The sequence below is a fragment of the Bos grunniens genome, chromosome 2, assembly GCF_055505025.1.
Source record: "Bos grunniens cultivar Pamir isolate PY7600 chromosome 2, Bosgru_T2T1.0, whole genome shotgun sequence".
In the NCBI taxonomy this organism is placed as follows: Eukaryota; Metazoa; Chordata; class Mammalia; order Artiodactyla; family Bovidae; genus Bos; species Bos grunniens.
In genome coordinates this window covers 54473806-54617984 of record NC_141166.1, presented here as the reverse complement: position 1 = coordinate 54617984, position 144179 = coordinate 54473806, and positions in this window count along the sequence as shown.

The following is a 144179-nucleotide window of genomic DNA, read 5'->3' as shown; positions in this document are numbered from 1 at the left end:
TAATCTAAAGTCAGGAAGGTCGAACCCTCCAGCTCCATTCTACTTTCTCGAGACTGCTTTGGTTATTTGGGGTCTTAACGTTTCCATATGTATTGTGAAATATTTTGTTGTAGTTCTACGAATAATGCCATTGGGAATTTGACAGGAATCACATTGAATCTGTAGATTGAATTTGGTAGTATATAGTCATTTTCATAATATTGACTTTTCCTACCAAGGAATCTGTTTGTCATCTTTGATTTCTTATATCAGTGTCTTATAATTTTCTGTGTACAGTTCTTTTGTCTCCTTCAGTTTCAGTTCAGTTGTTCAGTCATGTCCGACTCTTCACAACTCTATGGACTGCAGCACACCAGGCTTCCCTGTCCATCACCAACTCCCAGAGTATACTCAAACTCGTATCTATTGAGTCGGTAATGCTATCCAGCCATCTCATCTTCTGTCATCCTCTTCTCCTCCTGCCCTCAATCTTTCCCAACATCAGGGTCTTCTCTAATGAGTCAGCTCTTTGCATCAGGTGGCCAAAGTACTGGAGTTTCAGCTTCAACATCAGTCCTTCCAATGAACACCCAGGACTGATCTCCTTTAGGATGGACTGGTTGGATCTCCTTGCAGTCCAAGGGACTCTCAAGAGTCTTCTCCAACACCACAGCTTAAAAGCATCAATTCTTTGGGGCTCAGCTTTCTTTATAGTCCAACTCTCACATCCATACATGACCACTGGAAAAACCATAGCTTTGACCAAATGGATCTTTGTTGGCAAAGTAATGTCTCTGCTTTTTAATAAACTATCTAGATTGGTCATAGCTTTTCTTCCAAGGAGCAAGCATCTTTTAATTTAATGGCTGGAGTCACCATCTGCAGTGATTTTGGAGCCCCCCCCCCCAAAAAATAAAGTCTCTCACTGTTTCCCCATCTATTTGCCATGAAGTGATGGAACCAGAGGCCATGATCTTAGTTTTCTGAATGTTTAGTTTTAAGCCACCTTTTGTCTCCTTGGATAAGTTTATTTCTATATATTTAATTCTTTTTTTTTTGCAATGGTGAATGGGATTGATTCTTTCATTTCTCTTTCTGATTTTTCATTGTCAGTATATAGAAATGCAAGTGATTTCTGTGTATTGATTTTGTATCCTGCAACTTTGCTAACTTCACTGATTAGCTCTAGTAATTTTCTGAATATTATCTATAGGGTTTTCTATGTATAGTATGTAGAGTATCCTGTCATCTGCAAACAGTGAGAGCTTTACTTCTTTGTTTTCGATCTTGATTCCTTTTATTTCTTTTTCTTCTCTGATTGCTATAGCTAGGACTTCCAGAATTACATTGAATAATAGTGGTGAAAGTAGACACCCTTGTCTTGTTACTGATTTTAGGGGGAATGCTTTCAGTTTTTCACCATTGAGAATAATGTTTTCTGTAGGCTTTTCATATATGGCCTTCACTATGTTGAGGTGGGTTCCTTCTATGCCCATTTTTTGAAGAATTTTAATCATAAATAGTTGCTGAATTTTGACAAAGGCTTTTTCTGCATCTATGGAGATTATCACATGGTTTTTATTTTTCAATTTGTATGTATAGTGTATCACATTGATTGATTTGCAAATATTGAAGAATCCTTGCATCCCTGGAATAAACTCAACTTGATCATGCTGTATGAGCTTTTTGATGTGCTCTTGAATTCTGTTTGCTAAAATTTTATTGAGGATTTTTGCATCTATGTTCATCAGTGATACTGGCCTGTAGTTTTCTTTTTTTTCTGTTGTCTTTTTCTGGTTTTGGTATCACAGTGATGGTGGCCTTGTACAATGAGTTTGGAAATATTCCTTCCTCTGCAATCTTTTGAAAGAGTTTTAGAAGGATAGGCATTAGTTCTTCTCTAAATGTTTGCTAAAATACTCCTGTGAAGCCATCTGGTCCTGGGCTTTTGTTCTTTGGGAGATTTTTGATCACAGCTCAATTTCATTGCTTGTAATTGGGTTGCTCATAATTTCTATTTCTTCCTGGTTCAGTCTTAAAAGATTAAACTTTTCTAAGAATCTGTCCATTTCTTCCAGGTTATCCAGTTTATTACCATATAGTTGTTCATAATAGTCTCATAATCCTTTGTGTTTCTGCACTAGCTGTTGTAACCTCTCCTTTTTCATTTCCAATTTTGTTAATTTGACTCTTCTCTCTTTTTTTCTTGATGAGTCTGGCTAAAGGTTTGTAAATTTTGTTTATCTTCTCAAGGAACCAGATTTTAGTTTTATTAATCTTTAATATTGGTTCTTTCATTTCTTTTTCATTTATTTCTGCTCAGATCTTTATTATTTCTTTCCTTATATTAGTTTTGGCTTTTGTTGTGGTTCTTCTTCTTTTTCCAGTTGTTTTAGGTGTAAATTTCAGTTCAGTTCAGTTCAGTTCACTCAGTCGTGTCTGACTCTTTGCGACCCCATGAATCGCAGCACGCCAGGCCTCCCTGTCCATCACCAACTCCGAGAGTTCACTTAGACTCACGTCCATTGAGTCGGTGATGCCATCCAGCCATCTCAACCTCTGTTGCCCCCTTTTCCTCCTGTCCCCAATCCCTCCCAGCATCAGAGTCTTTTCCAATGAGTCAACTCTTTGTATGAGGTGGCCAAAGTACTGGAGTTTCAGCTTTAGCATCAGTCCTTCCAATGAACACCCAGGACTGATCTTTAGGATGGACTGGTTGGATCTCCTTGCAGTCCAAGGGACTCTCAAGAGTCTTCCCTAACACCACAATTCAAAAGCATCAATTCTTCGGCGCTCAGCTTTGTTCACAGTCAAGCTCTCACATCCATACATGACCACTGGAAAAACCATAGCCTTGACTAGATGGACCTTTGTTGGCAAAGTAATGTGTCTGCTTTTGAATATGCTATCTAGGTTGGTCATAACTTTCCTTCCAAGGAGTAAGCGTCTTTTAATTTTATGGCTGCAGTCACCATCTGCAGTGATTTTGGAGCCAAAAATAAATAAATAAATAAATAAATAAATAAAGTCTGACACTGTTTCCACTGTTTCCCCATCTATTTCCCATGAAGTGATGGGACTGGATGCCATGATCTTCGTTTTCTGAATGTTGATCTTTAAGCCTACTTTTTCACTCTCCTCTTTCATTTTCATGAAGAGGTTTTTTAGTTCCTCTTCACTTTCTGCAATAAGGGTGGTGTCATCTGCATATCTGAGGTTATTGACATTTCTTCCAGCAATCTTGATTCCAGCTTGTGCTTCTTCCAGCCCAGCGTTTCTCATGATGTACTCTGCATATGAGTTAAATAAGCAGGGTGACAATATACAGCCTTGACGTACTCCTTTTCCTGTTTGGAACCAGTCTGTTGTTCCATTTCCATTTCTAACTGTTGCTTCCTGACCTGCATATAGGTTTCTCAAGAGGCAGGTCATGTGGTCTGGTATTCCCATCTCTTTCAGAATGTTCCACAGTTTATTGTGATCCGCACAGTGAAAGACTTCGGCATAGTCAATAAAGCAGAAATAGATGTTTTTCTGGAAGTCTCTTGCTTTTTCGATGATCCAGCAGATGTTGGCAATTTAATCTCTGGTTCCTCTGCCTTTTCTAAAACCAGCTTAGGTTGTCTATTTGATGTTTTTCTTGTTTCTTGAGGTAAGATTATATTGCTAAAAAATTCCCTCCTAGAACTGCTTTTGCTGTGTCCTATAGGTTTTGAGTTGGCATATATTCATTGTCATTTGGTTCTAGAAATTTTTTTTATTTCCCTTTTGATTTATTCAATAATCTGTTGGTTATTTAGAAATGTGTTGTTTAATCTCCATGTGTTTGTGTTTCTTACACTTTTATTCTTGTAATTGATATCGAGTCCCATAGCATTATTTTTGGAGAAGATGTTTGATATAATTTTAATTTTCTTAAATTTCCTGAGGTTTGACTGTGACCCAAGATGTGGTCTATCCTGGAGAATGTTCCATGTACACTAGAGAAGAAGGCGTATTCTTATGCATTTGGATGGAATGTCCTGAAGATATCAATGAGATCCATCTTATCTAATGTATCATTTAACACTTGTGTTTCCTTATTAATTTTCTGTTTTGATTATCTGTCCATTGGTGGGATTGGGGTGTTAAAGTCTCCTAATATTATTGTGTTCATGTCAATTTCTCTTTTTATGTCTGTTAGTGTTTGTCTTATATATTGAGGTACTCTTATGTTGGATGCATATTTACAATTGTTATGGTCTTCCTCTTGGATTGATCCCTTGATCATTATGTAGTGACCTTCCTTATCTCTTGTAATCTTCTTTATTTTAAGGTGTATTTTGTCTGATATGAGGATTGCTACTCCAGCATTCCTTTGCTTCCCATTTGCATGGAATATATTTTTCCATCCTCTCACTTTCAGTCCATATGTGTCTTTAGGTATGAAATGGGTTTCTTTAGACCATATATATGGGTCTTGTGTCTGTAGCCATTCAGACAGTCTGTGTCTTTTGGTTGGAACATTTAATCCATTTACATTTAAGGTAATTATTGATACATATGTTCCTATTGCCATTTTACTAATTGTTTGGGGTTGATTTTGTAGATCTTTTTCCTTCTCTTGTATTCTTGACTATATAAGTCCCTTTAACATTTATTGTAAAGCTGGTGTGGTGGTACTGAATTCTCTTAACTTTTGCTTGTCTGAAAAGCTTTTTATTTCTCCATCCGTTTTTAATGAGATCCTTGATGGGTACAGTAATCTTGGTTGTAGATTTTTCCCTTTCAGTACTTTAAATATACCCTGCTATTCCCTTCTGGTCTGCAGTTTTTGCTGAAAAATCAGCTGTTAAGCATATGGGGTTTCCCTTATATGTTACTTATTGCTTCTCCCTTGCTACTTTTAATATTCTTTCTTTGTGTTTAGTCTTTGTTAGTTTGAATAGTATGTGTCTTGGTTTTCCCCTTGAGTTTATCCTGTATGGGACTCTTTGTGCCTCTTGGACTTGATTGATTATTTTCTTTTCCATGTTGGGGAAATTTTCAACTCTAATCTCCTCAAAAATTTTCTCCTACTTTCTTTTTCTTGTCTTCCTCTGGGACCCCTATAATTTGAATGTTGCATTTGATATGATCCCAGAGGTCTCTGAGACTGACCTCAGTTCTTTTTATTCTTTTTGCTTTATTCTGGTCTTCAGAAGTTATTTCCAACATTTTATCTTCCAGCTCACTGATTCATTCTTCTGCTTCAGATATTCTGCTATTGATTCATTATAGAGCATTTTTGGATAAGGCAATGGCAACCCACTCTAGTACTCTTGCCTGGAAAATCCCATGGATGGAGGAGCCTGGTAGGCGGCAGTCCATGGGGTCACTTGGAGTCGGACACAACTGAACGACTTCACTTTCACTTTTCACTTTTATGCATTGGAGAGGGAAATGGCAACCCACTCCAGTGTTCTTGCCTAGAGAATCCCAGGGACTGGGAAGCCTGGTGGGCTGCTGTCTATGGGGTCACACAGAGTAAGACACAACTGAAGTGACTTAGCAGCAGCAGCAGAGCATTTTTAATTTCAGTAATTGTGTTGTTTGTTGCTGTCTGTTTATTCTTTAATTCTTCTAGGTCTTTGTTAATTGATTCTTACATTTTCTTCGTTTTGTTTTCAAGGTTTCTGATCATCATTGCTATCATTATTCTGAATTCTTTTTCAGGTAGTTTGCCTATTTCCTCTGCATTTATTTGGACTTCTGTGTTTCTAGTTTGTTCCTTCATTTGTGCAGTATTTCTCTGCCTTTTCATTACTCTTTTTTTTTCTTTTTTTAACTTATTGTGTTTTTATCCTTTTCCCACTCTTCAAGGAAAGTTAAATTCTTTTCTTGAAGAAGGTTGAATTCTTTCTTCCTTTTGTTTTTTGCCTTCCTCAGGTTGGTCCAGTGATTTGTGTGAGCTTCATACAGGGTGAGATTTGTGCTGAGATTCTGTTTGTTTGTTTTCCTCTGATGGGCAAGGCTGAGTGAGGTGGTAATCCTGTCTATTTATGATTGGGTGTGTATTTTTGCTTTGTTTGTTGTTTAGATAAGGCCTCCTTCACAGGGCGCTACTGGTGGTTGGGTGATGCCAGGTCTTGTATTCAAGTGGTTTCGTTTGTGTGAGTTCTCACTATTTGATACTCCCTAGGGTTAGGTCGCCTGAAAAATCCTGTGGACGGAGGAGCCTGATGGGCTGCAGTCCATGGGGTCGCTAAGAGTCGGACACAACTGAGCGACTTCACTTCCACTTTTCACTTTCATCCATTGGAGAAGGAAATGGCAGCCCACTTCAGTGTTTTTGCCTGGAGAATCCCAGGGACGGGGGAGCCTGGTGGGCTGCCGTCTATGGGGTCGCACAGAGTCTGACACAACTTAAGCAACTTAGCAACAGCAGCAGCAGGGTTAGGTCTCTGGTAGTCTAGAGTCTTGGACTCAGTGCTCCCACTCCAAAGGCTCAGGGCTTGATCTCTGGTCAGGAATGAAGATTCCACAAATGGTTTGTTTTGGCATTGAGTGAGAGTAAAACAAATATCCAAAAACGAGAAACCAAAGATGAATCCCAGACAAATGGCAGTTATAAAATCAGGCGTGTAATAATTAAAATAATGGAATATACACATATACATATATACCCATGAGCAAAGTGAAAACAGTCCAACAAAAATAAAGTTCAGTAATTGACCTGGGAAACAAAGGAAATCATAAATAATATTTACAAGTTAAGAAAAAAAAACTAACTAAAGCACAAACTGGAAAACAAAACTAAAGCAAGGTGCCAACTGGGGAATAAAGCAATGAAAACAAAACTAACAAATATGTTGAGAGGAAAGGAGAAAAAGAAAAGAAAGAAAGAATAGATATGCAAAGTTAGAGGTAGGTAAAGAAGATTTGTATACATTAAAGATTAATTGCAAGGGGAAAAGAACAGTAGGAAAGGCAAACAAAGGAATAAATGTAAAAAATATACATTAAAAAATTAAAATTATAAAAAGGAGAAAAAAAACAAAAACAAACAAACAAACAAACAAAAAAAAACAGAAGAAGAAATGAACAAGGAAAACTCCACAGAACTGCAAAAGCTCAATGGAGAGGCAGAGGTTTATAACAACAATAGAAAGGGTGACTGAATATACACATACACATATACACCAATAAGCAAAATCAAAACACTCCAACAAAAATAAAGTACAATAGAATGACCTAAGTGAAGTGAATGAACAAAGTGAAGTCTCTCAGTGGTATCCGACTCTTTGTGACCCCATGGACTGTAGCCTATCAGGCTCTTCCGTCCATGGGATTTTCCAGGCAAGAGTGCTGGAGTGGATTGCCATTTCCTTCTCCAGGGGATCTTCCCTACCCAGGAATTGAACCGGGTCTCCTGCATTGCAGGCAGACGCTTTACTGTCTAAGCAACCAGGGAAGCCAAAGGAAACCAAAAATTACATCTACCAGAACAAAACTAATTAAGGAACAAACTGGAAAACAAAACTAAAGCAAGGTACCAATTGGGGAATAAAGCAATGAAAATAAAACTAACATATATGTTGAGAAGAAAGGAGAGAAAAAAAAAGAAAGAAAGAAAGGATATGCAAAGTTAGAGGTAGATAAAGAAGATTTATATAAGTTAAAAATTAACTGCAAGGTGAAAAGCAAACAAAGGAATAAATGTAAAAAAAATAATAATAGGTTTAAAAAAGTAAAATTATAAAAAGAGAAAAGAAAAAAAAAAGAAAGAAAGAAAAAACTCCACAGACCCTCAAAAGCCCAATGTTGAGGCAGAGGCTTATGACAGCAATTTAAAAAATGTGACTGAGGGAAAAAAAAAAAAGCTCAGAAGCTTAACTGGATTTCTTAGTGCCAATAAAATGGACAACTACAACAGAGGGGGAAAGGCGGGGTGGGGGGGGGAGGGCGTGAGGAGGAAGAAAAGATGCAAAAGAATGTACAGAACAAGCCAAACAAATAAGACTAATAAATGTTTTTCTTGAGTCACTGCTGTCAGAGTCTTTTCCTCGCTTGGAGTCACAGTCCAACTTATCTCCCTAGGATGCTCTCCAATACTGTGCTGATCTCTGGACCTGCTGTTGGGGTAGTTCAGATTTTAATCTGGTCCTACGCCTGTGTGTTCTTGCCTCCAATGTACACAGCTATTAGAACTAGTGCGTTTTCTTTTGTGGGAGCTCTCGATGGCCCTTTATATATTCCATAGACACAGAATCTGCCTAGTTGATCATGTGGATTTAATCTGCAACTTGTACAGCTGGTGGGAAGGTTTGGGGTCTTCTTCCTTAGCCACACTACACCTGGATTTCAATTGTGGTTTTATTTCCACCTCTACATGTGGGTCATCCACTGGGGTTTTGCTCCTAAGGCTGCCTTGGAGGACTTGGGTTTGCCCCTATGAGGCTCAGGTGTGGAGATGGTGCAGCTGCTTGGGTCGCAGAGGTTCTGGCAGCACCAGGAACTCAGGGAGGTTGGCAGCTATGGCGGCAGGAAATATGGTGCTCTAGAAGGGTATGGTAACCAATATTGGCCAATATGCTCCAGTATTCTTGCCTGGAGAACCCCCTCTCTGACAGATAAGCCTGGCAGGCCACAGTCTACAGGGTTGCAAAGAGTGAGACATGACCAAAGCGACCCTGTGTGCATAGACATGAGACATTTTTTGCCTGTGGCAGCTCTGCCCCAGTGAGAGTTGAGCTTGAAGGTGGTACAGCTGCTTGGCTTGAGGGGAAACTGGCAGTGCCAAGCTTGCAGGGACACGGACTGCCTCCACTGCAGGAGTTATGGCCCTATCAGAGTCTTTATTCAAGCCTCTTGTAGCTGGCGATCAGAAGGCCTCTTTCTCCGTAGCTCCACCCATTCAGGCACTGAGAGGGATCCCTTGCCTGGGGTCCTTCTCTGTTGTTCCACACATCAGGCACTTAAAGGGGCACCCTGGATGGGGTCTTACTCTGTAGTTCAGTGTGTCCGACATTTTGATGGGCCAGCCTCTCTATTGTTCAGCTGCCAATGCCAGCATGTGGGAAAGAGAGCCTATGGTGATGACCCCACCCACTACGTGTGACTCAGCAGTTGTGCCTTGCTTCCATGGCTGCCTGGCTTTCCTCCACTGTCATTTCCCACCACGATCTCCTTCCCCACGTCACTTCAACCCATCTCTCCACAGTCAAGAGCAGCTCTCACCCTGGGATTGCTCCACAATCCCTAAACTCCAGCTCTTACCCACTGCACCTTCTAGGGGACCAGTGCTCCTGTCCAGGGTATGTATGGCTGTGGCAAGTACTGTCTGATTCTCATTCCATTTAGGCTGCCACAGATCAGCTGTTTCACTCTCAACCTTAAATGTTTCTCCTCTGACTCAGACAATTGCCCTGATATGGGGAGCAGACCCCTGCTTCAGTTCCCCCACTCACTGAGGGCAGGTCCAGTCCTACTAACATTCCTCTTTTTCGCCCTAGTTCCTTCATTCCTACTGAGTTTTGTGTGGTTCTATATATTCATTTCCACTGGTCAGGTACTCCTGTCCACTCTCAGCTGGTATTCTGCATGCTGTTCTGTGTCTTAAGGTGTATTCCTGATGTATCCATGGAGAGAGATATACTTCATGTCTACCTACTCCTCCACCATCTTGTTCTTTCTACTTTTTTACTTTTAAGATCTTATGCTAAGCAGCAATACATTTTGGTATTTCTTCTCTCAATACTGTCCATAAATTCTTGCATACACTGACATAACTTATCTTTGTGATTTTCCCATGTCTAATCCTCTTAGAAAAAAATTCACACCTTACTCAAATCATCTACCAGGTTACTTTTTCATATTTTATTTTGATGGGTATAGTTTATTTCCTTGTGCTTATTATTGCATCTTAGAAACTGCCAGCTTCCAATTTTGCTATAGACTTTCTGTCAATGTGTTCTTTCCAACCAGTTGTCTGAGCTTGCTGATGCATATATTTTTAAAGTCCATTTTCTTGGTTCTTTCATTCCCTTCCAATTCATGATCATTATCTCCTAAATTGCCTTCCACTATTACATTTTCAGCATATGAAATGCAGGTAATGAAAAACATTGCAGGATTTGTCACCTATTTTGAAATTTAGTGTATTTAGAAAAGTTTTAAAAGCTCAAAGTATTTTTTTTATTTTTATATTTTGACAATTTATTTTAAAAGTAAGTAATCAATGTTTTAAAAACATGTTCAAGTAGTTTACAGGTTATCCATTTACTTGGCAGTGTATCTTTGGGTGCTTGAATTTGCTGAAATATCACCTATTTGTAATATCTTAGGAAAACTGCCCAACTTTGATTGATATTTTAGTATATTTTTAAAAACTGATGTTAATTTCTACCAGTTTACTTTGGGTCTGTGTTTCACTTCAATTTTGTTCTTTTATTCTGAAAGGAATCATACTGTTCTTATCAATCAGTTTTATAATTTTTAGTATTTAAATACAATGATTATTCACTATGATTTTTATAGTTACAGGGTAACACTACTCTAACAAAACTGATATCCATCCAGCTACTGGTAGTGGCAGACTAACAAGTAACACCAGATATTCATTTATAATATTTTCGAAAATGAAACCAATTTTTACCAAAGTTTGGATTGCAGACCTAGAAAATCTTTGAGAAATCACCTGTTGATGAACAATAATAAAAAATGTTCACTAAGAAACTCATATTTTTTATCATATCTAAAACAGGTATGTACATCAGCATGCATTTATACTATCAGTAACCTTATTTTGACCTTGCTTTCAATGAGTCTTTCAACTCTAGAATACATTCTTTTAAGCATATATAAACATTTTAAAACTTCTCATATATAGGATTGTAAAATATTCACAACAAATATCAAATAATTCATATTATACAAACTATGTGACCAATCATGATATAAGTAACAAAAAAAAATTAAGCTTCCATATTTTGGGAAAATAAACTTTTAATAACTTATGGATGGAAAAAAAAAAAAACTTAGAACTAAGGGACAATAAAAATACCACATGTTCAACATTTGTTTAATGAAAGTAAAACAGTATTTATAAGGAAATGTATAGTCTTGAATGCACATATTGCCAAAGGGCAAAAACTGAAAATAAAATATAAATAAATAAAATGAATGAGGTAATATAGAATTTTATAATCTTGAAAATAAACAGCAGAATAAAAACAATAATATTAAAAGAAATTGTAAAATTGAAACATACAATAATTAAATCATAATCTATATGTATTATACATAATAGGAAAGGTCAACAATATCAACTGGCTAATTGAAAAGATTAACATAATACAAACACAGCATGTTTGTCAAGTTAAAAAGACAAGTAGACACAAATTAATAGTGTAAGGGCAAAGATGCTACAATTATAGAAGCTGTCACTGATAATGAACAAATTTAGGGCATAAATGTTAAAGCATTAATCAATTTTTATAAACATAGTCATCATATCTGGCTGAAACTCAGATTGAAAATTATCAGTTCTGAATCCATAAAACTAGTTTTAAATATATTTAAAATCTTGCGCGCGCACACACACACACACACACACACCATCCCAGTTGTTTTAATAGTAATTCAGAGGATAATTCCTGGAACAGACAAATCCAATCTCTACAATTCTTCCCTAGAAAAGAAGGATTATTATTATGCAACTCATTTTGTAATGCTGTCCTGACAAGGACAAGAGAAAATAAAATTTTATAAGAATGTTGCTTATGAACACAGGTAATAATGTCAAAAATTAAGCATTAGTAAATCAAATATGTACTCAGTTACTTCAGTTGTGCTCAGCTCTTTGCAATTCCATGGACTGTACCCTGTCAGTACCCTGTCTGCCCATGGGATTCTCTAGGCAAGAATACTGGACTGGGTTGCCATTTCCTCTTCCAGGGGATCTTCCTAATTCAGGGATGAAACTCTTATCTCTGGGGCTCCTCATTGGCAGGCAGATTATTTACCACTAAATAGTAACAATAAAATAACTATGCATCATGACCTTTCATCCCCACCATGACAGGTTTCTCTATCTTTCACAATACAAAATAATATTACCTGGCAGGAGTAACAAAAGATGATTTTGAAATGTAATTTATTGTTGTTGTTATATTTTTCAATACAGTGTCTGCTCATCAATTCAGAGGATATTAAAGCTGAAAAAATTCACTGTTTCACTAAGAACAAAGTCTCATAGCTAGAGACACACATTCACAGAAACAAATGTGATCAGTTAGGTCTCTCTATTGCTGTTCAAATATTGATCATACATTGGAAGCAGGAGTGTTGCAGGGTCAACTGAATCATTTCTTGTTTCCAGTTGCTTGTATTTGAGGCAGCTGTCACTGTGTGATCTAAGGATTTGGCCTATTTAAGCCTATTTGGAGAAACTTTGTGGTTGTAGTTTTTACTTGCAAAGCATGTTTCTCTGGAACCTTTGTTGTGTGAGACTAAAACATAGAGCATGGTTTTCTATGAGCACCAGGAACACAGTGAACATATGCTTTCAAGAATCTGCTGAAATTGCTATCTAGACAAAATGAGATATTGCCTAACAATTAAGGTAAATTAAGCAGCTGTTTCATACTATACTGTGCTAATGCTGCTTCAAAATTGTAAATTGTTGATGGGAGATCAGAATGAGAAAGAAACAATATCATTTCACATTTCTATAGCCATTCATTTTATGATTATCATAAGAAGCAAGTATTTTTGCAGCTGATAGTGACTAGAAGTAAAATACGACAGTCTAAGGAAGCTATTTAAACTGAATTAATAAGAAAAACTAATAGAATAAAAAATATGCCAGTTGATCATTTTTTGTGTTTCTTTTTAAAGTCAGACTTACTGAATGCTCATGTCAAACTACTCTCAAGAGTTAATTGACATCAACGTTAGGCATGTCACATTTTCTTCTGAAACTGAAAAATGTAAAAGAATAAACTGGAAAATATACTGCACTCTTTAATATCTGAGAGGCTAATGAGTACTCCAACAATATTAAAAACCTGTCCTACAGAATTAAAATATGAGTACTTAAGATTCAATATTGAAGGGCATGGAAAAGAAAAGGAATAACATAGGTTCAATTAGAACAGGTACGTTGTCACTATTTTGTTCAGCTAATTATACTTTTTCATGATATTTGAAAGGCTTAAAAGAATTTGTGAGCTATGTATAAAGATTAGCAGTTAAAAAAAAAAGTAAAAAGCTTTGGGGGAAAAAAAAAAGGAGTTGTCCCATCATTTAAAAGTGAAAGTATTAGTTCCTCGGTTATGTTTGTGACTCCATGGAATGTGGCCTGCCAGGTTCCTCTCTCTATGGAATTCTCCAGGCAAGAATACTGGGGTGGGTAACCAATCCCTTCTCCAGGGAATCTTTCTGACCCAGAGATAGAACCCAGTTCTCTGTAGGCACATTCTTTACCATCTGAGCCACCAGGGAAACCCATTGTTGGCCTACCTCTTATGATTCTTTTGTCTCAGACCTTGCAATTTGTTTTCCTTTTCTTTTAATCTGCATTTATTTTATAAATATTCTTAAATATTTGAGAAAGAGAAAGATCACTTGATTTATTTTTACCTATCTAAGCACAATAAACAAATTTCCATTGTTCACATATATGTAAATATCTCAAAGAAAAAAACATTTTCCCAGTATTATTGAGTAATTAACTGACATATATCACTGCATAAGTTTCAGAAATAGAGCATGGCAATTTGATCTATATATACTATGAAGTGATTACAACAGTAGGTTTAATCAACATCCATCATCTCATTAGGATACAGTAAAAAGAAAAAAGATTTCTCCCTGTAAAAGAATTTCTTAGGATCTATTCTTTTAAGAACAATTATATATAATTATATGTGTGTGTGTGTGTGTGTATGTGTGTGTGTGTGTGTGTGTGTGTGTGTATCTGAAGCAGTAGGGTTAACTATAGTCATCATGTTGTGTATTACATCCTTAGTACCTCTTTATCTAATAACTAGAAGTATGTACCCTTTGACCATCTTTCCACAATTCTCCCTCCCATGACCATTACTGAATATAGTAATGAAAACTTATTTTACATAACAAGTATCTCATGTACATTTCTCTGTACAATATGGGTAGTCAATAAATATGAAGTAAGGACAGGAGCAAACCCCATTCATTAAATGTATCCATGTCCATTTTGGAAATATATTTTAGAACTTGCCAAGAATCTAAAAGTTTTGATCTATTTTTCCTTTTTTTTAACTAAAGTTTTTAAATTATATTATTTTAGGTTATACTATTATACTGTGCTACACACTATCATTCATTTAAGGAATTTCAGTGACATTAAGGTTTCCATATGGTGGGTGATTATCACAAAAGGATATAATGAAGCATGAAGAGAATGAAAAATATTTTTTTTTCTATACATTGCAAGGTAACCCAGGGACAGAACATATAAATTCTCAAAACTCTGACTCCTGGTTCTATGTTAGACTGCATTCCTATTATTTTCTATGTATTTGCTTGACATTTGTCAGTATTTTCTAGTTTTTTAGTCTTTTTCTATTCTTTTCACTACCCTTCTGATCTGACGGAAATAAGGAAATTAAAATTCAAGTTAAGTCTGATTAATTGAATTTTCCAGACTGAATTTCTAATTATTTATTTTCATATATTTATTCACAGTATCAGTAAAACTTCTCTAGCTTTATGGCCTAATCTATTTCAAACTATTAAAATCACAATCATTAATTAACATAATTTATGGTAAAACAGATTTTTAGGTAGGTCTTGTTGCTGTTATTTTGGTTGTTTCAACATCTGTATAGCTGTTTAGATTTTACAAGCACTTTTTAAAGCAATTTTCATTTTGTCTTGTTACTAGAGTAATATGAGTGGTACCTATAAGAAATGCTTGTAGACAGATATGGGAAATCAAGAATTGGAGCGGTGATTTGATTATGTTTCTCCAGGAGTAAAATATGTAATTTCTTGTTTATCAGGGGAACACAGTGAAACTATTTTTTTTAGGATGTTTAGTACATATTAGAGCATGGAGTACTATAAATTCTCACCCTCTTTATCTTGACATATATACACAAACCAAAGGGCCATTGTTTGACTGGGACCTGGTTTGATTAGAACTCTTAGATAGCAATGAGCTGTAAAGTATGAGAGTGGGAAAGTAGAAGTCAGGAGACTGCTGATGACTGTTATTTGGCAAAAGAAAAGTGAAAGTTGGAAGACTTCAAGGGAAAGTTATTTATGCACCCATTTAAAATACTCTTTACTACTACTTCTACAATTTTTAAATTGAAATTTAAATTTTTTTAAAATTTTTATTGGAGTATTATTGATTTACATTGTTGTGTTAGTTTCAGGTGTACAGCAAAGTGAATCTGTTATATAAATATATATATTCATTCAATTTAGATTATTTTTCCATATAGGCCACTCTAGGGTGTTGAGTAGAGTTCCCTTTCCTATACAGTAGGCCAAAATTACTTTTCTATTTTATATATAGTAGTGTGTATGTGTCAATACCAGTCTTCCAATTTATCCTTCTCCCTCTTATCCTCCAGTAACCATGAATTTATTTTCTACATCTGTAACTCTATTTCAGTTTAGTAGAGAAGTTAATTTGCAGCCTTTTTTGAGATTCCACATATAAGTGATATTATATGATATTTGTCTCTGTCTTACTTACTTCTCATTATGAGAATCTCTAGGTACATCCTTGTTGCTGCAAATGGCATTATTTTGTTCCTTTTATAGGTAATATGAGTATTACCATCATATATATATACCACACCTTCTTTATTCATTCTTCAGTTGATGGACATTTATGTTGCTACTGTGTCCTGGCTATTTTGCCTAGAGTTGCAGTGAACTTTAGGGTGCATGTATCCTCTTGAATTATGAATTTCTCTGGATATATGCCCAGGAGTGGATTGCTGGATCACATGGTAGCTCTATTTTTAGTTTTTTAAAGAACCTCCATACTGTATAGTGGCTATACCAGGTTGCATCCCAACAATAGTGTTCAAAAAGAAAATCCTGAAACTGGGAGAGAGTATTTACAAATGAACACACCGACAAGGAATAAATCTCCAAAACATACAAACAATTCTTTTATATTGACCACACTGCAGCTGCTGCTAAGTCGCTTCAGTCGTGTCCGACTCTGTGCGACCCCAGAGATGGCAGCCCACCAGGCTCCCCCTCCCTGGGATTCTCCAGGCAAGAACATTGTAGTGGGTTGCCAGTTCCTTCTCCAATGCATGAAAGTGAAAAGCGAAGTCGTTTAGTTGTGTCCGGTGTGATGCCATGGACTGCAGCCTACCAGGCTCCTCCATCCATGGGATTTTCCAGGCAAGAGTACTGGAGTGGGGTGCCATTGCCTTTTCCGATACTGACCACACAAGTCAATATAAAAAACAAAGAACCTACGTTATCCTCTAGGAGTTTTATAGTTTCAGGTCTTATGTTTAGATCTTTAATCCATTTTGAGTTTATTTTTGTGTATGGTGTTAGAAAGTGGTCTAGTTTCATTCTTTTACAAGTGGTTGACCAGTTTTCCCAGCACCATTTGTTAAAGAGATTGTCTTTAATCCAATGTATATTCTTGCCTCCTTTGTCAAAGATAATGTGTTCATAGGTGCATGGATTTATCTCTGGGCTTTCTATTTTGTTCCATTGATCTATATTTCTGTCTTTGTGCCAGTACCATACTGTCTTGATGACTGTGGCTTTGTAGTAGAGCCTGAAGTCAGGTAGGTTGATTCCTCCAGTTCCATTCTTCTTTCTCAAGATCGCTTTGGCTATCTGAGGTTTTTTCGTATTTCCATACAAACTGTGAAATTATTTGTTCTAGCTCTGTGAAAAATACCGTTGGTAGCTTGATAGGGATTGCATTGAATATATAAATTGCTTTGGGTAGTATACTCATTTTCACTACACTGATTCTTCCAATCCATGAGCATGGTATATTTCTCCATCTATTAGTGTCTTCTGATTTCTTTCACCAGTGTTTTATAGTTTTCTATATATAGGTCTTTAGTTTCTTTAACTAGATATATTCCTAAGTATTTTATTCTTTTCGTTGCAATGGTGAATGGAATTGTTTCCTTAATTTCTCTTTCTGTTTTCTCATTATTACTGTATAGGAATGCAAGGGATTTCTGTGTGTTGATTTTATATCCTGCAACTTTACTATATTCATTGATTAGTTCTAGTAATTTTCAGGTGGAGTCTTTAGGATATTCCATGTAGAGGATCATGTCATCTGCAAACAATGAGAGTTTTACTTCTTCTTTTCCAATTTGGATTTCTTTTATTTCTTTTTCTGCTCTGATTGCTGTGGCCAAAACTTCCAAAACTATGTTGAATAGTAGTAGTGAGAGTGGGCACCCTTGTCTTGTTCCTGACTTTAGGGGAAATGCTTTCAATTTTTCACCATTGAGGATAATGTTTGCTGTGGGTTTGTCATATATAGCTTTTATTATGTTGAGGTATGTTCCTTCTATTCCTGCTTTCTGGAGAGTTTTTATCATAAATGGATGTTGAATTTTGTCAAAGGCTTTCTCTGCATCTATTGAGTTAATCATGTAGTTTTTATTTTCAATTTGTTAATGTGGTGTATTACATTGATTGATTTGCAGATATTGAAGAATCCTTGCATCTCTGGGATAAAGCCTACTTGGTCATGGTGTATGATCTTTTTAATGTGTTGTTGGATTCTGATTGCTAGAATTTTGTTAAGAATTTTTGCATCTATGTTCATCAGTGATATTGGCCTGTAGTTTTCTTTTTTTGTGGCATGTTTGTCAGGTTTTGGCATTAGGGTGATGGTGGCCTCATAGAATGATTTTGGAAGCTTACCTTCCTCTGCAATTTTCTGAAAGAGTTTGAGTAGGATACGTGTTAGCTCTTCTCTAAATTTTTGGTAGAATTCAGCTGTGAAGCCGTCTGGACCTGGGCTTTTGTTTGCTGGAAGATTTCTGATTACAATTTCAATTTCCGTGCTTGTGATGGGTCTGTTAAGATTTTCTATTTCTTCCTGGTCGAGTTTTGGAAAGTTGTACTTTTCTAAGAATTTGTCCATTTCTTCCACATTGTCCATTTTATTGGCATATAATTGCTGATTGTAGTCTCTTATGATCATTTGTATTTCTGTGTTGTCTGTTGTGATCTCTCCATTTTCATTTCTAATTTTATGGATTTGATTTTTTTCCCTTTGTTTCTTGATGAGTCTGGCTAATGGTTTGTCAATTTTATTTATCCTTTCAAAGAACCATCTTTTGGCTTTGTTGATTTTTGCTATGGTCTCTTTTGTTTCTTTTGCATTTATTTCTGCCTTAATTTTTAAGATTTCTTTCCTTCTACTAACCCTGGGGTTCTTCATTTCTTCCTTTTCTAGTTGCTTTAGGTATAGAGTTAAGTTATTTGTTTGACATTTTTTCTTGTTTCTTGAGGTATGCCTGTATTGCTATGAACTTTCCCCTTAGGACTGCTTTTACAGTGTCCCACAGGTTTTGGGTTGTTGTGTTTTCATTTTCATTAGTTTCTATGCAAATTTTGATTTCTTTTTTGATTTCTTCTGTGATTTGTTGATTATTCAGCAGAATGTTGTGCAACCTCCATATTTTGGAATTTTTATTATTTTTTCTCCTGTAGTTGAGATCTAATCTTACTGCATTGTGGTCAGAAAAGATGCTTGGAATGATTTCAATTTTTTTGAATTTACCAAGGCTAGATTTATGGCCCAAGATGTGATCTATCCTGAAGAAGGTTCCATGTGCCCTTGAGAAAAAAGTGAAATTCATTGTTTTGGGGTGAAATGACATCACAGCAGGATTCTGTATGACCCACCTCCCAGGAATTGGAAATAAAAGCAAAAATAAACAAATGGGACCTAATTAAACTTAAAAGCTTCTGCACAACAAAGGAAACTCTAAGCAAGGTGAAAAGGCAGCCTTCAGAATGGGAGAAAATAATAGCAAATGAAGCAACTGACAAACAACTAATCTCAAAAATATACAAGTAACTCCTACAGCTCAATTCCAGAAAAACAAATGACCCAATCAAAAAATGGGCCAAAGATCTATATAGACATTTCTCCAAAGCAGACATACAGATGGCTAACAAACACATGAAAAGATTCTCAACATCACTTATTATCAGAGAAATGCAAATCAAAACCATTATGAGGTACCATGTCATGCCAGTCAGAATGGCTACGATCTAAAAGTCTACAAGCAGTAAATGCTAGAGACGATGTGGAGAAAAGGGAACTCTCTTACACTGTTGGTGGGAATGCAAACTAGTATAGGCACTATGGAGAACAGTGTGGAGATTCCTTAAAAAACTGGAAATAGAACTGCCTTATGACCCAGCAATCCCACTGCTGGGCATACACACTGAGGAAACTAGAATTGAAAGAGACATGTGTAACCCAATGTTCATGGCAACACTGTTTATAATAGCCAGGACATGGAAGCAACCTAGATGTCCATCAGCAGATGAATGGATAAGAAAACTGTGGTACATATCCACAATGGAGTATTACTCATCTATTAAAAAGAATGCATTTGAATCAGTTCTAATGAGGTGGATGAAACTGGAGCCTATTAAATGGAGTGAAGTAAGCCAGAAAGAAAAACACCAGTACAGTATACTAACGCATACATATGGAATTTAGAAAGATGGTAACAATAACTCTGTATACGAGATAGCAAAAGAGACACTTATGTATAGAACAGTCTTGTGGACTCTGTGGGAGAGGGAGAGGGTGGGATGATTTGGGAGAATGGCATTGAAATATGAATAATATCATATATGAAATAAGTCACCATTCCAGGTTCGATGCACGATACTAGATGCTTGGGGCTGGTGCACTGGGATGACTCAGACGGATGGTACTGGGAGGGAGGAGGAAGGAGGGTTCAGGATGGGGAACACGTGTATATCTGTGGTGGATTCATATTGATATATGGCAAAACCAATACAATATTGTAAAGTTAAAAAAATAATTAAAGAAAAAGAACCCTATTAAAAAAATGGGCAAAGATCTAAATATACATTTCACCAAAGAAAGATATATAGATGGTCAAAAAGTACATGAAAATATGCTCAACATCACCAATAATTAGATAAATGCAAATCAAAATTTCACACTGGTTAGAATGGCCATCATCACAAAGCCTACAAACAATAAATGCTCAAGAGGGCTCTCTTGCTGATACTTAATCTGGATTACATGATAGATATTTTGGAAGCATGATTTTTGAGGGAAAAAAAGGAGAGTAAAGTGTGTCTGTAAAGTACTAACCCACATTTCAAATTGTGGGGGAGGCCAGAAAAAAAAGGATAAAATGGAAAAATAAAAATGTTATTGGATCCCAAATTTCTTGTGGAAAATAACAAAATTGGCTGCATTTTATTGGCTATTCTTAGGAGGAATAATTTAACAAGAAGAACCATGTGTAATGTTTTGTGTGTGCCTTTAAAAGCAGATTGGATCTCACTGAGGAATATTAGACTTTCTCCACTGACAGAAACCTCCTGCCCAGACCTCTCATAGCAAAAGATAGTAAAAATTCAAATTGAAACTATTTTATTTTGAACTTTTTTTCTGTTTCTAATACCAGCTTAGCTATTTCACATCCAAAAAGATGATACTGTTAAAGTACTGCACTCAATATGCCAGCAAATTTGGAAAACAGCAGTGGCCACAGGACTGGAAAAGGTCAGTTTTCATTCCAATATCAAAAAGTGCAATGCCAAAGAATATTCAAACTACTGTATAATTGCACTCATTTCACATACTAGCAAGGTCATGCTCAAAAGCCTCCAAACTAGGCTTCAATAGTATCTGTGTACCAAGAACTGTTAAAGTACTGCACTCAATATGCCAGCAAATTTGGAAAACTCAGCAGTGGCCACAGGACTGGAAAAGGTCAGTTTTCATTCCAATATCAAAAAGTGCAATGCCAAAGAATATTCAAACTACTGTATAATTGCACTCATTTCACATACTAGCAAGGTCATGCTCAAAAGCCTCCAAACTAGGCTTCAATACTATCTGTGTACCAAGAACTTTCAGATGTACAAGCTGGATTCAGAAAAAGCAGAGGAACCAGAGATCATATTGCCAATCTCTGCTGGATCATAGAAAAAGAAAGAACTCAGTCTTATGGACTCTGTGGGAGAGGGAGAGGGTGGGAAGATTTGGGAGAATGACATTGAAACATGTAAAATATCATGTAAGAAACGAGTTGCCAGTCCAGGTTCAATACACGATACTGGATGCTTGGGGCTAGTGCACTGGGACGACCCAGAGGGATGGTATGGGGAGGGAGGAGGGAGGAGGGAGGAGGGTTCAGGATGGGGAACACATGTATACCTGTGGCAGACTCATTTTGATATTTGGCAAAACTAATACAATTATGTAAAGTTTAAAAATAAAATAAAATTTAAAAAAAAAAAGAAAGAACTCTAGAAAAAAAAAAAATCTGCTTCATTGACTATACTAAAGTCTTTGACTGTGTGGACCACACCAAACTGTGGAAAATTATTAAAGAGATGGGAATATCAGACTACTTTACTTGCCTCCAAAAAAAACCATATGCACCTCAAAAGGAACAGTTAGAAATGAACATGGAGCAGCAAACTGGTTCCAATTTGGGAAAGGAGTATGTCAAGACTATATATTGTCACCCTTCATATTTAACTTTTATGCAAAGTACATCATGCAAAATGCAGGGCTTGGATGAAGCACTAGCTGGAATCAAGATTGCCAGGAGAAATATCAAAACCTCAGATATACAGATGTCACAATCCTTTTAGCAGAAAGTAAAGAGGAACTAAAGAGCTTCTTGATGAAGGTGAAAGAGGAGAATGAAAAGCTGACTTAAAACCCGATATCAAAAAGCTAAGACCATGGCATCTGGTCCCATCACTTTGTGACATATGGAGGGGGAAACAATGGAAACAGTGAAAGATTTTCTTTCCTTTGCCTCCAAAATCACTGCATATGGTGACTGCAGCCAGGAAATTAAAAGATGCTTTCTCCTTGGAAGAAAAGCTATGACCAACCCAGACAGCATATTAAAAAGCAGAGACATTACTTTGCCAAAAAAGGTCCATCTAGTCAAAGCTATGCTTTTTCCAGTAGTCATGTATAGATGTGAGAGTTGGCCCATAAAGAAGACTGAGTCTGGAAGAATTAATGCTTTTGAACTGTGGTGCTGAAGAAGACTCTTGAGAGTTTCTTAGACTGCAAGGAGATCCAACCAGTCCATCCTAAGGGAAATCAGTCCTGGATATTCATTGGAAGGACTGATACTGAAACTGAAGCTCCAATACTTTGGCCACTTGATTTGAAGATCCAACTCAATTGGAAAAGACCTTGATGCTGGGAAAGATTGAAGGGAGGAGGAGAAGGAGATGACATAGGACGAGATGGTTGGATGGCATCATGCACTCAATGGACATGAGTTTGAGCAAGCTCTGGAAGATGGTGACGAACAAGAAAATCTGGCCTGCTGCAATCCATGGGGTCGCAGAGAGTTGGACACGACTGAGGGACTAAACAACAACATCTCCCTGTATATCTAGAATTCAGCAACTTTAACGTCTTCAAAATGAATCTATTCACAGAACAACTTCAGTGAACAATCCAGACTTTACCATAGATTGTTCTGGGAGTAAGATGGGAAAGTGTAAATCAAGCCTATTAAAGCATGTGACTTTAAAAATGCACCTTAGATATTTTGGTCTTTAAATTTACTTTTTAGTCCACACCATAAAAGTGAAAGTTGCTCAGTCATGTCTGACTCTTTGTGATCCTATGAACTATACCGTCCATGGATTTTTCTAGGCCAGAATAATGGAGTGGGTAGCCTTTCCCTTTTCCAGGGGATCTTCCCAACCCAGGGATTGAGCCCAGGTCTCTGGCATTGCTGGCAGATTCTTTACAATCTGAGACACAAGGGAAGCCCAAGAATACTGGAGTGGGTAGCCTATCCTTTCTCCTGGGGATCTCCCTATGCCAAGAATTAAACTGGGGTCTCCTGCATTGCAGGCAGATTCTTTACTAACTGAACTATCAGGGAAGCCCTAGTCTACACCATACTGATGGGTTTTCTTCCTGACATTTGCTCCCAAACCTCACAGGCCACTCCTTTTTTTCAGTCCTCCTAGATTATTCCCCATCAATCTGGAGCAAAAAATAAAAAAGAAAGTAAAATAAAAAATACTCACAATGTTAATATATAGTCTAATTTTTGACTCTTCTGCATGGCAACCCACTCCAGTATTCTTGCCTGGAGAATCCGATGGACGGAGGAGCCTGGTGGGCTACTGTCCACAGGGTCACAAAGAGTCGGACACGACTGAGCGACTTCACTCACTTGCATCTCCAACTTTCATTATCCTGTTTTGGCTAATCAGGATAGTCAGATAAACAGCAGACCTCTTGGTTATTAAAACCCATCCTATTGAATTTCCTTCAAACAAGGGTCAGTAAACTATTGCCCTGAGGGCCAAATCTGGTTCTCCTCATGTGTTTGTCAGTGAAGTTTTATTGGCATGCAGTCATAGTCATTCATTTAAATCTTGTTTATGGGTGTTTTCATGTTGCAATGACAGAGTTCAATAGCTTCAGTAGAGATCTTATGGATTGCAAGGATGAAAATATTTTCTGTCTTGCTCTTTACAAAAAGGATATACCAATCCTGTCTTAGAAAACTGAGATCACAAGTAACAATTATTTGTCATTTTCTTGCATCCTTTATATACTATCTTCATTGGACAATGACAACACATACACAAACACACTCACACACACATACCTCTCTCTATTTCTCTATTTATTTAGTTCTAAGAAAACCTGATTAAGGATACTGATGGAGAGTCCTTTCTATTTTGTATAACTTAGGTGTTAAACAGAGCCTCAATCCTAACTTTGAGCATTATTTTTTCTTAAATAATAGTACAAAATGCATTAATTTTTTTAAACTGATTTCTTATAATAGAGTTTTATACTTTAGTACTATGAAGCACAATTCTAAGTATGAATATGTTAAATAGTTTATAAAGAGTTAAATTATTTATCTTTCTAAGACATTGTAGCTGACAAACAGCAGAACTATAGTCAAGATTGTTAGCCTAAAATAAAATATCAAATACTAGAGAGGAACCTTTATTTCTATTTTAAGTAATTAACTTACATTTATAATTTCTTTGTGAATGAACATTCACTTATTAAAAGACATTTAACTTAATTAATTCAACACTTGGTTTTATATTTTTAGAACAGCTGGAAAGAATTTTATTCTTTACGTCTATGGAAAAGAAAAAAATTAAAGGCAAGAAAATACTACAGATATGCAGAAAGTCATTATTAACAACTCCTAAAATTTCATAATAAAACAGTGATTGCTCTGATCATAGGTCCCGTTTTTCCCTCTTGCACTGATAGTGGAAAACTGGTAAAAAATAAAGTAGTTGAAACACAGCAGTTACAGTCATTAATATGTTCACAACTTGACAGCTTCATGAAGTGAAATAGTATCTAGAAAATAAATACTTTATCAAGGAGGAAAAGGGTATATTTCCTAAGACTGTTTTACAGCAGCTTAATTCTTTAAGAGTTGCGGTTTAAATACAGAGGATCTCTCTTACATATAAAATTTAAATATATATTAAATTGGTAAAGAGAAGATCAGATTCATGAACATAAACCTAAAGTTAGGATCTAAGACTGGAAAATTTTAATGACAACTAGTCAATTTCTGTCATGGTATGTATTGTTAATCATTTTTTATGAAATTATAGTATTTGTTTTAGCTGCCCCCTTGCATAAAAATATTGCCCAAGTAATACATTTAAGCAACACACATTTATTATCATTTGTTGTTCCTATTGTTCAAGATTCCATTATGGAAGGTGTTCTACCTAGGGACACATAAATTCACATTCAGGCTGTCAGGCAGGGCTATAGTCTCCTCTAAATATCTACTGAGGAAGGGTCTATTTCTGAGCTCACTCAGATTGCTCACAGGATATAGTTACTTGAATTAAACTTTAGTTTGTTCTTCTCAACATCTGCCCATAGTTCCGTGAGCTGTGGGCTTTTCCATCAAGGCCATTTTATTCCTCAAAGCTAGTAAAATGGAGAGAGAGACTGCAACAGTCTAGGTACTACAGTTTTATGTGTAAAACCATGTACATCCTGTCATCTTTGCCATAGTCTACTCTTTGGAAGCAAGTCATGGGTCATGTTTGTACTTAAGGCGAGCATACTATATGAGGGCATAAACATCAAGAGGTATGAATTTGGGGAACTACCCTATGATATGTTCATCACTGTAGACTTATTATGGGCAATTGTTTCTATCTTGTTATGACCATGTGATTTTAATAGATTCTGACAATGAAATAGTCCCCTCACACTGAATAGTAAGAATATGACTAAAGTTGGACAATCACAGTATGGAGTGTTCCTAGTGACAGTGATAGGTTCAAGGATGAACTTATTCATAATTCAAGTCAAACCTATTAAAATCATTCCCCAGAAATGCTCTTCTTATAGCTTGTAACAAGATTTCTGTCTTCGTTGGTCTGTAAAGTTCTTTCTGTAGTAAAATGATTCCATGGTAAATGTCATTAAATTGAAACTTGGTGAGTTTTGCTTTTCTCACATCAGTATCACATGATGGAAATTGCAAGGTAGATAATGTGGTGACTTTAGCATTTGAGTAGAAATTACCATAGTTCCTGCCCCCAAAATAAGTCAAATAAAAGCCAAGTGACATTTTAAGCACAGATACAGTCTGGGGAAAGTTTTCTTCAAATGATGACATTGTTTACAATTTTGCTAACAAAACATTTTCCAAAAACCTATAGCCTTTAGAAATATCAGTTGGCCCCTGAATTTGATTTCCCTTGGCTCACACTTACTAATGGCATTAATTCTGATACGAGAAGAGATTCTTAATTTACTTAGGGGTAGAAAATACAAACAATTGAAAGAATATTTTGGTCATTTCTAGTTTGTCCCAAGTTATTGCAACTGTGAAATGCTTGAAATATTACTTAGAGATTATTGATATTTTTTACCAGTTTTATCACAAACCAAGATTAGCATTTAAATGCCAAATTAAAAGCAGCACAAATGATTTCCTAATTATTAGTACAATCTTCATATTGTAAGTTGTAAATGAAGTATAAATAAATATTTACAGATATGCTAAAGCATATACTACCCATCTGACCCCGTCATGTCATCTTGACACATGTATACCTGTGGTGGATTCATTTTGATATTTGGCAAAACTAATACAATTATGTAAATTTTAAAAATAAAATAAAATTAATTAAAAAAATAAAAATAAAAAATTCTTTGAATATAAGAGTATGACCATTCAACTCATGCTGTTCCAAACTCACTCATTCTCATGGATTAGATTCTTGAGGATGAGAATCAGAGTGACCAAGTTGTTGCATAACTTGGAGTCAGTTGAGTTTTCCCCTAGGCAAGCTATGATGGTCACAGAGACTAAACTCTTCTTGTTTTCATAACTGGTAAATTTTTTTCTAGCACATCTAAAAGGTAACCCAAATTAAAATTAAATTTCCTGTGAAATCTGAATAAGCATTAGTTGAATAATTTAAAATTATTTATTCTTTAACGTACCTTGAGACACTTTTCCTGATTGAAAGAGATATTAGAATTGCTAGTGGGGCTGAAATATCCAAAATGTCATTATTATTATTTATTTTTCACATTAGTAGAATAGATAGAGATTCAAATTACCTTCCTGACATTCCTTTACCTGCTTCAACAGAGGAGTGAAATTCCGAAGGTCTCTTCCTTCATTGGTGTGGTGTGCATGCATGCTTAGTCCTGTCCAAATCTTTGCAATCCCATTGACTGTAGCCCATCAAGATCCTCTGCCCATGGGATTTTCCAGTCAAGAATAATGGAATGGGTTGCTATTTCCTTCTCCAGGGGATCTTCCCTTCCCAGGGATCAAATCCATGTCTCCTGAGTCTACTGTGTTGGCGGGCAGATTCTTTACCACTGAGTCACCTGGAAAGCTCCTTCCTTAAATAAAGAAGTTATTAATTGGATGTAAATTCCTTCCAAATATGTGTTTTCACTTCTTGAGGACAAGCGTTTTATTACCATTATTTATATCAGAAAATATGGACAAAGGTATTCAGAAGTATTTATTAATGCTATTGATTATTTTAAGAAATACAATTGAGAAAATTTATTTTTTAAAATTTGAATTTGGAGAGAATTTAAGATATGTAGTAATAAATATCTATTGCTATTTTTCAGCTCCATTATGAGAGAGTATTCCCTGAAGATAAATTGATGTGACAGACACTGGGACAAAAAAGATGATCATAAGTAACAAACAGGCGAGGAAGAGACTTTAGGTGGGATCAGAAAGAGACAGTATTTTTTTTTTAATAGAAGAGAGATTAAAATTTATCTTAAGAATGAACTTGAAGTTATGTTTCTATTTTAACATATTCTGTTTCTCCATAGGTAAACAAATACTGATATTTACATATGTATACATATATATGCTTATATATGATTGCATGTATATAATTATGTGAATATTTAATCATTTTATACATATTTAATTCAGCATATAAAAGTAATTTTCTACTTATTCACTTTGGGGGAATATTCAAAATAATATGTAATTTTTTCATTTAGACATTATTAAAGAATATCTAAATGAGAAGATCCCAGTGCACAACTATGATAAAAATTTAGTGCTTAGATCATTCAAAATATATTATATAATTTCCATCATGTAATAGTGCCTGAAAAATATAAATGTTTTATGAAAAATATAAAGATTGATGCTATCTCAGTGAAAGTTTGAAATTAAAAACAAGGTCAACACATAAACTTTGATTTAGGGACTGTGTTTCTAGAACAAGTGAATATATGCTGTGAGTATGAGAATAAAGATAAAAAGTGCATTTGAATTCATAGAATTGAATCCCAGAGATATGGTTAAAATAAAACAAAGTTTAAAAAATATGATGTGATAAGCCCTACAGGAGGCATATATAGCTGCACATGAAACAACAAAATTAGAATAAGCTTAAAAGGGACAGTGATATTTATAAACCTGTAACATTATTTTAAATAAACAATATAGATTTAATTTTTAACTAACTTGTAATTGTATTTGTACTTTAATATAAAGTATATTTTATGTGGATAGAAACATCCATCAAAGGATTGCAGAAATCGTCATTAAAAATATATGAAGGGTAGAGGAAATAAACCAATTTGTTTAGTAAGTAATAAGAAAAAATGACAAAACATGATAGATCACTCTTGGATTTCCACCAGGTTAAAAATACTTAAGGAATTCACCATGTATATCTATAGACATTCTAAATTAAGAAAGGAGTGTTCAACATTTATATTACTTGTGTCGTGTGCATGCCTTCCTAGAGAAACAGAGTATAAAAATAGCACACTTGCTTTTTGGTGCCTTGGGCCAAGAACACCACCTTTCATTACCATTTACATTTAATTGGAAAATACCAATCTTATGGTCCTCCTAATGCTAACCGAAGGACTGAGACATGTAGCATGTTTTGTGAGAATTGAAGAATTTTGTGAAGAGTATAATCTCTATTATAAAGTCTAATTCTCAATGGCTGACTCATGACATCCAAACTGAGAAACATATAAAGTAGGATGCTAATTAGTTGGCACTGAAAACATATTGCCTCAGGTACTGGATAAAGTATCCCCAAACTCACAATTTGAATAGATAAAGGGGTCATGTTATCTTAGCCTGGTAGATCCTGATGAACCTGTTTCACACTAGAGATAAAATTGCCTCTAATGCCTAAATTTTTATGTTCTTGGACAAAGACTTCAGTGACTGGTGAAGATCACTTATGAGTGATAGGTCCTTTCCCTTAATATATTTGAATACTCAGTCAGATTACAAAGACATCTGGCTGAACTGATAGCTACTCTACATCTCAATATATTTTTCTCCTTTAATCCATTATGCCTTGATTTTAAAAACGAACTTTTATATTTTTCAGCTTTGGGAGGAGTAGGTATTCGTTTACTTTGCTCTGATGTAGAACAAAAAGAGTGAATCCAAATAATTATTGTTTAAAAATTCTGTTATATTCTTTACTTCAGATAAATATTTTCAGAACTATAATATTTTATAATATTATACAATTTAGTTATTTTCAGTTATATTATATATTATTCATAGCAACTATTAACACTAATAGGAAAAATAAAAAACTTCACTGTTCTCACTTTCTATACTGAAACATCAATAACTCTAGCTTTCAATAAATGATAATGGCATCTTCCTCAATTTCCTTTTAGATAGTATCATCAAGCACATCTTCATAGCCAGCATTAGTCATTTAAAACATCAATATATCAGATTTCACTTCAGATATAAACTTTAGTGCCAATAAAATATGCTAAGAATATATATCTATCAAAGAAAAGGCAAATATCACATTTTCTATTTCAATTTAGAAGAACTAAAAAGGAAAATGAAATAAATTTTAAAGGATTGATGATATAAGAGAATATAGCAAATACTTTCTAGTCTATTGATTTAAATAATTCACAGTTTTCCCTCAGCTATCATTCAATGAATGTAACACCACTTTCAGAATGACACAGTTTTTTCCCATCTATTCGTATTTACTACTTAATAATACTGTTAAATTATTTTGATTAGCTTCCTAGGAAAGACTATAGAATGCTCTCATTCTATCTTTCTATAAATATAGTCTATATATTTTATATAGTTATGTATGATATATGTTCAGCAAATGTAAACATTAGCTGAGTTCATCAAGTTTCTACATATAAAGTTGTTAAGATGAATGAGTTTCCTATTAGAGTAATATTATTTATTCTAGTTTCTGTTCTTAATAATTTGGCATCTTTAAGATCATATGAACTCACATTTATTATCTGTAAGCATCAAAAGTCGATCATATCAAATGGTATTCTGAAAACACCAAAAATGTATTCAGTTCAGTTCAGTCCCCCAGTCGTGTCTGACTCTTTGTGACCCAATGAATCACAGCACGCGAGACCTCCCTGTCCATCACCAACTCCCGGAGTTCACTCAGATTCACGTCCATCGAGTCAGTGATACCATCCAGCCATCTCATCCTCTGCCATCCCCTTCTCCTCCTGCCCCCAATCCCTCCCAGCATCAGAGTGTTTTCCAATGAGTCAACTCTTCGCATGAGGTGGCCAAACTATTGGAGTTTCAGCCTTAGCGTCATTCCTTCCAAAGAAATCCCTGGGCTGATCTCCTTCAGAATGGACTGGTTGCATCTCCTTGCAGTCCAAAGGACTCTCAAGAGTTTTCTCCAACATCACAGTTCAAGAGCATCAATTCTTCAGCGCTCAGCCTTCTTCACAGTCCAACTCTCACATCCATACATGACCACTAGAAAAACCATAGCCTTGCCTAGACGGACTTTTGTTGGCAAGTAATGTCTCTGCTTTTCAATATGCTATCTAGGTTACCCAACATAAAATGATAGACAATAAATAATAAAATATTATATAATGAGCTAAATACTATTTGCTAAGTAAAAATGTTAAATAAGAAATTAAAGGACACTTGCTCCTTGGAAGAAAAGCTATGACAAACCTAGGCAGTATATTAAAAAGCATAGACATTGCCGACAAAGGTCTGTGTAGTCAAGGCTCTGGTTCTCCAGTAATTATGAATGGATGTGAGTGTTGGACCATAAAGAAGTCTGAGCGTTGAAGAAGTGAGAAACAAATCACCAGTCCAAGTTTGATGCAGGATACAGGAAGCTTGGGGCTGGTGCACTGGGATGACCCAGAGGGATGGTATGGGGAGGGAGATGGGAGGGGGGTTCAGGATTGGGAACACGTGTACACCCATGGTGGATTCATGTTGATGTATGGCAAAACCAATACAATATTGTAAATTAATTAGCTTTTAATTAAAATAAATAAATTTAATTAAAAAACCGTGGTGCCAGAGAAGACTCTTTAGAGTCCTTTGGATGGCAAGGAGATCAAACCAGTCAATCCTAAAGGAAATCAGTGCTGAATATTCATTGGAAGGACTGATACTGAAGCCAAAGTTCCAATACTTTGGCCACTTGATGGGAGGAGCCGAGTCACTGGAAAAGACCTTGATGTTGGGAAAGATGGGAGGCAGGAAGAAAAGGGCATGGCAGAGGATGAAATGGTTGGATGGCATCACTGACTCAATGGACTTGAATTTGAGCAAGCTTAGGGAGTAGTGAAGGACAGGGGAGCCTGGTGTGCTGCACTACATGGGGTCACAAAGAGTCAGACATTACTGAGTGACTGAACAATAAAGTAAAAATGTAGTATATGATTGTTCATCTATTTCAAGTCCACTTTTCTAATGAAGAAATCTATTCTTCAGCATTGTGAGAAACATCTGCCTACCATGCTTGATACATTTACTTTATTTTCTATTAATTACTTGAAAATGTTTGGATTAAACTTTAATTTTTATACGTGTTTATTAATTTAATAAGCAATGATGTGACAATAGCATTAATTAGAATGTGTTTTATATAATAAATTGAAATATATGAGATATCTAAGTTTAAAAATAAATGTTCAGTATGAAAAAATGAAAAAAAAATCCTACGAATTAAAGTAGAATGGAATTATCTGTCAAAATTTCAATAGAACTTAAATGGCAAACTGTTTTTCTAAGTCAATGTGTGGCAGCAATTATGTGTAAAATATGCAAATGCTATTTGAAACCCATATGACCATAATGAACATTTTAATTTTTCTGCTAATTTCTGCCATCTCAGTCAAGAATATTCAGCATGGTAAAAAATGAGCAAAAATATTAACTGTAATTACTATCTTTTCTTTGGGAATTTTTCTCACTAAAACAAAATATAAAATATAGTCAAGTGTTTCCAAATATGAAGTATAATCAAAGGGACTTCAGAAATTGTGCTGCATTTTTTATTTCAGAATACTTTCAAAAAATGCTAATCTAACAAGGCATTGCAAAACATCTTCCAGTCATTACCTTAATCTGTTATGCCTCAAAATCATGTAAAATACACATCTTCCATGATTGGTGTAAAGTTTTATGTCCTTATTTTTAAATGAGAAATTCATTTTTTATTATATTGTCTGTTAGGATATTAAAGGGAACAGAGGTGGCATTTATCCTCTTTTACAGGTAACTCTCAGTTATTGATGGGCTTCTCAGGTGACTCAAGTGGCAAAGAAGACACCTGCCAATGCAGGAGACACAAGTTTGATCTCTGGGTTGTGAAGATCCCTTGGAGAATGGAATTGAAACCCACTCCAGTATTCTTGACTGGAAAACCTCACAGAGGAGCCTGGAGTTCTATAGTCGATGGGGTGGCAAAGAGTCAGACACGGCTGAGCTTGTGCACACTCAGTTATTGATAGTTTGTAAATGTAAGACTTTTCCTTGAAACCAGTTTGGCCTGTTCACAGTTTTAGTATATTGAATATTGAGCAAAGTTTGAGTTAGCTTAATTCATCTAGTTTTTATTTTTCTCTAAATCATACTTTAAAAATTAAGCTACAAGTACCTGGCCTATAGAATATTTAACAGCTGTCACCTGATCTTCACTTCCTACCTTATATCTATTCACCTCCACGTCCTCCTCTCTGAAACTTTCTCGTTCTTTAAAATTCAGGAAGCTCTTGTTTTTATGGTAGTTAGTCTTCCCTCCATCAGAAGACAATACTCTTCTTTTTCATGTTGTAATTTTATAAATTCTTTGTTCAATAATGGAGGCTTAGTTTGTAACTAGCGAGTGCCACATTCACTAACATTTTAGGTGACATGTCAACCAAGAATGTAAAGAAAACTATGAGAAAAAGAATGCAATTATAGTTTTGTCAGCCTTGGATAGATAAAACTAAGAAAATAATCATAAATGAGAAATCCATAACTACAGTACATAGCTGTGCATATTTACAAGCAAGGAATATAATGTTGAGTTTCATCTCAGCTTCTTATTTTAAGGAGGGAAACCAAAAAGTCTAAAGTAAGTGTTCTGGAATGTTGATGTACTACATTGATTCTATATAAACTATATTCCATCTTACTTAAGGATGTCACCATCTACCCTAAAGAAAAGGTATATTTGAAAGAAAATAAAAGACTATTTAAAAGATACTTCATGAGATAGAACTTCAGGAATGGTAGAGTGAAGAGACCTATAAATTTGCTATTCCATAGAAGCAAACACTGAGAAATTTTTTTTCAAACTCAGCTTTTGTAGACTGTGTAAATTAACCTGACTTGCAACAACTGAGACAGTATTTGTTCAATAAAAAACTATTGAACCTCCAAAAATATAGGATTTGTCACACTGTAGCTTGATGTACTGTACTCTCATTCCTCTCTCCTCAGCTCCATGATACTCATAAAACCAGTAGACTTTACAACCATGGTGGATGTAAAAACTAGCCTTCCAACATCTCAAAAGAGCAGGTAGAATTGAAAGTTTCTCAAAGTCTCACATCCACAGAGCATTCTGACTCTTTGGCATGTGTTGTAGCTTTCATGATAAGCTTCATGTGCAGACTATTGTTATTATTCAACCTCACTCTGAGCTCACTCTCCTCAGCCATTTGCAAAGAATGAAATTTCAAAGTGGCAAGAAAAAGTTTAGTCATCATGTACAAATTTTCTTCAGTAAGACCATCAGTTAAATTTTCAGCAGAGATCATAGAAGATATAAGACAACAAGATGGCATATGCAAAGAATTTAAAGAAATAGAATATCAACTAAAAATTCTATATCCATAAAAAATGTCCTTCAAAGTGGAGACTTAAGACATTCACAGATTAAATTTTTTTAATGAAAAAATAAAGGAAAGAAAATGTGCCTCTAGCCAATTTAGTAACTTAATCTACAGGAAATACCATAAGGAATAATTAAGGCTGAAATGAAAAGATTCCTAGTGGCAACTTGAATCTGTATAAATAAATTAAATGACTTATAAAATAAGTACATAGATAATAATAAAATATAAAAACTGAATATTTTATAGTTGTTGCTGCTGCTGCTGCTAAGTCGCTTCAGTCATGTCCGACTCTGTGCAACCCCATAGACGGTAACCCACCAGGCTCCCACATCCCTGGGATTCTCCAGGCAAGAACAATGGAGTGGGTTGCCATTTCCTTCTCCAATGCATGAAAGAAGTGAAAGTGAAGTCGCTTAGTCATGTCCGACTCTTTGCGACCCCATGGACTGCAGCCTACCAGGCTCCTCCATCCATGGGATTTTCCAGACAGGAGTACTGGAGTGGGGTGCCATTGCCTTCTCCAGTAAATCATACTATTTTCAGAGAATTCTTGGCCAAGTGACTTATTTATAACTTTTGTCTCTCCCAGAGTAGCTTCATATAAAAGGGGAGACAGCTTCATATAAAAGGATTTACAAGAAAAATAAGTATAATTAAACATGAAAAATAAGAAGAATTACTAACTTTATTAATCCAAATAGCAATCACTCTTTCAAAATTTGAGCTAATTAGGACAGAGGAAGAGGGACAAAAGATTACTACCAAACTTGTAGATATATGCCATTGAAAATACATGTTAAGCGTAAAGCTAATTAATTTCACATATCTACTACTTATTTTTGCCAGTGCCAAGAAATAAAAGTTAGAGCCAAATTGCCTATTTCAGATAAATCAGATTTTTTTTAGTTATTATCTATAGATTACAACTATTCCACCACAACTGTTTCATTAGCAAAACAGCCCTATTATCCCTTAAGTTTACCTTATCATATGTGTTTTCTTATGCTGATTTCTTATTAATTTTAAATAATAATTTTAGCTTACTAGCACTAAAACTTTAAGAAGTAGTCATTCTCCTAACAAGTTATAAACATTCTTCAAGGAAAATTACTATTTCTTTGACCTATTCCAATCTATTTTAAAGAATAATTGCATAAAGAAGTAGGTGACTATAAAACTGTGTTGATGCACTTATAATTCAAAAATATAATTTGTGTGAAAATGGTGGTACAAAAGAATGGTGTAACAACAAAGCCATAGTAGAATACAATTTCTGTATATTATTAAAATTAGGTTAATATTAACTAGATTGTTTTAAAAGAATATGCTGGTTGTATTCCCCAGAACAATTAAGAATATAACCTGAAAAACAAGAGAATGAAAAAGGTATGTTAGAAAAAATGTTTAAATCAATGAAGCAGTGATGAAGAAATATAGAAACAGAGATATAAGATATAATGAAAACAGTAACAGAGCAGATATAAAATTCTACCAAATCTGTAATTTTATTAAATGTAAGAGAATTAAATGCCCCACTTTCAACATCAGATAGACTAGTATGCAAAAAATAACCAAAAATGTAGATTTGAAGAATACTATAAGCCAAACAAGTTCAGCAATTTTGCAGGGTACATGATTGACATACAAAAATTAGTTGTATTCAAATACATTAGCAGTGAACAATTGGAAAATGAAGTTAGACAATAATTTCATTTATAATAGCATCAAAAAGAGTCAATTAGTTCAGTCGCTCAGTCATGTCTGACTCTTTGCGACCCCATGAACCGCAGCACACCAGGCCTCCCTGTCTATCACCAACTCCTGGAGTTTACCCAAACTCATGTCCATTGAGTTGGTGATGCCATCCAACCATCTTATCCTCAAGTGTTGTTCCCTTCTCCTCCTGTCCTCAATCTTTCCCAACATCAGGGTCTTCTCTAATGAGTCAGCTCTTTGCATCAGGTGGCCAAAGTACTGGAGTTTCAGCTTCAACATCAGTCCTTCCAATGAATACCCAGGACTGATCTCCTTTAGGATGGGCTGGTTGGATCTCCTTGCAGTCCAAGGGACTCTCATGAGTCTTCTCCAACATCACAGTTCAAAAGCATCAATTCTTCGGGGCTCAGCTTTCTTTATAGTCCAACTCTCACATCCATACATGACCACTGGAAAAACCATATCCTTGATTAAATGGACCTTTGTTGGCAAAGTAATGTCTAAGCTTTATAATATACTGTCTAGGTTGGTCATAACTTTCCTTCCAAGGAGGAAGCATCTTTTAATTTCATGGCTGTAATCACCATCTACAGTGATTTTGGAGCCCCCCAAAATAAAGTCAGCCACTGCTTCCACTGTTTCCCTATCTATTTGCCATGAAGTGATGGACTGGATGCTATGATCTTAGTTTTCTGAATGTTGAGCTTTAAGCCAACTTTCTCACTCATTAAAAAGAGTAGAATATGTATAATTTAACAAAAGGAGTTCAAGAATTCTAAACCTCAAAAAATATTGAATAAATTAAAGAACACCCAAATAAATGGAAAGACATCTTGTGTTAATGGATTGGAAGACTTACTATTCTTTAGATGGCATCTTGAAACTTTAAAACAAAGTTTTAGAAATTTTCAATAATCATGACAGTAAGATATTTATATACAGATACACATGTAATTTAAAAGAATGGAATTGAGAACCCTGAAATAAAACATTAAGTTTAGGGTGAGTTGATGTTGATAACGGTGCCAAGGTAATTACATGAGTGAAAACCTCTGAAAATATTGTCAAAGAAAATGAAAACACTAACTTGAAAACATTTCTGCACCCTCAGTTTTATAGCAACTGGGTTATTTACAATAACCAAGACCTAAGTGTCCACAGATGGATGAATGAATAAAGAAATTGTGGTTACATGTATACAACAGAATATTATTTCTTCAAAGTCCTCCCATTTGTGACGACATGAATGAAGGTATTATGGTAAGTGAAATAAGTGAAACAGAGAAATACAAAAACTATATGATCTCACTAATACAATACCAAACTCACAGAAAATAAAAGATTAAATTTGTGGTTACTGGAGGTGGGTTTGGAGTGTGGAGAAGGGAAAACTGGAGGAAGTGATCAAAAGGTATACAATTCCAGTTATAAAATAAATACTAAGGATGTAATATATAAGATGGTGAATATAGTTAACATTGCTATATGATATACAGGAAAGTTCTTATGAAAGCAAATCCTAAGAATTCTCACCACAAGAAGATTTTTAACTTTCTTTTATAGTATCTATAAGGATATTAACTAAGCATAGTGTGGTAATCATATCACAATATATGTAAATCAAACCATAATGCTGTATCCCTTAAGCTTATATGGTGATGCATGTGAGTTATTTCTCAGTAAAACTGTGGAAAATGAGTGAAAGAGTAGTATTTTCCAGAAATGAGATGGGCATAACTGCATTATCCACAAGCAGGAAAAAAAAAAAAAAAGAATACGGGCCTCTATCTCACCACATACACAAAAACAAAGTATAAAGTAATTGTAGACCTAAATTAAGAGATAATACATAAAACTCTTACAGAACACTTAGAGATAAATCTTAGTGACTTTGGAGTAAGTAATGATGTATTAGATATGATATTAAAAGCCTAGACAACAAAGGAAAGAACAGATAAAAGACTGCATTAGATTAGAGATTTTCCTATAAATGGTATCAATAAAGATAAAAGACAACTCACAATATGGGAAAAAATATTTACAAGTTATTTTTCTGTTAAGGGACTTGTATTCTCAATATATTAAAAAAACACATAGCAATAATAAAATAAGACAAAAACCCAATTTAAAAAAGAGCAAACAATTTAATAGACATTTCATTAAAGAACATTTACAAGTGGCCAACAATCACATGCATGTTCAACACCATTAGATATTAGGGAATTAGAAATCAACACTGCAGATGGACATCTAGGTTGCTTCCATTACTCAGCCATTAAAAAAATACATTTGAATCAGTTCTAATGAGGTGGATGAAACTGGAGCCTATTATACAGAGTGAAGTAAGCCAGAAGGAAAAACACCAATACAGTATACTAACGCATATATATGGAATTTAGAAAGATGATAACAATAACCCTGTGTACGAGACAGCAAAAGTGACACTGATGTATGGAACAGTCTTATGGACTCTGTGGGAGAGGGAGAGGGTGGGAAGATTTGGGAGAATGGCATTGAAACATGTAAAATACCAAGTATGAAATGAGATGCCAGTCCAGGTTCAATGCACGATACTGGATGCTTGGGGCTGGTGCACTGGGACGACCTGGAGGGATGGTATGGGGAGGGAGGAGGGAGGAGGGTTCAGGAGGGGGAGCACATGTATACCTGTGATGGATTCATTTTGATGTTTGGCAAAACTAATACAATTACGTAAAGTTTAAAAATAAAATAAAATTTAAAAAAAAAAGAAAGAAATCAACACTGCAGTGTAATATTGCTTTGCTACCACTAGTACGATTAAGTTTTAAAAATACAGTAACAGGCTATAGCAGTATGGATATCTTTACCCATTGCCAGTAATATGTAACAGTGCAGCCTCTTTGAAAACCTAACAAGTCCTCAAAATGTTAAGCCTAAGAATTACTTTATGACCCAACAATCCCACTTGTAGGTATGCACTCAAGATAAAGAAATGTTGCTGATAAAGATGTACAGAACTGTTCCTGATAACATTACTCATAGTAACCAAAAAGTGGAAACAGCTGATAAATGGATATATTAATTGATAAATGAATAAACAAAAATGTTGAGTATCCATACATGGAATACTTTTCATCTTCTGTCAAGGTTAATCCTGAATTAAACATATGTTAAACAATATAGAAACAACAGAAAATCATTCCTCACACACACAAAAAAATACTTTTGAGCAAGCTATGTACAGTAAGCAATAGAAGAAATCATGTTTATTTTTTTCTACAATTTTTCCCTTTGAATCTCTTTTCTTGACTTGCTCTTTCCCAAGATCCTACTTTCTTCCCACATGAAATTTCATATGTACTATATAACTTTTAAAGTCCCTTTCATATGTGAATATATTGCAGGTATTCTAGTTATTATAACATACCAACAATACATTAGAGATTATTTCCCTCTTAGGTTTAAGAGCTTACAAAGTATGAGATAGTGGAGTGGCAGGAAATAACTGTGGTCTATTACAAGTATCCTTAATCTATCTGCTTGATTGATGTCAAATTAGGGTTCTTCAAGATGAATGAGAAAAGTAGGAGAGCTACAACAATGCAGAATGATATGACAACATTTTCATTTGCTTTACATTCTACTTGCCCTTTCAACATCTTCTCAGTCCTGAGGCCCTTGTAGACAAAGACAAGGAGATAATGAAAAAAATAAACTACTTACTCTTCTTCCATTCATTCTCTCTCTCTCTAATCTTCAGGATTTCCTGCATAGTATTCTAGAATATAGTTTTATTATTTTATCTTTTATTATATTTATTTTTCCATTGTGGAGATTTGCAAAGAGTCCAAATTTAACATCCTGAATAAATATTTTCTACAGCAAAAGAGAAACACACACTCCTCTAAATACATTTACAACTCTTGCTATAATTCACCATGACAGGGTAGACATCCATCAGCATGATCACCATGGTTTTAAAAATGGCCTAAGATTCTGAATAAAACAAATCCAAAACACAAATGTAAAATCGATACTGATTTATTTAGGATGGTGTTGACTATATCATGAGGCAAAGACCACATAAGGACTCAACAATGGTTGTACTAATACGATGTTGAAACCAGCTGGGTAACTGCCCGTTAATAAAGTAAAGCTACTGGAGAGGAAAGAATGATGCTTCAATCAATAAAAATGCTTAATTAAAAAAAGCAAACAACAACAAGCAGGGTGGTAAAGCTCCAGGACGTATTGACATTCATTATAGACATTAATTCTCTTTACTATACCTTTCCCTCTCTTTGCCCTTCAAATTCCATAAAAGTAGCAGGTTTTTTCTTAGGTTTTAATTTGATATTTATCAATAAATACATGTGGCTAGCAACATTATAAAGCTAGAATAATCCCTATTTTCTTTTTAAATCTGAAAATCCACTGACTGACATGAACAATAGCAACTAGAAAAATCAATTGGCCTGTGAACCTGTACACCCAGGATCTGCATTGTGAATGCTGTGTAGTGTGTGACATTTCAAATGAAGCCTGTCTGATTAGATGATTCATGACCCCCATTTACAAATTAGAAGACAGTGCCCGGAATATTGTGAAAGGTTATTTTTGGTCTCTAATTTGTGGCTGTGCAAAGTGAAAGTCATTGTTTTCTTTTTCCTCCAAGAAAAAGAGGTTATTAGAGAAAGTACAATTATTACAATGCCTATAATTACGTATATAAGCAATACACAATTCTAGAATCATTCACAATACATTCGCTTTGTTCATTTTCATTATGTGGGAAGAAATTTTAAGCAGAACCCAACAAGTGGGAAAACTGACAGGTATGAAGGAGTTAGGAGCCAATTAGCTTTTCACTCACTGTGCCAAAAAGATGATTCATACAAAAAAAAAGAAAAGTTTCCATCAGTTGAGTACAAGAAGGCCAATGCAAATATTTATCTGAAATATATCATTTGAGAAAATTTTGGCATGCAGTTATTTGACAATTGTACTACTCTAATCAAATTATCATTAGTATGAAGGAGTTAATTTCTTTTAGAAATATTTTTTAACTTATATGTTCATGAAAATAAGCCAAGTTTTATCTGCATATGGAAAAATATGTGTTAAGTATATATAATAAAATTTTAATCTCTATATAATAAATTAAACATTATATATATATAAATTTTTACCTAGGCATAATGAAACTTCAACATTAAATATATATAAATGCTATTTTTATTTTTCCAAGTTCCAAACAGAAAAGTAAAAACAACAAAAAAAGAAATATTGAATACCAAATTGAATCTCAATATGAAATATTTGAATTGAATGAGACATAACAAATTCTAAGTGAAAACTATTAAAACATACTGTTTCAGTTTAGTTTCAAGGGCTAATAAATCATAGTGAATTAAAGAGAGTTTAGTTTTGTAGCAAGACCTTTCTGAGTTTGAATTCAATCTCCACATGCTTTATAACAGTAAGAAAATTAATCTGTTTCAATATATTCATCAATTAAATGACTATCAAAATTCCAATGTCATAAAGTTACTGTGAGAAACAGACAATATACTTTGTCAATGCATACCAAAGCTCAAAGTTCCTAATAAATACTAAGTACTGCATAAATGTTTATTGCCATTATTAGAGACTTTTATTTTGTTTTGTTTACTATGGCCAAATCTAGCAAGCATGCCATGATAAACTAAATTCTTACTTGGATCAAAACTGTCCTGTACTAAGCATAATATTTAATGTTTTAGAATTTTATTAAACTGGTAAAGCACATTTAAAGGACACATTTCAAAAGTAAAGTCATACATTCATTTATTTACCAAGAAATTTTTGAACATGTCTCATATACTAGGCACAGGTGTGAGGTAGTAAAGATAAAATAGTCACAAAATATAGTCCTTAACTTAATAGAGTTTATAATCTGGGATGGCACAGTGATATTAATCAAACAATTATAAAATCAAACAATTAAACAATTATAAAATCAAACAATATTAATCAAACAATTATAAAAATTATGTAAATTTTCTGGTGTAATAAATGTACAGAAACACATGATACTATATCAGAGAGGTCAGGAAGCTTTCTGGGAATATTATAGTTAAAATACAATGTTAGATACTTATGATTAAAATAGTGCTTAATATACAGCAAAGCAGTGAAATAAAGACTGTGGCAAATCCATTTTCTTAATAATATTTGAGGACATTTTGGTTTAATTTGCAAACAAAATTCATCTAGCTATAGATTTAGGTATTTATTAATACATACAAACGTTGTAGGGAATACACCTTGATATGTCTTTTAGGGGCTTCCCCAGTGGCTCAGATGGTAAAGAATTTGTAATTACATTGCATTATGCAGGAGACATGGGCTTGATCCTTGGTTTGGGAAGATTCTTTGGAGGAGGGATGGCAAACCACTCCAGTATTCTTGCCTGGAGAATTCTATGTACAGAGGAGCCTGGCAGGCTACAGTCCATAGGGTTGAAAAGAGTCGGTCATGACTGGGTGACTAAGCACAGCACAGCATGTCTTTTAAAGAACAAAAGTTTAATTTAAAAAATTTTTTTCCATTATAACAAGTTTTCCTGTGAAGAACTTGTAACATGTTCACTTTCATAGCAGTATAATTATTTTCAAATTGAAGTGCTGCTTGGGTGCTCTGTGAAATAAACTTGAATGATTATGTCTTATCCAGATTCCTTGAAAAGAACACTTTAGAATGTAATTTCATTTAAGGGAAGTAAAGTAATTAGAAAACTAACTTATGTGAAAAAAATGTTACCTGTGTAATTATTTGCCTTCCCAACACATAAATTTGTAGCATTATATTTGACTAGAATGAGATAAATTATAGTCATATAGCATGCTGAGTTGCTACATTGTATTGGTAAGCAGGGATGTATTATGTTAAGAATTTCTGTCCAGTGAAGATAAGAAGGTACTTCTTCTATCTCTGAAGCCCAACTATTCTCATTCTGTATGGAGAGAGAGCTTGGATTTTGAATTCAAGACCTAAAGGAATATGATGTATTATTTACTTTCTAAGTTTTCTTCATGTGGCGACTTTAAAAACTGATAATGCTTCTTAACTTTTTGAAGCATTTATATCAGGAAATTGGCCCTGATATGTTAACATGCCTCATGAATATATGCAAAAAAATATATTAGAAGATAACTTGTGAAGGTGACTTCACAAGTCTTCTAGTTCCCCAAATTCCAGGCTACCTAAAATAAGTGGTTTTTTTGTGTGTGATTTACATGTGCTGTGTTTCGTCACTTGGGATTAAAAATCTTTGGTCAAAATAATAGAGGTGAAGTGTGACTGCAAACAGTTCTTTCCTTCTTACCCAAATCTTGCTAGCAACACCAATTTACATTTCGACTAATAGTGTAGGAGAGTTCTTTTTTTCTTTATACTCTCCTCAGTGTTTATTATTTGTAGACTTTTTTATGATGGCCATTCTGACTGGTGTGAGGTAATAACCTCATTGTAGTTTTGACTTGCATTTCTCTAATAATTAGCCACATTGAGAATATTTTCATGTGCCTTTTGGCCATCTGTTGCTTTATTCATATCAAAGGCATCAATGTATGTCATGGTGGTAAGAAAAATTCTCAGGAATCTATTAGGTGCTCACATATGTCAATCACACTGAAACATAAGAAACTAGTAAAGGCAAGGGGGTAGGGTTTTGCATTCACAACCAGTATCTCTCTCACACTCTTTTTTTTTTGTGTGTGTGTGATCTTAGCATTTTTTTAGTGATCTCTCTTGAAAAGAGAAGGTTAGTTTTAGTAAAATAGAGTATGCCACAATATGAGTTTGTCTATTGTTGTCTTATGATGTAAACTAATTTATTTTTTTGCATTCTAATATTTTCCATAAATTGAAAATTAGTTATAAAGGCTTGGAACAGATTCAGATTGAAATTTACAAAAGGATGTTCTACAGAGGATGCTGTGTTCTTCACGCTACATTATCTGTGCCTGCGTGCTAAGTCGCTTCAGTTGTGTCTGACTGTGTAATCCTATGGGCTGCAGCCCACCAGATTCTGCTGTCCATGGGTTTCTCCAGGCAAGAATACTGGAGTGGGTTGCCATGACCTACTCCAGGGGATCTTCTCTACCCAGGGATCAAACCCAAGTCTCATCTTTAACTTGCAGTGGCAAGCAGGTACTTTGCCACTAGCACCACCTGGGAAGTCCTGGCTACATTATAATATGTTATATAAAATGATCACACATGATGGTGTGATCACTCCCCTAGAGCCAAACATCCTGGAATGTGAAGTCAAGTGGGCCTTAGGAAGCATCACTACAAACAAAGCTAGTGGAGGTGATGGAATTCCAGTTGAGCTATTCCAAATCCTGAAACATGATGCTGTGAAAGTGCTGCACTCAATATGCCAGCAAATTTGGAAAACTCAGCAGTGGTTCCAGGACTGGAAAATGTCAGTTTTCATCCAATCCCAAAGAAAGGCAGTGCCAAAGAATATTCAAACTAACACACAATTGCATTCATCTCACATGCTAGCAAAGTAATGCTCAAAATTCTCCAAGCCAGGCTTCAACAGTACATGAATCATGAACTTCCAGAAGTTCAAGCTGGATTTAGAAAAGGCAGAGGAACCAGATATCAGATAGTCAACATCCAATGGATCATCATAAAAGCAAGAGAGTTCCAGAAAAGCATCTACTTCTGCTTTATTGACTATGCCAAAGCCTTTGATTGTGTGGATCACAACAAACTGTGAAAAATTCTTCAAGAGTTGGGAATACCAGACCACCTTACCTTCCCCCTGAGAAATCTGTATGCAGGTCAAGAAGTAACCTTTAGAACTGCACATGGAACAACAGACTGGTTCCAAATTGGGAAAGGAGTACACCAAGGCTGTATATTGTCAACCTGCTTATTTAACTTATATGCAGAGTACATAATGTGAAATTCCAGGCTGCATGAAGCACAAGCTGAAATCAAGATTTCAAAGAAAAATATCAATAACCTCAGATAGGCAGATGATACCACCCTTATGGCAGAAAGTGAAGAGGAACTTAAGAGCCTCTTGAGGAAGGTGAAAGAGGAGAGTGGAAAAGCTGGCTTAAAACTCAACATTTCAACAACAAAGATCATGGCATCCGGTCCCATCACTTCATGGCAAATAGAGGGGCAGACAGTGGAAACAGTGACAGACTTTATTTTCTTGGGCTCCAAAATCACTGCAGATGGTGACTGCATGCATGAAATTAAAAGACACTTGCTCCTTGGAAGAAATGCTATGACCAACCTAGACAGCATATTAGAAAGCAGAGACATTACTTTGCCAACAGAGGTCCGTGTACTAAAGCTATTGTTTTTTCAGTAGTCATGTATGGTCCGTGTACTCAAAGCTATTTTACAGTAGTCATGTATGGTGACTATAAAAAACTGAATTTTTTATAGTCACCATAAAAAAACTGAATGCCAAAGAATTGATGCTTTTGAACTGGGGTATTGGAGAAGACTCTTGAGAGTCCCTTGGACTGCAAGGAGATCAAACCACTCAATCCTAAAAGAGATCAGTCCTGAATATTCATTGGAAGGACTGATCCTGTAGCTGAAGCTCCAACAGTTTGGCCACCTGACTCAAAACGCTGACTCGTTGGAAAAGACCCTGATGCTAGGAAGGATTGAAAGCAGAAGCAGAATGGGTCAACACATGATGAAATGGTTGAATGGCATCACCAACTCCACGGACATGAGTTTGAGCAAGATCTGGGAGTTGGTGAATGACAGGCACGTTGCAGTCCATGGGGTCACAAAGAGTTGGACACGACTGAGTGACTGAGCTCATAAAATGTAAAATGTTCACCTTTTATGTTGTGATCATAATCACTCAGTTATATTAATAATCGTAATTTCTAGATGTTCCCATTGTAAAGGTCAATTTTGTCCCTCCCACAATTAGCAAGTAATCTAATGGTGATACTCTGGCACCCTTAAATTAGTCAGTCTTCACTACCTTTAAAATTATACTTTTTGACATCTAAGTATGATTCTATTCGAAATCAATTATTGTGGAGGGATGAGAATGGTGATTTTAAATTATGGTTTATTTTAATATTATCTAAAATTTTCCTGATTAAAAGAAGAAGGAAAGGAAGACAAAGAGGAAATGGAGGATGAGGAAGTGAAGAAGAAGGAAAAGGAGGAGGAAAAGACAATGGGAAATGGGGGCTCTTTTTCATCAAGTGGTGATAAGTTACAGTTTCTCCTAACAACACAAGCTAAATCCTCACATATTTTTCTTTTTAATTACCAAATTGACTGTAAGAATCTGATCTAAAAGTGATCTCCAGTGATGGTAAATACCCTTTTTTTCCTCTCACAAATATATGTATATATATAGGGGGATTTTTATTTATTTATTTATTATTATTTATTTATTATTATTTTTTATTTATTTTTTATTTTTATTTATTTCCTCTCACATATATATATATATATATATATATATATATAGGGGGATTTTTATTTATTTAATATTTTGCATCACTTTGCCAGCAAAGGTTTGTATAGTCAAAGCTCTGATTTTTTCCAGTAGTTATGTATGGATGTGAGTTTTGGTCCATAAAGAAAGCTGAGGGCTGAGGAATTGACACTTTCAAACTGTGGTGCTGGAGAAGACTCTTGAGAATACCTTGGACTGCAAGAATATCAAACCAGAAAGGAAATCAGTCCTGAATATTCATTGGAAGGACTGATGTTGAAGCTCCAATCCTTTGGCCACCTGATGTGAAGAGCCGACTCATTGGAAAAGACCCTGATACTGGTGAAGACTGAAAGCAACAGGAAAAGGGAGCAGCAGAGGATGAGATGGTTAGATAGCATCACTGAATCAATGGACATAGATTTGAGCAAACTCTAGAAGATAGCAGAAGATGGTGGAAGACAGAGGAGTTTGGTATAGTATAGTCCTCGGGGTCACAAAGAATTAGACATGTCTTAGCAACTGAACAGCAACAATATTTTACATTCAGTTATAATCAGTGTTATATTTAGAGCATGTATTATCATATTGCCCCAAATTTGCCAGGGAAATTAATGCTTCTTTGAACGTTGTGATGCTTTGGGTGGCTTAGCAGTTAAGAATCTGCCTGGAATGCAGAATACCCAGGTTTGATCCCTGGGTTGGGGAGATCCCCTTGAGGAGGGGATGACAACCCACTCCAGGCAGTATTCTTGCCTGGAGAATCCCATGGACAGAGGAGCCTGATGGACAACAGTTCATGAAGTAGCAAAGAGTCAGACACGATTTACTTACATTTTCACTTTCACTACTTCCAGGAAGAATAATACCTTTTGTTGGAATCATAGTGAGTTATGTGAAGTTGGAGGGACTGATGCTGAAGCTGAAATTCCAATACTTTGGCTACCTGATGCAAAGAACTGACTCATTGGAAAAGACCCTGATGCTGGGAAAGATTGAAGGCAGGATGAGAAGGGGACGACAGAAGATGAGATGGTTGGATGGCATCGCTGACTCAATGGACATGAGTTTGGGTAAGCTCCGGGAGTTGATGTTGGGCAGGGAGACCTGGCATGCTGCAGGGTCACAAAGAGTCGGACACAACTGAACAACTGAACTGAACTGATGCAAAGTTAACAAAATATTGGTAAATATATATCTTTAATGTACTGATGATATTTGCAAAATTTTTCATTTAATGTCTGTAACTTCTAAATTTTCATTTCCCCACAATAAGCTTTTTTAAAGGATACATTTTCTTTTCTATCCTTAAAAGTGATGATAGCATTTATTATGTTCATGGACCTATAGCTAGAAGGAGTGATTAAAATGTACTGATTTAAAAGACCCATAATCTGCATGTAAATTCCTTTTTTTCCCTCAGAGATTCATTCTTCAAGTTTTTTTTCTCTCCCTAATCTTTAGGAACACTAAGAATAAGTATTAATTTTATGCATTAAATAAGCATTAATTTTATATTTATACAAAATTATAACTTTGCAGTTGGAGTATGTAACATAATATAACTTAAGTATCTAAGGTGCACTCTCTAAATGATCTATTTTTTAAAATTTAATTTATATACATATGATCTCTTCCAGGAAACACAAAGAGTTTTCCCTTGAGGACTGTAGAAGCAGAAAAGATGGCAGCATACAATTTTCAGAAATGAACTTTTAATAACAATACACTGCCAAATCACAACGATTTATATGCAATTGTAAAATATAAATACTTAATGTGGTTTTTAAGGCACTGACTTGTATTGAATCAGTCACCTACATAAGTCATGGGTGTTGATTTTTTAAAACATTATTGATTTGTTAAAGAGAAACTTATCTTGGGTCCACAGTTTTTTTCATTATGAAACACTAAGTAGCTAGAGGTTTTTAAAATAGTGGTTCAGCTAAGAGAATCTACTTTAGAAAGGTTAGCTTTGAATTTCTCCTTTAGTGCATCTGTTTATAATCTCTAAGGCCATTTGAAAAATAATTGAAAATATGCCTTTCATTTAGCCAGCCTTTATTAAATTGAGTTTAGTATGTTGATGATCATTGGCAAAGTTGCATCTCTCAGGACACAAAAAATAATGTGACCTTATTAATGCTATCATAAAACATATTTTATGTAGCTTCAGGTAGAGAGAATTTAGCAAAGTATGCTTGCTAATGGTGCATTATACCAAATTGTGGTGTAGGCTTATCATTTTATGTTCTCATTTACTATTGACCCTTGTTTTTACTCTCTCTCTTCCACCTCCATTTCATCAACTATAATATTATTAAGAACATTACAACCATCATAGGGGAAATGTGAAGAATTATAAGTAACAGTACAGGAAATCTGCATTTATTATTGGTAGTGGGTGATCTAGTTAATGATTGTCTATCTTATGTATGATTCATCATATTTAAGATTCTGGACCAGATAGTATTCTATGGGTTGAACTGAGCCCCTTTGCTCCACCAAAAAAATTATATGTTGAGGTCTTAACTTTCACTACTCAGAATGTGAGCCTATTTGGAAATAGTGTTGATGCTGATGTAATTAGTTAGGATGAGGTCATACTGGAATACTTATGGGGCTTCCCTCATAGCTCAGATGGTAAAGAGTTTGTCTGCAATGTAGGAGACCTGGGTTCAATCCTTGGTTCAGGAAGATCTCCTGAAGAAAGAAATGGCAACCCATTCCAGTACTCTTGCCTGGAGAATCCCATGGACAGTGGATCCTGACAGGCTACAATACATGGGGTTGCTAGAGTCGGACACAACTTAGCAATTAAACCACCCCTGCCACCATAGGCCCCACTTCGGTATCTGTCTTTATAAAAGGGGAAGTTTGGATACAGCCATTTAGACAGGGAGAATGCCATCTACAAAATAAATAAATAAATAAATAAAGACCTGCAACAGATCCTTCCCTCACAGAACTCAGAAGAGGCCAAATCTTCCCACAGGTTGAGTTTGGACTTTTAGCCTCCAGAACTCTGAGACAACAAATTGCAGTTGTTTAAGCCACTTAGTTTATGGAACTTTGTAATAGCAGACCTAGCAAACTAGCACACATTATTACTGCATTTTTTAACATATATATAGGGGTGGCTAAGTGATAAGTCAACATGCTATAATGATTTTTAAAGAAGCATAAAGGTAAAGAATATACTTTATTCTATTCAGCATTATTGAGAACATAATACACTTGTTTGCAACCTGGTGACTCCAATTTGGATTGACATTTGTTAGTATGACATATCTATTTTACTTTATTATATAGTCAAAGATGTCTTCACATCATTGAGTCTAATTGTACTTTGCAATGTCTGAAGCAAATTAGATGACATTTTCCCAGGGCGAGAGAAAGTGTGTGTATTGTGTCCAGGAAACTCTCTTTATGGTGCTGAGAAGCATTATTTGCAGATAAAAGATAGAACTGCCAACTCGATGGGTCATCTCAGAAAAGCTTTCTTTTCACTTTGCCCATGACTGTCCAAAGAGGTTGAAAAATAGTGGATATTTATCTTCTTTACATGATCAGCCAATGTAATTAAATGGAAGTAATGACAGTTCCATTGTATTAGGTAGAATGTTAAATCAATATTACATTGTCACTTCACTTGATTCTTAAGCTAAAAAACAAACAAAAAAAAAAGCTTAGCTTTATGAAACCAATTTTGGGAACATTTTTTCTTTTACTTGAACTCTATCTATAATGCAAATTTATACCCCAATTATTTAAAATTTATTAATACATTGACAAAAGATGTTGAAAATATGCTAGTGCCACATTTTAAAAGAAATTTATAGATAACATAATCGTACTGCTGCTGCTGCTGCTAAGTCACTTCAGTCGTGTCCGACTCTGTGTGACGCCATAGACAGCAGCCCACCAGGCTCCCCTGTCCCTGGGATTCTCCAGGCAAGAACACTAGAGGGGGTTGCTGTTTCCTTCTCCAATGCATGAAAGTGAAAAGTGAAAGTGAAGTCGCTCAGTCCTGTCTGACTCTTAGCGACCCCATGGACTGCAGCCTACCAGGCTCCTCTGTCCATGGGATTTTCCAGGCAAGAGTACTGGAGTGGGGTGCCATCTCTGTAATCGTACCACTCAAATTCAAAAAACATATTTAAAGTTATAAATTTTTATATTTCTGCAAATGGAATATTGTAAGTTAAAACAGTTACATTTATAAAACTTTAGACTCTAAAACGTAATTATTTTAAAACAAATAAATTATACATATATTTGCTAATTCTTAATTTGAAATGATGATTATTTCTAATTTTCTGCTATCCCAGTTTCAAAATTGTACAATGCTCCTTTCATTTATTAAAACTTTTTTACTCTCTAATTTTCTCTCAGAAGATTGTTTTCAATAATCTATGATTCAAGCATCAAAATCTCAACTCAGGCCCCTTCCTTTCTCAGCACACAGAAAATAGTGAATAGAAAGAAAACATCTTCCTTTTTGTCCACTTTAATGATTTATGACCTTTCCACTTTTTCCTCATAGGAAAAAAGATGAGACAGATTTTTGTTTATTAAGAACTATGTAACATTTCCATTCATTAAAATCAAAAAGTGTTAGTCCCCCAGAGGAGTTCAACTCTGCAAACCCATGGACTACAGTCTGCCAGGCTCCTGTGTCCATGAGATATCCCAGGCAAGAGTACTAGAGGGGGTTGTCATTCCCTTCTCCATGGGATCTTCCCTACCCAGGAATAGAACCCAAGTCTCTCACACTGCAAGCAGATTCTTTACCATCTGAGCCAACAGGGAAGCCTAATATTTCTATTCATTGAAATCAAAATAATTGATTTTTCTATTTACTTTGTTTTGTAACCCTGGGATTTTGTATTTCCTCACTCTTTTGCCTTTCTTCCCTTAGGGTCCTAGTTATATTTGAGCAGTTCAGTGGTAAAGTTAAAGGCGTGTTTATCAATATCATATTTCACAGTCTGGTCAGGAAAACATATGTACAAGGTATTTTAACAAAGATAATACATAAAGAATTGACTTGGTTGTTGTTGTTCAGCTGCTCTGTGGTGTCTGACTCTTTACCACTCCATGAACTGTAGCACGTCATTCTTCCCTATCCTTCACCATCTCCTGGAATTTGCTCAAAGTCATGTCCATTGAGTCTGTACAACTATCTCATTCTGTGGCATCCCCTTCTCCTTGTGCCTTCAATATTTCCCAGCACCAGGGTCTTTTCTGATGAGTCAGATCTTCACATCAGGTATGATGTGAAGGACTGGACTTTCAGCTTCAGCATTGGTCTTTCCAATGAATATTCAGGGTTGATTTCCTTTAGTGTTGACTGGTTTGATTTCCTTGCTGTCCAAGGTACTTATTTACCTACACCACAACTCTGCACCACAGTTTGAAAGCATCAGTTTTTAACGCTCAGCCTTTTTTATTGTCCAGGTTTCACATCCATACATGAGTACAGGAAAAACCATCAGTTCAGTTCTGTCATTCAGTCGTGTTCGACTTTTTGCGACCCCATGAATTGCAGCACACCAGGCCTCCCTGTCCATCACCAACTCCCGGAGTTCACACACACTCACGTGCATCGAGTCAGTGATGCCATCCAGCCATCTCATCCTCTGGAGTCCCCTTCTCCTCCTGCCCTCAATCCCTCCCAGCACTGAAGTTTTTTTCAATGAGTCAATGCTACGCATGAGGTGGCAAAAGTACTGGAGTTTCAGCTTTAGCATCATTCCTTCCAAAGAAATCCCAGGGATGATTTCCTTCAGAATGGACTGGTGGGATTTCCTTGCAGTCCAAAGGACTCTCAAGAGTCTTCTCCAACAACACAGTTCAAAAGCATCAATTCTTTGGCACACAGCCTTCTTCACAGTCCAACTCTCACATTCATACATGACCAGAGGAAAAACCATAGCCTTGACTAGATGAACCTCTGTTGGCAAAGTAATGTCTCTGCTTTTCAATATGCTATCTAGGCTGGTCATAACTTTCCTTCCAAGGAGTAAGCATCTTTTAATTTCATGGCTGCAATCACTATCTGCAGTGATTTTGGAGCCCCCAAAAATAAAGTCTGACACTGTTTCCACTGTTTCCCCATCTATTTCCCATGAAGTGATGGGACCAGATGCCATGATCTTCGTTTTCTGAATGATGAGCTTTAAGCCAACTTTTTCACTCTCCACTTTCACTTACATCAAGAGGCTTTTGAGTTCCTCTTCACTTTCTGCCATAAGGGTGGTGTCATCTGCATGTCTGAGGTTATTGATATTTCTCCTGGCAATCTTGATTCCAGCTTGGGTTTCTTCCAGTCCAGCGTTTCTCATGATGTACTCTGCATATAAGTTAAATAACCAAGGTGACAATATACAGCCTTGACGTACTCCTTTTCCTATTTGGAACCAGTCTGTTGTTCCATGTCCAGTTCTAACTGTTGCTTCCTGACCTGCATAAAAATTTCTCAAGAGACAGATCAGGTGGTCTGGTATTCCCATCTCTTTCAGAATTTTCCAGAGTTTATTGTGATCCACACAGTCAAAGGCTTTGGCATAGTCAATAAAGCAGAAATAGATGTTTTTCTGGAACTCTCTTGCTTTTTCCATGATCCAGCAGATGTTGGCAATTTGATGTCTGGTTCCTCCGCCTTTTCTAAAACCAGCTTGAACATCAGGAAGTTCACCGTTCACATATTGCTGAAGCCAGGCTTGGAGAATTTTGAGTATTACTTTACTAGCATGTGAGATGAGTGCAATTGTGCAGTAGTTTGAGCATTCTTCAGCATTGCCTTTCTTTAGGATTAGAATGAAAACTGACCTTTTCCAGTCCTGTGGCCACTGCTGAGTTTTCCAAATTTGTTGGCATATGAGTGCAGCACTTTCACAGCATCATGTTTCAGGATTTGGAATAGCTCAACTGGAATTCCATCACATCCCCTAGCTTTGTTCGTAGTGATGCTTTCTAACGCCCACTGGACTCCACATTCCAGGATGTCTGGCTCTAGGTCAGTGATCACACCATTGTGATTATCTGGGTCATGAAGATCTTTTTTGTACAGTTTCTGTGTATTCTTGCCACCTCTTCTTAATATCTTCTGCTTCTGTTAGGTCCATACCATTTCTGTCCTTTATCGAGCCCATCTTTGCATGAAATGTTCCCTTGTTATATCCCATTTTCTTGAAGAGATCACTAGTCTTACCCATTCTACTGTTTTCCTCTATTTCTTTGCATTGGTCCCTGAGGAAGGCCTTCCTCTCTCTTGTTGCCATTCTTTGGAACTCTGCATTCAGATGCTTATATTTTTCCTTTCCTCCTTTGCTTTTCACTTCTCTTCTTTTCACAGCTATTTGTAAGGCCTTCCCAGACAGCCATTTTGCTTTTCTGAATTTCTTTTCCATGGGGATGGTCTTGATCCCTGTCTCCTGTACAATGTCACGAACCTCATTTCATAGTTCACCAGGCACTCTATCTATCAGATCTAGGCCCTTAAATCTATTTCTCACTTCCACTGTATAATCATAAGAGATTTGATTTAGGTCACACCTGAATGGTCTAGTGATTTTCTCTACTTTCGTCAATTTAAGTCTGAATTTGGTAATAAAGAGTTCATGATCTGAGCCACAGTCAGCTCCCAGTCTTGTTTTTGTTAACTCTGTAGAGGTTCTCCATCTTTGGCTGCAAAGAATATAGTCAATCTGATTTCGGTGTTGACCATCTGGTGATATCCATGTGTAGAGACTTCTCTTGTGTTGTTGAAAGAGGGTGTTTGCTATGACCAGTGCATTTTCTTGGCAAAACTCTATTAGTCTTTGCCCTGCTTCATTCTGTATTCCAAGGCCAAATTTGCCTGTTACTCCAGGTGTTTCTTGACTTCCTAGTTTTGCATTTCAGTCCCCTATAATGAAAAGGACATCTTTTTTGGGTGTTAGTTCTAAAAGGTCTTGTAGGTCTTCATAGAACCGAACAACTTCAGCTTCTTCAGCGTTACTGGTTGGGGCATAGACTTGGATTACTGTAATACTGAATGGTTTGCCTTGGAAATGAACAGAGATCATTCTGTCGTTTTTGAGATTGCATCCAAGTACTGCATTTCAGACTCTTTTGTTGACCATGATGGCTACTCCATTTCTTCTGAGGGATTCCTGCCCGCAGTAGTAGATATAATGGTCATCTGAGTTAAATTCACCCATTCCAGTCCATTTGAGTTTGCTGATTCCTAGAATGTCGACATTCACTCTTGACATCTCTTGTTTGACTACTTCCAATTTGCCTTGATTCATGGACCTGATATTCCAGGTTCCTAGAAATGCAAAAAAGCAAAATGGCTGGCTGGGGAAGGCTTACAAATAGCTGTGAAAAGAAGAGAAGCGAAAAGCAATGGAGAAAAGGAAAGACATAAACATCTGAATGCAGAGTTCCAAAGAATAGCAAGAAGACATAAGAAAGCCTTCTTCAGCAATCAATGTAAAGAAATAGAGGAAAACAACAGAATGGGAAAGACTAGGGATCTCTTCAAGAAAATCAGAGATACCAAAGAAACACTTCATGCAAAGATGGGCTCGATAAAGGACAGAAATGATATAGACCTAACAGAAGCAGAAGATATTAAGAAGAGATGGCAAGAATACACAGAAGAACTGTACAAAAAAGATCTTCACACCCCAGGTAATCAGAATGGTGTGATCACTGACCTAGAGCCAGACATCCTGGAATGTGAAGTCCAGTGGGTTTTAGAAAGCATCACTACGAACAAAGCTAGTGGAGGTGATGGAATTCCAGTTGAGCTATTCCAAATCCTGAAACATGATGCTGTGAAAGTGCTGCACTCAATATGCCAACAAATTTGGAAAACTCAGCAGTGGCCACAGGACTGGAAAAGGTCAGTTTTCATTCCAATCCCAAAGAAAGGCAATGCCAAAGAATGCTCAAACTACCACACAATTGCACTCATCTCACACACTAGTAAAGTAATGCTTAAAATTCTCCAAGCCAGGCTTCAGCAATATGTGAACCGTGAACTTCCAGATGTTCAAGCTGGTTTTAGAAAGCCAGCAGAGGAACCAGAGATCAAATTGCCAACATCTGCTGGATCATGGAAAAAGCAAAAGAGTTCCAGAAAAACATCTATTTCTGCTTTATTGACTATGCCAAAGCCTTTGACTGTGTGGATCACAATAAACTGTGGAAAATTCTGAAAGAGATGGGAATACCAGACCACCTGATCTGTCTTTTGAGAAATTTTTATGCAGGTCAGGAAGCAACAGTTAGAACTGGACATGGAACAACAGACTGGTTCCAAATAGGAAAAGGAGTACATCAAGGCTGTATATTGTCACCTTGGTTATTTAACTTATATGCAGAGTACATCATGAGAAATGCTGGACTGGAAGAAACCCAAGCTGGAATCAAGATTGCCAGGAGAAATATCAATAACCTCAGACATGCAGATGACACCACCCTTATGGCAGAACGTGAAGAGGAACTCAAAAGCCTCTTGATGAAAGTGAAAGTGGAGAGTGAAAAAGTTGGCTTAAAGCTCAACATTCAGAAAACGAAGATCATGGCATCTGGTCCCATCACTTCATGGGAAATAGATGGGGAAACAGTGGAAACAGTGTCAGACTTTATTTTTTGGGGCTCCAAAATCACTGCAAATAGTGATTGCAGCCATGAAATTAAAAGACGCTTACTCCTTGGAAGGAAAGTTATGACCAACCTAGATAGCATATTCAAAAGCAGAGACATTACTTTGCCAACAAAGGTTCGTCTAGTCAAGGCTATGGTTTTTCCTGTGGTCATGTATGGATGTGAGAATTGGACTGTGAAGAAGGCTGAGTGCTGAAGAATTGATGCTTTTGAACTGTGGTGTTGGAGAAGACTCTTGAGAGTCCCTTGGACTTCGAGGAGATCCCACCAGTCCATTCTGAAGGAGATCAGCCCTGGGATTTCTTTGGAAGGAATGATGCTAAAGCTGAAACTCCAGTACTTTGGCCCCCTCATGCGAAGAGTTGACTCATTGGAAAAGACTCTGATGCTGGGAGGGATTGGGGGCAGGAGGAGAAGGGGACGACAGAGGATGAGATGGCTGGATGGCATCACTGACTCGATGGACGTGAGTCTCAGTGAACTCCGGGAGTTGGTGATGGACAGGGAGGCCTGGCATGCTGCGATTCATGGGGTCACAAAGAGTCAGACACGACTGAGTGACTCATCTGATCTGATCTGATGCAATATTGCTCTTACAGCATCCGACCTTGCTTCTATCACCAGTCACATCCACAACTGGGTATTCTTTTTGTTTGTCTCCATCCCTTCATTCTTTCTGGAGTTATTTCTCTACTGATCTCCAGTAGCATATTGGGCACCTACTGACCTGGGGAGTTCCTCTATCAGTATCCTATCATTTTACCTTTTCATACTGTTCATGGGGTTCTCAAGGCAAGAATACTGAAGTGGTTTGCCATTCCCTTCTCCAGTGGACCACATTCTGTCAGATCTCTGCACCATGACCCACCGTCTTGGGTTGCCCCACGGGCATGGCTTAGTTTCATTGAGTTAGACAAGGCTGTGGTTCTAGTGTGATTAGAATGACTAGTTTTCTGTGAATATGGTTTCAGTGTGTCTGACCTCTCATGCCCTCTTGCAGCACCTACCATCTTACTTGGGTTTCTCTTACCTTGGACGTGGGCTATTTCTTCACAGCTGCTCCAACAAAGCACAGCCACTACTCCGTACCTTGTATGCGGGGTATCTCCTCATCGCCACCCTTCCTGACCTTCAACGTGGGATAGCGCCTCTAGGCCCTCCTGAGCCTGCGCAGCCACCACTCCTTGGACAGGTGTTGGTCCTCCCGGCCGCCGCCCCTGACCTTGGACTTGGGTAGCTCTTCTCTGCCGTTCCTGCGCCATTGCAGCCTGGCATTCTTGGCCGCCCTTGTCCTCGGACATGGGGTAACTCCTCTTGGCCGCCACCCTTCCAGCATGGGGTTCTCCCGGCTTATGCCCCTGACCTCGGACGTGGGGTAGCTCCTCTTGGCCGCGGCTGCCGTCGTGCTTAGTGCGCCGGTTGCAGGAAAAACCATAGCTTTGACTTTTTGGACTTTTGTCAGCAATAATATCTCTGCATTTTAATACGCTGTCTAGGTTTGTCATTGCTTTTCTTCCAAGGAGCAAGCATCTTTTAATTTCGTGGCTGCAATCAATGTCCACAGTGATTTTGGAGCCCAATAAATAAACTTGGTAGACATGAGCAAATTTAGAAAGAAAAGTGCAGGAAAGGAAAAGAAAAAAAAAAAAAAAAACATGACAGCATATAAATAGTGTAGAAAGCAGCTAAATCCCTCGAACTAAGACAGGAATCAACCAAGTATGGTTCTGGGCCAAATCCAGTGCTCTACCTAATTGTTAAGGCAGACCAAGAATGCTTTTTTAATTTTTTAAATATATCTGTAAGTACCTACACATTCATTAATGTTAACTCTTAGGCTTCACAACTCAGAATATTTATTATTTGGGCTTTTAATAAAAAGTTTGTCCAACCCTGAACTATAGGAACAAAGGGAAGAGGTGTTGTGATAAGGTCCAAGGAGTTGAGTCTTCTGTATCTCTGCTAAAATCTCTGAGGATTTTGCCTTCAGGCTGCTTCTCAGAATGCCAAAAGAAGTTGAAGACTAGAAATAACCATGTCTGGTCAGCTAAAGGGGCAAAACTGAGAGGGGTAATATACAGTTAGGAGTGGCACTTCTTATTCCTTCCTTCTGCCCTCGCTGGTTCTCTGTTCCTTCCTATTGGTGGTTTGCAGATGCTTAGCCCCAGATTTATAATGCTTGGAGCTTTGAATATATGGGGCTGAAAGACTACTGCTTATTAGCCAAGGTGGTGTACTAGATAGCTCTGAATTATCTGGCTAGAGGTATGTTTTTGATTTAGGTGACATAACTTTCAAGACAGAGAGGAGCAATCAAGTATTCCTAGCCTTTGACTGTGTGGATCACAATAAACTGTGGGAAATTCTTCAAGAGATGGGAATATCAGACCACAAGACCTGCCTTTTGAGAAATCTGTATGCAGGTCAGGAAGCAACAGTTAGAACTGGACATGGAACAACAGACTGGTTCCAAATAGGAAAAGGAGTACATCAAGGCTGTATATTGTCACCCTGGTTATTTAACTTATATGCAGAGTACATCATGAGAAATGCTGGACTGGAAGAAGCACAAGCTGGAATCAAGATTGCCAGGAGAAATATCAATAACCTCAGATATGCAGATAACACCACCCTTATGGCAGAAAGTGAAGAGGAACTCAAAAGCCTCTTGATGAAAGTGAAAGTGGAGAGTGAAAAATTTGGCTTAAAACTCAACATTCAGAAAATGAAGATCATGGCATCCGGTCCCATTACTTCATGGGAAATAGATGGGGAAACAGTGCAAACAGTGTCAGACTTTATTTTTTGGGGCTCCAAAATCACTGCAGATGGTGACTGCAGCCATGAAATTAAAAGACACTTACTCCTTGGAAGGAAAGTTATGACCCACCTAGAGAGCATATTCAAAAGCAGAGACGTTACTTTGTCAACAAAGGTCCATCTATTCAAGGCTATGGTTTTTTTGTGGTCATGTATGGATGTGAGAGTTGGACTGTCAAGAAGGCTGAGCACCAAAGAATTGATGCTTTTGAACTGTGGTGTTGGATAAGACTCTTGAGAGTCCCTTGGACTGCAAGGAGATCCAATCAGTCCATTCTGAAGGAGATCAGCCCTGGGATTGCTTTGGACAGAATGATGCTAAAGCTGAAACTGCAGTACTTTGGCCACCTCATGCAAAGAGTTGACTCATTGGAAAAGACTCTGATGCTGGGAGGGATTGGGGGCAGGAGGAGAAGGGGATGACAGAGGATGAGATGGCTGGATGGTATCACTGACTCAATGGATGTGAGTCTGAGTGAACTCCGCATGTTGGTGATGGACAGGGAGGCCTGGTGTGCTGTGATTCATGGGGTTGCAAAGAGTCGGACACGACTGAGCGACTGAAGTGAACTGAAAGAAAACACCCCAATACACCTGAATGTATTCAATATTCTTTTTTTGCTCTTTGCTTTCATTCCAGGTCATGTATTTATTCTTACATATAAATATTGGCACCCTATTGCTTACTCAGATCTCTGTGGCCTGTTTCATTTATTCAGAGTAAGAATCTATTAAGTTTCTACACAGCCTCTTTGCACAGGGGCAGTGTGAGAATGGTAACAAGCATAAGTCAATACTGTCCCTGTGTGAGAAGGAAATAATTTCCATTTTCTTTTTCTTCAAGTCATTCATGCAGGCCAATCAAATTAAGCTCTGATCATTACCTTAACCCAGGCTTTTACCTTTAGAGGTATAAAGCAGTAATACAAATGAATGGAACCAACTATTATTATTTTTTTTTTCCATCCATCCCCTGAAGTGACTCAATATCAATTCATGGTCTTGTTCTCTGTATGTCACTGGGTAGATATAGTATATAAGGGATGCAATCATAATAAATATTCTTGGATTATTGAATTTCAGGAAAATTGAAAAAGTCAAGCTGAATCTTAGAGCACTATCTCTGAGATTAGCAGAATGTATGACCAGAAGTTAATCATATAATATTCACTTTCAATTCCTCTTGAGTTACAGACCTGTTTCTCTCAGCAGAGGTTTGTTTTACATTTGATAATTTGCTTTGATCTTACTATGTACAGTGACCTCTGGACTGAACTGATTATCCTTTGGAAATTTTTACACAATATGAATCTTATTCATATTTTACACAATATGAGTCTTATACACATGAAGTAAATGTCTTGATAAATGAGCAAAAACAGACATAATGCTAATGAGTTAAAATGTGAACATTAAAGTGTTTGGAAAATCTAACAAAAAAGGGTCAATAGACGTGTGCTAGTCCTCTAGGCTACCGTAACAAAATAGCACAGATTGAGTGGCTTAAAAGACAAAAATTTATTTTCTTACAGTTCTGGAGACTGTAAGTTCAAAATCAAGATGCCAGGTGGGTTGGTGTCTGGTGAGACCTGACAAAGATTCTTTTATTGACCAAACATCCCTCAGATTCCTCTGAACTCTTTCAACTAGGCCAGACCTTTGGACTTCCACATTTATTTCTGTGTTCAATTTTAGCAAGAACCCTACTGTCAGTTTAACCAGATGTCCACCTCTACCCTCAGTATCTGATCACTTTCAATGTCTACTTGGGTTCCTTATCCTTGATTATAGCCCAGGAGAGGTCTGATCACCCTGGCCTGCCTTCAGTAAGAATCCTGGTAACACAGTGTAGCCAAAATCTCTCTTATTCCTGGTGTTTCTCTTAGTATTACTTAGTATTCTCTTAATATTCCTGGTGTCTCATCTCTGAACCCCACCACTTTGTTTATGCTCTCTTTGGAGTTGACTTCAAAATTCCATTGCAGCAGTCCCTATGTCTATTGCATTAGTGTCTCCTTGAACAAAGTCCACCTGGCCATTTTGAACAGTGTCATGAATATATATATATATATATATATATATATATATATATATATATATGTATGTATATTTTTTTTTTCCTTCAACAGGGCTCTCCTCTTGGATTGCAAATGTCCACCTTCACTGTGTACTCATATGATCTCTTTGAGTGTGTGAAGGGAAAGAGAGAGCAAGTGAGCACGCTGATGTCTGTTCTTATAAAAACACTAATCCCACTGGGTCAGGGGCCCACCCTAATAACTTCACTTAGCATTAATTACTTCTTTATAGGCTCTATATCCAAATACAGTCAGACTGGGGGTTAGGATTTCAACATACAAATCTTGCAGGAACACAAACCTTCAGTCTATAATCAAATGGATAGCTGTGGAGACTTATATGATAAGTCTAATGTGTAGTCACATGTTTGAGCTTCATTAAAATTAAAACATCTCTTATCTCCCAGCTTAGCCTGCTTCTTATAAAAAAAGCCTAAAATAGGAAGAAAAAGTGTAATCACTTTTATTCTGATCATCAGTGTTGCTTTTCTTCTATATCCAGCCTCACTTCATTTCAGCCTCATTTTCTGATTTCTCTAGGGTTGGAATGAGGAGGAACTGGGGTGAAAAAAGAGTCAGGAAAAGTTTTATTTATTTGACAATGACATGAACATGTGTCATTTTCTTATAGCCAAGAGAGGTATTTTCAGCTAAATTTTCTTTTGGTTGGATTTGTGGACTTTTCAGAGACTATCACTATAGATCGCTGCTCTATAGATTCCTTAACATATTTCTTCTTCTCCCTCACTGCTAGCATTCTGTTCTCAATGTCTGATTTATGATAATAGATCTCATACAGATGTTCCCTTTTGGAGTTTCACAAGGTGACTCTCTTGAAAAAACCTCTTTAAGACAGTTCCAGGACAATTCTCTTTGTTGACTGTTTCTAGATGGAATATGCCCTGGTATCTTCTGTCCAGTTAAAGACTGTCTCTTACACAGCCATCTCAGTCAATTGGATGGTCATCCAGCATCTTCTTGGGCCTTCAGGCTCCTTTAGGCCTATCTAAGATCAGCCATTGTATTCGTCTAATCCTCAGATGTTAAGGAAAATAGATGAAACTCTCTGAATGTTCTCCTAAAACTCTTTGTATTGGCTGAAAATGATATGGAAGCATCATTTTGTGCAACAGCTGCTATGAAAGGGGCCACACACCATACTAACAATTCTATCCAAAGAACTTCTCTGCCTATTTGTCTCTTTAGCTTTTCCACTTTTATACACTCTAAGATGAGTGACTAAAGGTTGCAAAACTAATATTTGAATATCTTTATGCTTATCCTTTCTCAAGTGGTCTGGAAATACTAAAACATTGGGTTCATAACTTCAAGGTCCTATTTTTTGGAACATTCAGAATTGTCAGTAGCAATCCTATTTGATGTCCTAGTATAATACAGAAAGGATTATAAGAGAAGTGTCAGAGTACCACAGATAATGCGGACAAAATTTTTAAATCATTTATAGCACTTTCTTAAATCAGCTCATTACTAATTGTTGGCCAGGAAACAATTGTCCTAAGCTATATACATAATTTTGTTATGTCATTATCAAGTCCTCTATACTGGCAACTGAATGAATGGAAGTCTTTTTTTCTATTTCAGGGCATAGAGAACTATGTTCAGAATTTCTTGTGAATAAAATACACTGTATAATTAATTGCATGTGAAGCACATCATTCAGTTGAGAATTAGTTTATGTTTTCAAAAGTTTTCATGGGCTGAAATTGATCATACATATTTCATACTATTTTAAATTTGTAAACTTTTACATTTGGTATAATTTAGTTCCAACTGTATTACAAAATGAATATCAGATAATATCTTGAGGCAAACTAAGGGAAAAGTGCATTATCTGGTAAACTGAAATGTTAAGTCATTAATCATATTCTTCCTCATAATTTTTTTTTCAAAGACAGAGTGTTTGCATTCAAGTCTCATAGGAAGGCTTATAATTCATAGCCATATTTAAAGTGAGAAAACTGGTCATATTTAATATTTGTTTAAATTCTCTCAGTCTTCATCTATTCTCCTTCAACCTTAATTTCATGTACTCTAGAGGCTAGAAAGTTAGAACAAACAAGCAAAATGACTTTCCCAAATTTCTCTGAAGCTATGGTTCTTCAAGTAGATGCACTCAGAGTTCAATTCAGTTCAGATGCTCAGTCGTGTCTGACTCTTTGTGACCCCATGGAGACTGTAGAACATCAGACTTCCCTGTCCAGAACCAACTACTGGAATTTACCCAAACTCATGTCCATTGAGTCGGTGATGCCATCCAGCCATCTCATCCTCTGTCGTCCCCTTTTCCTCCTGCCCTCAATCTTTCCCAGAATCAGGGTCTTTTCTAATGAGTCAGCTCTTCGCATCAGGTGGCCAGAGTACTGGAGATTCAGCTTCCACATCAGTCCTTCCAATGAACACCCAGGACTGATCTCCTTTAGGATGGACTGGTTGGATCCCCTTGCAGTCCAAAGAAATCTCAAGAGCCTTCTCCAACAGCACACTTCAAAAGCATCAATTCTTTGGTGTTCAGCTTTCTTTATAGCCTAGCTCTCACATCTGTACATGACTACTGGAAAAACTATAGCTATGACTAGACAGACCTTTGTTAACAAAGTAATGTCTCTGCTTTTTAATATGCTATCTAGGTTGGTCATATCTTTTCTTCCAAGGAGCAAGAGTCCTTTAATTTCATGCCTGCAGTCAACATCTGCAGTGATTTTGGAGCCCCCCCCAAAATAAAGTTTGTCATTTTTTCCACTGTTTCCCCATCTATTTTCCCTGAAGTGATGGGACCAGATGCCATGATCTTCGCTTTCTGAATGTTGAGCTTTAAGCCAACGTTTTCACTCTCCTCTTTCACTTTCATCAAGAGTCTCTTTAGTTTTTCTTTGTTTTCTTCCATAACGGGGGTGTCATCTGCATATCTGAGGTTATCGGTATTTCTCCCAGCCATCATGATTCCAGCTTGTGCTTTAGCCTGCCCAGTGTTTCTCCTGATGTACTCTGCATATTAGTTAAATAAGCAGGGTGACAATGTACAGATTGACGTACTCCTTTCCCAATAAAGAACCAGTCTGTTGTTCCATGTACAGTTCTAACTGTTGCTTCCTGACCTGCACACAGATTTCTCAAGAAGCAGGTCAGGTGGTCTGGTATTTCCATCTCTTTCAGAATTTCCCACAGTTTGTTGTGATCCACATAGTCAAAGGCTTTGGCCTCATCAGTAAAAAAGAAGTAGATGTTTCTCTGGAACTCTCTTGCTTTTTGATGATTCAAGGGATGTTGGCAATTTGATCTCTGGTTCCTCTGACTTTTCTAGATACAGCTTAAACATCTGGAAGTTCATGGTTCACATACTGTTGAAGCCTAGCATGGAGAATTTTGAGCATTACTTTGCTAGTGTGTGAGATGAGTGCAATTGTGCGGTAGTTTGAGCATTCTTTGGCATTGCCTTTCTTTTGGATTGGAATGAAAACTGACCTTTTCTAGACCTGTGGCTGCTGATGAATTTTCCAAATTTGCTGGCATATAGAGTGCAGAACTTTCACAGCAGCATTTTTTAGGATTTGAAATAGCTCAACTGGAATTCCATCACCTCCACTGGTTTTGTTAGTAGTGATGCTTCCTAAGGCCTACTTGTCTTAGCATTCCAGGATGTCTAGCTCTAGGTGAGTTATCATACCATCGTGATTATCTAGGTCGTGAAGATTTTTTTTATGTAGCTCTTTTGTGTATTCTTTCCACGTCTTCATGATATCTTCTGCTTCTGTTAGGTCCATTCCATTTTTCTCCCCTATTGTGCCCATCTTTGTCCATGACATTCTGGGTATGAACTATTCCCATGAATATGGATGTAATGCACAACATAATTATAGTAATCCTACTATATGCTGTATATGCAGATGGTTAACAGAGTAAATCCTAAGAGTTCTCATCATAAGGAAAATGTTATTTTATGTTTCTTTAGTTTTATATCCATACAAGGTGATGATATCCACTAAACTTATTGTGATCATAATTTGATGATGTATGTAAGTCAAATCATTATGATATACATCTTAAACTCATACAGTGTTGTATGTTATGTATCAAGAAATCTAGAAGATAATTTTTTTTTAATCTAGGAGAAAAAGATTATACAATTGTTGCTGTTCAGTCCCTCAGTCATGTCCGAATCCACGCGACCACATGGACTGCAGCATGCCAGGCTTCCCTGTCCTTCATCATCACCCAGAGTTTCCTCAGACTTCTGTCCACTGAGTCGGTGATGCTACCCAACCATTTCATCCTCTGTCATCCCCTTCTCCTGCCTTCAGCCTTTCCCAGCGTCAGGGTCTTTTCCAAGGAATCATTTCTTCGCATTATGTGGCCAAAGTATTGGAGTTTCAGCTTCAGCATCAGTCCTTCCAATGGATATTCAGGACTGATTTCCTTTAGGATCAACTGGTTGAATCTCCCTGAAGTCCAAGGGACTCTCAAGAGTCTTCTCCAACACCACAGTTTGAAAGCATCAACTCTTAAGTACTCAGACTTTTTTGTTGTCCAGCTCTCACATCCATACATTACTACTGTAAAAACCATATCTTTGATTATACAGACCTTTGTAGGCTGAGTAACATCTCTGCTTTTTAATACACTGTCTAGGTTTGTCACTTATACAATAGTTTATTCTATAAGAGTTTTCAAATATTTATAAAATAAGAATTTAATAATGTGTATGAAGATATATACTTATTACATCAGATACATAAGGGAAGATATTTTTATATTGACTAAACATATTTATATAGGTGAACTGAATAGAAATTTGTTTCAGTCAATATATTAACCCAAACAGCTGTAAATGGCTGTAACTGTAGTTTGCTTTTGATTAGTGGCCTTATAACCTGGATTCAGTGATGTCTATTTAAATAGTTGAGATGCTAGAAATTCCTTGGTTTTATATAGAGTAAATTAGCAAAATATATATGCATATAGCATAAATAATATAAAGGTGAGTCCTGCGAAGGCCAGGTAACAACGTGTCAGATACAAAGAATAGTTGTCTTTAAAGACAGTATAGGCCTTAAAAATGATGTGAGCAGCAGGGATGTTTTTACAGGGACTAATTGAAATTATATGTTTTAGCAACCCAAAATGTTGATTAGACCTTTAACTCCTATTTTGATCTATATAACAGAAAAAGAAAACTGTACATTTAGCTAAAGAAGACCTAATATGTGTCATAAGGAGAGAATTCATGTGCCCTCACTAAATTCTAATATTTGAATCTTTTACAGTAATCATGACTCCACTAGCATCATGTTATGTTGTACAAGATGTACCTGTGTGATGAAATGGAGCCCACGAAAGCATTTAGACAACCCTCAACATTTCATAAAAATATGATTAATATGATAAAACATTACCAGATCCATTTAATCATTCTCTGTTTCCCATTAAATTGGCTTTTGCCACTATGTCTAAATTTTGCTTCTCTCAAAGGCTTTACTGTGATTGATAACACCTCCTCTCTTGGCTCCTGATTATTTGTCAGTGAATCACCAGGTATTTATTTCACTAATTTGCCAAATGTGACTCTAACTCTTTGATCATAAACTGAACATGCCACCTACTTTTTGTTTCTCAATAAAGTATCAGCTAATGAATGTCAAGCTTTTAATTTCCAGCCACTTTCAATTTCCAGCTAATAAAATGCCAAGTTTTCAATTTGCTAAAAATCTATAAGCACCTCAGTAAGATACAGAATGTATTTCCCCAAAAATTATATGTTGTAAATATAATCTTCAATGTGGTTTTATTAAGTTGTGGGACCACTCAGTTCAGTTCAGTCTCTCAGTCATGTTCGACTCTTTGCGACCCCATGAATTGCAGCACGCCAGGCCTCCCTGTCCATCACCCACTCCCGGAGTTCACTGAGACTCACGTCCACCGAGTCAGTGATGCCATCCAGCCATCTCATCCTCTGTCGTCCCCTTTCCCTCTTGCCCCCAATCCCTCCCAGCATCAGAGTCTTTTCCAATGAGTCAACTCTTCGCATGAGGTGGCCAAAGTACTGGAGTTTCAGCTTTGGCATCATTCCTTCCAAAGAAATCCCAGATAGAAGTAGTTAAATTTAGATGAGGGCTTGAAGGAAAGACCACTATAATGGAATTAGCATTGTTACCGGAAGAAGAGACCAGAATTCTCTCTCTCTCTGTCAGTGACGATACATGAGAAGGTGGCCATCTGCTAGCCAGAAAGAGAGCTCTCACCAAAAATGGAGTATTTCAGCACTTTGATATTGGACTTCCCAACCTCCAGAAGTATGAGCAAAGTCTATTGTTTAAGACTTGCAGTCCACGTATTTTGCTACAATCCGTTGAATAGGCTAAGAAAATTCAAATGGCCTTTTTTTAATTTTCACAGTGAAAATCCTAAAGGGCTTTAATAATGTAATTTAAGACTTACTCCTATGGGAAACATTGCTCAGTCTCAGATATTGGTTGGAAAAAAGTGGTGAAGGAAATATTAAAGTTGTGCTTTTACTTTCTCCACCTTGTTAAAATTTATAGTATGTGCTTTTCTTACTTAAAAAGGTTGCATAAGCAGAATTTGGAAAATATAGGAAAGTATAGAGGCAGATATTCCATAATAAATATTTTTTATATTGTGTTAATTTCCTTAAATTAATTATTAAATGCATATATAATATAAAACCATATATACATATTATATGTGCATGTAAAGTTTGCATTATATATATATATATTTTATAACAATATTTTCATATATGTTTTACATATGTTATTTTTTTAGGCGGGATGGGGAGGGCATGGCAACTCACTCCAGTATTCTTGCCTGGAGAATCCTATGGACAGAGGAGCCTGGTGGGCTATAGTCCATAGGGTCACAAACACTCAGACATGACTGAAGCAACTTAGCATGCACTCACTCCTTTTTTAGCTTGAAAATTTCAAATCATTATTATACATTCTTTGAAACCAATTTTTTAGTACATACACTATGCTACCATATGGATAAACAATAATTTATTTAACAAATCTGAATTAGTGAAGTCATTAAGGTTGCTTGGATGTGAGTACTTGTTTAACAGATGTAATATGAAAAGTTATAGTTCAGCAGTATTTTTCAACACATGGTTGAAATTTACTGAAATTTCAGGCCTTATTTACGTGAAATATGTATAATTTTCACTTTACATATTTTTGTGAGTTGACATACATTAAATTGAATATACTTAGTGTAGCATACATGCTCAGTAGCTCAGTTGGTCTGACTCTGTGTGACCCCATGGACTGTAGCCCACCAGGCTTCTCTGTCCATAGATTTCCCAGCAGGAATACTGGAATGAGTTGCCATTTCCCTCTCCTTAAGATCTTCAAAACCCAGGGATTGAACCCATGTTTTCTACATTGGCAGATGGATACTTTACCCTGAGCCACCTAGGAAATCCACATGTAATGATTTGAAATAAATTATAGTTCTTTCCTAACCTCAAAAAAAAAAAAAAAAGAGGAGTCTTCAGACTTAGATTATTCTTTATGTATTTAAGGATACATGTTGTTATATATCTTCTAAAACACAGTGCACTCATGCAGAATTTTATTGTTTGTATTGTGCTTTCCTTTCTAGACTTATTTCTTCATTTTTTTAACATGATGTATTTCCTTGTTACTTTTGTTATTGTGTAAAATGTATTCCTAGTTGTCTTTCTATTCATTTTTATCCTACTTATGGTAAATGCAGTAAGCTACATCCAGAGTTATGAAGATAATGATGATCATGGTGACAAAAACAATATCAGTGTAATTCCCTGATTCTTTATATCTTACCCATATCCAGATTGTCCCCTGAAAAGACTGTTGATTCCTTTTCATAGTTGTGTGGTTTAGGAATTGGTAAGGAGATTGCAGTGAAGAAAAAAAAAAGTTGAGTGGGACTGAGCACTACTATCCAGTGCCTAAAAACCATTGCCTTTTTCCTTCCCATTTTTTTAATTTGTTTCTAGCTATTCTGAATAATTGAGAAGAACTGACCACTAAAATGGGGAAGGCAATGGCACCCCACTCCAGTACTTTTGCCTGGAAAATCCCATGGATGGAGGAGCCTCGTAGGCTGCAGTCCATGGGGTCGCTAAGAGTCAGACAGGACTGAGCGACTTCACTTTCACTTTTCACGTTCATACATTGGAGAAGGAAATGACAACCCACTCCAGTGTTCTTGCCTGGAGAATCCCAGGGACAGGGAAGCCTGGTGGGCTGCCATCTATGGGGTCACACAGACTCGGACACGACTGACCACTAAACCACTAAAACTAAAGTTTGTGTGTGTTTATTATTTTCTACTTTTGCAAATTTTTACATGTTATTGTGGTTCTAATTATGTATTCTATTTCTTTTCAGAACAGCTTGATAAGCAGTATTTGTCTCTAAAACTATTCAAGTTTTCTATTTTATTGCTATATTTTTATTAGAAGTATGTTTTACATATCCGTTTTTTGTTCTTGTTTCGTTGCTAAGTTGTGTCCAACTCTTTTGTGACCTCATGGACTGTAGCTCGCCAGGTTCCTCTGTCTGTTGGATTTCCCAAGCAAGAATGCTGGAGTAGGTTGCCACTTCCTTCTCTAGGGGATCTTTATGCCCCTGTGACTGATCCATGTCTCTTGCATTGGCAGATGGATTCTTTACTATTAAGCCACAAGGGAAGCCCTTTTATATATCTATAGTCATCACCAACTTTTAATATTTTGCATTCTTACAACTCTTTATACTTTTTATTCATCAATCTTAATAGAGGTTTATTATTGTTGATTTTTTACAATACCTTTATTTTGTGTTTCAGTTTAGAATTTTTATGCTTGTCTTTATCATTTCTTTAATTTCCTTTCTTTAAGTTTGCTCTGCAGTTATTTCTCCAACTTTTTAAGTTTCATCCTGAGACCATCATTCTAGGTGCTTTAATGAGATAAACTTTGAGAGTGAGTACTATTTTACCAAGTTAATTTCGATTTTCTTTTAATATCTTTTCTCATAATCTTTCCCCTTACATTCTTCAAAGTTGAGCAATGGATTTAATTGATGTTGGATTTAATAAAATGTTAGTTCTCAGTCATGTCCCACCCTTTGTGACCCTATGGATTGTAGCCTGCCAAGACCCCTCTGTCCGTGGAATTCTCCAGGCACTGAATTGGGTAGCCATTCTCTTTGCCAGGGGATCTTCCTGAACCAGAGATCTGAGCCACCAGGGAAGTCCATTGATTTAATAGAATAAAGAATTTTAGGCGATCAGTAGCAAATGCAATTGATTTTTCAGTCTATTTGGCTTACATGTTTGTAAGCTTCAATGTATAATTTAACCCATTTCAATTATGCTTCTACCATTACAACTCAGCCAGTATGCTCATGTATAATGGGCAAGTTATTTTCTTAACAGAATACAAAAACTCTATTTCCATTTCTTAAAACATGTACTCCATTGATTTCCATACACTACAATTTTTCTTTTTGTTGTATGGAACTATTCTCTCCTTTTTCATCCTCCTGCTGCCTCTTGTATGTTTATGTGTAATTGCTCTTCAGTAGTTGATCTGAGACCTTTATTCACTTTTTGCTGTGCATATTTTTAATTTAGTTTACCTCTTCATATATCTCAAAATATATCTGTAAACAATTCTTCAGTTTGTTCTTGCTGACAGGTCTTATCTTCTGAACTGCAGACTCTTCAAGCTGATCCTTCCCTTATCATTGCCCTTTGGATGCCTACAGTATCACTGCCTGTTCCAGGTGAGTTACTATTTTTCTTATTTTCCCTAAATAACTCTTGTATACATTCTTTATTCTTGAAGTTTAGCAAATTTGCCACAGTGTATGTTGGTTTTGTTATTTATGTTTCTTTCTTTTTTTCCCCTTCAAATCCCTGACTCTATTCTGGCACTGAATCAATCATTTCAGGAAAACTTCCTTCAGTTATTAAGTGATTGGCTTCAAAGCTATGTGTAAAATTCTGTAACTTTACTCAAAGTTGCTTAAGTAACCTATGTGATTGCTTAATAGGAAAAATCTCAAATTATTTGCTCTGATATTTTGAGGCCAGGGATTTACACCCATATTCAAAAAGCACATGAGCTATTATAGTAGAACCACTGTAATGTTCAAGTCACAGTTTCTGTTGGTGGAGACTTCCAGAAAACTATGAGAGTGATAATCCTCATTCCAAAGTACAGTGTTATATAAGGATAAAACATTGTTAGAACTCAGTGCTGTAGTATTAAATGTTGTATTCTACTCATTTTAAAGCTGAACTGGTCCCTAAGATTAGTCTTTCAATCAAATTTGCACAACATAATCACAGACCTTTTACAAGAGTGTCATTTGACTAACCCATTAGCCCTCTACAAATTAACACAATTGCTTATAAGGTGTTAAATACATTACAAAGCCTAACATGTTTGTTATGCTCCATATCATAGCACCTGTTAAACAGCCCACCACAGCTGTACTTTCTGCAGATTACAGGCCATTAGGCAAGTTATACAGTACCTTCATTTTATAACCTAATTTCTTTTCTTTTGGATGAGACTTTCTGGATCATAAAATGAGAACTTTTCATAGCTCTTCATTGACTGAGATGAGGAGAGTGATTTTTAAATTATTAGGATGCTCAAATACAACTTGCAGATGCTATGGTAAAATGCAGTAGTAAAATATTTCATTAACTTTTAATCTGATTTAATACTGTTTTCTACCCTTTGACGCTAGATATCTTTAGATTCATCATGATCTTTATGGAACAATTTTTGAAGAAAAGTTGAGAGTAAAACTATAGAGTAAGGAAACATAAAGACCCTTATTAAAAGACTTTTTCAGAGTCCAGACAGTTGCCAAATGGAAGAAACATCTGGCATCTATTTTATTCCCTCATTAATTTTTAAGCACTTACAGGTTGTCTAAATCATCAAAACCCTCTGTGTATGCAGGCACATACATAGGAAATTACCCCTTAGAGTAATAAAGAATATAAAATAGATGAGGCAATTTATTCACTTATTCAAGATTCAGTAGTTCAGAGCATTAGGTATTCTGCTAGGTACTGACAATAAAACAATGAGAAAATCTAACTTCCTAACTTGGGCCTTGGTCTCATGGAGCTTACAGTTTCTTGGGGAAGGCAGAATTTAATCAAATGTACCAGAAAAACAACAAACAAAAGCAGTAAGGCTTCACACACACACACACACACACACACACACACACACACACACACAAATGTAGTATTATAAGCAGGTAATATTGGAGAAGAGTATGTAGAGAGGAGATGAAATATTAGAGTATTCTGGGGAAAGAATGATACACAGTTACAGTAATTCTCTGGAAAGGACTGTACAGAAAACACTAGGAACATTGAAAGAATGCTGGTATGGCTGGAATACAGAACCAAGGGGAAAGATTGCAATGGCTTAGTCTGCAGTTCACCTCCATCTCATCCCTACACCTCACCTCAGAGCACTGAGCTCATCTCCCTGTGTTATACAGCAGCTTCCCACTAGCTATGGTAGCATATATATTAATATGTCAGTGCTACTCTGTCAGTTTGTCCCATCTTTTCCTTCCCATGCTACATCCATAAGTCCATTCTCTATGTCTGTATCTGCTTTTCTGCTTTGCAAATAGGTACATTGTACCATTTTTCTAGATTCTGTGTATATACCTTGATATATGATACTTGTTTTTCCCTTTCCAACTTACTTCACTTTGTATGACAGACTCTAAGTTCATTCACCTCACTAGAACTGACTCAGTTTCATTGTTTTTTATGGCTGAGTAATATTCCATCATGTATAAGTACCATGACTTCTTTATCCATTCATCTGTCAGTGAACATATAGGTTGCTTTCATTTCCTGGATATTATAAATAGTGCTGCAATGAAAACTGGGATAGTATGTTTTCGAATTATGGATTTCTTAGGGTGTATGTCCAGGAGTGGTATTGCTGGGTCATATAGCAGTTTTATTCCTAGTTTATTAAGGAATCTACATATTGTTCTCTATAGTGACTGTATCAACTTACATTCCCAACAACTGTGCAAGAGGGTTGCCTTTTCTCCACATTTTCTCCAGCACTTATTGTTTATAGATTTTTTTTTTTTATAATGGCCATTCTGATGGGTATGAAGTGAGACCACATTGTAGTTTTGATTTGCATTTCTCTAATAATGAACAATGTTGAGCATTTTTTATGTGTTTGCTGGACTTCTGTATGTCTTCTTTGGAGAAATGTCTATTTAGGTCTTCCACTCTTTTTTTTTTTTTTCATGTAACCCTCAAATAGAACCCTTCTTCAAAAAGAAACAACAAAGACCCATTGGAAAATGGTACTATAAGAGTGAACAAAATTTAAATTATCAGAGAACATTTACAACATACTATACCATTCAATGGAGAAGGCAATGGCATCCCACTCCAGTACTCTTGCCTGGAAAATCCCATGGATGGAGGAGCCTCGTAGGCTGAAGTCCATGGGGTCACTAGGAGTCGGACACGACTGAGCGACTTCACTTTCACTTTTCACTTTCATGCATTGGAGAAGGAAATGGCAACCAACTCCAGTTTTCTTGCCTGGAGAATCCCAGGGATGGGGGAGCCTGGTGGGCTGCCGTCTGTGGGATTGCCCAGAGTCGGACATGACTGAAGCGACCTAGCAGCAGCAGCAGCATACCATTCAAAGTATTATGAGGTGTGAGTAATCGACAACTGTGCTCCTTGACTGGGCTGGTAACTAGTAGGTTGACTAAGGAGAGTGGCAGAATGTGATCAAGATATCACCTTTGTTAATGGTAAAGCCATAGGGATGCTTATGATTATCTTTGGCCAAATGGCTTAGGAAAACTATACTCAAAAGTGAGTAATGACAATTACTGTACTAAAGGCAAAGTTATATATCACCAAGGAAGATATGAGGTTGAATAGACTGTAAAAGTTAAACTAGTGAATTAGCAACAGTATACAGACAGTTGTATACCAAAAGAGAAGAAGGAAAAGGGAGTGGTTCAGTCATGTTTGCTTGCTGTTTCTCTTTCAAACTTACTCATAAGGTGAGATATCCCTCATTCCTTAAAGTTCATTGGTGGAGAGATGATTGCTACTCAAATGGAGCACTCTTGACATTAAAAAAACAAAAAAGTAAGTAAATAAAAATTTAAGGCTCTATTTAATATTTTGCCTTTTTAAATTGCTCTTAACTATTAACTCGGAGAAGGCAATGGCAACCCACTCCAGTACTCTTGCCTGGAAAATCCCATGGACAGAGGAGCCTGGTAGGCTGCAGTCCATGGGGTCGCTAAGGGTTGGACACGACTGAGCGACTTCACTTTCACTTTCATGCATTGGAGAAGGAAATGGCAACCCACTCCAGTGTTCTTGACTGGAGAACCCCAGGGATGGGGGAGCCTGGTAGGCTGCCTTCTATGGGGTCGCACAGAGTCGGACACGACTGAAGCGACTTAGCAGCAGCAGCAGCATCTATTAACTGGGGTCTGGCTCTTTCTCTTTGTAAAGGGGTTCAGCAGTTTCTTAAGGAGGTCTTTGCCAGTTTCCCTAAAGTCAGCTCTAATAATGAACCCTTCTTTGGATGTCGTAATAGGCATGAGCAGTATAATTTTTGCATTCGGAAGTTAAGAATTGGCTCTAAAGAATAATTCAATAAACCTCAAGCAGCTTATAATGTAAGTATGAGATAGTATTCACATTCAATTTTTTCCCAAATCATACCCAATCTGTGTAGTAGAGTTCATCAAAAGTTCTAGAATGAGACTAAAAGGCAACATAAAAATTCCAATAATAAAGTGCCAATGATATGAAGATAACCAAAATCTAATTCTTTATAAAATTTCCAGGGGAAAATTAAAACTGAAAAGATCAAGTCCTTTTATAGCTTCAAAGATGAAAGAAATTATGTTGAAAATAAAGGTTTTTTTTTTTTTTTTATGATGTTCTAAACTCCAATACTTTGGCCACCTGATGGGAAGAACTGACTCATTTGAAAAGACCCTGATGCTGGGAAAGATTTAAGATGGGAGAAGAAGGGGACAAGAGAGGATGAGATGGTTGGATGGCATCACCTACTTAGTGAACATGAGTTTGGGTAGACTCTGGGAGTTGGTGATGAACAGGGAGGCCTGGCATGCTGCAGTCCATGGGGTTGCAATGAGTGAGACACAATGGAGCGACTGAACTGAACTGAAAGTACATATCTTTAAATTCTTATTTATTTACGGTTTCTTTTGTTATACAAAACCCTTTAAATTTAATTAGGTCTCATTTGTTTATTTTTATCTTCATGACTTTAGGAGTCAGTTCTAAAAATATACTGCAGCAATTTATGTGAGAGAGTCTTCTGTCTATATTTTCTTTTAGGAATTTTATAGTAAACAGTCTTACATTTACGTCTTGATTTTGAGTTTATTTGAGTGTATGGTGTTAGAGAATATTCTAATTTCCTTTTTCTACATGTAATTGTCCAGTTTTTCCAGTAACAGTTATTAAAGAGACTGTCTTTTCTCCATTGTATATTCTTGGCTCCTTTGTCATACATTAAGTGACCACAAGTGTGTGGGTTTACTTCTGAGCTTTCTCTCCTGTTCCATTGATCTATAGGTCTGTTTTTGTGCCATTACCATACTTATTTGATGACTGTGGCTTTGTAGTATAGTCTGAAGTCAGGGAGTCTGATTCCACCAGTTTCACTTTACTTAGTCAAGATTGCTTTGACTAACTCTAGTCTTTTGTATTTCCATACAAATTTTAATTTTTTGTTATTGTTCTATGAAAAAAATGCCATTAGTGATTTGATAGGGATTCCATTGAATCTGTAGATTGTCTTGAGTATTATAGTCATTTATACAATCTTTCTATGTTATCTTTGAACATGTACCATGTTAATACCATATTTGTATTAACTTTGATTTCTTTCATCAGCATCTTATAGCTTGCAGAGTACAGGACTTTTGCCTCCTTGGGGAGATTTATGCCTAGGCATTTTATTTATTTATTTATTTTTTGATGCAATTGGAAATGGGATTGTTTCCCTTGTTTCTCTTTTTATCTTTCACTTAGTATATAGAAATGCAATCAATAGTAAGATCCAAAAAACTGAAATTGTTACTAATTTCTTATTATATTAAGTTTTATCGAGAATTATGTCTAGATGGAACTGGGTATGCCTTAAATACAGAAACACAATAAATGAGGAGAAGGCTTTAATAGACACAAACACAGATATCTTAAAAATTTATGAATTCTTAATGAGACGTAGATCAATTAAGCAGGTAAGTAGTCATCATGGACGTGTAGACTAAAGCCAATTTTTAAGATTTCCCACTCTTAAAAGTCTCAAAGAATTCAAAGAACAAATACAATTTTTAAAAGATAAGTCCCCTAGGCAACTAATTTTATTTTTCTTAGTGTTATTCTTTAGCTTGCATGCTAAGTTGCCTTAGCCATCTCTGACTCTTTGTGATATGATCCTGTGGATCATTGCCTGCCAGCTTCCTCTCATGGATTCTCCAGGCAAGAATGTTGGAGTGTGTTGCCATGCCCTCCTCCAGGGTATCTTCCCCACCCAGGAACTGAAACCATGTCTCTTACATCTTGTGCATTGTTAGGTGGGTTCTTTACCACTCGCACCACCTGAGAAACTCATCCTTTGACTTACAATGCACTTAACTCCAGGCAAATTTATTTTTCCAAAACTCTACTTAACATTGTTAAATGCTATAACAAAGATTCAATGAAGCCTGGATAATAATACAATGCTGATATACCAGTATCAACACAATGAGATAACCAACCTCTGACAAGATGCTTCTGTTGATGTTTCTGAGTCTTGAGACTGAGACTTTATTGGAGACCGATATTTCTGCCACACACTATGACATTGCTTTTTAAGCATTGTCCTCGAGAACTTTCATAGAACATAAAAATAAAATAAAAACTGAGCAAATCATGAAACAATAACAATGAAAATAATTTATGCTTGCTAAGTAATTGTTTACTAGTTTTATAATAACTCATGTTATAGAGGTAAATCAAATAGCTTTATGACATTTTTCAAATAAAGCTGTGCTACTTCTCTTAGAAAATATTTATCCACCCTGCCTCTACCTTCTGTAGACAGAGAGTGAATAACTATTATGCTTAAGAAAACCCAAGTGTTAACTGATTTGGAAGTGAGTTGAATTCTATGTGTTGAGAGTATGTACCATCCATATGATGTGATGAAAATGACAAGTTACCTCTAGTATTCTCAGAATAACCATTGTCGAATTATGACAGCAGCTTCAGACAATTAAGGATTAAGTGACATTTTGCAACATACCTGATCAGTAGTTCTCAAAATGTTCAAGGTCATCAAAAATAAATATCTGAGAAACTGGCATAATCTAGAGGAGGCTGAGGAGATATGATGATGAAATAAAATGTGAAATACTAGCTGAGATCCTGAGACCAAAAAAAAGTACATTTGGTAAAAACTAAAAAGGAAACAAAATATGTACTTTTGTTAATAATAATATCAATATTGATTTATTAGTTGGTACATATGTAGCAAATGAATGTAAAATATTAGTAATAAGGAAAACTACATTTGGGGTAGATGGGAACTTTATCTCTGCAACTTTTCTGTAAATCTAGATCTATTCTAATATAAACATTTCTGTAAAATTTGTATAGTTATTTGAATTGTTTGATTTGTATTCTAGTTATATGCTCAAAGGAACTTAGATATAGTTCACCAAATGGAATTATTTTGTAAGAGTAATCCTAGAAATAGCATAGTAAGCTTATGCTAATTGCCACTTTGTTGTTATATCTGTCCCCTTTAAAGCAGTACATATGGCTCCTTGAGTTATAATTAAATCTATTAGTCATTTTTGGTTCTTACAGTTTTTTACAGATGTTTATCTTACACAAGTTGATAAAAACAGTACGAAAATAGACTATTAAAATATTTAAGAAAGCTATCCTTTGTTTATCATTACTGTATTTAGATTGCTTTGGTGTATCTTGTCCTCCTTGGCAGTCATTCCAGTTCTTAATACATAGAACTCTACTAGCTTTGCAAGCACCAAAATCTAATTAAGAAGAAAGCAACATTATGAGCTTGATATTTCTTCAAGTGATGGATAAAAAATAGTAACAAAAAACATTTTCAAAGGTTGGTGCAAATGTCCACTCCAAAACTCCATATGAACCTAAAGATATATCTCACATGTATTATAATTCTGTTCACTGTTCTCTAAACATTCTCAGTACTTTATGGGTAACTCTTTAAATAGCCTTATTGAATATGTTTAAAGCATATGATTGAATATGTTTTAATGTGTGTGTGTTTGTAGAACCATCACATCACCACAATCATGACAGTGAATATAACCATAACACCAAAAGTATCCTGGTGCCACTTTGTAATACTTCCCACCCTTCATGCAATTCCTTTTCCCTAAGCAAACAATCACTCATCTTCTTTATGTCACTATAAATTTGATTCCATTGTCACCTAGAATATTACAGAAATCGATTAATATATCCTTCATCTCATTTCCCTGATAATTAGTGATAGTGAATACTTTTCCATGTATCTGTTGACCATTTGTATGTCTTTTCCAGAAAAATACCTATTCAAAACCTTTGTCTGTTTTAATTGGATTGTTTGCATTTTTGCTTTTAAGCTGTATGAATTTCTTATTATTTTTTACAGGTATACAATTTATATCTATCTATCTATCTGTCTGTCTATCTATTAATGCAGTATTATTCAGCTATGAGAAAGAAGGAAATCATGTCATTTGCAACGACATGAATGGACCTTGATGGAATTATGCTAAGTGAAATAAGTTAGATAGAGAAAGACAGGGGCTTCCCAGGTGACTTTGTGGTAAAGAATCTGCCTGCCAATGCAAGAGATGCAGGAGAGGTGGGTTAGATCCCTGGGTCAGGAAGATCCCCTGGAGGAAGAAATGGCAATCCACTCTAGTATTCTTACCTGAAAAATCCCATAGACAGAAGAGCCTGGTGGGCTACAGTCCATTGGGTTGCAAAGAGTGGAATACAATTGAGAATACACACACACACAGAAAGGCAAATACTGTATGATCTCACTTATATGTGGGAATTAAAAAAAGCCAAACTCACTTAAAAAAAAAAGAATAAATTAATATAGTATATTACCTTTTTGATATGGCTTTTTCATGTAGCATAATTATTTTGAGATTTATCCATTTTGTTGTGTGTATCAGTAGTCTGCTCCTTTTTTTCCTCAGTAGTATTCTTTTGTGGGCTTCCCAGGTGGTGCTAATAGTAAAGAACCCACTTGCCAATGCCAGAAACATAAGAGACATGGATTAGATCCCTGGGTCAGGAAGATCCCCTGGAGGAGGGCATGGTAACCCACTCCAGTATTCTTACCTGGAGAATCCCCTGGACAGAGGAGCCTGGCAGATTATAGTCCATTGGGATGAAAAGAGTCAGACACGATTGAAGCAACTTAGCAAGCATGCATCCAGTATTTCATTGTATAAGTATACCAAATTTGTTTCTCCATTCATTTGTCAGAGGGTGTTTCCAATTTGAGGTAAATAATTTGATACAAATACTTATACAAGTTTCTGTATAACTGTACATTCCTTTTTAATGAATGGAATGACTAGATTTTAGAGTAAGCATATGTTTAACTTTTTAGAAACTGCCAAATTATTTTGCAAAGTGATTGCATCTTTTTACTCTCAACTGAAGTATTTATCTTAAAATTAACTTATGTAGGTTATATAAACCCATAAGTAATAATAAAAATACAGAGTAGTTATAAAAAGAAGGTGTGTCATGTTTGTACCTACTTTGTATACCCTTGAAATTGGTACTTAGATTTCTCATTATAAATTTCTAGCTTCATAGTTTTCTAGGCTTACTCAAATAGCTTCATGTTGTCAAATTAGCTTTCCCAAACTCGGAGAGCTACTTGTTGGAAGATCTAGTACATGAATGTTACAGTTAATTGTACTACATATTCAGGGCATTTGTTAATCACATTAAGATAAATAATAGTTATAATTCTGAAGCAGGAGATAGATAGACTACAGGTTAGATATTTACAACTGGCCTCCTGTTTGTCTTTCATCAGGTACAAAAAGTAGGCTTCAGGCTGGATACTTAACAACTGTTAGCATTTCTGAGACAAGATGTAGGTGGGCTCCAGTTAAGACATATCAAATCAGCCTCCTGTTTGCCCTCTTTAATGAAAGAAACAACAGAAACAGTAAATAGCCAGAGTTTGCCTCTTGTAAACATCTTAAGGTAATAGTCATGGTAATAGCCAAGGTAATAGTCATGGTAAAAACATGTGTACATGCTAAATTCCTTTGGTCTTGTTTGACTTTAGGCCACCAGCCTCCTCTGTCCTTGGGATTCTCCAGGCAAGTATACTGGAGGGGGTTGCTATTTTCCTTCTCTAAGGCATTTTCCTGAGATAGGAATCAAACCTGGGTCTCCTGCATTGCAGGCAGATTTTTTACCATGTGAGCTACCAGGGAAGCCAAAAGAGAGGCAAAACCCTGTTTAAGTAAAGGATTGAGGGATATCCATTCCCCCCTCTTTTGGGACAAGAGAGGAATTAGACATGCATAGAAAGGCTCCTTACGGATCAAAAATAAGGGGACAATGCCAGGCCATAATAAGCGTTGTTCCTCCCAGAAGCCTTCAGTTCAAGATCCATCTTGGTTGAGGGGTGAGCATGCACCCAGGCAAGGTCCTAGGGTAGATCAGGCATGGAAAAAGACACCAAATATCTGGCCTGAAGGAAGACAAAGACCTGGAAGAAGCGACCTATATGAATGACTTAAACACCTCTGACGTAATGACCTGCCTCATTAGGAGGGATGCCCACACACTTCCTCTCCATGAGTGTATGTCAGCCTTGCTTCTGTCTTAACTAAACAAACTGTTTCTCTGTGTGCTCTCCCACTTGTTGTGCTATACCTCTAATAATACAGTTTGTACCTATATTTGCAGTTTTTGCCTCCATGAAAAAATGCATTTTTTCCACTGGGGGTTAAGATCCAGGGAAAAATAGCTTCTAGCTTCTAGCCCTTGCTGGTCTGGTTTCTAGGATTTCTTGTTCTCATAAGGTTGCCCAGGTTCAATTCCTGGGCAAGAATTAAGATCTTGTTTTGCACCACTGTTCCAGGTTGCCTGGCAGAGATCAACTCTGAGGTCTATAAAAGTGCTTCTTGGCTTGAAATTTACTTCCATATCTCATATTTCTCATATAATCATATAGCCACTCAATCTTCTATTTCAATCAAATTATTTGACATAGCAATTATTAGATATTAACCAGTAGAAGAAATGTATATATGTATTTCTTTTATATTAAATTCCCATAAGGTAAATGTGAGACAGAAACAATATAGTGAAAACTGTTCCTAAGACATTTGCCCTATTTCCCTTATATCTAAGCTTACTAAATTAATAATACTTAGATATTATCAAACTATGCCATATATGATTATATAGTACACTCTTTGGAAAAGAGCTCCAATTGTTTTGTTTTAATCTTTGGGCTGCATGTGGGATCTTAAGTTTTGTTAAATAGGAAGTTAGGCATGAGCAATAAGGGATGGTCTAGCCAAACAAGATTCGAAAGTGAAAGTGAAGTCACCTAGTCGTGTCCAACTCTTTGCGACTGCATGAACTGTAGCCCACCAGGCTCCTCCTCCGTCCTCCTCCAGGCAAGAATACTGGAGTGGGTTGCCATTTCCTTCTCCAGAGAATCTTCCCAACTGAGGGATCGAGCCCAGGTCTCCCGCTTTGCAGGCAGACGTTTTAACCTCTGAGCCACCAGGGAAGCCTAACAAGATTCGAGTTGATCTCTAAATCTCACCCCAGACATTCCCCAGTGTGGCCCAGGAGAGCTCACACATACCCTAAAAAATAACCACAGAAGTCTCCACCTCCAGCACATGTGCATACAGTGGATACAAACTAACCACAGGGGCTTCTCCAAATACAGCACATGTGGCCTTGACGCATAGCTGGATCTTCAAGTTATCTTAGGCAGCCAGTTTGGTTCAGTTCAGTCGCTCAGTCGTGTCCGACTCTTTGCAACCCCATGAATCGCAGCACGCCAGGCCTCCCTGTCCATCACCAACTCCTGGAGTTCACTCAAATTCACGTCCATCGAATCAGTGATGCCATCCAGCAATCTCATCCTCTGTCGTCCCCTTCTCCTCCTGCCCCCAATCCCTCCCAGGATCAGAGTCTTTTCCAATGAGTCAACTCTTTGCATGAGGTGACCAAAGTACTGGAGTTTCAGCTTTAGCATATTAAGGGTTCACAAATATTCTATACATACATACATCTGATTATAACAGATTCAATTATGGGAGAAGCATGCACAATAGAGTCTGTTGTTATGTAACTAGCAACTGTTAATCAAAACTATGTCAATCAATGTCCGCCTAGATGAATATGTAAAAGCTCTGTCTTGCAAACCCTGTACCTCATTATTCTGGTTCCAGTGCCTCTCTCGGCTTGGCCCACCTCTCCCTTGATGTGCTCGTTCTGTTCTTTCTTCAATAAACGTGTTTTACCAGGTGTAAGACCTCAGATTCTTCTTTGTGTCATTGCCAAGAACTCAGGCCCTCCCTTACCTCCCATAACAGCTCCCCAATCAGGGATGGAACTGCGCCCCCTGCCTTGGCAATGCAGAGTCAACCACTTGACCCCCAGGGAAGTCCCAAAGCTCCAATTTTGAACCAAAATTTATAGTATTATTACAGTTTTGAAATTTTAATCTCAACTTTTAAAAAAATAATTTAAGCAGTGATGCTTTTTTTCTAAATGATTTGGTGGAGATGAGTCATCACTATTGGGATAGAAAAACCCTACCCACACAAAGTTATAAAAGCACCTGGAATATTATTCTAGTAAATAGTATATAACACAGCTCAAACTCTTCATGGGGTAACATCTTTTAAAATTCACACTATCAATGTAAACCTAGACCGCCCATCATTTAACTAAAAGTACATTTTTCCGTGCTTTGTATAAATCTTTTCAACATGCATTATTGTTTTGCTTTTATTAATTACTGTTTAGTGCCATTGCAAGGTTTTTTTTTTTTTTTTTTTGGTCTTTTGGTGTACAGTACTCTGAAAAATTTGGACAAATGGACATAGAACAACATGTATGTATGGATGTGAGAGTTTGACTATAAAGAAAGCTGAGCCCCAAAGAATTGACACTTTTGAAGTGTCATGTTGGAGAAGACTCTTGAGAGTCCATTGGACTACAAGGAGATCAGTCCTGGGTGTTCATTGGAAGGGCTGATGTTGAAGCTGAAACCCCAATACTTTGGCCACTGAATGTGAAGAGCTAACTGATTTGAAAAGAACCTGATTCTGGGAACGATTGAAGGCACGAGCAGAAGGGGATGACCTATGATGAGATGGTTAGATGGCATCACTGACTCCTTTGACATGTTTGAGTAAACTCCAGGAGTTGGTCATGGACAGGGAGGCCTGGCATGCTGCAGTCCATGGGGTCGCAAAGAGTCAGACACGTCTGAGTGACTGAACTGAAGAATTCTTCAGTATACACAAATCAGTCAATATGATACACCATATTAACAAATTGAAAGATATAAAGCATGATCATCTCAATTGATGTAGAAAAAACTTTTGACAAAATGCAGCAACCATTTATTATTAAAAATCTTGAACAAATGGGCATATAAAGAAACTACTTCAACTTGGTAAATGCCGTATATGATAAGTCCACAGCAAACATTATCTCAAGGTGAAAAACAAAAGTTTTCCTCCTAAGATCAGGAACCAGACATAAGTGTCCACTCTCACCACTACTATTCAACATAGTTTTGGAAGTCGTAGGTATGGAAATCAGAGAAGAAAAAGAAATAAAATGAATCCAAATCAGAAAATAAGAAGTAAAGCTCTCACTGTTTGCAGATGACATGATAGTATACATAGAAAACCATAAAGACAGTATCATAATATTACTAGAGCTAATCAGTGCTTTAGCAAAGTTGCAGGATACAAAATCAATACACAGAAATCACTTGCATTCTATTGTACTAACAATGAAAATCAGGAAGAGAAATTAAGGAATCAATGCTATTCACCATTGCAACAACAAAAAACTTGGAATAAACATACCAAAGGAGACAAAAAAACTGTATACAGAAAATTATAAAACACTCATGAAAGAAATCAAAGATGACATAAACAGATGGGAAGATATTTATTCTACGTTCCTGGGTAGGAAGAATTAATATTGTGAAATGACTATATTACCAAATGCAATCTAGAGATTCCATGTGATCCCTATCAAATTACCAATGATATTTTCCACAGAACTAGAACAAAAAAATTCACAATTCATGTGGAAATACTAAAGAGCCCAAATAGCCAAAACAGTTGAGAATGGGGCCGGAGGAATCAATCTCCTTGACTTCAGATTATACTACAAAGCTACAGTCATCAAGAGAGTATGGTGAAGTGAAGTGAAGTCACTCAACCATGTCTGACTCTTAGCGACCCCATGGACTGTAGCCCACCAGGCTCCTCTGTCCATGGGATTTTCCATGCAAGAGACTGGAGTTGGGTGCCATTTCCTTCTCTGTAAAACCACCATATGATCCAGCAATCCGACTCCTAGGCATATACCCTGAGGAAACTAAAATTGAAAAAGACACGTGTATCCCATTGTTCATTGCAGCACTATTTACAATAGCTAGAACAATGAAGCAACCTAGATAGCCTTTGACAGATGAATGGATAAAAAAGTTGTGGTAAATATACACAATGGAATATCACTCAGCCATAAAAAGGAATGCATTTGAGTCAGTTCTAATGAAGTGGATGAACTTAGACCCTATTACAGAGTGAACTAAGTCAGAAAGAGAAAGATAAATATTGTATACTAACGCACATATATGAAATCTAGAAAGATGGTACCAATGAAATAATTTGTAGGGCAGCAATGGAGAAACAGACACAGAACAGACTTATGAACGTGGGGAGAGGGGAGGAGAGAGTAAGATGTATGGAGAGAGTAACATGGAAACTTACATTACCATATGTAAAATAGATAGCCAATGGAAATTTGCTGTCTGTCTCAGGGAACTCTAGAGGGGTGGGATGGGGAGTGAGATGGGAGGGAGGTTCAAGAGGATGGGGACATATCTATACTTAGGGCTGATTCATGTTGATGTTTGACAGAAACAACAGAAGTCAGTAAAGCAATTATTCTTCAATTAAATAAATAAATTTGGATTTTAACAAATGTAAAGAGAAGGGATTTTCTACAGTGCCTTATCTGGTACTATTATACTTGAGCAATTGAAATTATTTAATTCCTGTATAACTGGCTCTGTATCTGAAGTGCAGGGAAATCCAGAGATCATGGACATGTTTAATAACTTTCCTTGGTTCCTTATTCCTTTCTCATACTGTCATTATTAGATCTCTTTACAAGAGAAACCCCCCAAATTAATGGTCTTTCCAGGAGGAAAAATTTGAATTCATGTATTCTCTGTGTCAAACTATGATAACAAAAGGTAAATAAATAAAGGAAAAAGAAAAGTAAAAATAATAATAATAATAATAAAAACAGCAAGGTCATTTTGCTAGAAATGTAGAATTATTCTGATATTTCCATCTTCCAGTAGGTAAGAGTGGACAGATTCCTTTATATCTACCATTCAGGTCAATTCATGGATTTTCTGATAGTTTGGAAAATCATCTGGGCTGAAGCACGAAGGAAGCAAACCAATAAAAATTTAGAAGAGTAATAAGAGTGACGGGAAGTGTTCCACACTATACACACCTGTGGTATTTAAAGCCTTGAAGAGACTTTAAAAGTGTAAGCAAATGATCCCTGAGGACATGATAATTTCCTAAGACACAGACCTATGTCTGTCCAGTATGGGGGCTACCAGTTACCTGGGCTATAAAGTGCTTAAAGAGTTACTCCTGCCAACTGAAGTGGTGGTGCATGTGTAAAATGCACACTGATTTTCAAGGAAGAATGCAAAATGTTTCATGGATAGTTTTTATATTGGTTATACATTGAAATGATAATGTTTGAGATAGTTTGGGTTACATAAAATGTATCATCAAAGTTAATATAACCTGTTTCTTTTTATACTTTTAAAATACCACCTCTAGAATTGTTGATGGAGAAGGAAATAGCAACCCACTCCAGTATTCTTGCCTGGAGAATCCCAGGGACAAAAGAGTCTGATGGGCTGCCATCTTTGGGGTTGCACAGGGTCGGACATGACTGTTGCAACGTAGTAGCAGCAGAAGCTAGAATCATTGAAAGTACAATAAGATGGGGTACATATATGTTAAAACAGTGGAATATTCAGTTCAGTTCAGTCACTCAGTCATGTCCGACTCTTTGCAATTCCATGAATCACAGAACGCCAGGCCTCCCTGTCCATCACCAATACCCAGAGTTCACTCAAACTCATGTCCATCAAGTCGGTGATACCATCCAGCCATCTCATTCTCTGTCATCCCCTTCTCCTCCTGCCGTCAATCCCTCCCAGCATCAGGGTCTTTTCCAATGGGTCAACTTTTCGCATGAGGTGGCCAACGTATTGGAGTTTCAGCTTCAGCATCAGTCCTTCCAAAGAACAGCCAGGGCTGATCTCTTTTAGGATGGACTGGTTGGATCGCCTTGCAGTCCAAGGAACTCTCAAGAGTCTTCTCCAACCGAACAGTGCAAAACCATCAATTCTTCAGCACTCAGCTTTCTTCACAGTCCAACTCTCACATCCATACATGACCACTGGAAAACCTATAGCCTTGACTAGACGGACCTTTGTTGGCAGAGTAATGTCTCTGCTTTTGAATATGCTATCTAGGTTGGTCATAACTTTCCTACCAAGGAGTAAGCATCTTTTAATTTTATGGCTGCACTCGCAATCTGCAGTGATTTTGGAGTCCCCCAAAATAAAGTCAGACACTGTTTCCCCAGATATTTCCCATGAAGTGATGGGACTAGATGCCATGACCTTAGTTTCCTGAATGTTGAGCTTTAAGCCAACTTTTTCACTCTCCACTTTCACTTTCATCAAGAGGCTTTTTAGTTCCTCTTCACTATCTGCCATAAGGGTGGTGTCATCTGCATAGCTGAGGTTATTGATATTTCTCCTGGCAATCTTGATTCCAGATTGTGCTTCATCCAGCCCAACGTTTCTCATGATGTACTCTGCATATAAGTTAAATAAGCAGGGTGACAATATACAGCCTTGACGTACTCCTTTTCCTATTTGGAACCAGTCTGTTGTTCCATGTCCAGTTCTAACTGTTGCTTCCTGACCTGCATATAGGCTTCTCAAGAGGCAGGTCAGGTGGTCTGGTATTCCCATCTCTTTCAGAATCTTCCACAGTTTATTGTGATCCACAGAGTGAAAGACTTTGGCATTGTCAATAAAGCAGAAATAGATGTTTTTCTGGAACTCTCTTGCTTTTTTGATGATCCAGCGGATTTTGCCAATTTCATCTCTGGTTTCTCTGCCTTTTCTAAAACCAGTTTGAACATCTGGACGTTTACAGTTCATGTACTGCTGAAGTCCGGATTGGAGAATTTTGAGCATTACTTTACTAGCGGGTGAGATGAGTGCAATTGTGCAATAGTTTGAGCATTCTTTGGCATTGCCTTTGTTTGGGATTGGAATGAAAACTGACCTTTTCCAGTCCTGTGGCCACTGCTGAGTTTTCCACATTTGCTGGCATATTGAGTGCAGCACTTTCACAGCATCACCTTTCAGGATTTGAAATAGCTCAACTGGAATTCCATCACCTCCACTAGCTTTGTTCATAGTGATGCTACCTAAGGCCCACTTGATTTCACATTCCAGGATGTCTGGCTCTAGGTGAGTGATCACACCATAGTGATTATCTGGGTCATGAAGATCTTTTTGTACAGTTCTTCTGTGTATTCTTGCCACCTTTTCTTAATATCTTCTGCTTCTGTTAGGTCCATACCATTTCTGTCCTTTATCGAGCCCATCTTTGTATGAAATGTTCCCTTGGTATCTCTAATTTTTTTTTACAAGATCTCTAGTCTTTCCCATTCTGTTGTTTTCCTCTATTTCTTTACATTGATCACTGAGGAAGGCTTTCTTATCTCTTCTTGCTATTCTTAGGAACTCTGCATTCAGATACTTATATCTTTCCTTTTCTCCTTTGCTTTTCGCTTCTCTTCTTTTCACAGCTATTTGTAAGGCCTCCTCAGACAGCCATTTTGTTTTTTTGCATTTCTTTTCCATGGGGATGGTCTTGATCCCTGTCTCCTGTACAATGTCACGAACATCCATCCATAGTTCATCAGGCACTCTGTCTATCAGATTTAGTCCCTTAAATCTATTTCTCACTTCCACTGTATAATCATAAGGGATTTGATTTATGTCATACCTGAATGGTCTAGTGGTTTTCCCTACTTTCTTCAACTTAAGTCTGAATTTGGCAATAAGGAGTTCATGATCTGAGCCATAGTCAGCTCCTGGTCTTGTTTTTACTGACTGTATAGAGCTTCTCCATCTTTGGCTGCAAGGAATATAATCAATCTGTTTTTGGTGTTGACCATCTGGTGATGTCCATGTGTAGTCTTCTCTTTTGTTGTTGGAAGAGATTGTTCGCTATTACTCAGCCATAAAAAAGAGTGAAAATGTCATTAGCAGCAACATGAATGGATTTAGATAGAGATTATCACATAATAAGTGAAGTAAGTCAGAGAGAGAATGACAAATACCATATGAAATAGTATATGGAATCTAATTTTTTTAATGATACAAATGCACTTATTTACAAGACAGAAACAGGTTCACAAATTTCAAAAATAAACCTATGATTACCAAAGGGGAAATGTAAGGGAAGGAACAAATTAGGAATTTTGTATTAGTAAATGCATTCTACTATATATAAAATAGATAACCAACAAGGACCTCTTGTACAGCACAGGGAACTCTACTCAGTATTCTATAATAGTCTTTATGGGTGAAAAATCTGAAGAAAAGTGAATATATGTACATGTATAACTGAATCACTTTCCTGTGCACCTGAAACTAATACATTATAAATCAACTATACTCTAATAAAATTTTATAAATGAAAATAAAAGTGTTAGCAAGTGGTACAATTACTATTCAGAAACTTCTGTCAAATATATGGTTAATAATAAATATGCATCCTCTTGGCTCAAACAAGGATATTGTAAATTGAGAAGAAGTCTTTCAAGCCACTTGCAGACACATTCTTTAATGCCTCAAAGAGCAACATTTAAAAAGCAATTTGTAGACAGAAAATATAATATCTAACATAATTACCTTCTAGGTGGTTGCTTATCTTGTAGAGAAGCTCTCATTATTAGAGAACAAGATTCTGTATGATATAAAAATATATAACACTACTTATACTTGATAAGCTGCTATTGTTATAATTATTAACATATTCTAACAGACATTTGGGGCAACATAATTAAAGATTTAAAATTTAAAATGTCCTCCTCCTCACAGCTGGTAAACTGTTACTAAAAATTAATTTTCTTAAATGATGCAGTGCAGAGTTATACTTCTTTTTTGGGGAAAAGAGGAACATGAAAATTAGAACTAAACTTTTTTGCTATATTTGATATTTAAAGCACTGATTTTTAGCTTTATTATGTCTGAACAAATTATGAAATCATGCTTTTAAAAGTCTTCTCTTTAGTGTCTAATTTCCACCCTGACACAAGGGGGTGATGGTGGACACTTTTAGGCTCACTTGTTCAGTCGTGCTGTGGGGAGGGAGGGACACTGCAAACAAATGACACTGGCATGTGTTCACAGTGTCTCGGCCACACTGGGTTTGGCCCCACTCACAGCATGTGTGTTTTCCCTGTCTACACTGCTTAGGCTCTAGGTTGTTCTGCCCAAAACTGTCTGAGGCTGTCCGTGAGTTGTATGTACTTCCCAGGTCTAAGCCGCTCAGGTTCAGGTACTCAGGTAGTCCTCAGAGGTGCAGACTCAGTTGGGCCCGCATTTTGTACCCTTCCCAGATCCGAGCAGCTCAGGTGACCAGGGTTTGGTGAACGTGGTTGCTGTGACTTGTCACCTCCCCTGTCCCTGCTACTTGGTTTTCTGGGTGTACAACCTGTGCACCTTCTCAGGCGGATGTTGACCATCCAGAATCCCAAGAAGTCTTGGTTAGCAATGAAGCCTGCTTGCAGTTTGGTAGATAATGCCTCTGTGGGGCCATGATTGCCCCCTTCCAGCTCTGGCTACCCTCACCTGCCTATTACTGGAGGGGGATAGGCTGGTCTGCAGCTGGCTAGCTCTGCTCAGTCCTTTGTTCTGTGAGCAGGCCTGACCGTGTCCTAGGTTAGGGCTTTTCACATGGAAGCTAGCCCACAGTCTGGTTTGCTAGCCCAAGTTAGTTCCCTCAGATTGCCCTCGGGGCATTCAGCCCCAGTCCTTACTCCAAGCAATGCAGCCCGAACCTCTCTGCCCAGCCCCCGCTTGCTAGTGGCGGATGCAGGCCTCTGCACTGCTTCTCCGCTGGGGGAGTTACCATTGACCAGCAAACAGAAGAAGCTAAAACAGAGGGAACCTCCTTGGAAGTGACAGGTGCAACAGATTAAAACCCTGTCGTTAGTACCGACTACATACGAAGGGGCCTATAGATCTTGAGAAATATAAGCTGGGCCACAGAACTATCCAAAAATGAACTGACCCCACACTGCCCACAACAACACCAGAGAAAGTCCTAGACATATTTTTACTATTTTTACTATCATTCTTTAATTTTTCAAAATTTTAAAAAAATTTTGTCCTTTATTACTCCTTTAATTTTCATTTTTATAACCTACTATTACTTTGCAAAAAAAAGAGAGACCCTATTTTTTAAAGCAAACTTCATATATATATATATATATATATATATATATATAATAACTTTTGTTACTTTTTTTCCCCATTAATATTGTATTTTTGAAAATCCAACTTCTACTCTAGACTTTTAATCTTTGCTTTTTGGTATTTGTTATCAATTTTGTACCTTTAAGAACCCAATCTCCCATTTTTACTTGGGAGCAAGATTACTGGCTTGACTACTCTCTCCCCCTTTGGACACTCCTTTTTCTCTACCAGGTTGCCTCTATCTCCTCCCTCCCCCTTCTCTTCTCTACGCAACTCTGTGAATCTCTGTGTGTTCTAGATGGTGGAGAACACTTAGGGAACTGATTACTGGCGGGATCTGTCTCTCTCCTTTTGATTCCCCCCTTTATCCTCCTTGCCACCTCTGTCTCCTTCCTTCCTCTTCTCTTCTATGTATAACTCTGTGAACATCTCTGAGTGGCCCAGACTGTGGAGCACATATAAGGAAGTGATTATGGGCTAGCTTGCTCTTTCCTCTTTTGATTCCACCTCGTCTCATCCTTGTCACCTCTATCTCCCTCCTCCCTCTTCTCTTCTCCATGTAACTCTGTGAACCTCTCTGAGTGTCCCTCACTGTGGAGAAACTTTTCATCTTTGACCTAGATGTTTTATCAATGGTGCTGTATAGATTGAGAGATCTTGAGGCTACTATAAAAATGAGACTGAAAAACAGAAGCAGGAGACTTAAGTCCAAATCCTGAGAACACCAGAGAACTCCTGATTCCAGGGAACATTAATCAACAGGAGGTCATCAAACCCCTCCATACCTACACTGAAACCAAGCACCACCCAAGGGCCAACATAGCATGCAAATTCTCCAGCAACACAGGAACATAGCCCTGAGCTTCAATATATAGGCTGCCCAAAGTCACGCCAAACCCATTGACATATCACAACTCATTACTGGACACTTCACTGCACTCCAGAGAGAAGAAATCCATCTCCACCCATCAGAACACCTACACAAGCTTCCCTAACCAGGAAACCTTCACAAGCCACCAGTACAACCCCACCCACAGCGAGAAAACTCTGCAACAAAAAGAACTCCACAAACTGCCAGAATACAGAAAGGCCACCCCAAACACAGTAATACAAATAAGATGAAGAGATAGAGAAATATCCAGCAGGTAAAGGAACAGGATAAATGCCCACCAAATCAAACAAAAGGGGAAGAGATAGGGAATCTACCTGATAAAGAATTCTGAATAATGATAGTGAAATGACCCAAAATATTGAAATCAAAATGGGATCACAGATAAATAGCCAGGAGACAAGGACTGAGAAGATGCAAGAAAGGTTAAACAACGGCCTAGAAGATATAAAAAAGACTCAAAATATAATGAATAATGCAATCAGTTCAGTTCAGTTCAGTCACTCAATTGTGTCTGACTCTTTGCGACCCCATGAATCACAGCACGCCAGGCCTCCCTGTCCATCACCAACTCCTGGAATTCACTCAGACTCACGTCCATCGAGTCAGTAATGCCATCCAGCCACATCATCCTCTGTCGTCCACTTCTCCTCCTACCCCCAATCCCTCCCCAGCATCAGTCTTTTCCAATGAGTCAACTCTTCGCATCAGGTGGCCAAAGTACTGCAGTTTAAGCTTTAGCATCATTCCTTCCAAAGAAATCCCAGGGCTGATCTCCTTCAGAATGGACTGGTTGGATCTCCTTGCAGTCCAAGGGACTCTCAAGAGTCTTATCCAACACCACAGTTCAAAACATCAATTCTTCATGCTCATCCTTCTTCACAGTCCAACTCTCACATCCATACATGACCACAGGAAAAACCAAAGCCTTGACTAGACGAACCTTTGTTGGCAAAGTAATGTCTCTGCTTTTGAATATGCTAACAAAGTTGGTCATAACTTTCCTTCCAAGGAGTAAGTGTTTTTTAATTTCATGGCTGCAGTCACCATCTGCAGTGATCTTGGAGCCCAAAAAAATAAAGTCTGACACTGTTTGCACTGTTTCCCCATCTATTTCCCATGAAGTGATTGGACCAGATGCCATGATCTTCGTTTTCTGAATGTTGAGCTTTAAGCCAACTTTTTCCTCTCCACTTTCACTTTCATCAAGAGGCTTTTTAGTTCCTCTTCACTTTCTGCCATAAGGGTGGTGTCATCTGCATATCTGAGGTTATGGATATTTCTCCCAGCAATCTGGATTCCAGCTTGTGCTTCTTCCAGTCCAGCATTTTTCATGATGTACTCTGCATATAAGTTAAATAAGCAAGGTGACGATATACAGCCTTGACGTACTCTTTTTCCTATTTGGAACCAGTTTGTTGTTCCATGTCCAGTTCTAACTGTTGCTTCCTGACCTGCATACAGATTTCTCAAGAGTCAGATCAAGTGATCTGGTATTCCCATCTCTTGAAGAATTTTCCACAGTTTATTGTGATCCACAGAGTCAAAGGCTTTGGCATAGTCAATAAAGCAGAAATAGATATTTTTCTGGAACTCTCCTGTTTTTTTGATGATCCAGCAGATGTTGGCAATTTGATCTCTGGTTCCTCTGCCTTTTCTAAAACTAGCTTGAACATCAGGAAGTTAAATGATATCAAAAACACTCTGGAGGGAACAAATAGTAGAATAATGGAGGCAGAAGATAGGATTAGTGAGGTAGAAGATAGAATGGTAGATATAAATGAATCAGAGAGGAAAAAAAGAAAACAAATTAAAAGAAATGAGGACAATCTCAGAGACCTCTGGGACAACGTTAAATGCCCCAACATTCGAATCATGGGAGTCCCAGAAGAAGAAGACAAAAAGAAAGACCATGAGAAAATACTTGAGGAGATAATAGTTGAAAACTTCCCTAAAATGGGGAAGGAAATAACCACCCAAGTCCAAGAAACCCAGAGAGTCCCAAACAGGATAAACCCAAGGTGAAACACCCCAAGACACATATTAATCAAATTAACAAAGATCAAACACAAAGAACTAATATTAAAAGCAGCAAGGGAAAAACAACAAATAACACACAAGGGGATTCCCATAAGGATAACAGCTGATCTTTCAATAGAAACTCTTCAGGTCAGGAGGGAATGGCAGGACATATTTAAAGTGATGAAAGAAAATAACCTACAGCCCAGATTACTGTACCCAGCAAGGATCTCATTCAAATATAAAGGAGAAATCAAAAGCTTTACAGACAAGCAAAAGCTCAGAGAATTCAGCACCACCAAACCAGCTCTGCAACAAATGCTAAAGGATCTTCTCTAGACAGGAAACACAAAAAGGGCGTATAAACTCAAACCCAAAACAACAAAATAAATGGCAATTGGATCATACTTATCAATAATTACCTTAAACGTAAATGGGTTGAATGCCCCAACCAAAAGACAAAGACTGGCTGAATGGATACAAAAACAAGACCCCTATATATGTTGTCTATAAGAGACCCACCTCAAAACAAGGGACACATACAGAATGAAAGTGAAGGGCTAGAAAAAGATATACCATGCAAATAGAGACCAAAAGAAAGCAGGAGTAGCAATACTCATATCAGATGAAATAGACATTAAAACAAAGGTTGTGAAAAGAGACAAAGAAGGACACTACATAATGATCAAAGGATCAATCCAAGAAGAAGAGATAACAATTATAAATATATATGCACTCCACATAGGAGCACCGCAATATGTAAGACAAATGCTAACAAGTATGAAAGGGGAAATTAACAATAACACAATAATAGTGGGAGACTTTAATATCCCACTCACACCTATGCATAGATCAACTAAACAGAAAATTAACAAGGAAACACAAATTTTAAATGATACAATAGACCAGTTAGACCTAATTGATATCTATAGGACATTTCACCCCCAAAACAATGAATTTCACCTTTTTCTCAAGCACACACGGAAACTTCTCCAGGATAGATCACATCCTGGACCATAAATCTAGCCTTGGTAAATTCAAAAAAAATTGAAATAATTCCAAGCATCTTTTCTGGCCACTATGCAGTAAGATTAGATCTCAACTACAGGAGAAAAACTATTAAAAATTCCAACATATGGAGACTGAACAACACGCTGCTGAATAACCAACAAATCACAGAAGAAATCAAAAAAGAAATCAAAATTTGCATAGAAATGAATGAAAATGAAAACACAACAACCCAAACCCTGTGGGACACTATAAAAAGAGTGCTAAGGGGAAGGTTCATAGCAATAGAGGCATACCTCAAGAAACAAGAAAAAAGTCAAATAAATAACCTAACCCTATACCTAAAGCAACTAGAAAAGGAAGAAATGAAGAACCCCAGGGTTAGTAGAAGGAAAGAATCTTAAAAATTTGGGCAGAAATAAATGCAAAAGAAACAAAAGAGACCATAGCAAAAATCAACAAAGCCAAAAGATGGTTCTTTGAGAGGATAAATAAAATTGACAAACCATTAGCCAGACTCATCAAGAAACAAAGGGAGAAAAATTAAATCAATAAAATTAGAAATGAAAATGGAGAGCTCACAACAGACAACACACAAATGCAAAGGATCATAAGAGACTACTGTCAGCACTTATGCTAATAAAAAGGACAACCTGGAAGAAAGGGACAAATTCTTAGAAAAGTACAACTTTCCAAAACTGAACCAGGAAGAAATAGAAAATCTTAACAGACCCATGACAAGCACAGAAATGGAAACTGTAATCAGAAATCTTCCAGCAAACAAAAGCCCAGGTCCAGACAGCTTCACAGCTGAATTCTACCAAAAATTTAGAGAAGAGCTAATACCTATCCTACTCAAACTTTTCCAGAAAATTGCAGAAGAAGGTAAACTTCCAAACTCATTCTATGAGGCCACTATCACCCTAATACCAAAACCTGACAAAGATGCCACAAAAAAAGAAAACTACAGGCCAATATCACTGATGAACATAGATGCAAAAATCCATAACAAAATTCTAGCAATCAGAATCCAACAACACATTAAAAAGATCATACATCATGACCAAGTGGGCTTTATCCCAGGGATGCAAGGATTCTTCAATATCCACAAATCAATCAATGTAATACACCACATTAACAAATTGAAAAATAAAAACCATATGATTATCTCAATAGATGCAGAGAAAGCCTTTGACAAAATTCAACATCTGTTTATGATAAAAACCCTCCAAAAAGCAGGAACAGAAGGAACATACCTCAACATAATAAAGCTATATATGACAAACCCACAGGAAACATTATCCTCAATGGTGAAAATTTGAAAGCATTTACTCTAAAGTCAGGAACAAGACAAGGGTGTCCACTCTTACCACTTCTATTCAACATAGTTTTGGAAGTTTTAGCCACAGCAATCAGAGCAGAAAAAGAAATAAAAGGAATCCAAATTGGAAAATAAGAAGTAAAGCACTCACTGTTTGCAGATGACATGATCCTTTACATAGAAAAACCTAAAGACTCCACCAAAAAAATTACTAGAGCTAATCAATGAAAATAGTAAAGTTGCAGGATGTAAAATCAACACACAGAAATTCCTTGCATTCCTATATACTAATAATGAGAAAATAGAAAGAGAAATTAAGGAAACAATTCCATTCACCATTGCAACAAAAAGAATAAAATACTTAGGAATATATCTACCTAAAGAAACAAAAGACCTATATATAGAAAACTATAAAACACTGGTGAAAGAAATTCAAGACGACACTAATAGATGGAGAAATATACCGTGTTCATGAATCGGAAGAATCAATATAGTGAAAATGAGTATACTACCAAAAGCAATCTATAGATTCAATACAATCCCTATCAAGCTACCAACTGTATTTTTCACAGAGCTAGAATAAATAATTTCACAATTTGTATGGAAATACAAAAAACCTCGAAAGCCCAAAAAAAAAAAACCTCGAAAGCCAAAACAATCTTGAGAAAGAAGAATGGAACTGGAGGAAGCAACCTGCCTGACTTCAGGCTCTACTACAAAACCACAGTCATCAAGACAGTATGGTATGGGCACAAAGACAGAAATATAGATCAATGGAACAAAATAGAAAGCCCAGAGATAAATCCATGCACCTATGGATACCTTATCTTTGACAAAGGAGGCAAAAATATACAGTAGAGAAAAGACAATCGCTTTAACAAGTGGTGCTTGGAAAACTGGTCAACCACTTGTAAAAGAATGAAACTAGAACACTTTCTAATACCATATACAAAAATAAACTCAAAATGGATTAAAGATCTAAACATAAGACCAGAAACTATAAAACTCCTAGAGGAGAACATAGGCAAAACACTCTCCGACATACATCACAGCAGGATCCTCTATGACCCATCTCCCACAATATTGGAAATAAAAACAAAAATAAACAAATTGGACCTAATTAAACTTAACAGCTTCTGCACAACAAAGGAAACTATAAGCAAGGTGAAAAGGCAGCCTTTAGAATGGGAGAAAATAATAGCAAATGAAGCAACTGAAAAAGATCTAATCCCAAAAATATACAAGTCACTCCTACAGCTCAATTCCAGAAAAATAAATGACCCAATCAAAAAATAGGCCAAAGAACTAAACAGACATTTCTCCAAAGAAGACATACAGATGGCTAACAAATACATGAAAAGATGCTCAACATCACTCATTATCAGAGAAATGCAAATCACAACCACAATGAGCTACCATTTCATGCCAGTCAGAGGGGCTGCTATCCAAAAGTCTACAAGCAATAAATGCTGGAGAGGGTGTGGAGAAAAAGGAACCGTCTTACACTGTTGGTGGGAATGCAAACTAGTACAGCCACTATGGAGAACAGTGTGGAGATTCCTTAAAAAACTGGAAATAGAACTGCCATATGACCTAGCAATCCCACTGCTGGGCATACACACCGAGGAAACCAGAATAGAAAAAGACACGTGTACCCCAATGTTCATAGCAGCACTGTTTATAATAGCCAGGACATGGAAGCAACCTAGATGTCCATCAGCAGATGAATGGATAAGAAAGCAGTGGTACATATACACAATGGAGTATTACTCAGCCATTAAAAAGAACACATTTTAATCCGTTCTAATGAAGTGGATGAAACTGGAGCCTATTAAACGGAGTGAAGTAAGCCAGAATAAAAAACACCAATACAGGATACTAATGCACATATATGGAATTTAGGAAGATCATAACAACAACCCTATATGCAAGACAGCAAAAGAGACACAGATGTATAGAACAGTCTTTTGGACTCTGTGGGAGAGCACGAGGGTGGGATGATTTGGGAGAATGGCATTGAAACATGTATAATATCATATGTGAAATGATTCGCCAGTCCAGGTGTGATGCATGAGACAGGGTGCTTGGGGCTTGTGCACTGGGATGATGCAGAGGGATGGTACGGGGAGGGAGGTGGGAGGGGGGTTCAAGATGGGGCACATGTGTACACCAGTGGCGGACTCATGTTGACATATGGCAAAACCAATACAATATTGTAAAGTAAAAAAATAATAATAATAAAGAAAGAAAATTTAAAAAATAAAAGTCTTGTCTTAAAATTTATTAGTGTATTAATTTTCTTTGCCCCATCTGTCAAAGACTGTCTCTTTATAGGCAAATTATTATTCTTGCCCACGTGTTGACTATCTAAATACTTTCACCTTTAATACTCTCCTTTTAAATACTGACTTAACATACCATTGTGCTTCTCAACCAATTTGATGTTCCCCAAATTAATGAAAACTAATAAAACTGTCTTTAATATTTTCTTTACTACAGGCAACAATTTTATGTCTTGTTCAATTAAGTTTTAAGTTAGTTTAAAATAAATAAAAGTAAATAATAAAAGCAAAATACCTCTACCACACTTAGTTTAGCAAATAATTTGGCCAGAGTTCCAATAGTTCACAAGTGCATCCTTAGTCATACTAACTAACCTTAGGTAACTTCGCTTTGGCTTAATAATGTACAGTGCCTGTTGACATTCTCATTTCATTCTGAATGCATCTTTGGAAATCTCCTGTCTTTTTAACTTCAAGATACAAACAAAAATTTTGATGCACAAGTCCAGCAGCTGAAAATTAGCTTTAGGTCTTGACCCCTGTATTCTTTTCACCCCCAATTTATGTCTTTAACTCTCACACATCTTCTTACTCTTCCATAAGTCAGGCACAAGTCTGCTAGAGTGAATAAATGAAATATAATATGATTGTAAATTTTTTCCACCAATCTGAAATAAAAGTCTAGGGAAAAGTAGTGGGAGCAAACCTAATTCCATGAATGTGGATACACAAAAGTTTTCTTAATAGTCAAGACCTTAAAAATAAAAATTTGTAGTCAGAAACAACGATTTTCACATTTTTAGGTCTTTATCTTTGTATTCTCCCACAACTACTATAAAAATGGGATTCCTCATCAGGTCCAGCACCAAAGATGAGAGAGGAGTGTACTTGTGTGGATTTACTTTAAATATTCTATTCTTTGTAAGTACTTAGCATATTATCTGCCACAAACTAAGGTACTCAAAAGTATTAGTCACTAAAATTACTTTAAACTTTTTATGGAAGGTGAAACTATGCTCTCTTCATTCTATTTTTAATAAAAGTTATTGAGCATCTCTAGTTGTTTGTATGGCACAGAGAAATTAGATGGTGGCAGGACAGCTCTCTAGAAATTTGGAAAGTGTGAAGTAGTTATAATATATGCATCCAAAGAATTGGTGCAAAATTTACCTTATTTCTACTTGTATTTAAAGTAAGGAAGCTATCAAGGAAAATAGTATTCTCATCAAGTTCCTTTTCCACCTCTTCAGCTGTTCTTTTAAACATTGCTGAAACCTCTGATCAGGGTGCACATGAGCAGACATTTGACAGATGCTTGCCTTTTCCAAGGTGAATCACTTTTATTAAAACATATTGGGAATGGCATTTTACCCTTACAGGATGGCATTTTGAGGTCAGAATAGTACGTGTGCTGCTAAAAATAATATTAGAAAATGATTCTTACCAAATAATAAACACCTGCCATTGTACATATAGAAAAAGGAAGTGAAATACTTTTCATGTCAGAGATTCAATTCTCTTTTTTCTGTTTTATGGTCAAAACCACTAAGAACCTTACATGTCCAATAAATGGAACAATACTTCATTGTCATGCTTCAGATTGCAAACCTTGTATCATTCTACCTCAAATCATCCAAAGCAGCTACTGGACACATAATTAGTTTCCTTTCCTTAAAGGGACATTGGAGACATTTTCATAATGAAGCACAGGTATATTTTGAAAGATGATTATTATTTAATAAAGACAAAAATCATCAGTCTAGGCCAAGACAAAGGCAACATAAAGAGGAATGATGAATGAAAATAAAAGACTTTAGGTCAGTGATTGAGCCTGAAGATATCGTTCTTTTATAAAGCTAATTTGGTATCAAATAAATAATAATCATTTATTTTAGGAAGATTTTCCATATACATAAAATGTCTTTTCATATAAAAAGTAAGAATACTAACATTTCTGTAAAATCACTGATATTCTCATATTATTGTACACATGAACACACCTTTGTTTTCATGCATATCTAATTATCTGCAGTTGGGAGAACTGAATGGTGGGGAAAGGGAAAGGAAGGAAAACATAATGCAAAATGATAATATAGATTTTTGTTTTTACTCAGAACACATCCACTACCAAGAGGAAAAATTAAGCTCAGAAGTCACAGGTACTACACAAAAACTTGATGGTTGATGTGTATTCTACTGGTCACATACAGGAATTGATTCCAGAACATTCACTGAACATCCATTACATTTAAACCTTGTCCTTGACTCTGGCAACTTAAATGAGTAAACCATGTTTCCTAATATCATATATTAATGGTCTAATAGGAAAGACAGACGTACAGCCAGATAAATGTATTAAAATTAGGTATAACATAAATGTGAAAATGGTTTAACAATGGGAATGTGGAAGGAAATCCATTCTTCCTTCACGACATGGAGGAAGAGAGGAGTCCTTATTAGGTATTGGTCTACTATGGAGGTAATGGATGACTTGGGAATTTAAGAAAGACTATAATTTTGCTAAACAGAGAATCTGACTAGGTCATCTAGACCAGAACACCTCTCCAAAGAAAGAAAGATGAAACTTATTACATGATTGCTGCAACACAATGTGGAAAGGGACAAGAGTTAGAAGATGAGTCTGAAGTAAGCCAGAACATAAAAGGCCCTTGAGTAGAATGCCAGGCATTCTAAGATTTAGTCCTTGGCAGAAAGGAGTCTTTAATTTGAAGAATAGGAAGGTAAAAAAGTTCAAAGAGAAAGAAGTTTGGTAGATACTGAAACTTTAAGGGAAAAGGAACTTGTAAGGATACACAGATAAGTGTAAGATTTAGTAACTATTATTTACTGAACACTATTATCATATTTATCACAGTTTATTGTGATCCACACAGTCAAAGGCTTTAGCATAGTCAATAAAGCAGAAATATATGTTTTTCTGGAACTCTCTTGCTTTTTCGATGATCCAGCGGATGTTGGAAATTTGGTCTCTGGTTCCTCTGCCTTTTCTAAAACCAGCTTGAACATCTGGAAGTTCATGGTTCACGTATTGCTGAAGCCTGGCTTGGAGAATTTTGAGCATTACTTTACTAGCGTGTGCTGCTGCTGTTAAGTCACTTCAGTCGTGTCCGACTTGTGTGACCCCATAGACGGCAGCCACCAGGCTGCCCCATCCCTGGGATTCTCCAGGCAAGAACACCGGAGTGGGTTGCCATTTCCTTCTCCAGTGCATGAAAGTGAAAAGGGAAAGTGAAGTTGCTCAGTCTGTCCGACTCTTAGCGACCCCATGGACTGCAGCCTACCAGGCTCCTCCGTCCATGAGATTTTCCAGGCAAGAGTGGGGTGCCATTGCCTTCTCTGTACTAGCGTGTAAGATGAATGCAATTGTGCGGTGACTGCAGCCATGAAATTAAAAGACGCTTACTCTTTGGAAGGAAAGTTATGACCAACCTAGATAGAATACTGAAAAGCAGAGACATTACTTTGCCAACAAAGGTCCGTCTAGTCAAGGCTATGGTTTTTCCAGTGGTTATGTATGGATGTGAGAGTTGAACTGTGAAGAAGGCTGAGTGCCAAAGAATTGATGCTTTTGAACTGTGGTGTTGGAGAAGACTCTTGAGAGTCCCTTGGACTGCAAGGAGATCCAACCAGTCCATTCTGAAGGAGATCAGCCCTGGGATTTCTTCTAAAGGAATGATGGTAAAGCTTAAACTGCAGTACTTTGGCCACCTCATGCGAAGTGTTGACTCATTGGAAAAGACTCTGATGCTGGGAGGGGTTGGGGGCAGGAGGAGAAGGGGACAACAGAGGATGAGATGGCTGGATGGCATCACTGACTAGATGGACGTGAGTCTGAGTGAACTCTGGGAGTTGGTGACGGACAGGGAGGCCTGGCGTGCTGCGATTCATGGGGTCCCAAAGAGTCGGACACGACTGAGCGACTGAACTGAACTGAACTGACTGATTATCATATTTGATCCTGTTCTCATAAACCTGAAATTTATTGCATTCTTACTCATTCTCTTGTTTCTGGTCTAGGAGAATTTACATTAGTACAGCAGGAATCACTTCAAAATTTATAGCAATTTAAGTAATATCTGAGTTGATCAGTTTTCTAGCAAAATCACTCTTCTTACTTAGCAATTCAGCAATATAAAAACAATACTGCAGAAAGTATTTCAAATGTTTGAGATTAAATTGGCTTCAAATACTCTCAGATCCTGTAAAACATAATTCAAATTAAGCAATTTAGATAGGTTTTCTTCTTCATTTATTTTTTTCATTAAATATGTCACCTAAGTATCTTTGTAAGGGGAATTTTAGTTGTTTTTTAATGTTTTTAAAATATATTTTAAATATTCTACAAATCATCAGATTAATAACAACATCCAGTTATTCTAATAGAGTGGTTTAATTATCAATATAGTTAAATTCATAACTAAATTTTATTAATTCATAAAATCATTTGCCTATTTATTTTTACTGAAATATAGTTAATATACAGTAATATTTTATTATTTGCAAGTGTACCATATAGAGATTCACAATTTTTAAAGATTATACTCCATTTATAGTTATTACAGAATATTCGCTATGTTCCCATGTTGTACAGTATATCCTTGTATCTTACTTTATACCTAATAGTTTGCACATCTTAATCCCCTACCTTTATACTGCCCTTCCTCCCTTTCCTTTCTCTATGGATAAGTACTAATTTGTTCTCAATATGTGTGTGATTGCTTCTTTTTGTTATAAATTTCTAATTTGTTATATTTTGTAGATTTCACATTTAAGTGGTATACAGTATATGTCTTTCTCTGTCTGACTTCTTTCACTAAAGCATAATGCTCTCTGAGTTCATTCATGTTGCTGCTGCAAATGACAAAATTTTATTCTTTTTTTATGAATCAGTAGTATATATGCAATCACTTATTCTTTATCCAATTGATGGATACTTAGATTGCTTCCATATCTTGACAATTGTAAATAACAGTGCTATGAACATTGGGGAGCATGCATGTTTTCAAATTAATGGTTTTATTTTATTAGGATATGTACCTATGAGTGGAATGACTGAGTCATCTGATAGTTCTATTTTTAGGGTTTTTTTTGAGAAATCTCCTTACTATTTTTCATAGTGGCTGTACCAATTTACATTCTCCCAACAGTATGCATGTGTTCCCTTTTCTCCACATCCTTACCAACAGTTGTTTTTTGTATTATTTTTCATGATAGCCATTCTGGCCAGTATGAGCTGATCTCTCATTGTTTTGATTTGCATTTCTCTGCTAACTGAAGATGTTGCACATCTTTTCATGTGTTTCTTTCGAGAAAGGTTTGTTTAGTTCCTCTTTGAAAAAACATCTCGTCTGTTCTTCTGGCAATTTTCTAAATTGAGTTGTTTGTTGTGATATTGAGTTGTATGACCTGTTTATATATGTTAGATATTAACCTCCTTTGGTCATATCCTTCACAATATTTTCTCCCAGTCCATATGTTGTCATTTCATTTTGTTGAAGATTTCCTTTGGTATGAAAAAGCTTTCAAGTTTACTTAAGTCCCACTGTTTTATTTTTGATTTTACTTCCTTTTTTGAGAGAGGATCAAAAAAAATATTGATAAAATGTGTGTCAAAGTGTTTTGTCTACGTTTTCCTCTGAGAGTTTTATAGTGTCTGGCCTTACACTTTTGTCTTTAATCCACTTTGAGTTTTTGCATATGCTGTTAAAAATTTTCTAATTTCATTCTCCTATATGTAGCTGACCAGTTTTCCCAGCACCAATCATTTTTTTTATTTTGTTTTTATTTTTTTATTTTATTGATTTTAATTGGAGGCTAATTACAATATTTTAGTGGTTTTTCCATTATCAGATCAGATCAGATCAGTCTCTCAGTCGTGTCCGACACTTTGCAACCCCATGAATCACAGCACACCAGGCCTCCCTGTCCATCACCAACTCCTGGAATTCACTCAGACTCACGTCCATTGAGTCAGCCATGCCATCCAGCCATCTCATCCTCTGTTGTCCCCTTCTCCTCCTGCCCCCAATCCCTCCCAACATCAGAGTCTTTTCCAATGACTCAACTCTTCGCATGAGGTGGCCAAAGTACTGCAGTTTAAGCTTTAGCATCATTCCTTCCAAAGAAATCCCAGGGCTGATCTCCTTCACAATGGACTGCTTGGATCTCCTTGCAGTCCAAGGGACTCTCAAGAGTCTTCTCCAACACCACAGTTCAAAAGCATCAATTCTTTGGCGCTCAGCTTTCTTCACAGTCCAACTCTCACATCCATACATGACCACAGGAAAAAGCATAGCCGTGACTAGACGAACCTTTGTTGGCAATGTGATGTCTCTGTTTTTGAATATGCTATCTAGGTTGGTCATAACTTTCCTTCCAAGGAGTAAGCGTCTTTTAATTTCATGGCTGCAGTCACCATCTGTAGTGATTTTGGAGCCCAGAAAAATAAAGTCTGACACTGTTTCCACTGTTTCCCCATCTATTTCCCATAAAGTGATGGGACCAGATGTCATAATCTTCATTTTCTGAACGTTGAGCTTTAAGCCAACTTTTTCACTCTCCACTTTCACTTTCATCAAGAGGCTCTTTAGTTCCTCTTCACTTTCTACCATAAGGGTGGTGTCATCTGCATATCTGAGGTTATTGATATGTCTCCCAGCAGTCTTGATTCCAGTTTGTGTTTCTTCCAGTCCAGCGTTTCTCATGATGTACTCTGCATAGAAGTTAAATAAACAGGGTGACAATATACAGCCCTAACGAACTCCTTTTCCTATTTGGAACCAGTCTGTTGTTCCATGTCCAGTTTTAACTGTTGCTTCCTGGCCTGCATACAAATTTCTCAAGAGGCAGTTCAGGTGGTCTGGTATTCCCATCTTTTTCAGAATTTCCCACAGTTTATTGTGATCCACACAGTCAAAGGCTTTGGCATAGTCAATAAAGCAGAAATAGAAGTTTTTCTGGAACTCTCTTGCTTTTTCCATGATCCAGCGGATGTTGGAAATTTGATCTCTGGTTTCTCTGCCTTTTCTAAAACCAGCTTGAACATCAGGAAGTTCATGGTTCACATATTGCTGAAGCCTGGTTCGGAGAATTTTGAGCATTACTTTACTAGCGTGTGAGATGAGTGCAATTGTGCGGTAGTTTGAGCATTCTTTGGCATTGCCTTTATTTGGGATTGGAATGAAAACTGACCGTTTCCAGTCCTGTGGCCACTGCTGAGTTTTCCAAATTTGCTGGCATATTGAGTGCAGCACTTTCACAGCATCATCTTTCAGGATTTGGAATAGCTCAGCTGGAATTCCATCACCTCCACTAGCTTTGTTCATAGTGATGCTTTCTAAGGCCCACTTAACTTCACATTCCAGGATGTCTGTCTCTAGGTCAGTGATCACACCATCGTGATTATCTGGGTCATGAAGATCTTTTTTGTACAGTTCTTCTGTGTATTCCTGACATCTCTTCTTAATATTTTCTGCTTCTGTTAGGTCCGTACCATTTCTATCCTTTATCGAGCTCATCTTTGCATGAAATGTTCCTTTGGTATCTCTGATTTTCTTGAAGAGATCCCTAGTCTTTCCCATTCTGTTGTTTTTCTCTATTTCTTTGCATTGATCGCTGAGGAAGGCTTTCTTATCTCTTCTTGCTATTCTTTGGTACTCTGCATTCAGATGCTTATATCTTTCCTTTGCTCCTTTGCTTTTCACTTCTCTTCTTTTCACAGCTATTTGTAAGGCCTGCCCAGACAGCCATTTTGCTTTTTTGCATTTCTTTTCTATGGCAATGGTCTTGATCCCTGTCTCCTGTACAATGTCACGAACCTCATTCCATAGTTCGTCAGGCACTCTATGGATCAGATCTAGGCCCTTAAATCTATTTCTCACTTCCACTGTATAATCATAAGGGATTTGATTTATGTCATACCTGAATGGTCTAGTGGTTTTCCCTACTTTCTTCAACTTAAGTCTGAATTTGACAATAAGGAGTTCATGGTCTGAGCCATAGTCAGCTCCTGGTCTTGTTTTTGCTAACTGTATAGAGCTTCTCCAACTTTGGCTGCAAAGAATGTAATCAATCTGATTTCGGCATTGACCATCTGGTGATGTCCATGTATAGAGTCTTCCCTTGTGTTGTTGGAAGAGGGTGTTTTTTATGACCAGTGCATTTTCTTGGCAAAACTCTATCAATCTTTGCCCTGCTTCATTCCGTATTTCAAGACCAAATTTGCCTGTTACTCCAGGTGTTTTTGACTTCCTACTTTTGCATTCCAGTCCCCTATAATGAAAAGGACATCTTTTTTGGGTGTTAGTTCTAAAAGGTCTTGTAGGTCTTCATAGAACCGTACAACTTCAGCTTCTTCAGCATTACTGGTTGGGGCATAGACTTGGATTACTGTGATATTGAATGGTTTGCCTTGGAAACAAACAGAGATCATTCTGTAGTTTTTGAGATTGCATCCAAGTACTGCATTTCAGACTCTTTTGTTGACCATGATGGCCACTCCACTTCTTCTGAGGTATTCCTGCCTGCAGTAGTAGATATAATGGTCATCTGAGTTAAATTCACCCATTCCAGTCCATTTGAGTTCACTGATTCCTAGAATGTCAACATTTACTCTTGCCATCTCTTGTTTGACCACTTCCAATTTGCCTTGATTCATGGACCTGACATTCCAGGTTCCTATGCAATATTGCTCTTTACAGCATCGGACCTTGCTTCTATCACCAGTCACATCCACAGCTGGATATTGTTTTTGCTTTGGCTCCATCCCTTCATTCTTTCTGGAGATATATCCACTGATCTCCAGTAGTATATTGGGCACCTACTGACCTGGGGGGTTCCTCTTTCAGTATCCTATCATTTTGCCTTTTCATACTGTTCATGGGGTTCTCAAGGCAAGAATACTGAAGTGGTTTTCCATTCCCTTCTCCAGTGGACCACATTCTGTCAAATCTCTCCACCATGACCCGCCCGTCTTGGGTTGCCCCACAGGCATGGCTTAGTTTCATTGAGTTAGACAAGGCTCTGGTCCTTGTGTGATTAGATTGACTAGTTTTCTGTGGGTATGGTTTCAGTGTGTTTGCCCTCTGATGCCCTCTTGCAACACCTACCGTCTTAGTTGGGTTTCTCTTACCTTAGACGTGGGGTATCTCTTCACGGCTGCTCCAGCAAAGCACAGCCATTGCTCCTTACCTTGGACGAGGGGTATCTCCTCACCGCTGCCCTTCCTAGCCTTCAGTGTGGGATAGCTCCTCTAGGCCCTCCTGCGGCCGCGCAGCCACTGCTCCTTGGACGTGCGGTTGCTCCTCCCCACTGCCGCCCTTGGCCTCGGGCTTAGGGGAGTGGGTTGCTCCTCCCGGCCGCTGCCCATGGCCTCAGGCCTGGGGGCGTGGGGGTAGCTCCTCCCAGCCGCTGCCCCTGACCTCGGACGTGGGGTAACTCCTCTTGGCTGCCGCCCTTCAGGCATGGGGTCCTCCTGGCTTCTGTCCCTGACCTCGGACATGGGGTGGCTCCTCTTGCCTGCACTATGGTGCACCTGTCACAGCCGCTTGCATTATATTGACATGAATCAACCTTGGGTGTACATTTTTTCCCCATCCCATCCCTCAGAGTCATCCCTGTGCACCAGCCCTGAGCACCCTGTCTCATGCATGGAACCTAGTCTGGTGATCTTTTTTACATATAATAATATACATGTTTCAATGCTATTCTCTCAAATCATCCCACCCTCGCCTTCTCCCACAGAGTCCTAAAGTCTGTTCTTCACATCTGTGTCTCTTTTGCTGTCTCCCATATAGGATCATTGTTACCATCTTTCTAAATTCCATATATATGTGTTAATATACTGTACTGGTGTTTTTCTTTCTGATGTACTTCACTCTGTATAATAGGCTCCAGTTTCATCCACCTCATTCGAACTGATTCAAATGCTTTATTTTTAATGGCTGAGTAATATTCCATTGTGTATATGTACCACAGCTTTCTTATCCATCTTATCCTAGATGTCAATGGACATCTAGGTTGCTTCCATGTCCTGGCTATTATAAGCAGTGCTATGATGAACATTGGGGTACATGTGTCTCTTTCAATTCTGGTTTCCTCAATGTGTATGCCCAGCAGTGGGATTACTTCCCAGCACCACTTATTGAAGAGACTATCTTTTCTCCATTGTATTTCTTGTCACTTTTGTCATACATTAATTGATATAAGTCCATGAGTTTGTCTCTGAGCTTTGTTTCATTGATCTGTTGTCTCTTTTTGTGCCAGTACTAAATTTTTGATGACTGTATCTTTGTCTTGTGATCTGAAACCAGGGAGTATAATTCCACCAGCTCTGTTCTTTCTCAAAATTGTTTTCCTGTTTGGGTTCATTTGTGTTTCCATACAAATTTTAAAATTATTTGTTCTAGTTCTGTGAAAAATATCATTGGTATTTTGATAGGGACTGCATTGAATCTGTAGATTGCCTTGGATAATATGGTAATTTTAACAATATTAATTATTCCAATCCAAGAATATGGTATATCTTCCCATTGGTTCATGTCTTCTTCAATATTTACAAGTAATTTTTCTTCTCATCATTGTTCAATAGTTCTCATATACTTAATAGAATTTTTTATTTTAAAATAAAAATTATAATGGTGTTTTCTAATATATTTAAAGCAGTTGTATACAGTTTAGTTTTACCCATGTACTGTGGGCTAACTGTATCCTCTCAAAGTTCATTCACTGAAGACCTAACACCCCATATCTTATTATGTGATTGTATTTGGAGACAGGGCTTTAAGAGGTGATTAAGAAAGGCTATTAGGAAATTCCCTAACCTGATATGACTGGTGTCTTTGTAAGAGGAGAGATGAAGTCAGAGGGAGATACTAAAGATGATCTTATGAAGAGGCAGAAACAGGGTGGACATCTCCAAACCAAGGAGAGAGGCCCCAGGAGAAACCAAATCTCCTAACACCTTGACATTGGACTTTTAGCCTCCAGAACTTTGAGAAAATCTTTCTGTTGTTTAAGCTGTCCAATCTGTAGTGTTTTGTATGGCAACACTAGCACATTAATACAATAGGTTTTCTTGAGGGGTGCATGTTACTTCTTTTTACTCAGAGCATTTGTTTTCATTGGAGAGAGCCTGGGAGAGCATGAGCTTTATATCCAAACCAATGTAAGTCAAAATCCCAACAAAGCTCTTTAAAGTGCCTGATTTGCTAAAACTTACTGAATTTCAATAAGCCCATTTATTAATGGGAATAATTGCAATTAAATGATTTTACAAATAGTGAACTAACTGAAATCATTAATTTCACTGACAGTTTTTTTTTTTTAACATGGGAAAGACTTTGCTTACATTGGGAAATCTTTTGTTCTCCTCAAATAAAATATTTACTTATTGTTAAGTTTTTTTTTTTTAAGAGACTAACTCTTGTTTATTTTACTATCTCTTGGTAATCCTAAGTAGCTCTAATTTATTCAAGGTTATCTATTTTAAAGACCCATGCTCTTTATAAATGATAATGATTAAAACATCAAAACCTCAAAATACAATAACCACTGTAAGTAAATAATACCAAATACACTGATAACCTACAGGTATATATCATTTCCTTCTCCATTGGCACCCAACTCCAGTATTCTTGCCTGGAGAATCCTGTAGACAGAGGAGCCTGGCGGGCTGCTGTCCATGGGGTCACCCAGAGTCAGACACAACTGAAGTGACTTAGCATATATCATTTATTTCTCAGGATTGGATAAGACTCAAAGAAATGAAAAATCATTAATCCCTTCATTTTATACTATTTAAATTTATACTAATTATATTACATTAAAAATTTAGTTTTCCTCAGTCATTCTAGCGATTATTAATGAGCTCAATTGCCACATGTGGCTAGTAGGTATTGTATTGATCTGTGAAGATATGGAACATTTCCATTATCTCAGAAAGTTTTATTAGATCCTGCTGCTAGTCATTAATAACTTCAATGAACCTATATAAGAAAGTTCAAAAAATTTAATAAGAAAAACAAGAGTTTTAAAAATGCCTTATTTCTGGCACTCAAATCCCACAAAGGTTTTAAAGTGTTCATAAAATTATGATCCATGCTTAATTATGAGAATATTAAATATGCACAGTCTTCTGTGTAAATAAGTATTACAAAGTAAAGTTTTCTTTTTTATAATAAAATTGAAAATATGTCAGTAAACTTGGCTTCATTTCTTTTTTGATAATCATGGAAGTAGGTAATTAAATGATGCTTATTAAAACTCCCTCTAGCACTCAACATTTCAAAATAATGTGCTTCCCATCATTGGATATCAAAGAAAAGGAAAAGAAGAAAATGAATAGTTAAGAGACCATTCAAATTAATTTATTCCATTAAAATAGCTATCTATGGATATCAGTTTTTATTACACTGTGCAGCCTACAGGATTACAATGATATTAGAGAAATATCTCATCTAGTTCAAAGTAAATGAGAATAGATACTTAGGATAACCAGGAAGAATCTTTGCTTAAAAAAAGTGTTTTGCAAAGCTGTTTCTTTTCATTTTTAACTGCCACCTAAAAAGTAATATAATAGATCAAGCCAAAACTGGTTTTCTAGCACTATAATAATCATACATTAGATTTAGGTACAGAAAACATTTAGAATATTTTATTAATAAGTATAATCATTTAGTAATATAAATTAATTTTTGACCAATCATCCCTCTTTCCTTCCCCCTGCCTCCCCTACAATCACTGATTTTTTTTTTTTTTTTTTACTATCTATAGTTTTTTCCTTCTCCAGAATGTTGTATACTTAGCATTACATGGTATGCAGCCTTTCAGACTGGCTTCTTCCACCTTGCAATATTTATTTAAGTTCCTCCATGCCTTTATGTGGCTGCATAGTTCATTTTTAATGCATTTTACTTAATTTTTAAAATTTGTTTTTTGAAGTCTATCAGAATTTATAATTATATTTTGAAATAATTGAAGACATTTAAAAAATGCTGTAGAAAGCATTCATATGCTCTTCACTGAGCTTCCCTGATATTAATTCTAACCAGAGTACAATTATCAAAACTACAAAATTAACATTTGTACAATACTAATTTTTGAATTACACATTGAATGCAGTTTTGTCTGTTTTCCCATTAATGTCCTTTCTTGGTTCAAATAAATAATCCTCTTGAATCTGGCATACAACCTGGGGTTCAACAAAGAAAGGGAAAAGTGAAAGTTGCTCAGTCCTATGTGACTATTTTCAACCCCATGGACTGTACAGTCCATGGAATTCTCCAGGCCAGAATACTGGAATGGATGGGTAGCCTTTCCCTTCTCCAGGGGATCTTCCCAAACCAGGGATCAAACCCAGGTCTCTTGCATTGCAGACAGATTCTTTACCAGCTAAGCTACAAAGGAAGCCCTCAATCAAGAAAGAGAACCTTAAACACATAGGGAGAGTAGAGTGGCAATTAACTTTTTTTCTGTCCTTAGATGCTAATCCAAACATGTTTTGTGTTCAAGAAATGGAACCTTAAATACAAAAATGTTTGAGTTAGCATCTAAAGACAGAAAATAAGTTAATTGCCACTCTCCCTATGAAGAGAGGAAATAAGAAATAAGCAAACCAAACTGATAAGAAGGCTTGAAAATTGTAAACTCAATATTTTATCAGAATGAGTGAGATAGGACAGGTCTATGTTTGCTGGAAATAAATTTTGTTTGATAAAGTACAGAAACTGACCATAAGAAGTGGGTTTTCACTTATATATATATATATATATATATATATATATATATATGTGTGTGTGTGTGTGTGTGTGTGTGTGTGTGTGTGTATTTCAAGTCAACTATTAAAAATATTAAGCAACATTTTTTCCACTCTTTTTTTCCCTTAATTATATGAAAAAAATTAATTTTAAAAACATTACAAACCAAAGAAGTGTTCATCTTTTTAGATGTGATTTTCATTAGAGTGGTGATGAGAAGGGTGACATTTTCACAACCTCTCCTACCATCCTAGGAGGGTCCATCAAAACAATTCAAGATGAAGGCATGTTGTTTAAAAAAAGAGATTTGTGTGAATGCCTCAAACTCTTTAAAAATACTAATCACATTCATCTGACTTTATAGTTTTCAAGTAACATTTAATAAGGATAAGTAGTTTTTATATTAATTTAACAGTGTTAATAAATACTTTATCTTCTGTTTAAAACCATTTCTTCCCCAATTTTTGTTCACATCAGTAAATTACATCGATTACCCAGTTGCTCAAACCAGTAATAGAGTTGTCATTCTTGATTCCTCTCTTCCTGTATATTATTCATCTAGACGTACATTAAATCTTCAGCAAGTAGAAACTCCATATATATTAGTTCTGTTCTCCTATCTTTATTGGCACCGCTACCTCTCCCCAATCCAAACCACTACTCTTCCTCACATGGATTAGTGGAATAACTCCTTCTCTTTCCATCTTACCCCTGACTCCTTTCTAAATTGAATCTTACAGTAGTGATAGTGTCCTGTTAAAAATATAAATTGGTCAAATTACTCCCTTGATTAAATGCATTACAGAGTCCTGATTAAATGAAATAAATATTGATTCCTTTCAATACCTATTGTGACTATCCAAAGGTCCCACATCCATTACTAGTGTTCACACTCAAGCTTCCCTGTTTCTGATCATTTCTTGAACACATCATTTTATTTTTTTCTCAGTTTTGCTAAGAAGTACATTTTTTAAAAACACTCTCAGTGCAAATGTGTCCTGTTTGGTTAAACAAAACCCAAATTAAAAACCTATATCTCATGTTACACATACATTCTTTAACTGAATATTTTCCACACAACAAAATTCAGCAATCATTCACAATAGAACATATCTTATTTTACTTTAAATTGTTTCCTAAGGTGCATTATAAAAGAATGTATCCAAGGAACTTTAAAGAGTAAAATTTTGAAAAATGAAAAAAACAATTTATTTTATAGTATCAGCCACTCAATTATATTTTAGTCTATCAATGAAATAAAATTATCTAATTTATTCTGCTATAAATTTCAGTTCTGAGTGTGAACAAAAAATAAACATTCTCAGTACTAGTCAAAGTTTATAGAAAATAATGAATTGTCTTTTTCTATCTTTATTAATACTTCAAACCATGAATGTCTTTTGTCAATAACCTGGGAAGCCATCTCCTTGAAACGAAAACATCAAGAAAGACAGTGTCTTACCTCTCAATCTTTATTGAAGGCTAAGAGCCTAACTTCCACAAGCAACCATTAGCAAACACAGGTGGCCTGAGTTTATTGACCATACTCCTCCCTAAGGCTCCCAATAATTGTTCACTAGGTCACCCCAACATGTAAAACCTTTTTCTTTTGTTTTAGCAATTTATTCTCTCCCCCTTTCACAGTAGTCTTCAGTAAAGTCTTCCTTTTTTCTTTATCTGGCAAAATTTCTCTGATTGTTTGTTTATTTAGATATTTGTTGAAAGTATCATTTCATTCATGTATCAGGAATCAGATCAAAATGATGAACTGAAAGGATATATCCTTATTATGTTTCACTAAACTTTTGATGTGTGCCTTTTCTTTGGTAAAAATTATAAAAGACACCATCCAAGCCAAATTCATAAAAGGGACACAGCTTACAATATTCTCTTTACAAAAAATTTCTTTCATGATTCAAATGAAAAATTTTCCACTTTGTTATACATCTTCAAACAGTCTCATACAGAATAATTTAATTCTTATTTGGAAAGTGGCCCTAGTTGGGAAAGCGCTAAAATTTGAAGACTACATATTTAACATTATTGACAAAGTGTGAAAGTGTCAGTTGCTCAGTCATGTCCAACTTTTTATGACCCCATGGATTGTAGCCTGCCAGGCTCCTCTGTCCATGGGGATTCCCCAGGCAAGAGTACTGGAATGGGTTGCCATGTCTGCCTCCTGGGGATCTTCCCAAACCAGGGGTCAAACCTGTGTCTCTTATGTCTCCTGAAGTGGCAGGGCAGCTTCTTTACCACTAGCACCACCTGGGAGCCTTCCAACAACCTTCTATTATTTTTCAAGTAAGAATATTTGTCTTATTATTATTAGAGCAAAGAGGCTACATGCACACACACAAAAAAGTGTTTAGAATTCCACACATTTCATTGTTGTATACTGATTTCTTATGTGTTACCTATCATTAGATAGAACAGAAAACATGCATGCAGTTTTATTTTAGTCAGAATCTATTAAAAAATTCAGTCTTTCAAAAATGATAGATGCTTTCAAGAGAGAGGAAAAACTAAAGAGCAATTAAGGATAATTGAAACCTCATTGTCTTTAAAAGGCATCTTTTCTGAAGAGTTGAGCATAATACCTTGCAATTGTGACTGCAAAAAGCAAATACCTGCACAGGAAATGTGAAACACTTGGCTAAACTTCTAAATATTGCTAACTATGTCAAATAATTGCAAGAAGGAAAGAGTGGTTAGACTAGTATGAATAGAACCTTTAGTATAGTCTAAACAGCCTGGAAAAATCACTGTAAATGGTGACTGCAGCCATGAAATTAAAAGACGATTACTCCTTGGAAGGAAAGTTATGACCAACCTAGATAGCATATTCAAAAGCAAAGACATTACTTTGCCAACAAAAGTTCGTTTAGTCAAGGCTATGGTTTTTCCTGTGGTCATGTATGGATGTGAGAGTTGGACTGTGAAGAAGGCTGAGTGCCAAAGAATTGATGCTTTTGGACTGTGGTGTTGGAGAAGACTCTTGAGAGTCCCTTGGACTGCAAGGAGATCCAACCAGTCCACTCTGAAGGAGATCAGCCCTGGGATTTCTTTGGAAGGAATGATGCTAAAGTTGAAACTGCAGTACTTTGGCCACCTCATGCGAAGAGTTGAGTCATTGGAAAAGACTCTGATGCTGGGAGGGATTGGGGGCAGGAGGAGAAAGGGACAACAGAGGATGAGATGGCTGGATGGCATCACTGACTCGATGGACATGAGTCTGAGTGAACTCCGGGAGTTGGTGATGGACAGGGAGGCCTGGCATGCTTCGACTCATGGGGTCGCAAGGAGTCGGACACGACTGAGCGAGTGAACTGAACTGAAACAGCCTGGAAAAGTTTTACCCAACTATTTGGATAAGAAGACCAACACATTCATCTTAGGTCCCTTATATTGATCTGTTCTACTCTAGATTTATGCCCTATTTAGCATAATCTTTCATACACCTTTCATAAAAACTGTTGCCTGTACATAAAGGGAAAATTCTCTTTCCCACTGGTCTCAGAGAAGTTAAAGAAAGAAAACAAGTGGGAAATTAATTTTTTATAAGCATTTATAAGATGAAATAATGTCATCAATTCATTTTAACAGTTGAGTAAAGCAGGGACTTGGCATAAATTATGATTACCACAAACCTTCAGTGACCAAACACAGTTTCCCCCATAGGACTACTGTCTTGCTATTCTCACCCTTTTCTGACTGATATACCCATCACTAGGGCTTCCCTGGTGGCTCAGAGTTTAAAGCATCTGCCTGCAATGTGGAAGACCTGGGTTCAATCCCTGGGTCCGGAAGATTCTCTGGAGAAGGAAATGGCAACCCACTCCAGTATTCTTGCCTGGAGAATCCCATGGAGGAGGAGCCTGGTGGGCTACAGTCCATGTGGTCCCAAAGAGTTGGACACGACTGAGCAACTTCACTTTCACTTTTCACTTTCAGGGAAAAGATCCAAGATAGGGAAAAAAATGAAACTTATTATTTAGTAAACAACTGTGTCAAAATCACATTCATTGCTTGGTTGGGATTCAAATAATAGTCTATTTTAACAGTGTTGATTCATTCATCAAGTAAAATTGTCATTGTCTCAGAAGAAATAAAAGCAATATTTGAATATATATGTTAAGACAATGTCATAATGAATATAGGTTAACCATAGATAGACCTTTTGAAAACATGGTTACAACAGTCATTAGTGTTGATAAATTTTTGAAAATGTTGGTCAGATAAAGAGATCTGGGGGAAAATTTTTTAACATGTGGAGAAAAAAGAAACATCAGAGCTAGGAAGATGTGTCTAGCAAAGTAAGCACAAATGCAAATAGGAAAAATATCCCTGCTCATTTTATACTTAACCCAGATCTATTTGTTTTCATTTGATGTTCATTCACAGCTAATTCTCCTCTCGTCATTCATGTCAAATTTCCTCTTTTTTTTTATTTACAAAAGAGCTACAGGGATATACTTAGATAGGACAACATCCTGTTTCAGAGAATTAAAAGTGATTAAGGTAGTAATGGCTTAAGTGCCTATAAGGATATTGAGCCAAAGGAATTTGCTTCAACAAATTTGTGCAAAATTAAATTTTAAATTTCATATAAACTCACAACTATAAATATGGTTAATATAATACCTGCAAGATAAGTCAGATAAATTTACTAATTTACAAATCCCTACTTTTTATTTTTCATATGTTTTCTTTCCTCCTACATATATTCTTTCTTCTCAACTTATATTTAAGGTGATAAAAATGAAAAGATAATAACAATGTCACCTATTATGGCATATACATGAAACAAATACTCTGGACCAGTGGCTGAAAATAGGGCAGTAAAGGAATAAATAATATAGTTTTAAGTAGGGCTTTAAAGGAATATATAATATAGTTTTTAGTTCACAAATTTTTAGGAAAATCAAAGAGATAAAAAAAATTTAATAGAGAATTAAAAACCCCTCCTTTTCTACAATATGCATCAAAGGATTTTTTTCCAATAATGTTCCGTAATGCATAAAATGGTAAGGTTTGAAAAGTTGTAGAAGGAGAATTATCATAACTTAGAGCAGTCAGCTAAATCAATCTGTCCTTGAGGAAAAATCTTCAGCAGCTATTTTATCCAATTACTGAACAATTGACAGATATCACAAAACTTCCGGTTGTAACTATTGTAGCAAAGGGCACTAAGTGCTTATAACTGGTTTCAATGGGGGATTCAAGTGACAGAAAAAGAAATAAAAAGTGAATTTAATATTGTTAAAGTTTGATGTATATGACAGAATATGAGAACAATTTTCATGGATTGAAAAACAAGTGAAGGAAACAATTAATAGACTTTTGCTATATATCTTCATCCAGTTATAGACATATATACATTATCTAGATCTAGGCCTATATAAAGAGAGAGGATTTATCATTTATATATATATATATATGGAGAGATGTGTTACCATACATATATCATATAGGATAGAAGAAAATCTCTAATGATAGGTAACACATTTTGAGTGTGGCAGTTTTTCATCCAAAGTCTTTTCAAAGGTCCTTTTGCACACTTCCTATTATCAAAGTGTGGAAAACAAAACATTTCTTTTAATTCATAAAATCAACATTTTATGATATTAAAAAGAGGAGGGGAAGGTGCTTTTTGATTTTCCTTAAGGAAATGGAGACTCATTTTTGCATGGCATGGAGAGGCCTGTCACCATGCTACCACCCTCACAGTCCTTTTCTACAGGACTCTGTTCTTAGTCTACAGCTGCCACCTGAGAAAGTATCCCTAAGAAATAAGTCCTTGCCCTTTCTGTAAGTGAGTAAGTTGAATAAATCAAGATTACATAGTCTACTTTGGATAACCAAGCCTTGTCTAGGTAATGGTTAATGGTGATGCTTAATGTAGAAAGACATTTTCAGTCAGTGACTTAGAATCTTTCAGTCAAACATAGACTTGCAGGATTTAGAATTAGAAAATATTTTCAGAAAACCATGCCATTTTGTTAACAATAAGTAAAAGGAGTTGAAATAATTTACAGAAATTGGTCATGTATTACCATAGTTCACAAGATACTTAAACATACAAGTAACTAAGAGCTATCAATCAACCAGAAACCTATAGACAGGAACATATCTCCTGAATAATTTTTTTTTTTTAATCACTTTGTAGAGTTTTTAAAAGCATAATGTCAAATTCATAACTTCAGAGATTTGGGGGTCCATTGACATGGAGTGTAAGTTGGTCATCATGGCCTTTACAATCTCCTAAATTAACGGAGTTGGTGATGGACAGGGAAGCCTGGTGTGCTGCACTTTATGGGGTCGCAAAGAGTCGGACACGACTGACTGACCTGAACTGAAATTAATTCTAATGCCCAGGCAAGGCTGAAAAAACCTGGCGTAAAAAGCTATGATTGTCTGGTTGCAGCAAGAGAAGTATAAGTACTAATAGAAAGTGATATTTAGAGTTGCATTGGACTTTTCCAGTTCAAATTTCTCTGAGACCTGCTTGGGATTTGGGAGATACTCACCATCTATGGGGTCACACAGAGTCGGACACGACTGAAGCGACTTAGCAGCAGCAGCAGCAGCACATTTCTTAGTGGTAATTTTATATTCTATTTGTAAGCCCTGGATGGTGTGAAAGAATAATATTTTTTTTTTCCATGTAGAAGACAGAGACTTATTTGAATACCTAATCTATATTATGTTATGTACTTTACATGAATTCACTAATTTCATTAAAAGAAGAAGAAGAAGAAAAAAAAAAAGTCACAAGCAATTTATATCCTTGTTTTAAAGAATAGGAAGCAGGAAAGGAAAGGTAAAATAAATTCACACCAATAATAAACAATAATAAACAGGATTAAAATCCATGTACTCTAGCTTAAAATTTCATATAATTCTGAACTCAATTGATTTTTACAGGAAATCATTTAAATTAATAAAAAGAGTACTTTAAACACTGCTCACTCCACACACTGGAATAGACAACTGGGGATGAGTGTTTCCTATCTCCTCTCCACCCACCACTATCTTTAGAGCCTCAGATAAGGCTCTTATGGAAAAGCAAAACAGAAACTAAACCCAAAACCCCTGAGTTTCAGGACCACAGAAATATCTGGGCAAGTAAGCATTCCTCTTGACAATCCTGTTTGTAAAGGTTAAAGACAAAGCAAAGACAAAAAACAAAGTTAAAAAAAAAAAAAAAGTTATCCCAAGCCTCTACTTTAAACCCCTGAGAGGACAGACAGCTCCATGAGCTCCCTCCAGGTCTGCAGAACCTGGTTTGTGTCCCCAGCATTGTGGGATGGCACTGTGTTTGTAGGCTGGGGGTCTGGCCTCGTGGCCAATGTGATGGATACCACTCAGGGTGTGTGCCACACCCCACTCACTCAGCGTCAAGCAGGGGTGCAGCTGGCCCTTCAGTTCCAAGCCAGTGGGCCTGGTGGCACATTTCTGTCCTCAAAGCAGTGGCCAGACAACTTTCCTCCCTGATCTGTCGCTGTTTTCAAAGCCTCTGAGAATCATTCTTTTCTACTCCTTCAGGATGTTCTCTTAAACCAACCTGGCAACTACTGGACTTCTCTGAATAGGACTTTGTTGTTGTTGTTGTTTAGTGGTTGTGTCTGACTTTTTGTGATCCCATGGACTGTAGCCCACCAGGCTCCTCTTTCCAAGGCAAGAAGACTGGAGTGGGTTGCCATTTCCTTCCAACTCAGGGATTGAAACTGTCTCCTGAATTGGCAGATAAATTCTTACTCAGTCCTTACTATCTCACCTTGCTGAGAGGCAGGGAGAGAACTTCTTCCTCTGGACAGCACTATCTAGGTAGGGAAGTGAGGGTGAGGAGATTGCATAGCTGTTTTAGCTAAGGGACACAAGATGGACATCCCCAGATCCAGCCAAGCTGTCAAGATAACAATGTAGGATTGGTAATGTTGAATGCAGCATTCATTTTTACTTTGTGGATGCTAATGTTATAGAGTTCACTGTTGTACATAGTCTGTTTTCTATTTTTTAATAAAACTACAGCATCATTGCATAATTCTGGATGGTAATAAACTTGAATAATCAGATTTCTTAGAGAAAAACTGTTCACTTCAAAATATGCTTCTGTTACAGAATGGCACGAGAAAATTTTATTTTATTTCATTTGATACACACATGTTAAATGCTTTGTGCTCAACAACAATTGATAGGCACTGTGGATACAGTGGAGCATGAGAACTCTCTGCGTCCATAATTAAAGAAGCTCTCAGGATTTGATCAGTTACTTTTAAATTTAAGCTAAGTTGAAAATGCATGCCTACTATTGTTTGGCCAGGCACTCTTGAACAAACACTTTCAATACATTATCATAAGAATGTTATATATTGAAGTTTTAGAGCAACAATTCAGGCAGATATTAGTAATCCTTTTGTAAAATGAGAAAAGTCGATTTTATAGAGAATAATTTACCCATTTCTGTGTAGATAATGGGCTTCCCTTGGACTGCAAGTGGATAAAACCAGTCAATCCTAAAGGAAATACATTTTGAATATTCTTTGGAAGGACTGATGTTGAAGCTGAAGCTCCAGTCCTTTGGCCACCTGACACAAAGAACTGACTCACTGGGAAAAAACCCTGATGATGGGAAAGACTGAAGGCAGGAGGAGAAGAGGACAACAGAGGATGAAATTATTGGATGGCATCACCGACTTGAAGGACATGAGTTTGAACAAGCTCTGGGAAATAGTGAAGGACAGGGAAGCCTGGCATGCTGAAGTGTATGGGGTCACAAAGAATCAGACACAACTGAGCTGAACTGAATGGGCTTCTCAGATGGTGCTAGTCATAAAGAACCTCCCTGCCAATGCAGGAGACATAAGAGATGTGGGTTCAGTCTCTGGGTGGGGAAAATTCCCTGCAGGAGAGCATGGAGACTCACACCAGTATTCTTGCCTGGAAAATTGCATGGACAGAGGAGCCTGTTGGCTGCAGTCCATTGGGTGGCCCAGGTGGCCCTAGTAGTAAAGAAGCCACCTGTCAATGCAGGAGATCCAGGTTTAACCCCTGTTTTTGGAAGATTCCTCTGGAGGAGGAAATAGCAACCCGATCCAGTACTCTTGCCTAGAGAATCCTATGGACAGAGGAGCCTGGCGAGCTACGTTCCATAGGGTTGCAAAGAGTCTGATAAGACTAAAACAACTTAGCACACACACAGATGCAGATAATAAAGACACCAAGATTTAAATTCATCTCTTACTGTCAAGACTTTACTCTCTTCATGTCTTCCATTAACTCATTGCTATTGAGACCAAAAGAAAAAACAAACAAACAAACAAATCTATCAGTCAATCAAATAAAATACTGATAAATTTTTAATATGTATCTAATGTTTAAAGCCTTTGACTGTGTGGATCACAATAAACTGTGGAAAATTCTGAAAGAGATGGGAATAACAGACCACCTGACCTGCCTCTTGAGAAACCTGTATGCAGGTCATGAAGCAACAATTAGAACTGGACATGAAACAAGAGACTGGTTCCAAATAGGAAAAGGAGTACGTCAAGGCTGTATATTGTCACCCTGCATATTTAACTTATATGCAGAGTACATAATGAGAAACGCTGGGCTGGAGAAAGCACAAGCTGGAATCAAGATTGCTGGGAGAAATATCAGTAACCTCAGATATCAGATGACACCACCATTATGGCAGAAAGTGAAGAAGAACTAATGAGCCTCTTGATGAAAGTGAAAGTGGAGAGTGAAAAAGTTGGCTTAAAGCTCAACATTGAGAAACTAAGATCATGGCATCCAGTCCCATCACTTCATGGGAAATAGATGGGGAAACAGTGGGAACTTTATTTTTCTGGGCTTCAAAATCACTGCAGATGGTGATTGCAGCCATGAAATTAAAAGACAGATTCCTTGGAAGGAAAGTCATGTCCAACCTAGATAACATATTCAAAAGCAGAGACATCACTTTGTCAACAAAGGTTCATCTAGTCAAGGCTATCATTTTTCCTGTGGTTATGTATGGATGTGACAGTTGGACTGTGAAGAAGGCTGAGCACGGAAGAACTGATACTTTTGAACTGTGGTGTTGGAGAAGACTTTTGAGAATCCCTTGGACTTCAAGGAGATCCAACAAGTCCATTCTGAAGGAGATCAGTCCTGGGATTTCTTTAAAGGAATGATGCTAAAGCTGAAACTCCAGTACTTTGGCCACCTCATGCAAAGAGTTGACTCATTGGAAAAGACTCTGATGCTGGGAGGGATTGGGGGCAGGAGGAGAAAGGGACGACAGAGGATGAGATGGCTGGATGGCATCACTGACTTGATGGACATGAATCTGAGTGAACTCTGGGAGATGGTGATAGACAGGGAGGCCTGGCGTGTTGTGATTCATGGGGTCGCAAAGAGTCCGACACGACTGAGTGATTGAACTGAACTGAACTGATGGCTTTTCCAGTGGTCATGCATGGATGTGAAAGTTGGACTATAAAGCTGAGTGCCAAAGAATTGATGCTTTTGAACTGTGGTGTTGGAAAACACTCTTGAGAGTCTCTTGGACTGCAAGGAGATCCAACCAGTCCATCCTAAAGGAGATCAGTCCTGGGTGTTCATTGGAAGGACTGATGTGGTAGCTGAAACTCCAATATTTTGGCCACCTGATGCAAAAAGCTGACTCATTTGAAAAGACCCTGATGCTGGGAAAGATTGAGGGCAAGAGAAGAAGGGGACGGCAGAGGATGAGATGGTTGGATGGTATCACCGACTCGATGGACATGGGTTTGGGTGGACTCCGGGAGTTGGTGATGGACAGGGATGCCTGGCATGCTGAGGTTCATATGTCGCAAAGAGTTGGACGCGACTGAGCAACTGAACTGAACTGAATGTTTACCATTATATCAGAAGCAGTATTAGGTTTATATCACTGTTATAGCAAATGACAAAAACTTTGTGGCTTAGAAACACCTTAGGTTTATTATCTTACAGTTCTAGACCTCATAAGTCCAAAATGGGTCTTAGGGGGCTAAAGTCAAAGTGTTAGGAATGCTCCGTGCCTTTTAGAGGTTCTGGAAGGAAATCTGTTCCTTGCCTTTTCCAACTTCCAGGGTGCTCATGGAAGCATTACTCTGACCCCTGTTTCCTCTGTCACATATTTTTAATTCTGACACTTATATGCCTCTTTTAGAGGAATCTTTCAAATTATATTTGCCCCACTTTAATAATCCAAAATAGTGTTTTTAATGTAATCATATATGCAATGTACTTTTGCCAAATAAGGTAGCGTATCACAGGTTTTGGAGATTAGGTTGTAAACATCTTTGTAGGGCCTTTATTCTGTTTACCACAAGTTGTGAACACTCTCTCCTTTAATGTTCATAACTTCATACAGTGGGTGTTGTATAATGATAGAGCTGAAGTTTAGAGTGCAAGAGATTGTCCCCAGTCCCCAATAATACAGATTCCAGTACAAAGTACATAATTAAATTTATGTAACATTCCCTTTTGCTGCCTCTGACATTTTATGTTCAGTGCTCACAAGAGATGCTAAAGTTTGTCATATTCTTATAAAAGACAGATATCTAATCTTTACTGCTATATTCATTGAGCTGCTGCTGCTGCTGCTAAGTCGCTTCAGTCATGTCCAACTCTGTGCAACCCCATAGATGGCAGCCCACCATGCTCCTCTGTTCCTGGGATTCTCCAGGCAAGAATACTGGAGTGGGTTGCCATTTCCTTCTCCAATGCATGCATGCATGCTAAGTCGCGTCAGTCATGTCCAATTCTGTGTGACCCTATAAACAGCAGCCCACCAGGCTCCTCTGTCCATGGGATTCTCTAGGAAAGAATACTAGAGTGGGTTGCCATTTCCTTCTTCCATTCATTGAGCATCTACTATCAAAAAATATCTAATATTATCATAACAAATTGTGATTTGAAATGAGTAACAGAATTCTATTATTCTCTCATTTAAAAATATTATAATCCCTGCAAAACTTAGAGGGGAATAAGAAAATGTTTCTTAGTCTTACTTCTCATTGGAAACAGACTTGAGACAAACGGTTGCACGCAGGCAGTTTATTTTAGGAAATGATCCTAAGGAACAATAATGAGAGACTTGGAAACATGAAACAGGAGAGGTTGAAAATGCAATAGAAGTCTGTGTTGCTGGACTTCTTACTGATGTGAGCAACAGTAAGTAAATCCTTTTAACTATCCTTGGGGAACCTTGTCGAATGCACTGCAGACTTTTTTGCCTTCTAAACAACAAAGGGTGGCAGTATCTTCACAGACACTTTCTTCCCACCGATGAAGGAGTGTCCCAGTTTTTGTTAAACCTTGCAATTTCAGGTTTGTGCCTTAATCAAAATCACTGAGCTGATTCCTGTAGGAGTCCCATGTTTCCAAAGATGCCTCAGGGGAGAAAGCAAGAGATGCATATTTCAGCCCAGGTTAAGTGCTTGCAGGTTATACCTAAGGCAACTGTTCACCATAGTAACCAGTAAAAATTGGCGTTAAATGAAGGCGAAAAGGATGTGTGACAAAGGATCTAGATATGGAATGAACACTTTCTTTTATGTTATAATAATTTGTATTTCCTTCTCCCTATAGTTCAAAAAAATGATCAAACATTATGTATAGTGTAATAAACCTGATTAATTCTTTCAAAAGTTTTATTTCACATGAGTATATACACAAAAATATACAAATTGAACTATGCTTGTTCATTTGAGTTTCAAAAGTTCACTAGATATGATTGGTTGCATTTTTAGCAGATGTATCAGTGGTAAGATGAGGTTTTCTTTACATATGAGAACATGAAGACAATGCTGAACTGTGTATCTGCAAATATTATGAGAATCTGTTTTCAACTGTTGCTCATATTTATCTCTTTATAAATAGAATGGATTTATACCTCTTTTGTGGCTTTCATGAAATAGAATTTATATAGCTAAAATTGTGAATGTACTGGAATGTCTTTGGTGTCTGTTTTGCTCTTTATCCTGTTCACAGCGCCGATTGTCTTTCTGTTCACACTGTTTGCACTGGTACCTAAACTCAGAGTAGGCAAGGCATGAGCTGAGAGGCTAGAAAAAGACTCGAAAGCCATAGGAACTGCAGACACATTTATTCTCTCCTGGCTGGCACAGCAGCCATAACACGGCCTCTCTGCTGGCTGATGCAGCAGCTGTCGCAACAGCCATAACATAACTGTAATGTAGCAATGACATGGCCACAACATAACCTCATATAACATAACCATGGTGTTGCTCCAATGTAGCCCTAATGCAGCAGTTGCCAGGGCTTTCATGGTGAAGCTCATATAGCCCTACCACACACAGCAACTTGTGACCAAGCAAGTACCTCAGTGATGCACATGCACAGTGCTAAGTGTTCTCAGCCATTATATAATCATTATTCACAAAATGTGGGGTGAGAGGGGGTGAGGTCATAGAGCCTGACCATCCATCTTGGCTAATTTGTTCTTCCCCTACAGTGTCATAGCCCTCCAATAGAGAATGACAAAATAAAGCACAGTCCCTAGACTAACACATTCCTCAGTTTTCCAGTTTCCACCTATACTGTTTTTTTTTTAATTATTATTATTATTAATTCTTGTTCAGTATTTCCTTAGATTTAAAAACCTATCAAAGTTAAATTTTTTTTCTTCTGACTATTCAGTACTTACTTAGCAAACTCTACTTCTCTCTTCTCTGTGGATCCTGATAAGTCCAATAATTCAGCAATGTATTCATGTTGCAAAATGAACAGTCCTTTATATAAACCTTGCCAGTGTTGACTGAGGGAGATCACAGGTACTGATTGTGACCTATTGTGGTATATTTGCTTTCTGAAAGAGCTTTCTGTCCCTACTTCTTCCAACCTGCTAATGGTTTTCATTCTGATCATAATATTTGACCTATTCCTTCCCCTTCATACCAATGTTGATTTTTTTGTTTTATGTGTATAGCAAACAAAAAAGTAAGATTTATAACTGTCTTAAATAAAAGGAGGTATATGGTTTAAACAAAGGAACCAGTGATTATAGGTTATAATATGTGAAGTACACCTGCTTGTCAGTTAAGATAAGCTCCAGCCACAAACTCAGTGCACTATCAATATCTTCCAGGACTTTGTTTCTTTTTTTGTTTATTTGTTAACCCAGGTTTGTGCCTCAACAATGCATCTAAGGAAGAAAATCAGAGGCTGCCTCTCTGTTGATGTGATAGAAGGGCATCAACAATCTCACTCACTGGTGACTATATCTGATTTCTTTGTTTTCCTCAAATGTATAGATTTCACAGTAATAGGATAGTATGGTAGTCCAGATATTAGACCACTTTGGTTCAAACAGCACTTTCATTTTCTGTCTGTATGACCACGGGCATGTTCTTTTAAAACTTTGTTCCTTAGCTTTTCATCTGTTCAATGTGGATAAAACTATTCCCTGTGTATATAATTCTAGTGAGAAGAAATAAATGAGTTAATTCATGGAATATTTTTAAAAGAATTGTTCAAATATTAAATGCAATGTGCCAGTAATTATTATATGGAACCTGGAGGCTCCCCTTTAAATATGCCTTCCCCCCAATATGCACTTTTACACTGGTCATTCTGGGCACATAATGATAATCCAAGATCTAGATTGAAAGAAGGACTGGTATTTATGAATTATAGCATCGGAGGAAAGAGTAAACATTAAACACAGCACCCATAAATTAAGGCAACAAGAGAATGGTTATCACTGCCCTTTTCCTCTGAGTTACCTCCCCAAAGTCTTTTTTAATGGATCAACAGGTCCATTATTATGCTTCCAAATTAGTTACCTGGGAAGAAGACAGAAGATATAGCTATATTTACAATTTGTGAAAGAGAAGGAGTAAGGCAAGGAGGGCGAGAAAGAGAGAGAGAGACAAATATACATAGAGAAACTGTCATCTTTTTCCTTATTTATGCTTATATTTTTTTAATTTATATTTTCATCTAATTCTTTAAGTTTTCCAAAGTCTACCAACATGGAGGCAAAAGTTACTTATAATTTCTCCTTTTTTGTTTCATATTATTAGATCTTGAATGCTTTTAAACTTTCTAACTCCAATAACTTCACTTTTGTCCACTAGTAAATCAATGTTAGCTTTCCTTGAAACATTTCATTCTTAAGAGATTAAATTATAAATAAAATAAAAAAATTTCCAGTAGAAGTTTACATTTTAGAGGAGTATTCCTTTATCCCTTATCAAAATAAATGATTTTGCAAAATAAACATGCCAAGCTCAAGAAGCACTAAGAGGAAGTTTCAAATAGAAGGCTAATGAGAGAGCCGGACCATAAAGAAAGCTGAGCACTTAAGAACTGATGTTTTGAACTGTGGTGTTGGAAAAGACTCTTGAGAGTCTCTTGGACTGCAAGGAGATCAAACCAGTTAATCCTAAAGGAAATAAACCCTGAATATTCACTGAAAGTACTCATGCTAAAGCTAAAGCTCGAAAACTTTGGCCACTTGATGCAAAGAACTGACTCATTTGAAAAGACCCTGATGCTGGGAAAGATTGAAGGCAGGAGGAGAGGGGATGACAGAGGATGAAATGGTTGGATGGCATCACCAACTCTATGGACATGAATTTAAGCAAGCTCTGAGAGTTGGTGAAGGACAAGGAAGCCTGCTGTGCTGCAGTCCATGAGGTCGCAAAGATTCGGACACAGCTAAGCGATTGAACTGAACTGAATTGAACTGTACAACTGTCAGATTCTGTCACATGTTTGATTGTTAGTCAGAGTAACCTCAAATCTATTAGAAGATGTTTTTTTCTTTGTTTTGTAAACCCACAAGGAGGAAGTATGAGCCCAGGTGGCAAAGTGGTAAAGAATCTGCCTGCCAATTTCAGGAGAGCCAAAAGACACAGGTTCGATCCCTGGATCAGGAAGATCCCTTGGAGGAGAGCACAGCAACCCACTCAAGTATGCTTGTCTGGAGAATTTCACGGGCTGAGAAGCCTGCTGAGCTACAGTCTTTGGGGTTGCAAAGAGGCAGGCAGGACTAATGTGACTTAGAACAGCACAGCACAGGATGAAGAAATCGATGTGCTAGTATGAAAGAGAGAAGAAGATGGCATTCTTGTTCAATCAAAACGTGTCACATATTATTTTCTGCTTCAACTGTTTTTCCTTCTGTACATCATCTAAATATAATTGATGGCTATAAAATTTCATAGTAAAACATTAAGAAAATATTTTAAAATTTTACTATTTAGACCAACATTTATAAATTTGAAATTACACTAAAAATACATTTTTTGACCCTCACTGTGTTTGCTGAATTTCAGCAACATGGAGAGAAAGTTTTAATTATGTCGCTGTGCTTTCTTTGGTTCAAAAGACTATAACTGTGACCCTTGTCACCAGAGAGCACTCTGTAATGGCAAAGTCATATTGTAATGCCCACACATTTACACGTAACTCCTCCCACATAGTCTAATTATTGTTTGTTGAAATTTAGTTATATCAGAAAATTCTCTGTAACTTTTATGCATGTAATTTACTTCACTTACTTTTGATTAATTTGTTCTACTCTTCAAACATAAATTATTGTTATCTAATTGTTATCAACAAAATATATTTCTAAATAAAATACAATTTGATAAATTTTAAACTGAACACTAGATCATTAAGTTTGGATGCTAAAAATTGGCTTAAGTTTCTAGTGGAATTTCACAAAGTATTACTCTTTTGTTTCTTAAAAATAAAAGCCATGCTGTGTCTAAACTTAAATGATAATATTTTAAAATGAGAATGGAAGACTTCTCACTTTTATCAGTGAACAATGTAGTTAGCAAAATATTTTAATGGAAAATATATATCTTGTTAAATGAACACAAATATTTCAATACTTTCTAATTTGGTACATAATTCATTTTCAAAGTATTGATCTAATTTATTTTTAAATAGTTTAAAAGATGCAAATAGGGTAATAGACATACATATATGAAAATATGAAATACATATCAAATCATATGTATCATATCATAGAGACAGAAAAGCCTATAGATCTGTATCAGTAGTCAGGGTTTCACTAGAGAAACATAGCTAGCAGAAATAGAATCTCCTTTCCCTCTGTTTTTCTCTCTATATATATAATTTACCATGTATGATCATGTATGCATGTCATTATATCTATATGTCTGGTAACCTGGTTCAGTTCAGCTCAGTTGCTCAGTCATGTCCAACTCTTTGCGACCCCATGGACTGCGGCATGCCTTGCTTCCCTGTCCATCACTAACTATTGGACCTTATTCAAATTCATGTCCATCCAGCCCCCTTCTCCTCCCATCCTCAATCTTTCCCAGCATCAGAATCTTTTTCAATGAGTCATCTCTTCACACTAGGTGACCAAAGTATTGGAACTTCAACTTCAACATCAGTCCTTTGAATGAGTATTCAGGGTTGATATCCTCAGGATTGACTGTTTGATCTTCTTCCTGCCCAAGAGTCTCTCAAGAGTCTTCTTGAGAATCACAATTCAAAAGCATCAGGTCTTCAGCATTCAGTCTTCTCTATGGTCCAACTGTCACATCCATACGTGGCTGCTGAAAAAACCATGGATTTGAGTGTATGGACTTTTATCAACAAAATGATGTTTCTGTAATATGCTGTCTGTATTTGTCATAGCTTTTCTTGCAAGAAGCAAACATCTTTTAATTTCATGGCTGCAGTCATGGTCTGCAAGGATTTTGGAGCCAAAGAAAATAAAATCTATAACCTCTTCCACTTTATCCCCTTCTATTTACTGTGAAGTGATGGAACTGAATGCCATAAATTAGTTTTTTTGAATGTTGAGCTTTAAGTCAGCCTTTTCAATCTCCTCTTTCACTAAAGGAACTAAAGAGACTCTTTAATTCTTCTTCACTTTCTGCCATTAGGGTGGTATCATCTGCATATCTGACGTTGTTTATATTTCTCCCTGCAATTTTGATTCTAGCTTGTGATTCATCCAGCCTGACATTTTGCATGATGTACTCTGTATAGATGCTGGGAAAGATTGAAGGCAGGAGGAAAAGGATACAACAGAGGATGAGATGTTTGGAAGGCATTGCTGACTCGATGGTGGAGGACAGAGGAGCCTGGTATGCTTCAGTCCATGAAGTCACAGAGGGTTGGACATGACTGAGTGACTGAACAACAACTCTGTATAGAAGTTAAATATGCAGGATGACAATATACAGCCTTGATGTATTCCTTTCCCAATTTTGAACCAATCTGTTGTTTCATGTCTAGTTCCAACTGTTGCTCCTTGATCTGCACATAGTTTTCTCAGGAGACATGTAAGGTGGTCTGGTATTCCTATCTCTTTAAGAATTTTCCACAGTATTTTGTGATCCAACACAATCAAAAGCTTTATCATAGTCAGTCAAACAGAAGTAGATCTTTCTTCATTCCTTTGCTTTTTATATGATCCAATGATTGTTGGCAATTTGATCTCTGGTTCCTCTGCCTTTTCTATATCCAACTTGTATATCCGGAACTTCTTGGTTCACATACTTTTGAAGCCTAGCTTGAAGGATTTTGAGCATTACTTTGCTAGCATGTGAAATGAGTGAAATTGTATGCAAGTTTAAACATTCTTTGGCATTGCCTTTTTTAGGGATTGGAATGTAAACTGACCTTTTTCAGTCCTGTGGCCAGTTCTGGGTTTTACAAATTTGCTGGCATATTGAGTGTAGCACTGTAACAGCATCATCTTTTAGGACTTGAAATAGATCAGCTGATATTCTACCACCTCCACTAGTTTTGTTCATAATGATGCTTTCTAAGGCCCACTTGAATTCACACTACAAGATGTCTGGCTCTAGTTGAGTGCCCACACCATCGTGATTATCCAGGTCATTAAGATATTGTTTTTGTATTGTTCTTCTGTGTCTTTTTGCCATCTCATCTAATGGCAAATTTCATAAATGTGTACGGTGATGGATTCTAACTCTAATCCTGATCTTTTTCTAACTCTAATCCTGATCTTTTTCTAACTCTTTCTAGATAACTATTAAGAGAGGAAAATATAAAGGATGTGTCAAGAGTTTGTTTTAAAATAATAACTGTGAAAAGAGAAATTGAAAGTTGCTCAGTAGTGTACACTCTTTGAAACCCCATGGATAGTCTATCCCTTCTCCAGGGGACTTTCCAAACCCAAGGGTCAAACCCAGGTCTCCTGCACTGAAGGTGGATTCTTTACCAACTGAGCCACCAAGGAAGTATGATCATTGAAGTTGCATTTTTTAATTCACAGAAAGTTTCTTGCATGCAGATGTTTGTCAACTGGTCCAAATTCTGACTTTCAATGATATTATATCTGGGGAAAATCTAACAGCATTCTGATCACTATGGTCTTATTTGTTTGATGCTTCATGTTTGGAATTGAATTAGATGACTCTGTATGCTGGTTGCACAAAGGTGGGGAAGATTGGAAGGGACAGTCAAGAGGGAAGGGAAATATAAATGCATACACACAAACACACACACATGCACACACACACACAGCTGATTCATGTTGTTGTATGGCTGAAATCAACACACACAATGAAACTATGAGCCATGCCATGTAGGGCCACCCAAAACGGATGGGTCATGGTGGAGAGTTCTGACAAAATGTGCTCCACTGGAGAAGGGAATGGCAAACCACTTCAGTACTCTTGCCTTGGGAATCTCTTTAACACTATGAAACACAAAAAGAGAAGACACTTAAAGATGAAATCCCCAGATCAGTAGGTACCCAATATGCTATTGGAGATCAGTGGTGATATAACTCCAGAAAGAATGAAGAGACAAAGCCAAAGCATAAAAAACCCAGTTGTGGATGTCACTGGTGATGGAAGCAAGGTCCAATGCTGTAAAGAGCAATATTGCATAGGAACCTGGAATGTTAGGTCCATGAATCAAGGCATTTTGGAAGTGGTCAAACAGGAGATGGCAAGAGTGAACATCGACATTTTAGGAATCAGCGAAATAAAGTGGACTGGAATGGATGAATTTAACTCAGATGACCATTATATCTACTACAGTGGGCACAAATCCCTTTGAAGAAATGGAGTAGCCATCACAGTCAACAAAAGAGTCCAAAATTCAGTACTTGGATGCAATCTCAAAAATGACAGAATGATTTCTGTTTCCAAGGCAAATCATTCATATAATGTTAACCCAAGTCTATGCCCCAACCAGTGATGCTGAAGAAGTTGAGGTTGAATGGTTCTATGAAAATCTACAAGACCTTTTAGAACTAACATCCAAAAAAGATGTCCTTTTCATTATAGGGTACCGGAATGCAAAAGTAGGAAGGTCAAGAGACACCTGGAGTGACAGGCAAATTTGGCCTTGAAGTACAGAATGAAGCAGGGCAAAGGCTAATACAGTCTTGCCAAGAGAACGCACTGGTCATAGCAAACACCCTCTTCCAACAACACAAGAGAAGACTCTACACATGGACATCACCAGATGGTCAACACCAAAATCAGATTGACTATATTCTTTGCAGCCAAAGATAGAGAAGCTCTACAGTCTGCAAAAACTAGACCGGGAGCTGACTGTGGCTCAGATCATGAACTCCTTATTGCCAAATTCAGACTGAAATTGAAGAAAGGAGGGAAAACCAATAGACCATTCAGGTATGACCTAAATCAAATCCTTATGATTACAGAGTGGATGTAAGAAACAGATTTTAAGGGACTAGATCTGATAGGCAGAGTGCCTGATGAACTATGGATGTAAGTTCATGACATTGTACAGGAGACAGGGATAAAGACCATCCCCAAGAAAAAGAAATGCAAAAAAGCAAAATGCCTGTCTGAGAAGGCTTTACAAATAGCTGTTAAAAGAAGGGAAGCGAAAAGCAAAGGAGAAAAGGAAAATATAGCCATTTGAATGCAGAGTTCCAAAGAATATCAAGGAGAGACAAGAAAACCTTCCTCAGTGATCAGTGCAAAGAAATAGAGGAAAACAAAAGAATGGGAAAGACTAGCGATCTCATCAAGAAAATTGGAGATACCAAGGGAACATTTCCTGCAAAGATGGGCTCAATAAAGGAAAGAAATGGTATGGACCTAAGAGAAGCAGAAGATACTAAGAAGATGTGGCAAGAATACACAGAAGAACTATGTAAAAGAGATCTTCAGGACCCAGATAATCACGACGGTGTGATCACTCATCTAGAGCCAGACATCCTGGAATGTGAGGTCAAGTGGGCCTTAGGAAGCATCACTATGAACAAAGCTAGTGGAGGTGATGGAATTCCAGTTGAGCTATTTCAAATCCTAAAAGATGATATTGTGAAAGTGCTACAGTCAATATATCAGCAAATTTGGAAAACTCAGCAGTGGCCACAGGACTGTAAAAGGTCAGTTTTCATTCCAATCCCAAACAAAGGCAATGCCAAAGAATGTTTAAACTACCACACGTTGCACTCATCTCACATGCTAGTAAAGTAATGCTCAAAATTCTCCAAGCCAGGCTTCAACAATTCCTGAACCATGAACTTACTGATGTTCAAGCTGGTTTTAGAAAAAGCAGAGGAACCAGAGACCAAATTGCCAACATCCACTGGATCATGGAAAAAGCAAGAGAGTTCCAGAAAAACATCTATTTCTGCTTTATTGACTATGCCAAAGGCTTTGACTGTGTGGATCACAATAAACTGTGGGATATTCTTCAAGAGATGGGAATACAAGGCCAACTGACCTGCCTCTTGAAAATCTGCATGCAGATCAGGAATCAATAGTTAGAACTGGCCATGGAACAACAGACTGGTTCCAAATAGGAAAAGGAGTATGTCAAGGTTGTATATTGTCACCCTGCTTATTTAACTTATATGCAGAGTACATCATGAGAAACACTGGGTTTGATGAACAACAAGTTGCAATCAAGATTGCTGGGAGAAATATCAATAACCTCAGATATGCAGATGACACCATCCTTATGTCAGAAAGATAAGGAGAATTAAAGAGCCTGTTGATGAAAGTGAAAGATGAGAGTGAGAAAGTTGGGTTAAAGCTCAACATTCAGAAAACTAAGATCATGGCATCTGGTCCCCTCACTTCATGGCAATAGATGGGGAAACAGTGACAGAATTTATTTTGAGGGGCTCTAAAATCTCTACATATGGTGACTGCAGCCATGAAATTAAGACACTTAGTCCTTGGAAGGAAAATTATGACCAATCTAGACAGCATATTCAAAAGCAGAGACATCCCTTTGCCAACAAAGGTCCGTCTAGTCAAGGCTAAGGTTTTTCCAGTAGTTATGGCTGGATGCGAGAGTTGGTCTATCAAAGGAGCTGAACACCAAAGAATTGATGCTTTTCAACTGTGGTGTTTTAGAAGACTCTTGAAAGTCCCTTGGCCTGAAAGGAGATCAAACCAGTCAATCCTATAGGAAATCAGTCCTGAATATTCTTTGGAAGGACTGATGCTGAAGCTGAAGCTCCAATACTTTGGCCAACCAGTGCAAAGAGCTGACTCATTTGAAAAGACCCTGATGCTGGGAGAGATTGAAGGTGGGAGGAGAAGTGGCCGACAGGGGATGAGATAGTTGGATGGCATCACCAACTCAATGGGCATGAGTTTGGGTAAACTCCGGGAGTTAGTGATGGACAGGGAGGCCTGGTGTGCTTCAGTCCTGCTGCTGCTGCTGCTAAATCACTTCAGTTGCGTCCAACTCTGTGCAACCCCATAGACAGCAGCCCTCCAGGCTCCACTGTCCCTGGGATTCTCCAGGCAAGAATACTGGTGCGTTGCCATTTCCTTCTCCAATACATGAAAGTGAAAAGTGAAAGTGAAGTCGCTCAGTCTGTCCGACTCTTAGCGACCCCATGGACTGCAGCCTACTAGGCTCCTCCGTCCATGGGATTTTCCAGGCAAGAGTACCAGAGTGGGGTGCCATTGCCTTCTCTGGTGCTGCCATCCATGGGGTCGCAAAGATCTGGACACTACTGAGTGAGTGAACTGAACTGATTATGACCTAAAAGAAAATTATTCAGTACACTTTTACATCTTCTTCTGTAACATTGTGTAAGTCAGCATTATTCTGTATATTAGCGCTCTAAGCAGCATTTTTTACTTATTTAATTGAGTGACATATATTATCTTATTTGGGTATTTCTGTATTAGTTCACAAACTTAATTCAACCCTCTCATAAAATGTATTTATATATTTGCTAAATAAACATTGTAACCTTCCCTAGTGGTATGCAATAATCCTTTGGTATATGTATCATATTCTTTTATATTTTATACTGAAATTTATTTCATATATAGCTTATGTAGAACCAGAATATTTTAAACTTATTATACCTATATAATATATCATAGTGATGATAAAGCTTTTCATTATATTTTATTATTTTGTTCAATATTAACAATAACCAGTATAAAGATCTCCACCCAGTTATTGATTGTTCTGCTTTTCAACCCTCTTTCTTTTCGTTAGTCTGGTGTTATACTGGTGAGGAATTTGGTATTATTTAATGTGTTTCAGCCTTATGGCTGATATTCGTCATAAAAGTTTGTCACTAATTTTGAAACTATAATTGTATCCCCTTCATTCCATGATGATAATTAGGAGAAGATGAGATTATACCCCATGAGACAGGCCCTTTGAAATCTTTGATGAAAACATGATTTATGATTATTCTACAAATTAGTGAATATGAAATCATACAGTCTATGAGAGAATAACTTGTATATGATTTGTCATTTGAGCTCTTATTTCAAATCTAAACTATTAGTTGTATTAGAGGCACTTTGTAAAAGAGAAGCTTTATGTTATTTTCCTGAGTTTATAACATCTCATTTATTTTAATTTTCTCATTGATTAATATCTGAACAAAATCAATTTATGTTCTGTAGCTTGCAAATGGTCGTTCTGTGCTTTTCCCTTTTATAGTCCTATAGATCAAATTCATGTTAACCATAAATTTCTTGGGGAAAATGTGTATGATATAGTTTTAACAGTTTCTCCTTAAAAAACACCATATTACATAATATTTGTAAAAGAATATTCAAATATTACTTAAAATAATGAGACCACCGGATTCTCTTTTTTAATTCTGCTTTGATAAAGCTAGAATATGTATGGAGATGTTTACTTATTGGAAAAATGTGGTTGTTGGGGAAGATTAGCCATTAGGAGATCTTAGACATTCACAGAAAACATTTTACAAGGAAGGAAATAGTACTCATTATTGGATTAACAGTAAATTGATCAATCTGAAAAAATATACATCCTCTATTACTACTGAAATTATTAATGTGTATTGAAATGCATGTAGGAAGATAAGCTTCAGTAAGCCCACATAATAACTCATTTGACATGAAAAATATTCTGTTTGAACATAAAGCTGCATAGAGAAAGAATGGTGACTTTTTCTTCAGTCTGAATTAATTTATCTTACCCAAAACTTTTACCTTTTAGAATATATGGATACAGGATAGATATAGATATGCATATACATATATGCATATTTGATTTTTTTTTCTAGCATAAATTGTGGCAGCAGAAAAAATCAGTAGCTTTTGGGGCTATGGAGTCAAGGTAAAATAGCATGTGTAGGGCATTATTAGAGATGACCTTCTCTGCAAGTGGGGATAAAATAAATAGATAAGTTACTTGACAAAATATCCAAGGTTGATAAGGACATGTATCTTCCTCCATTTTGGGGTATAAGACATAAATAAGAATCTTTCAACCATTCTTTTCCACAAAATAAAATAGTTTTGTTTGTTTGCTTGTCTTTCAATTGTTGCATCTGTTTCCTTGTTAAGATTTTGTTTCCTTTTGCATCTTAGCCGTTTATAGTTAGAAGCTTGTTTTTTTTTTTTTTTCTTTTTAATCAGGGTAAGTAATTCAGCACTAGTTATATATTGGTATGAAATATAAGGAAGCTGATTAATATGACAAACATTACGTACCTATTTTAATGACACATAGAATCTCTTTTGATATGAACTTTACTGATAGATTAGCTTTTTGTTCTTAATCTGTGTGATGGCTCCCTAAAATATTAAGAAGGATTGTATATAAATGGAGTAATAGGTAGAGAATGATGTAACTCGTTTTTTATTTTTTTTATAACTTGTTTTTTAAACAAGGACACTTTCAGTAATGAAAAGAACACACAAAATAATTATCAGGTATCAACTGATCTATTAAAGGCATAAACTCAGACTTTCTTTGGAAGATTCAAGAATAGTGATAGCACAATATGCAGTAAAATTTACAGAATTCTTCCAGATTCCCTCATATAAAAGAAATATCTCTTCTTACATCATACTTCTTTATACTTTGAATAAACATGAGTATAGCCATTCCAGATGGCTGAAATATAAAGGTGGAATTATTCTATTTAAGAAGTCAAATTATAATGAATAAACGTCATTAGTGTGTAAATTGTCTAGGCTACTTTCATTATTCTATTTTCTTAGATTAATGCATCAAACTGGAGAAAGGACACTTCTGAGAAATTTTGTTTCAAGGAGAAGTGTGAAATATAGGATGGTTCCAGGGCACAGGAGTACAAATTATCCTCAAATGTTAGTGGAGGCTAGTCTCACTGCCTAAATGACTGGGCTGGCTTTAGGATTAGTGAGTTCTTGAAAGGGAATGCATAACTTGGGTAAAGAGACAGACAACACAAAAAGACAGCACACAAATATCCATCCCTTAACTCACCAGTTTATTTCATGGATATTTCAGGCTTCAGTCAGTTCAGTCACTCAGTCGTGTCCAACTCTTTGTGATCCCATGGCACGCCAGGCTTCCTTGTCTATCACCAACTTCCAGAGCTTGCTCAAACTCATGTCCATTGAGTTGATGATGCCATCCAACCATCTCATCCTCTGTCGTCCGCTTCTCCTGCCTTCAATCTTTCCCAGAATCAGGGTCTTTTCCAATGAGACCAAAGTGTTGGAGTTTCAGCTTCACCACAATCACAGAAAACAAATCAATTTCAGACTTACTTTAGAAATAAAATATGTTAAGAGTTTCAGAGTTGTAAAGGATAGCAGAGGTAACTTAAAATTCCTCATTTTTCAGATGAAGTTATTGAAACTTACAGAAAGTGAGAGATTTGGCCAAGATTAAAAATTTTTAAGAAATGTTACTATTGTCTTCTTAAATGAAAAAAAAATGTAGATAAAAATAAATTTTAAAACATACTCACCATTCAGTTTTGAGATAATAAGAGTATAATAGAAGTGAGTAAGAGATAGAAGTGAGTAAGAAAGAGTGTTCCTAAAGGATTTGTATAGCTTAATGAAAATTTAAAAATTTAGCAGAATAAGACATTCATTGACTACTTGTCACTTGAATTGTTAGGACAAGAATTAACTACTTTTATTATTTTTAACATTTGGGTATTCAGCAGTAGCAGAATTAAGTATCTAAAGTATTCTTAGAAATTTAGTAGAGATTTTTACAGCTTTGACCTTTCACTATTTCACACTAGGATTGGTTGCCAATTCTTTCTATTCCCACAGGTTACTGAGGCTATAAAAGAGAAGGGAATTGAATAACTAGCAAATTAGATGTATTATATGAAAAGGCCAAAAGGAAGTCTATAGCTTCATAATTCATGGAAAGTATAAGATATCAAAACATCGGAATGACAAGATATGTACTATGTGGGAAGGTAGGCGGGTGTTTTTTAATGCTTGCTAATAACTAGGTTTTTTAAACTCTCAGAATTCAACCTTGAAACAAAGTTTTACATTCCAATAATGTAGGACTGTCCAGGGGATTGCTGATAATGCTCTCATCCCGTTGGATGCTGACTAGACAGCTCTGATGAATGCTGCCCTGTAAAGACTGTGTAATACCAGCGACAGAAACTAACTTGAGATGACATAAAGCAGGAGGGACTGTATTAGGGCATATATTAACTCTGATTCTTTCTGATTAAAGGCAGTAATTTTTGTTCCTACTTTCTTATATATAAGACTAAAAAAAAAAATACTATATCAATCATCTACCCCTTCAACAACATCCCTGGCTCCCTCTATATCAAAGTGAAAGGACAGCATAAAAATTGTGCTTATTTGGAAGTATTTAGTGAACTTCTTACTAAGTGACTTTACTTTAACATATTCACATGGCTGAGGTATTTGAGTCATATTTGCAAAAAAAAAAAAAAATTACATTATAATACAAAACAAAATGGGCTTCACAGGTGGCACTAGTGTTAAACAACCTGGCTGCTAATGCGGGAGATGGTCAGGAAGATCCCTTGAAGGAGGGCAGAGCAACCCATTCCAGTATTCTTGCCTGGAAAATCCCATGGATAGAGGAGCCTGGCAGGCTACAGTCCATGGGTTTGGGAAAGAGTCAGACACAATTGAAGTGACTTAGCATCTGTGCATGAATAAAACAAAATAGAAGAAATATCAATATGATATTTAGCTGATAAAATGTTAACACTTTATGTGTAATAAAATTCGTGCATGTTTTATGTATTGAGACCAAGAGGAAACTACTAACCAAATAGTTCAAAACAGATATTCTCTCTTAGATCAGATAGTCTGGCAAAGGAAATAATTTTATTGCAACAATAATTATACAGCTAGATATATAAGAATAAATGGATTTGTAAGATATTCTCTAAAGGGAAACAATAAGTTGCTAATAGGACAAAATATAAATCATGATTTATGCAACAGTTATTAAGTGAAATTCATATATTGACAATCTATTTTGTCTCAGCTATTAAAAAATTGCAGTGTTATTTAATATCATTGGTAAGGTATTAGAAGGCTCAGTCACTCAGTTGTGTCCAATTCTTTGTGACCCCATGGACTCTATCCTGCCAGGCTCCTCTGTCCATGGAATTTTTCAGGCAAGAATACTGGAGTGGGATGCCATTTCCTACTCCAGGGGATCTTCTGACCCATGGATTGAACCTGTGTCTCCTGCATTGGCAGGCAGATTCTTTACTAGTGTGCCACGTGGTACACAAGCCCCCATACTACACTTGATCTTAGCTAAAAGGAAATTATAAATATTAAGAAATATAAAATGTTATGAATTTATAAATATATATGTATACCATAGCTATTTCTATACATAGACATAGAAAAATCTATGAAATAATAGATATAGAACATTTATTTCACTAAAGATATCATTATTACCAAATATATGCTAAAGGTTACTGGCCTTATCTTATATGCATTTAGGTTAAATTTTGAATTTAATAGATCTTATACAATTAAATATCTCACCTATAATTGTTCTCGAGTGTATGGTTGCATTAGATAGTTGCATAATTATAAGCTGGCTTAGAGAATAACTATATGAAACTATTTCTAATATAAAACTATTAGTAACATGAAGTTATTTCTAAACCACAGGGAAATAGTATAGAATGTTTTTATAAATTCAGTTTTTATGAGATAAATAGTAAGCTTAGCTCTTTGGGAATGCTTATTTTCATCATGAGGAAAGTAGAATGGACATCTATGAGAAATGGAATATATTACAAGTTAATGCTTGTGTTATGATCTAGCAAAATCAAGAAGAAAATTGACTAAGGAAAAAAAAGAAGTAAAAACTGAGGAACCAAACTCCCACACACAATACACACACAAGGTGTCCTATGCAGCGCAAGTGCTGGATACAAAGTTGCATAAAATATGGGCCTATGCTTTTACTCACTAAGGAAATAACTTCTAAATGCAAAAGTACTCCGTAGTATTGTGATTCTGTAATGTTTTTGAAATATAGCTTCAAATATAGTTTTAAAATCATATCTTTATTTTGCTTATTTGATATGCTTGCTACGTATATATACACATGCCCACATACACACAAATGTACACTTAAGATTTCCTCACTAAATTGAAATTTCTCACTTATAAAAGAAGTTTACTGTTAACTTCTCCAAGGCAAGGGTTTTCTTTTGCCCCTGAAAATTATCACCTAAACACAGCAACACAACACATGTCACACAGAAGGAAATCAATTGTACTTTGTAAGATTAATGGATTTAACAATTAATTAATGCATCTATAAATAATAATGACAGAAAACCTAAATTCTAAATGAAGTTTGTTCACCTTTGATTAAATTGCTTTAACTCTGTTTATAATATTTCCCCAAACCTCACTGTTGAGCATTATAACACTGAGAACTTTGATTCTTCATCTCAGAGATACACATTCTTAAAAATTGTTTTAAAACTTGAAAACTAATTTCAGTTTTAAAAGCCACAAATATGACTAAACATTTTAATTTAGAAAAAAACTAAAGCAATATCTGCTTCCTTCATTTACATATTTGAATTAAGTTGCATCTAAAAAGTTTTAACATTCAAAGAAAATATCTTTCATTTGTACATTTCAAATGCCAAGTATAAAATACTTCATATCTAGAAAATAGGCCTTTGGAATCTAAACTCATTATCACTGAAGTGTGAACTTCTAATTGTAGTACTTTTAATAATATATCTTCTACATATATATTTCTCAATGCCTACAAATTCAGGAAATGGGAAATTGAGAAGCTATAATGCAGAGGAGATTTATGCTAAGAAGATTCTGAGTTGTCACGATTAAAAATTTTCCACCCATTATGTGAATCTTATTGATCATTGCAGGAAGCATAAAAATGTGCTGGTCATTGATTTTCTTTGGCTACTGAATGTATTAGGCCTGACACATGTGATGGGTGGGCAAGTTTTCAAAGAAAGCTCAGTTAAGCTAATCTTAGTTCAGAGAAATAGTCACAATGGAATAAGAAAACTTGTAATTGCCGAAGCAAATAGAAGAGTCAGAGGACTATATTATTAGCCATATCAGGATAAAAATTAGATATGAGCCTTCCCAGGAGGCCACAGTAAAATGCATCAAGGCTTTGGTGCTGTTTTCACAAATGCAGCAATTACTGGATAAATTGGGTTTTAGCTTCTCACCCTTCAGTCAAGATAGTGAATGCAAAGCAATTAGTTGTTTCTGTCTTCTTGGTTAAGGGAGCGTATCAGAATTCCATCAAGTTCATAAAAATATAAATGAAGACATTAGATAATTGCATCCCACACGTGAGGCTGATAGTAATGCTGCTACCTATAAAGAGTTGGACATGACTGAGTGACTGAACTGAACTGAACTGATAAACTCAATATTTTGTTTCTAATGATTATTTCCTTAAAATCCATGTTCATCCATAAGTTGTATCATAGGTTACTAGACTAGAAAGAATGATCGCAAATGCAAATTGTAAAGACTTTTCCCTGGGAATCAAATTCCATTAAAAAATAAAGCTGGAAAGTATGATCTTACATCTCTGTTGGAAGCTGTCTACTGACATTAATACAATGTCAGAGTACAGTGTTATCTCTCAGTAGTACAGGATGGTGTCAAAATGCTATGTATATTTTTCCAGTACATTAAGTACCAGGGCACTGTGTATGCTTTAGGTGAAGATTAATTAAATTAGCACAAACCAAGTGGTCTTCTATGCCCACGAACAAGCACTGTATATTTTTTCAATCACCTTTCTCATTTTTCCATGCCATTTAACATAGAAGCATGCAATTCAAATTGGTAAGAATAAATGAAGACATATAGAATATTAATATCATATCCCAATTTAGTGAAACCCAAAAAGAAAACCACCATTCCCTGGGTATACTAACATGCCTTTCAGTGCCTTTGGAAATGTGTCCTTCAATACAAAAAAAAAAAAAAAAATTGTAAGTTATCAATCATGGGTGGTATATTTGAATTTTTAAATACATATTTTGCCTTTTGATATATTATCAAAGTATTATAAAAATTAAGTACTTAAAAATATTACAACTGTGTATTGGTTTGCAAACTGTCCCCAGAATACAAAGGGCAAGAATTACAAAGAAAGAAACAGGCCACTCCAGGTTTATCAATGGCAGATTTAATAAGCAAGGGGACTTACTTCTTAAGTTTGTCTTGGATGACTCCAAGATGAGTAGATTGACATACCCATCCACCAGAATCTTAAATTTTATATAGAGGCTTCACTGGGTTCAGTTACATTATACTATCCAGATGGTCAGAACAACACATTGCTTTCTGAAGGTGTCATCCTTGAAAATGGCTCTCACTATGGAAATGGTGAGACCAGCACACATGATAAGGACAGGAGAGAGGGAGAAGAGCCTGGGTGACGGCTTCGTTCCAACTCAAGGATAAGCTGGATGACCACCTCCAACACTCCACCAGTCCTCACTGGCTCTTACAATCTTCCTTTCCCCTCCCATTCCCATCCTGCCCTCCTGTCTTCTGCGATGTACCCTAGCCATCAGCAAGAGGTTTCATAGCATGGTGGTGGCTCTTTGGTGGCTCTCATTCTGCACTGGAGGCAGATACCTACAGTAATAATACAGGCACATGTGTGAAGAAAACACAGATAATGATAGTGATTCCCAAAATAAGTGACTTTTTTTTTCTTTTTTGCCAAGAATCCTGTGATCCAAACCATTATTTATGAAGTCCCCTAGGCTGTGGGTTGGATCATTCAGGTTGTTCACTTGTGACATCATGTGATGATACATTAGCAGATTTATCACTTATGAACACACAACATTCTGTTTAGCTAATGGCACAGATTCCGCCTTGCAGGTCAATAATAATATTCAAGTTCATTCTATTTTCGAGGACAGTTTTTGTCATTAAAGATTAGTGTTCAGTAAAGACAGGCTTTGTTAGCTATCATTTAAGTCTTGTTGGGTGAATTTAGTAAGGGCTACAATATCCTCCAGGTCAATGGATAGAACAAAGATGGCAACCAAATGATTGCACCAGTGGGAAATGAATGTGCCAATCTGGCCTTGAGGAGAGGGTAACTTAACTTGTTTGTGGGCATTATTCATGATGGTAGGGGGTGGAAGTACTGTCAAGCAGGAGGAGTGGACTAGGGGTGACATAGGCCGGACTAGGACCTCCATATTCTCCACTTTTTCAATTGCATGTGTATAATATGTTTCAGCAGGTCCAACTTGCAGTAGAACAAAGGGATTGCAGTTCCCCCTCACCCAGGGGTACAAAATAACTAAACATTCCCAGTAGGATATCTCATTGCAAATTCCAGTAAATAGCACCTTTCACAAACTCAGTGGGACTTGGTATTCTCAGCAGCATAGCACTTTGATTGAACATGAGAGCTGGGTCAGTAGCTCTCCCATAACTTGCATACCTTTACAATATTGGATGGTATGTGTCTCCAATCTAGCACATGACTTACAATTCAAATGTATTAAAGCTTGGTTTGTATGTGTATGTGACTTGTTTAGTCATGTCCAACTCTTTG